General features: G+C 49.8%; 5 protein-coding genes across 5 annotated transcripts; 3 read left to right on the forward strand and 2 right to left on the reverse strand.

Annotated features, from left to right (window-relative positions):
- The first annotated feature begins 4518 nt into the window (after positions 1-4518).
- On the forward strand, positions 4519-52443 carry LOC149336817 (astacin-like metalloprotease toxin 5). Its single transcript, XM_089554238.1, has 6 exons — positions 4519-4585; positions 13770-13840; positions 44129-44201; positions 45197-45311; positions 46762-46937; positions 52175-52443. The coding sequence occupies exons 1-6, from the start codon at positions 4519-4521 to the stop codon at positions 52399-52401; spliced, it is 729 nt and encodes a 242-aa protein (XP_089410364.1). The 3' UTR covers positions 52402-52443.
- Positions 35275-36409, forward strand: LOC149336818 (uncharacterized). The gene is made up of 2 exons (XM_089553625.1): positions 35275-35535; positions 35614-36409. Exons 1-2 carry the CDS (start codon positions 35275-35277, stop codon positions 36049-36051), a joined length of 699 nt encoding a protein of 232 aa, XP_089409751.1. The 3' UTR covers positions 36052-36409.
- A 480-nt stretch (positions 52444-52923) lies between the features above and the next one.
- LOC149336819 (endothelin-converting enzyme 2-like) lies at positions 52924-55116 on the reverse strand. Its single transcript, XM_089554239.1, has one exon. The coding sequence runs from the start codon at positions 55114-55116 to the stop codon at positions 53113-53115; it is 2004 nt and encodes a 667-aa protein (XP_089410365.1). The 3' UTR covers positions 52924-53112.
- Positions 55117-103271: 48155 nt separating this feature from the next.
- Positions 103272-117641, forward strand: LOC149336820 (uncharacterized). Its single transcript, XM_089554240.1, has 5 exons — positions 103272-104359; positions 109625-109697; positions 110706-110820; positions 112273-112448; positions 117415-117641. The coding sequence occupies exons 1-5, from the start codon at positions 103412-103414 to the stop codon at positions 117639-117641; spliced, it is 1539 nt and encodes a 512-aa protein (XP_089410366.1). The 5' UTR covers positions 103272-103411.
- Positions 117642-118352: 711 nt separating this feature from the next.
- LOC149336821 (endothelin-converting enzyme 1-like) lies at positions 118353-120356 on the reverse strand. Its single transcript, XM_089554241.1, has one exon. It carries the CDS (start codon positions 120354-120356, stop codon positions 118353-118355), a length of 2004 nt encoding a protein of 667 aa, XP_089410367.1.
- Positions 120357-144179: the final 23823 nt, after the last annotated feature.

Raw genomic sequence — 144179 nt, forward strand, 5'->3', positions numbered from 1 at the left:
ACGACAGTATGAGCCATTAAAGGCTTTCGCCTTCATATAAGGAAGTTAGAGCAAAGACGGTGCATGAAAGCATATGGGGCAGGACAGGATTAATCGCAGGTGAGCGGAAGATGCTTTTGTCCTGTATTAGTTGTGCTTGTGCTGATGATGATGGTGTTAAGAAGCCTTCAGAGTTTTATCATTTACTTGAAATCAATTCCTGTTACGTCCTTGTATACAGCGAGAACTCTTCGGCTAATTCAACTATCTTATCCATATTGCTGACGACATTGCCCTGTTTGTCTTTTTTTAGCGCATACATCTGGTTTTTACCTATGCCCAGTTTTCTCCTCACTGATTTTAGGCTACCTCCGTTCCTTAGAGCATGCTCGATTTTCTCCATGTTAAACTTTCTTATGTCGGCTACCTTGCGCTTATTTATTAACTTCGATAGCTGGTGGTAGTGGTTAATTTAAAAAAATAAATAAAAAAGTGAAGCAAAAGAGTGTTGCCGGCCGCGGCAATTGCTATCTAATATATCTTAAGCACCCGAGCTGCAGCCGGCGGAAACGAAAGGGAAAGGGAGAGGATAGTGAGGAGAAGTGTAGAGGGGAGCGACAGCAAGAAAGGACAGGGGAGAGCTTTGTACACTATTTACAAAATACAAAAGTAATCAAGTTCGCCCCGCTCGCGCGCTAATGTCCAAGCTTTGTCCGAAAATAAGTGCGCGCGAGCGGCCACTGCGCACAATCACTTACACAAGAAGTAAACTGTATGTACATAGCCGCGCGCACGTAGCGTCCTGTCTCGGACTAATCGCGCGCGCGGCACACTGCACCAGCGGCCGGGGTGGGGCGCCCGACCGCGTAACTTCGATAGCTCCGCTAGTTCTATCCTGTCTGTGGAGTTAGACGTCCTCATGTTTTGGCGTTTCTTAATCAGATCTTTAGTCTCCTGAGATAGCTTGCTGGTATCCTGTCGAACCATCCTACCACCTACTTCTGCGGCGCACTCTGTAACGATAGCTATAAGATTATCATTCATTGTTTCAACACTACGGTCGTCTTCTTCTGTTAAAGCGGAAAATCTGTTTTGCAGCGACATTCTGAATTCCTCTACCTTCCCTCTTAATGCAGCGATGGCGTACAGGTAGAGCATCCGCCTCGCGTGCAAGAGGACCGGGGTTCGAATCTTGTGCCACGCAATTCTCCACCGGATTAAAAAAAAAAAACTCCGCGTGTCGATGAAATTGCATAACCAGGCTTGGAGTGCGGCCTGATTTCGGTGACCAGAACCGACAACGCCCTTCCTCACCAGAACAGGATTTGGCCACCCTGGTGTAGTACTTGGCCACAACCTTCTATGAACAAACCAATTAACTCTCGGCCCTCAGTCCCCAGCGGCTGCGGAGCAACTGACCAAGGCGGCGGTCAGATCTGTGACGCAGCGGAGGGTGCTAAGAATCTCTGGCTCCGGACAGGCCGCCATTGGAAACTGAACCTGGCAACGTTTAACGCAAGAACCTTATCAAGTGAGGCTAGCTTAGCAGCGCTATTGGAGGAATTAGCCGGCATTAAATGGGATGTCATAGGGCTTAGTGAGGTTAGGAGGACAGATGAGGGGTATACAGTACTAAAGGGCGGGCATGTACTGTGCTATCGTGGATTAGCAGATAGGCGAGAACTAGGCGTGGGCTTCCTCATTAATCAGGATATAGCTGGCAACATCGAGAAGTTTTACAGTATTAACGAGAGAGTGGCAGCTATCGTAATTAGGCTTTATAAGAGGTACAAGCTGAAGGTGGTGCAGGCCTACGCGCCTACATCAAGCCATGCTGACCAGATAGTTGAAAGCTTCTATGAGGATGTGGAATCGGCAATGACCAAAGTAAAATCACAGTACACTGTACTGATGGGCGACTTTAATGCAAAGGTAGGTAAAAAGCAGGCTGGAGACAAGGCGGTAGGTGACTATGGCATAGGTTCTAGGAACAGTAGGGGAGAGTTATTAGTAGAGTTCGCAGATAGAAATAATTTACGGATTATGAATACCTTCTTCCGCAAACGAGCAAACAGGAAGTGGACGTGGAAGAGCCCCAATGGTGAGACTAAAAATGAAATAGACTTCCTACTGTGTGCACACCCTGGCATCGTAGAGGATGCGGAGGTCCTCGGTCAGGTCCGTTGTAGCGACCACAGAATGGTAAGGTCTCTTGTTAGCTTAGATTTGAAGAGGGAACGGAGGAAACTGGTAATGGGAACAGTTGGGGATAAGAGTTAATGAAGAATACCTGAGTAATTTGAGATTCGCTGATGACATTGCCTTGCTAAGCCACTCAGGACAAGAACTGCAAAGCATGATCAATCAGTTAGACAGGCAGAGCAGAACGGTGGGGCTAAGAATTAACGTGCAGAAAACCAAAGTAATGTTCAACAGCCTAGCAAGGGAACAGAAGTTCGCAATTGGTAGCGAGGTGCTGGAAGTAGTAAGAGAATATGTCTACTTAGGGCAGGTAGTGACCGCAGATCCTGATCATGAGAGAGAAATAACTAGAAGAATAAGAATGGGGTGGAGCGCATATGGCAGGTTCTTTCAGATCATGAATGGTAGCTTACCAATATCCCTGAAGAGAAAAGTATACAACAGCTGTATCCTACCGGTACTCACCTATGGGGCAGAAACGTGGAGGCTAACAAAGAGGGTTCAGCTTAAGTTGAGAACAACGCAGCGAGCTATGGAAAGGAAAATGATAGGTGTAACGTTAAGAGATCGGAAGAGGGCGGAGTGGGTGAGGGAACAAACGCGGGTTAATGACATCTTAGTTGAAATCAAGAGGAAAAAATGGGCTTGGGCAGGGCATGTAATGCGAAGGCAAGATAACCGCTGGTCCTTAAGGGTAACGGAGTGGATTCCAAGAGAAAGCAAACGTAGCAGGGGACGGCAGAAAGTTAGCTGGGCGGATGAGATTAAGAAGTTTGCGGGGATACAGTGGCGGCAACTGACAAAGGACAGGGTTAATTGGTGCACATCGGATGAAAATATGCTCAATTGGCGTAGCTCTGCTAGCACACAAGCTCGAATGTGTTTTAGTTAAACAATTGAGAGAAAATGGGCTTGATTCATATTGTTTTCCTCTAGCTGTATCATCATCATCATCATCATCATCATCATCAGCAGCAGCAGCAGCAGCAGCCTGACTACATCCACTACAGGGCAAAGGCCTCTCCCATGTCTCGCAGATAGGCGAGACATGGGAGAGCTCTTCATGGAAGAACTCTTCTTCAAGTGCGAAAGCCAAACAATTCCCCTCGCTAAGCCTATTAGATGGGGACATGATAAGGAGGCTAGATTCCCGCTGTCACACCACACAATCATTATTGCTGAAGTAAAGTGCAACAGCATTTACGGGAAGATTCAATGCTGTCTTTTTTGCTATCATGAGCTGTGCGGCCCTTTGAAAGTGCATCACGTGCATGCCTGGAGCATTATCTTGATATGTAGGGACTGACTTCACTGCTTGTGACGTCCATCGCTCTGGGGGTGTGCTTCTTTTGTTCTCAGTGCGTCACTTCTGCACGGTCGTTATCTGAAGCGCGATTGGGGCGATAAGCGTAACGTTGCAGCACTTAAAAGTATCTGTCTCTGTATCCGTTTCTGTGATCGAACCCATCCGAGTCTTTCGGGCCAGCAGCCGAGCGCCGTAACCACTGAGCCAACTGTCTTCTTCTCTGTGAAAATCTCTCAAGCCACCTATTCAGCCATTAAAACACTAAACTGTTCTCTTGTTCTGTTCATTGACGTTATGAATTTTCCATAAAGATTTTTTCTGTTTGGTCTCCATGATTGGATGTTGGTGTGCAGGTATGCACTGCCTTCAGATCGTGGCTCTTGTTGAATAATATTACGATGACTGCTACCACTACCATTACTACCAATGATTTCGTCCATATTTCGGCTACATTACTAAGAATCAGTGTTGTTCTTAGTCATAATCGACTCAATGGCTCTTTGCGGTTCCTCATCATCCTCAGACTAGCTGCGTGCACTGCACGAACAATGCCTCCTTTCTCTACTCGTCCACTTAACCCCTCTGTTCTCCCTCTCGTTGTCCGGATATGCGGTCACTACCTGCCAGTGCTTAAAGTCCGCCTCCATCGAAGAAAGGTCTCTGAACACGAGTGGAGAGGGTTCGTACGAAGGTGAGATATCGTTTTTAAATGTCGCTGTTTGCCCAGTTTATGTCATAGACCCGTAACAAACGATTCCCACGCTCTGTTGTGTCGCCTTGAAGCAGAACGGTCAGCATGCGGTCTCATGGTGTGAGGGCATGGGTTTCCATTATTATTCCGCCCTTTGTGTAGGGTGCTGTCAACTTTGGATTTTTATCCGTTTAGGATATTAGATGATTGTTACTAAACTTCACAGCTAAATTTTCGAAACTACAGAGAAGAAATGTTTCGACCGCCACTGAGGAGATTGAAAAACGTTTATTGCCAGCAGTGCGCCCTAGTGGTCATTATACTAGGTGGCTTCGAGCCCATGGCTTTTGGCGACCTTGGGAGCCCACTCATGGCCCGGACTTGCATCAACGGGTCTGAGCTGCTCAGTATAGCCTCCCACCGCTCTAGAGAAGGGACTGGTAGTAGGTCCGCCGGTGGCGGCGCCTTTTTGCAGCTCCATAAAATGTGGTCATATCCGGCTATCTCGCCGCATTGTTTGCAAGTAGCGTTGTATTGTGTTGGATGCATGTGTGCTAGTCTCGACGGGCTAAAGAAGGCTCGCGTGTGGAGCCGACGCCACGTGACCTCCTGGCTTTTTTCGAGCTTTTTTTTTTTTGGCGGATAGATCCTCCTTTCCAGTTTAAACTGATTGGTGTATTCGTGAAATGATATGAATGCATCTCTCGTGAAATTTGGGGACTCAACCCGGCTCACTGCTCGGCTGACATAACCTCGAGCTGAGGAGAGTAAAAAGTGGTCGAGATATGTGAGACAGATACTGCGCCATGACCTTTACTCAAAAACCAATTTATTTTTGCTTCGGATTCATGGAGTCCCTACATTCTAGCATGGGAGGCCTCAGATCCCCTGCTAATGTTGGGGGTGGGGGGAAGGGTTCTGTCACCCCCCTCCCCCGAGACCCCTGGACTTTAAGCACTGCTACCTGCCCTAAGTAGATGTGTCCCCTTACCACTTCCGGTGCTACGCTGCCTATCGTAAACTACTGTTCCCTTCCAAGACTGCTGAAGGCTACTTCAGTTTTCTGCACATTAATTTTAGAACCACCTTTCTGATTTGCCTGTCTTGGTCCTCGATCATGCTTTGCATTTCGGCCCCTTAGTTGCTTAGCAAGGATATGACATGGGTGAATTGAAGACGGCTAAGATATTCTTCATTAACTTTTATCTTCAACTCTTCCCAATTCTCACCTCTGAATACCTCCTGTAATGACGTGATGAAAAGTACCGGAGAGATCGTGTCTCCCTGCTTGACACTTTTCTTGATTGATATTTTGTTACTTTCTCTACGGAGGATTATAGCGGTTCCGCAGGCGGTATAGTTATTTTCTAGTACTTTTACATACGCCTCATTTACTCCCTGGTTCCGAATTGCCGGAATGACTGCGGAGGTTTCGACTGTGGCGCACGCAAGCACGCACGCACGCACGCACGCACGCACGCACACAGAGGACGTTTCACCGGACTTTCTGGCATAGCATTGTCAGCCTTATGATGCATTAGAGTACAGTTTATACGTGCTAATTAGCCGGCTGGTTAAATAATATTGCGTAGTTAACTTTTTACCTATTACGGTAGGGCTCCGTAATCATTGAGAGGCGTGTAGCCCACCGTAAGCAATATCCATAAGTTTTAGATTCTAGAAGTGTGTGATGAGAGGTTAGTTGGTAAGGCATTCTGAAGAAATAAAACTACGCAGGAGACAGGACACAGAAAAGATGCAGACAGGACGAGCGTAGACTTCGAAATTTCTAAGTGGGAAAATATAAATAAAAACGAATTTTCGCCTCACCACCGGATTCAAACTCGTGACGTAAGGACCGAAACAGACTCCGTGATCAACGATTGGACTGACTGAGAGTGCAGCCTGGCCTCAGAGACAAACAAAATAAGGGAGTTAGAGGAAAGACGGTGCATGAGAGCATATGGGGCAGGACGGGATTAATCGGCGGTGAGCGGAAAAAAACTTTTGCCCTGTAGTAGTTGCACTTGCGTTGATGATAATGGTGTTAGGAAGCCTTCAGAATTTTATTATTAACTTGAAATCAATTCCTGTCACGTCCTTGTATACAGCGAGAGGAAAACAATATGAATCAAGCCCATTTTCTCTCCAGCGTTTAACTAAAACACATTCGAGCTTGTGTGGTAGCAGAGCTACTCCAATTAAGCATCTTTTCATCCGATGTGCACTTTTCTTCAAGTGCGGAAGCCAAACAATTCCCCTCACTGAACCTATTCGATGGGGACATGATAAGGAGGCTAGATTCCCGCTGTCACACCACACAATCATTATTGCTGAAGTAAAGCGCAACAGCATTTACGGGAAGGTTCAATGCTGTCTTTGTTGTTATCGTGAGAGTGCGGCCCTTTGAAAGTGCGCCACGTGCATGCCTGGAGCATTATCTTGATATATGTGGACTGACCTCACTGCTTGTGACGTCCAACGCGCCGGGGGTGTGCTCCTTTTGTTCTCAGTGTGTCACTTCAGCACGGTCGTTATCTGAAGCGCAATTGCGCCGATAAGCTCAACGTTGCAGCACTTCAAAGTATATGTCTCTGTATCCTTTTCTGTTCTTACGTAAAGCTTTCATCGCTATGTGCAAGGCATACAGCCATCGGTATTGCTACAGTGAAGGAACAAAAGGTGGAAAGTGGAAGGATTGTTGGACTCAGATATTCCAAGGCGCTAGGTATTGGTGCGTTCGGATGGTACAATAATGCCTTTGGGAGATGTTTAACATGTGGTCGCACGGAACCTTGCGTTTCCGCCGCTTTTGTGGCCGGAGTTGTAGACAGGGACTTGTGTATACGCTATGAATCTACAGCTCGGACTCACCTCGTCATTTAATACTGGAACGGAGCGAGCAAATTATATCGCTGGAAAATGGCAGTACAGATCTCCAAGAAATTCATTGCATTTAAAGGAAAAAGCTAATATTAACGCCGCCGCTGCGCGAACTCCACCTCCCCAGCCGAATTCTCCACTGCGCCTAGGACGCCGCAGGACGGATGTCTGGAGAGCACCAGACAATAAGCCACTATGCTACCATTGCGGTGAGGCTGGACATGTTTGGCGCCGCTGCCTATACAAGGAGATGGGCCTTCGAGGATTCCCCGTCGGTTGTCCTCGTCCGATGTATGGAGAACGACCGCAGGAGATCGCGGATTACATCTCGCAAGCGGACTCCGTACAGCGCCGTTTCTCTCGATCTTCATCACCGCGTCGCTACACTTCCCCAGGACAAGGCCAGTCTCGGAGTCCCCGTAGGGGAAACTAGATGCAGCAGCCTCTGGAGGTGTGGCTGCTCAACGTCAAAATATACAAGATCCTCCAGCGCCACCGGACAGTTCTCAACCAACGCCGAATTCCGTAGCCATACCGACGATTCCTGAGCCCACGTACCTCAAAACTAGCCGATGTCCTGACGCACCCCTCAGTGGCCACGACGCCTTTCCCCGATGCCGAACTCCTTCGACGCACCGCAGCCGAGACAGAACGCCGCGACATCCCCTAAGTAAGACACCATCAACTGCCGACTTGGAGATTTCGGTTGACGGCGCCGATGTAACCGCGCTTGTGGATACTGGTGCCGATTATTCAGTACTTAGTGGACAGTTCGCCGCGGCACTAAAAAAGGTCACAACCGCTTGGGACGGCCCACAGATTGCAGGGGGACATTTGATTACACCTACGGGAACGTGCACGTCGAGGGTAACCGTGCAAGGCCAAACATTCTTGGCAACGTTCGTAGTGTTAGCCGAGTGCTCCCGGGACGTCATACTCGGTATGGACTTTCTGACCGAAAATGGTGCAGTTATTGATCTCCAATCGCAGTCCGTCAAGTTCTCGACCGAGAAGGCCATATCTGTGGATAGTGTTCTCCCAGCGGCGCTGCACATTCTGGTCGAACACGTGACCGTGCCTCCACGTTCCAGTGTAATGGTAACCGTCGGCTCCAAGCACATACGGCAAATTGAGGGTGTCGTCGAAAGCAAGCCGCTGTTGCTACTGGACAGAGGAATTTCCGTCGCCAGGGCGGTTGTCCTCCTTGAAGATAGCAAGCTCAGTAGCAACAGTCTCGACGTTGCACAGTTGAAGATAGCAACAGTCTCGACGCCACCCCCGCACCGAGGTGGTCCACGTAGTTCTCCTGAAGCCCTACTACGAAAGGACGCCCTAACTGTTCCAGCGACCACCCCTGCGTCCGTGCCGGCATCGGGTCGATGCCTTCGAAGGAGGGGGGCTAATGACGCCAGCGCTCGTGCCGACCAAAGCGCCATTTTAAGAAGAGGTCGAAGTGTGTGGAAGTGTTCTAGAAGCGCACGTCCCTGGCTACGCCGCTGTTGACCCTAGTCCGCTTATTAGCAACGTGACAATATTACAGTGATTTACGGGCGCCGGGTTTATAACTAAGCTTGCAATATTTCGTAATTGTGGGGCCTCAATTGCTTCCGCTTCGTTCCCTTTGACTTGCTTTTCCGCGATGCGCCCTCCCTAGCTAGTTACCTGAACTAACAAGCGAGGGTGCCGGCGTCGCAGCGACACGAGCGCCACGGGCGGCGTGACTGCTGCGCACGCGCGCGGGAGAGCTAGCTGTTCGGCAGGAAAGCTCGACGCGCGCTTACGTGTCGGCTGGAAAGAGAGCTTCGAGCAAGCAGCAGCGCTTGCAATGTAATTGTACGGGTTAGCTGACGTGGTGTAATGCTATGCAGAGCGCTAAAAGTTGGATACTGGTCACAGTATTGATTTAAACGCTGTGGTATATATTTTCAGAATGTAGACTGCATGACCGTGCTGTGGTCTGGTACCGCAAAATACTTCATGCTTACATTTATTCTCAAATTCAGGGAAGAGTCCAATATAGGGGACAATATTTTGCCAAGTTGGTCCAGGAAGAATTCATTCTTTAGAAAGTTTTTCACTTGGAGACACTTTTTGCTAGAGACCCGCCGCGGTGGCTCAGTGGTTACGGCGCTCGGCTGCTGGCCCGAAAGACGCGGGTTCGATCCCGGCAGCGGCGGCTGATTTCGATGGAGACGAAATTCTAGAGGCCCGTGTGCTGTGCGATGTTAGTGCACGTTAAAGAGCACCAGGTGGTCGAAATTACCGGAGCCCTTCACTACGGCGTCCCAAAAAGCCTGAGTCACTTTGGGACATTAAACCCCAATAAATCCAGTCAATTTTTTCCTAGAGCGCGTTTTCTCGGGGGAACTTTTTTTTCCGGAGACGTATCTTTAGGGGACCTTTTTTTCCTTGGCAATGACGGCCACTTAACCCGGTTGCAAGGCCAGTCATCAACATTAGCAGGTTCGCGAGCATACCGACGAAATGATGGTGCATTACACGACGAGTTGCGTGGTGGTTGCTGCGAGAGAGACGGAAGAGCGTGGTCACGCTAGCACCGGCGACGCATTCCCGCAGTAATGTAGTCCAACAAACACGTGCAGGACCGGAGGTACTACGTATTGTTTACCTTAAATTACGGCGACAGTAGGATTCGAACCCACCGCCTGCTGTACACCAGTCAGGTGCATCAGCGGGTCTCTTGACGCAATAAAAGACTTCAGTGGCTGGCTACGTGTCTCCAGCTGCGTAATGCAATGCCACGCACGTATGCTGCTGCACCCTCTCTCGTTTACAGTATAGACCTCCTCCATGCTTGCAAACAAGCCAGGTGGCGCTGCAGTCGCGAACGGGCTCGCGGTAGGCAAGAGGCCAGGGAGTGGCGTCGAGTTGAGGTGGTGCAGCGCCGGTTTTCAAGGCTTGTATGCGCGTTTTGAGTTTCCGAGAATCATAACAATGGTTGATGCTTTCAACTTAGTATTCCTCGAAGTACACGGGCTCGCGTTGGCCATGTACGGCGTATTTCGACACGGTGTGTATTGTATTATGGCTAGAAATCGCTGCAGTTGGTTTCCACCCCAGGCATTCAATAAAATGACAAGTTTTTGACACTGAACTACCAAGAATGATTTTACCTCGGGACAGTGCTGAGGGAAGCACTGAGGTTTTTTCGGCAGAGCCGACCTGCGCTCACCGTCTGTTGACACACGTGTCGCACAGTGCGAAAAGTGGGGACAGCGTCGATCGTGTCCCGATCTCATCTGTCTCGCGTAGCCGCTCTTTTTAGCCGTCAGATCAGGCACCACCAGGCTGACTTCTCCACTTCTTAAACTGGTCGATTTAGTGAAAAGTTTGGATTCCTGAAATTATATTTCTTCCAGCCCTGGGTCTTCTGTTTGGTTACTAAAAATTATAGCAAAATATTCAGTATAAATTCATAAAATTACGGTTTTTAGATCTGTGGTCGTCAAAAATTGTGAGGTAATGGCGTTCCTGATGGTCCTGGAACGTCATGAATCCTGCCGGTTTCCGACGACGGAGCACCACAATGGTAGTATCACTACGCACAAGAGGGATCAGAGGTTTCGTTGATTTCAGTGCGGCATTTCTTTGATCAAAACGAAAGCGAAGAGGCCATAAACGAGGGAAAAAAACTTAAAGGTTTGTTTTGTGATCTACCACATTTTCTGATTGGCATCACTCACCCCTTCGTAAATTTGTAACGAATGGAAATAGAATGATTCTATTTGTCGCGAACGATTCCAGAGACATTGATGAGTGCAATAAATCTCTCGACTTTTTTTTGCTATAGGAGCAGTAGTATGGTAGTCATTTTTGATAAGAAAGGTACTGCGAATCTAAAAAAAGAAGTATTACCGCCATCATAGAGAATAGGGCGTTGCCAACGTGCTGGCATAAAAAATTTCCGCATTTTCTACTTAATTATTCAAGACCCGTGGTGACTTGACGAGGGTGTTAATTATAATTATCCAAGAACTTTACCAGGTACACTGTAAACAAAAATATACCCAAAAGGGAGTAAAAAGGGTGGCGGCCACCCTTTTTACTCCATTTGTGAAAATATTTACTCCATGAGTGGGGAGTAAAAAGGTGGACTGTCCTCCATTTTACTCCCATGAGGGAATAAGGGAGTAAAAATGAGGATTTACCAGAATTTGCTCTAGTCTAGAAAGGGAGTTAATTGTGCCAAATACTCCACCAGTGCCGAAATGGAGTAAAAAAAACACCAATTTGCGCAATCCGCCCCGCCACCTAGCGTCTCGTCTGCTTCTGGTCAGTCGTCTGATAACGGCGGTGAGTGAAGACCGCTTGGTTACCATCGTCGCCGGATCTCTGCTGACTTCTGCTCCTTCACGGGCGCCTGCCGCGGTACAAGATATCGGCTTGTCGCCGTTTTCCGCTACAGTACGGTGCATAATTGAATTGCTCCTGTGAAGCCTCCAGTGCTCTAACCATACCTAACTTTCCTTGGTTTGTGTCGCCACCCCGTTACAGCCCCCGCTTAGGCCTTATTCTCACAGGCTTTTTTCAGTGTGGTCGTCGCAATGTGTTGCATGAACATGGAACTGTGATAGAACATAGTGTCAACACTGAGCTCTTGATTGAGCTCATAAGGCCACATTTTTCCTCAGCCATGTTCAAAATCCAAGCCTTAATGACGCGAATATGAAAACAAGCACTGCCATTCCAAAGTGCCATCAGGGGTATTTTCATCTTTTCTGCTCTGGTTTTGGGTCAAATATAGCGTGGTGCATGACCGTGAAAACTACCCAGCGTCTCCTTTTCAGTTTTGAACTACTGATTATAAGGTTACATCCCTTTATCTACGCACATGGCCAACGAAACGAGCTCGTACAGCAAAAGGAGACGACAAGCAGACGACTCCTGCCGCGTACGCCGCCGCTGGGCTTAGCAGACGGCGGAAAGAATGCGTGACGCGGAGTCACATTAGGGCAGCGCGGTTTCCCAAGTTGGGTTGCCGGCAGCCCGCAGAGCTACTGCCCGTTTCCGCCGCTGTCACTGCTGTAAGAGTGAGCCTGAATGAGGATAAATAAACATGACGCCATTTTTGGCTTCATTTCTGTGGGTAGTAAAAAATTGACCCCCTTTTCACTCCAAAATAACTCCCTTTATACTCCAAAATAACTCCCTTATATAAGGGTGTAAATAAAAAACACCATACATAGGGAGTAAAAAAAACCTCTTTTTGGGTGTGCGTTAGAGGACAAGCCATTTACACCCTTTTGGGTGTTTTTTGCTAACAGTGTATAGCTGAAAATAAAATGCATTGCTGAAATTAGCAGAGCAATTTCATATTTGCACCAAATTTGGCTACATATCTCAAGCATCAATAAAGAAAACACTTTTCATTGCCTCATCCGCTGTCAATCTCGCTACGTGCCTCTGTGGGTAGCCCGCCTGCGGTTGCTTCTTTCCAAACAGCCTTCGCGATCATGTACTACTTCTTGAAGAAGCTTATGACACATGCGGGATGCAATGAAAGTACGCTGTTCGAAGCATGCCAACGCGACCGCGCAAGATTGTCACAACTTACCAGACTTTTCTACTACAATCAAATAATTATGTCGTTCATGTTAAGAAATATTTTGAAGTATATATTAAATGCCCTAAAATGCGTCATTACACGTTCGTATAACTTCTGCACACGTCATAACATGCTGCGCTATCAACAAAATAACGCACTCCTCGGTGGAGAGTGACCCTGCCGGCGCCCGTGCACACCAGCTCAGGGTGATAAATACCCTACGTTCGCAGCTACATGCATGCTTTTTCTATTCCTTGCGCAATTTTAAGCGTACCATGCGGTTGTTCAGGTGAATGAGCGCGGCAATTTCCGTGCTATGAAGTACGTTGACTGGCAGCGCCGGTCGACACCCAGACTTCGCGCTTTTACTACCGCGGCTGATTTCCTAATGCGGCATTTATTTCCGAGAAACCTATTAAGGCTAATCTAATTTTCCGTTTTATGAGGCTACGCGGATCCAACAGCGACGCAGCTGGTCAGTACATGCTGCTTCTGCAGTGCGCAGCCACGATATGCAGCCGCCGGTAGCTGCAGCAGCTGCGGTAGGCATGGCCAGGCGGAACCTGTTTTGCCTAAAGTCCCTTTATGAGCTTTTCTAAAAAAAGCTGATCTAGGGACTTTAGTTTTGCCTACCACGCGAAAGTCGCTACTGACATCAGCGCCACCGCATCTCCGTGACGTCGCGGGGTGGAGGAGGTCTATACATGGCGCGACAGTGGGCATGCTCGTTGATTTCGTCATATTATGACCACTTCGCTCCTAGTGGCGCCTTTAGTGCCTTTTTCTTAGTACAGAAAGAAACAAACAAAACCAAGCATACATGCCATACGTTTCGTGCAGCATAGTCAATGATGGCTACAGCTTTTCATCCTTACGCTGGCCACACAGCCGGCGGTGAGAGCAGATACCCCAAACTGTTGCGGCATCCGTGATTGGAGATCCTTACGCGGTCGTTTCATTAAAGTTAAGACCCCTACAAGAGCTCTCTTACCAGCGAGCTCCTCACGAACGCGTGACGTTTTACATAACGTGTTGCCGCTATCAAAACGAGTCAAGTCTAAAGTGCACGATTCATTTGCACGCACGCTGTTTTAAAACGGGCGTTTGATGATTTCTGTTCTTTCTTCGTTTTGATCTCGCAGGAATACGAGCTCTTGAAGGAGCAGGGCTCTTCGAAGGAGACATCATACGCTCCGAGAATCGCTCACATGATGTAAGTCACTTTTGCTATACTTCCTTGGGGCTGGCGTATTCGAACCGAAAAAAAAGGTTGTAGCATTGTATCAAAGATTTAGCGCAGCTTTTAAACGGGTGCCCCCAAGCGTGTCCTCACCTTTCCACAAGACGAATTCAGCGCGCACTATACTCCGTTTCATACATAGCAGGCAACGCTGCGGAGGTTGCTGAAGTAGTGCGTCTGGGAAACTATATTGTCACGTTGTAGTGACGGCAGTCCAGCGGTCAGGAAGACACCAACCAGTCTTGGAAACGAAGCTCTTTATTTGGGCTGACTTGCGCCCACAAAAGAACTGAATCACTCGGCGGCGGCGTAAGCAACAAACGTGCTCGTCGGTCGTCGAACTACGAATGCCCGCTGCTCGTGGCATCATTCAATTTAAAGCCGGCTAGGAAACTTCGAGATAACAGGTCGAGATCATCTAGAGTAATCTAGAAACATGTAGGCGAAGCTGTTCATGGCTGTGAACAATCGAGATTAGTCCGGTCGCTTCTCGCGTCAGGAACAAAAATGATAACAGCCCTTTCCCGCCGCCTTGAGCGTGAACGAACAAACACTACAATGATACGTGGCATTACCCCCCTTCCAAAGAAGCATCGTCTTGATGCTTTAAAATGAAAATAAACACGGAAAATGAAACTTCGAGTCCTTTAGCGTTCATAATATGGCTTCAGGCGTACGACATGTACGACTTCCGGGCGTGGGCGGCGTCGCTGAGATGCTGTCGTGGCGTCGGGGATGACTTCATAGTCGAGGTCACCGATCCGACGGAGAACTCTGTACGGGCCAAAGTAGCGTCGCAGCAACTTTTCGCTCAATCCACGGCGGCGCACTGGCGTCCATATCCAAACCCGATCACCTGGCTTGTAATGCGTGTCTCGTCGGCGCAGATTGTAGCGTCGGGCGTCGATGTGCTGCTGGTCTTGAATGCGAAGCCGCGCAAGTCTTCGGGCTTCCTCCGCGCGATGAAGGTAGGCGGCGACGTCAAGGTTGTCTTCGTCGGAAACGTGCGGGAGCATTGCGTCGAGTGTTGTCGTGGGCTTCCTGCCGTATACCAGCTGGAATGGGGTAAACCTGGTTGTCTCCTGGACGGCAGTATTATAAGCGAAGATCACGTAGGGCAGAATGGAGTCCCACGTCTTGTGTTCGGCGTCGATGTACATGGAGAGCATGTCTGCGATGGTCTTGTTCAGACGCTCTGTGAGTCCGTTGGTTTGTGGATGATAGGCAGTGGTCCTCCGATGGCTTGTCTGGCTGTAGTTTAAAATGGCTTGCGTCAGCTCCGCTGTAAACGCCGTTCCTCTGTCTGTGATGAGCACTTCCGGGGCGCCGTGTCGCAGGAGAATTTGTTCGACAAAAAATTTTGCGACTTCTGTTGCGGTACCACTAGGCAATGCTTTTGCTTCGGCGTAGCGGGTCATGTAGTCGGTGGCCACGATGATCCACTTGTTTCCTGATGAAGAGGTCGGAAAAGGGCCGAGGAGGTCCATCCCTATTTGCTGAAAGGGCTTAGTTGGCGGTGGTATGGGGTTCAGGAGTCCGGCTGGTCTAGTCGGAGGCGTTTTGCGTCGCTGACACTCACGGCACGTTTTCACGTAATGGGAAACGTCGGTAGCTAGCCGTGGCCAATAGTACTTTTCCTGGATGCGGTGCAACGTGCGAGCAATCCCGAGATGTCCTGCAGTCGGCTCATCATGACATGCCTGCATAATTTCTTGCCTGAGATTTTTGGGCACGACAAGAAGATGCACTGTCCTGTTCGGCGCGAAGTTCTTCTTCAGGAGGACATTATTGTGAAGGACGAAGGACGACAGTTGCCGCTTGAACCCTCGGGGAGGCGATGCGGTCTTGCCTTTCAGATAATCAACTAGGCTTTGCAAGTCAGGATCCGAGTGCTGCTGCTGCGCGAAACTGCTGGCGCTTACCGGTCCTAAGAAAGCGTCGTCGTCTTCCTCTTCGGGTGCTGCGTCGACAGGAGCTCGTGACAAGCAGTCTGCATCGGAATGCTTGCGGCCAGATTTGTAGACTACAGTTATGTCGAATTCTCCAGGCTCCAACGAGCAAGGCGGCCGGAGGGATCTTTCAAATTGGCCAGCCAGCACAGAGCATGGTGATCGCTCACAACCTTGAATGGTCGTCCGTATAGGTAGGGGCGAAATTTGGATGTGGCCCAAATAATGGCGAGACATTCTTTCTCTGTCGTCGAATAGTTGGCTTCGGCTCTCGACAGTGAACGGCTAGCGTACGCGATAACTTTCTCCTGTCTTCCATTTTTCTGAACGAGGACCGCTCCTAAGCCCACCCCGCTTGCATCGGTATGAACTTCGGTTTCGGCGTTTTCATCAAAGTGCCCGAGCACAGGAGGGGACTGTAAGCGGTGCTTCAGCTCGTTGAAAGCTTCTTCTTGTGGCCTTTCCCATTTAAAAGGCACGTCAGCCTTGGTAAGTTGAGTCAAAGGTTCAGCGATGCGCGAAAAGTTCTTGACGAATCGTCGGTAATAAGCGCACAATCCAAGAAATCTGCGTATAGCCTTCTTGTCATTAGGCTGTGGAAACTCTGCGATCGCAGCCGTCTTCTGGGGGTCTGGGCGAACTCCATCCTTGCTTACGACGTGACCAAGGAACAGCAGCTCCTCGTAGGCGAAGTGGCATTTCTCTGGTTTCAGTGTCAGGCCTGAAGACGTGATCGTTTCCAGCACTATCCGAAGCCTTCTGAGGTGGTCCTCAAAGCTTGAGGAGAAGACAACAACGTCATCTAAGTAGACTAGGCAAATCTGCCACTTCAAGCCTGCGAGCACCGTATCCATTACTCGCTGGAACGTCGCTGGGGCAGAGCAGAGGCCAAATGGCATCACCTTGAACTCGAAGAGTCCGTCTGGTGTGATAAACGCAGTCTTCTCGCGATCTCTTTCGTCGACTTCAATTTGCCAGTAGCCGCTCTTCAGGTCCATCGATGAGAAGTACTTAGCGTTGCACAGCCGGTCCAGTGTATCGTCGATGCGGGGGAGGGGGTAGACATCCTTCTTCGTAATGTTGTTCAGGCGGCGGTAATCGACGCAAAAGCGAAGGTTGCCGTCTTTCTTTTTCACTAGGACGACCGGTGCTGCCCAGGGGCTCCTCGATGGCTGTATGACGTCGTCACGAAGCATTTCCTCAACTTGCTTGCGGATAGCTTGGCGTTCTAGCGGCGATACTCGGTAGGGGCTCTGTCGCAGTGGTCGCGCGTGTTCGTCTGTGACAATGCGGTGCTTGGCAAGCCGGGTTCGTCGCACATTCGATGCTGATGAGAAGCAATCGGTGTACCTTTGAAGAAGACTGCGTATTTGGTCTTGTCTGCTCCGGGGTAATGCCGGGTTGATGTCGAACGTGGGTTGATGGCCTTGGTCAGGTGGTTCTGCGGGTTGGTCGGGTAGGGCAAATACGTCTCTGATGTCTGCCAGCTCGTCGAGGAAAGCGATCGTCGTACCTTTGTTTAGATGCCGGTATTCTTCCGTGAAGTTGGTTAGCAACACCTGGGCTTGGCCATTTCGGATTTCGGCGACTCCCCTCGCGACGCCCAATCCTCGATCCAGGAGTAACTGTGTGTTCCCCTCGATAACGCCTTCGGCATTTTCGATGTCTCCAGTACCTATGCCGACGAGAACACTTGATCGGGGCGGCACGCTCAATGCTTCATCGAGGACGTTTAAGGCAACGGGATGAGTCGCGCCCGTCGCAACAGGTATGGCTTTTTCCGTGGAAAGCTTGATCGACTTAGATCGAAGGTCGATGATCGCCCGATGTTCGTTCAGGAAGTCCATTCCCAAAATCACGTCTCTCGAGCATTGCTGTAGGATCAGGAAGGTTGTCGCATAGGTTCTCCCATTTACAGCAACTCTCGCGGTGCAGCGTCCTGACGGCGTAATCAGGTTGCCACCTGCGGTGCGGATCAGCGGGCCATCCCAGGTTGTTGTTACCTTTCTGAGTCGGACAGCGAGTGGGCCACTCATGACAGAGTAGTCAGCTCCCGTGTCCACCAAGGCAGTAACCGCGTGACCGTCGACCGTAACTTCAAGGTCACTTGTTCGCGTTCTCGTATTGTACGTTGTCTTCGGTGTCCGATCTCGGCTTCGTCGAGTAGTGAGGCTGCGGTGGGCGTACTGCGACGTTACTTCACTGGGCAGCGGTAAAAGCTTCAAGTCTGGCCGCGTCGTTGTCGTCGGTGTCGTCGTCGTCGGTGTCGTCGTCGTTGGTGTCGTCGTCGTCGGTGTCGTCGTCCTCGGTGTCGTCGTCCTCGGTGTCGTCGTCGTCGGTGTTGTCGTCGTAGTTGAGGCATGGTCTTGAGTACTCGTCGATGGAGGATCTTTGTCATTGCGCTTAGAAGCGCAATGACTTGGGTCCCGTCTTGGGTCCCGTCACCTCCATGGGCTTGGGTCCCGTCACCTCCAGAGGCTGCTTTATTTAGTTTAACCTTCGGGGGCTGGGGGAGCGTCCACGCACGGCGTAACCTCGGCTAGGGGATACAAAGCGCGGGGACGATGGCGACGGGGAACGTGATAGGCGGCTCGGCGATGAGTATTCTTCCCGACGTAAAAACTCCTCGATTTCGGCTGGTCGCTGGCCGGGTCGGGGTCGTGGAGCGTCGTAAGAGAACCCTCGGATGCCCAGTCTTCTGTATGGGCAGTGCCGGAGGACGTGACCGGCTTCGCCACAGTGGAAGCATAGTGGGCGGCGCTGGTCGGGAGTTCTCCACTCGTCGCATTTCCTCGGCTGCGCGCGTCGCTCGTAGGACGGGCGGGTTGGGGCGAGCGGGCGGCGGTCCAACGCAGCTGGCTGAGGGCGATAGGGGCTTGGGTCCCGTCGTCGAGGTGCAGGACGGCGCACAGCTGCGGCGTAAGTCATGGCTGGGGGCTGCAGAGGCTGCGTGGGTGTCGGCGTCACACCCAAGGCCTGTTGAACCTCGTCCCGGATTACGTCAGTAAGTGACGTAACCTGCGGCTGCGTTCCATTTGGCAGCAATCGTCGGAGCTCTTCTCGTACAACTTGGCGTATAACCTCCCGCAGGTTATCGTTGTTAGCGGCGTCCAGGCAGTTTGCTGAAAAAACGCGCTGCTGGCGCTCATATTGGCGGGCTCGGGCGTCAAGAGTTTTTTCCATCGTGGAGGCCTCTTCTATGAATTCCGCCACGGTTTTCGGTGGGTTCCGTACGAGGCCGGCAAAGAGTTGTTCTTTAACTCCTCGCATAAGCAGCTTGACCTTTTCTTCTTCCTTCATGTTCGAGTCGGCACGCCGGAAGAGACGCTTCATCTCCTCAGTGTACACTGCAACGGTCTCGTTTGGGTGTTGTATGCGAGACTGTAGCAGCTGCTGGGCTCTCTCCTTTCTCACGACGTTTGTGAAAGTCTTGAGAAGCTGCTCTTTGAAGGTTTCGGCTAGGCGGTGGACTGGACTCAGGTCCTGCGGTTGATGACTCAGAGGGCTGGCGTCACGGCTTGTAGGGGGTGTCCGGAACATGGGAGGCTACCCAGCACCTCCACCAGATGTCACGTTGTAGTGACGGCAGTCCAGCGGTCAGGAAGACACCAACCAGTCTTGGAAACGAAGCTCTTTATTTGGGCTGACTTGCGCCCACAAAAGAACTGAATCACTCGGCGGCGGCGTAAGCAACAAACGTGCTCGTCGGTCGTCGAACTACGAATGCCCGCTGCTCGTGGCATCATTCAATTTAAAGCCGGCTAGGAAACTTCGAGATAACAGGTCGAGATCATCTAGAGTAATCTAGAAACATGTAGGCGAAGCTGTTCATGGCTGTGAACAATCGAGATTAGTCCGGTCGCTTCTCGCGTCAGGAACAAAAATGATAACAGCCCTTTCCCGCCGCCTTGAGCGTGAACGAACAAACACTACAATGATACGTGGCAATATTACTCCGCCACTTATAATTCGTTCTTCTCTAAACTCCGGTAATTGTTTGGACGAATACAAAAAGCGGCATAAAACGATGTAGTAGCATTGAACACGGTCGAAGCTGTGGGGCGCTCAGTGTTCGGACTCTCTGTCCATAATTTTCACGGAGTGTGAACTATTTTTTGGGCGCGGATTAAGTAAAAGCGATTCGCCCTACCAACCGCTTATCATACTGCCACTTGTACTTTTTGCGCCTCGAAATCTCGACGAGTCGCAGGACGAAATTGTGGCAAGAGGTAAAACGAAGTCCAGGAGGTGCCAGTCACGACACTTAAGATTTGTCGCTATGAAATATGTATGTGTTCGCTTTGGTTGTATGGCGAATTACTTCTCGCGTGCGGACTTAGCCTGCGCGAACATGCGCGCTAGCTTTGACAGCGTTGCCTGCTATGTATGAAACAGAGTAGCTATCACACAGCGGCCAGTTTTTCCAATGGGACATACACCATTCCATCAAAGTAAACATTACAAAGAATAGGGACAGCTTTTACCTCTTAGCTCATGCGCTAAGACTTGCGGCGTCTGTCAGTTCAATGGAAGAAGTGTCTTTTATTGCGAAAGCAATACTAATCGCACTTTCAAGCCTTCGCGTGACCCGGCCGCAGTTACGTTTGACCTTTAGCGGAGTGAATATGGGCGACCAACTCACTCCTTCAGAGAGCCCGGCTGCAGTTACGGTGTGTGTTTGCCGCGCTGCGCACCTGTGGCGCTACTACCACTGTGACGTCATACCACCTGTAGATTATGTTTTCTTTCTCTCAGTCGCAACAACATCAAAAACAAAATATAAAAGAAATTACCGAAGACGCTTTCAGTCGTCGCGCAGAGGCGGCCGGTAGCCACGCGTGACCTGTAGACGTGGCGCACTGCGTTCCTTCAGTTGGAGGCGCTGCGCTTTTGCTTTCGCAACCTACCAGGCTTAACCAAAGCTAAGCCCCCGCCAATTATTTTTTTTATGCGAAGCATACTACTTTAGCTACCACTTCAGCCCTTCACCGTGGTTATGCGCCTCCAAATCACGTGATCCATGACGTCACACCACGTGACACGATGACGTCACAACAGTAGAGAAACGGGGGCCCACCTGGCGCCGTCGCTGTGGTTGTGCGCCTCCAAATCACGTGACACGATGATGCCACACCACGTGACACGATGACGTCACGGCAGTGGAGAAACGGGGGCCCACCTCGCGCCGTCGCTGTGGTTGTGCGCCTCCAAATTACGCGACACGATGATGCTTCGCATTTTCCAGGCTTAACCAAGTTAAGCCTCAGCCATTTTTTTTTGTCTAGCAGTTGGTACGGATAAAGGACTAGGTTTACCTCCAAGGTTTAGGTTCTATAAGAGATCTTTTAGACACGTCAAAAACAGCGGCGCTTCGATGCCTCACCTAGCATTTGTTCCAAACCCATTCATGTTTGAACGATGGGCGCCCATGAAAAGGACAGAAATTTAGAGCTCTTTTGGGTCCCAAAAACAGGATTTTTGAAGAATATATACCTCAAATCGCTTTATTCACAACGCCTTGAAATAAAGCATACTATAGTGGGATACAACTTGAGAAGGCAGCGGCTTTTCTCCGTCATAGGAACCCCCTTCCATCCAATGGCGTCGGCCAATTCTCATACTGACCCTGCTAGGGTGACAATGCATGGAGCGGTGCCACAATGGAGAGAGGGGTCTATCCCCGACTATGGAGAGAGGAGACTATCACCTTTTATCTACCACTCCCTGCTTTGTGACACTAGCATGGTCATGAGAATCGGCTGACGCCATTGGCTGGAAGGAAGATCCTTTGACGGGGAAAAGCCGCTGCCTTCTTAAGTTGTATCCGACTATAGTACTTTCATCGTTCCGTTCAGCAAAACTCCTTAAATAAAAGAAATTGGTTGACTCAGGAGTAAAACAAGGCGCAGCAACTGTCTCATTTTCTGTGGGCGCAACTCATCAGCCGCGACATGAGGGAATAGATGGAGAAGGGAGTGAAAGACGGAAGATAGGAAGAGGCGCCGTAGTGGATGGCTTGGAATGGTTATGACCAAGTGGGGTTCTTTTAATTTGCACGGACATAGCACAGAACTACGGGCTTCTAATGCACCCATTTCGCCTCCATCGAAGCATGGCCGTAGCGGCTGGGATTAGCTTCCTTGTCTTAGTGCTCATCAGCTGGACGCCGCATGGGACGTTGCCACGGCGATTGCGACGGATTGCTCACTTCTTACGCTGGAAAGGCCCTTCGTAGTTCCGACTCCCTAAATGTAGAGCCATACTTCACTTATCGCAAGCCTAATAGGCGTGTTGTGCGGTAATAAATTTTTAATAGTGTTGGCGAATGGGTTCTTCCAATGTATACCTGCCTGCCACTGCCAGTGGGAACAGTGCGTGCAGAAGAGCTTGCAGCGCCACGGCTCTCACCACGGCAAATAACCGATAGTTTCGAATATTAATATTAGCCTTTATTGCACTCCTGAAGTGAGGGAGTGCGGGAAAAAAGCTAACCATTCAGCTTGACTGGTTCTAAGCTCCCAAGAGTAAAAATGACAAGAACAAACACTTTCAGCATATCAACATAAAACAGAAAAAACGCAATGGTAACGCAGAAATAACATTAAGTTAGCCGTGTCATCTGCCCGGCTATAATATTCCACACGTACTAAAGCAGGGCAAGCAAACAATCTTGTAGTCGGATAATCCCGTCTCGACAGATAGAGTGTAGTCTGCAACCTTCCTGGATATAAAAACCAAGCCCAATAGTGACTGCTACCTTGGTGTAACCCTTGTGAAACAGTTAACTATTTGCTTAACGTTATGTGAAAACATAATCTCCATCATCTTATTAGCACTGCCTATTTCTACATGGCCCGTTGACAAAGTTTCCCGATTAATATGTGGTGAACTGAAGTCGCCAGCCATTATTAGTCTGGTGTTTTCATTTACATGAGGATGCAGGAGCGAATTCAATCCATCCAGAAATTCAAATGACGTGGCAGGTGGCCTGTACACAACGCCCATTAAGTGCACCGCGTTTCCATGGCTAATCTTGCACCGCACCATTTCAGGAAGACAGCAATCAACAGGAACTGCAGATAAAATTTGCCAGAGTAGAAGCTTGGGCGAGTTGGTGATGGTTCACTTGCCACATAGCGCTAAAAAGACACTGACTCAAGGGAGACACACAGGACGGGCGCTAACTTACAACTGAAGTTTATTGCATGAAACCAGGCAATTTTACGGAGAAGAGGAGATAAAAACATTTGAAATAAGGAAGTGCTTCCTTATTTCAAATGTTTTTATCTCCTCTTCTGTGTAATATTGCCTGGTTTCATGCAATAAACTTCAGTTGTAAATTAGCGCCCGTCCTGTGTGTCTCCCTTGTGTCCGTCTCTTTTTAGCGCTATGTGGCAAGTGGACTGCAGATAAAGTGGTTTTCATGACCATAGCCACACCACCCCCTCTAGAATTCCTATCCCACCCAAACAGCTTGCAGACTGAAGGGAAAATGCTATTATCACTATTTCCTTCTTGCAACCAAGTCTCAGTTATAAGCAATATGTCAGGGTTCTCAGAAATGAGTAAGTGCTGTATGTCAGCTGTTTTGTTTCCTACACTACGGTCATTCAACACAAGAACTCTGAGCTACGATTGCGGTGATTCGCTCTGTGTATCAGAAGCGTCACTTGACCTGACCGATCGTAGCGATTTGCGATTACCAGCTTTATCAGCCACTTTGGGTCGACCTATCTTATCGTGGCGCGTCGGGTACAGACAGCTTTCATTCCTTTCATGACCCCAGACGTAAATAGCATTGCTAACCCCCACTTTTTCATGTAGCAGTTTTACCTTAGCGCCATTTTCTCTGTCTGTTTTTCTGCTTTGCCACAGCTTCTAACACCTGCTGTATCCTGCGTGTAGTCTTGGCTTACACTTATCGAGCCTCCTTTCAGCTTTCCGCAGTTCCGAAGTACATTATCTTATTTCCGCGAGTCATAAAAATGGATAATTACAGGTCTACTCACACCGGTTATTTTCCTGGCCGTACGTTGAGTTCTGTCCACAGTGTTCACCTGTACGCCTAATGTTCCTTTAAATGCATTCTGGATCGGAGTTTTCCTTATATCTGAATCTGATTCGTCCTCAGCCTCAGCTACACCAAGACTAAGAGGTTATTACGCCGGCTTCTGTTCTCATACTCAATCAACTTATCCGCCCGACGATGAACAAGGAACTCGAGAGTTTTCACGCGCTTGTTCAATTGATAATTGACCTCAAGAAATCCTCTCTGGAATTCTAGGTTCTCTGGAATTAACTGCAGAATTTCAGTGGGCTTAGGCCCGGGGTTTTCCTCAACATCTCCTGAGACCAGCAGGGACAATACCATGGACCAAGAGTCATCCAGAAAAGTCAAACAGCTATCAGGGCACGGCAGAGCTAACAAAATAAGGTTGTCACTTCAAAAAGCTCCAACATCAGTCAAGTAACAAACCTGTAACAGCAATATCGGCGACCTAGGCATCTTGTCGACTGGCCAGGTGCCGTGCCCTCTGAAGCTTCCTGTTGCTGTTGTTGTGTTGTTGTGACTGAGAGAAGAATGAAAAGGAAAGTGCACGGGCCTGCCAACTGGCTCCAGCCGAGCCACCACCGCTGCCACGTGCAGATAGAAGATAGTTGAAAGATCAGAGGAAAGAGAAAAAGGAAAGAACGACGCGCGTCGCAGCAACAACTGCGTCCGCCGAAGCGGACGCTGGCTGAAAAAAAGAGAAGCGGCGGTAGCCGCGATTCGTCACCACCTCCCCGAAGCTTCCTGCGCCGTTCAGTTCCTTTTGTAGGCGAGCCACTGATGACGCCAATGTCATTTTCGAAAAACGCCCCGTGGGCAGGCTGCTATCGATGCCGAGGTCACGATAAGCCATGAAGCAAAAAAATTTGGCTTTTGTTTAGCTCTGGTTAAACCTGGAGTGACGCGAGAGCTGGAGTGGTTCCTTCTCCCCCTCCCCACCCTCCCCCCCCACTCGGCACGCTCGGTTTCGCCGGCGCGCCGCGCCGCCGGCAGCAGCAGCTTCTCCGCACCACGTGACCAACCGGCTCAAGGGCACGGCGCCGCCACGTAGCTCAAGGGGTGCCACGCTGAAGTTTCGAGGAGTTGGCGTAGTGTAGCTCTCGCTACAAAAGCCGTGTTTCATCCGTACTGCAGGTTGAAGTGGTCTGGGCGAAAATCCACGGCAGGACCAGTAACAGCAGTATTGGAGGCTTAGTCATGTTGTCGACTGGCCAGGTGCCATGCCCTCCCTTATTAACGTTTATTTTGAATGTTTTTTTTTTCAGTTCAGTTCCGATGTCTAATTTCACAAACGTTCTATTTGCTCCAATGATGAGCTCATCCGTGCTGTTTGCAGTGAATAACATGTAACGCCGCGTCGTGAGCGTCAGTGACAAATTTCACCATGTGGTCGAAGCTGACGATGTCACTCAGATACAAGTTCCGCGGAAGCCTTGCATTAGAAGTCATTTTGATCAGGATGGAGTGATTTAATTTAGCCAAAGCTCTGAAAACTGCGGGAAGCGATGGTATATGTGCGGCGGTGGGGCGCTGAGCGTCGGTCTGCCAGGAACTGAGGGATAGAGAGGCCGCATGTCGTGGTCACTCTGTAGGTTCTTTGTGCCTACAAGTTTTGATGGCGATGAGAAGACCACTTTCCTTGCCAACATGTCCCTAATCAGGCCGCTCCCGAGGAACATGCACCCGTCCCACCATGAGCAGCGCCGCAGAGCCCGTGCGAAGGCACTCCATCGAGCGTACGGCTCCGAGACGGACGCCGTATGGGTGGACGCTGACTGCACGGGTGATGAAGCGACAGCAGCTGTGGTGGACTCCTCTTTATCTGCCCTCATCACACTACCTCTCCCTCCCGACACCTCCCCAGAGGCTGCAGAGGAAGCCGCCATTGCACTCGCAATCACCCGCACGGAAGCCCGGTACATTTTCAGTGATTCAAAAACTGCGATTCTAAATTTTGCTCGAGGTCGAATCCATGTCCCTGCTTTTGGCCTACTGGACTCGCCCGATGCACCCCCGCCCCGCCAAGTGGAGCTGATATGGGTGCCTGCGCACTCCGGGAATCCCGGAAACGAGGCCGCCAACCTTTTAGCCCGAGGTTCTTTAAACCGGGCTCAGGTGGCCTCGGATGCGGGATTCACGAAGGAGCGCATGCACTCATTCAGTGAGCTGACCCAGGTATACAGAGCCTCACGCCAGCTCTACCCTCCACCCCTCCCTAGATAACAGACACGCAACACTCTGGCGCAGATTACAGACACACGCTCTCGCCTCGCCCCTTACCCTAGCCCACTATCATCCCTCCTTCCCTACTCCGGCATGCGCCCTATGAGTGGGGTCGTGCGGGAACCCTGGGGCGTGCCCCGAATTCCTGTTGTAATAAAGTTCTCTCTTTCTCTCCCTCTCCGTGTCACTGCCGAGGTTATTTGAGCCTACAAGTCGTGATGGCGATGAGAAGACTATTTTTTTCTGCCAACATGTCCGGGCCACTGTGGAGGTTCTGTGTAACGAAAATGGTACGGTACGGAGACAAACTTTTGTTGCAGACCACCCTCACCTTGTGCGCTCTTGCCTGGATGAAATCCTACAGAGCGCCAGTAAGCTGCCCTATTTTAGAGAAAATTCTGCCCACAAATCTTCGAACAATGCTTCTGAGCAATGTAGTTTCTTTTCTGTTGCACTCGTTTGAATAGACCACGTAAGGCGTTTATACCAGTTCCACATTTTGAGTGATCGCAAGACAAAATGGGACATATTGCATCAAGGCGAACACAAAGCGACAGGGAAACGCAGAGTGGGACAGGCCTTTCCTTCTAACCTCGCTTTCTTGAAGACTGGTGCGTCCACTGCGGCATCTTTTTCTGTTTCACTCCTTGCTTGAGACCTTCGCTGACGGTGCGATTGAGGGGCGCACCAGACCACACGAGATCTTACGCTCTCCGAGTTTCGCGGTTTCGCCGTCGCCATTACCGTCGCCGTTGTCCGTTTTAACCAGCAATGGACGCCTTAGTCGCGCTTTAAGCTGCGATCTGGATCTTGGAAAGCAGAGGGTAAAAATTGGTAAATTGGTTTTTGAGAAAAGGCGCTGTGTCTCTCTCTGACACATCTCGGTCGACACCTGAACCAGCGGGAAGGCGCATAACTGCCCTCTATAGGAGCAGTGGACACCTCAATCGTGCTTTAAGCTACGTGGCGGTAGTAAGAAATGTGCGCTGCATGCGTTGGCATTAACAACGTTGTACCTGAAACGCGGCGCTAAAGCCATAGGCAGTCGGCGTTCGTTGTCTTCTTTGGCGTTGGCGTTGAGACCGTTTTACACTCCGATCATTTTAAGAAAAGGAAGTGCGCATAACTGGCTTCTCGGGTCAGTGGACGCCTGAATCGCGCTTATAGGTACGAGGGTTATGAGATAGAATGTGGGCTGCATGTTCCCCACCTCAAGCACACTCTTTATGCCGACGATATCACCCTGTGGACCACCCACGGCAGTGACGGCGGCATAGAGAACACCTTACAGGAAGCAGCCACACACACCCAAATTTATGCACGGACCATCGGACTGTCTTGCTCCCCAGAGAAGTCCGAACTGCTCCTCATCCGTCCTAAGTACCACCGCTGTCCCCGCTCCCCCATTGTCATTGAACTGAATGGTTACCCGGTACCTGAGGTTTGCACCCTCCGTGTATTGGGCCTGTACATCCAGAATGATGGCAAAAACACCACCACCCTCAATAAACTCAAGCAGGTTGTAGGCGCGATATCGCACCTCATCCGAAGGGTTTCGGGACATCACGGAGGCATGAAGGAGCGCGACCTATGTCGCCTCATTCATGCCTTTGTCCTCAGCCGTGTGCTGTACTCTACCCCATACTTACAGCTATCCAAACAGGACATAAATGCTTTGGATGCTTTGATTCGCAAGGCATTCAAGGTAGCACTTCATCTTGTTGTTGTTGTTGTTGTTGTGACTGAGAGAAGGATGAAGAGGAAATTGCACGGGCCTGCTACTGGCTCGAGCCAAGCCACCACCGCTGCCACGTGCAGATAGAGGAGAGTTAAAAGATCAGAGGAAGAGAAAAAGGAAAGAAAAGACGCGCGTCGCAGCAACAACTGCGTCCGCCGGAGCGGACGCTCCCCCTCAACACACCCACAACACACCCTCAACACACCCACAGACAACACACCCACAGACAGATTACTCAACACACCCACAACACACCCTCAACACACACAGATTACCCACAAAAACAACACACAGATTACCCACAACACACCCTCAACACACCCACAGACAGATTACTAGGCCTGGGCCTCCACAACACGATCGGGGAACTGGTGGAGGCCCACCGACAGGCCCAATACATCAGGCTCACACGAACCTCCACAGGTCGGTATATCCTGGACTCCCTCGGAATCAGAATACCGGCCAACGACCCAACCCTCCTCGCCATCCCATGACCCCTTCACCAGGAGCTCCTCATCAGGCCGCTCCCGAGGAATATGCACCCGTTCCACCATGAGCAGCGCCGCAGAGCCCGTGCGAAGACACTCCATCGAGCGTACGGCCCCGAGCCGGACGCCGTATGGGTGGACGCTGCCTGCACGGGTGATGAAGCGACAGCAACTGTGGTGGACTACTCTTTATCCGCCCTTCTCACACTGCCTCTCCCTCCAGACACCTTCCCAGAAGCTGCAGAGGAAGCCGCCATTGCACTTGCTATCACCCGCACGGAAGCCCGGTACATTTTAAGTGATTCTAAAACTGCGATTCTAAATTTTGCTCGAGGCCGAGTCCATATCCCTGCTTTTGGCATACTAGACTCGCCCGGTGCACCCCCGCCCCGCCAGGTGGAGCTGATATGGGTGCCTGCGCACTCCGCGAATCCCGGAAACGAGGCCGGAAACCTTTTAGCCCGAGGTTCTTTAAACCGGGCTCAGGTGCCCTCGGATCGGGGATTCACGAAGGAGCGCATGCACTCATTCAGCGAGCTGACGCAGGCCTACAGAGCCTCACGCCAGCTCAACCCCCCGCCCCACCCCTCCCTAGATAACAACACGCAACGCTCTGGCGCAGACTACAGACACACTCTCTTCCCTCACCCCTTACCCTAGCCCACTATCATTCCTCCTTTTCCACTCCGGCATGCGCCCTATGCCCAGAACCCTTCGCCTCTTCCAACCACATCCTTTCCCTCTGCCCGGCGGACCCTCCCCCGCGGGACCTAGAGAACCTAAGACCTGGGAGGACTGGGAGACCCTGCTGCGCTCGGAGGACCCGGCCGTGCAGACCATCGCAACCGGCCGGGCTGCCAGTGTTATGGACCTTAAGAACATAAACACTTGAGTGCAGTGGGGTCGTGCGGAGACCCTGGGGCGTGCCCCGAATTCCTTGAACAAAAAGTTAAGGGGGCACTTTGGTTGTCTAAAGTGCGTAGAGGCGAAAGCGTTTTCCGCACCACTTTGACTGCTTCTGTGGCACTGGTGGCGTCACATGTAATTGGGTACTAATTGCTAAGTGACGACAAATCACTAACTAATGATTAATTACTGATTTGTGCCTGAATACTAATTAACTGCTAATTAATGACGCTTAAGCTTCGCCTTTAGGAGTGGAACGCGACAGCGTGTTGTAGCGCTGCCAGGGAGTCCACGGAACGTCACCACCCGTTCGGCGCGGTGCCTTGCTCTTTGAACGCTTTTGATGAAAGGAAAGGGCGCAGTAATTCTCTGTCAACTCGGTGGACACCTGAACCGCACCGTAGAAGAAGGGAGGAAGTTGGAGTGGAAGAAGAAAGACAAAGATGGCCCGTAATGAAGAAAATGAAAATTGTATTTGAGGAAAGGAAATTACGCAGTAACTGTCTCACATATCTCGGTGGACACCCGTCAAAATTCAGGGGGGCACTTTCTTCACCTAATGTGCGGTCACTGATGTGTAGTTAAGATGTTAAGCTTCGCCTCTAAGAGTGGAACGCGACAGCGTCTTGCAACGCTTCGAGGAGTCCATAGAACGCCATCGCCCATTCGGTTGTATGCCTCGGTCGTCGGTAAATTGTTTTTTGAGGAAAGGAAATGTGTCTGTCTCTCATATCTCGGTGGACACCTAAACCTAGCCGGAAGGGAAGGGAGGAGGATGGGAGTGAGCAAAGACACCGTATTCACTAGAGAGAGAGAGAGAAAACTTTATTTACAGAGGAATTCGGGGCACGCCCCAGGGTCCCCGCACGACCCCACTGCACTCAAGTGTTTATGTTCCGAAGGTCCATAACACTGGCAGCACGGCCGGTGGCGATGGTCTGCACGGCCGGGTCCTCCGAGCGCAGCAGGGTCTCCCAGTCCTCCCAGGTCTTGAGGTTCTCTAGGTCCCGCGGGGGAGGGTCCGCCGGGCAGAGGGAAATGATGTGGAGGGAAGAGGCGACGGGTTCTGGGCATAGAGTGCATGCCGGAGTGGGGAAGGAGGGATGATAATGGGCTAGGGTAAGGGGTGAAGGAAGTGTGTGTGTGTGTGTGTGTGTGAAACGAGGCCGCCAACCTTTTAGCCCGAGGTTCTTTAAACCGGGCTCAGGTGGCCTCTGATCGGGGATTCACGAAGGAGCGCATGCACTCATTCAGTGAGCTGACCCAGGCGCACAGAGCCTTACGCCAGCTCTACCCCCCGGCCCACCACTCCCTAGATAACAAACACGCAACACTCTGGCGCAGACTACAGACACACATATTCACTAGACGCACCTTTGTTCTTCCCAAACCATCGAGCTGGCATGGCGGAGAGGATAGCATGCTCGTCTCCCACTCCGAAGAACGGGGTTCGATTCCCGAGCTCGACCAATTTCTTACTCGGTTTTATTTACTTATATGGCCTGACTAGTAAAGTTAATTAGGCTAACTGAGAATTTAAGCAATTAACCAAGCTCAGTCCCACTTACTTAGAGCATCACTATACGATCCCTTCAATTGGTTGCCTAGTTACTAGCCAAAGTACAATTTGCCCCGGTTGAAATTCGCGCACTGTGACGTCACGACCGTTTGGACCAACTGAAAAGCGTGACATTTCTGTCGACAACTGCTTTTTTTCTCTCTCTCTCTTGCTTGCCAACATGCTCGTGTCACTGTGGAGGCTGTTTGAGCGTAGAAGTCGTGACGGCGATGAGGACTACTTTTTTCTACCATCATGTCCGTGCAAATGTGTACGGTGTAGAAACTACTTTTGTTGCAGACCACCCTCACCTTGTGCGCTCTTGCCTGGATGAAATCCTACAGAGCGCCAGTAAGCTGCCCAATTTTAGAGAAAATTCTGCCCATAAATCTTCGCGCAATGCTTCTGAGCAAAGTAGTTTCTTTTCCGTTGCACTCGTTTGAATAGACCACGTAAGGCGTTTATACCGGTTCCACATTTTGAGTGATCGCAAGACAAAATGGGACATATTGTATCAAGGCAAACACAAAGCGACAGGGAAACGCAGAGTGGGACAGGCCTTTCCTTCTAACCTTGCTTTCTTGAAGACTGGTGCGTCCACTGCGGCATCTTTTTCTGTTTCACTCTTTGCTTTAGACCTTCCCTCACGGTGCGATTGAGGGGCGCACCAGACCACACGAGATCTTACGCTCTCCGAGTTTCGCGGCTTCGCCGTCGCCATTACCGTCGCCGTTGTCCGTTTTAACAGCAATGGACACCTTAGTCGCGCTTTAAGCTGCGAAACCAATGGAGCTGGATCTTGGAAAGCAGAGGGTAAAAATTGGTAAATTGGTTTTTGAGAAAAGGCGGAGTATCTCTCTCTGACACATCTTGGTCGACACCTGAACCAGCGGGAAGGCGCGTAACTGCCCTCTATAAGAGCAGTGGACACCTCAATCGTGCTTTAAGCTACGTGGCGGTAGTAACAAATGTGCGCTGCATGCGTTGGCATTAACAACGCTGTGCCAGAAACGCGGCGCTGAAGCCATAGGCAGTCGGCGTTCGTTGTGTTCTTTGGCGTTGGCGTTGAGAACGTTTTGCACTCCGACCATTTTAAGAAAAGGAAGAGCGCATGACTGGCTCCCCGGGTCAGTGGACGCCTGAATCGCGCTTATAGGTACGAGGGTTATGAAAGAGAGATGTGGGATGCATGTGTTAGCGCTGACAACGGTGAGCGAACTCTCGCGGCAAGCCATTAACTACCACCTGCCAGGGTGGCAGGGTGTACGTCAACTGTAATGTAGATATAAAGACAAACTGGAATTTCTTACCACTTTATGCGGGAGTACATCCCGTTCCTCTCGCTTGTAACGCCTCCGACGGCTGTGACAACCTCGCCAAATACTTGCCTAGACCTCGTCTTTGGGAACCAGGTATTGATGCAGCAAGTCGAGCATATATCCATCGATTTCTCCCACCTGAAAGCTTCCTTCATGACAGTCAAGAACTGTTAGTAGAGTGTTTGTTGAAGATGGAATATGTGTGAAAAATAACAAGTTGTCTGTAATTGTACACACATGTCTTGCTCGAGTTCTTTGCCTTAACCTATCGAAAAGCTGAAACAGCTGATGAGCTGCGCTCAAATTTCGCATTAGGAAGTAACGTAATCGTCGGCAATTTTTTTTCTGAGAAAAGGAAAGGCGCATAGCAGGGTCATTCTGACGACGGACGCCTCAAGCACACCCCGAACGTGGACTTGGTAACTTGGTAAAAGCTTGGTAACTCAATATTCTAGTTGGCGTTCGTGGCACTCTTGAGGTGTCCACCGACAAGGTGAATCAGCTACGAACCTTTCCTCCTCTCAAAACCGAGAGAGGCTTTGGACCGCAAAGAGTCACGTTGTTTTCCTGCGGTCCTTGCCTCAAGGTGAAACGCGCATCAAGATTGACTTTCGGAGACATGTGGTAACAGAGCTTTTCCTCTAAAAACTAATGCACAGAGTTGTCTCCAAGCTAGAGCGCCTAGGAGTGTTCCAGAGAAGAGACTACAAAAGGCAAGCGCATATGAAGCGCAGGAGAGAGGAGAATCTGTCCTTAAAACCGGTGCCATCGATTCGGTAAATTGATTCAGTGGTTACGGCGCTCGGCTGCTGACCTTCGATCCCGGTCGCGGCGGCTTAATTTCGATGAAGGCGAAATTCTATAGGCCCGCGTACTCTGCGATGTCAGTGCACGTTAAAGAACCACAGGTGGTCGAAATTTTCGGAGCCCTTCACTATAGCGTCCCTCATAGCCTTAGTCGCTTTGGGACGTTAAACCCTAATAAACCAAACCAAACCAAACCAAATTGATATCTTGGGAAAAGGAAATGGCGCAGTATCTGTGTCGCATATCTCGGTGGACACCTGAACCGCGCCGTAAGTGAAAGGATAAACGGTTTGGTTTATTGGGGTTTAACGTCCCAAAGCAGCTCAGGCTATGAGGGACGCCGTAGTGGAGGGCTCCTGAAATTTCGACCTCCGGGGGTTCATTAACGTGCACTGACACCGCACAGTACACGGGCCTCTAGAATTTCGCTTCCATCGAAATTCGGCCGAGGGACTGAGGGAAGAAAGGACGGAAGAGGTGCCGTAGTGGAGGGCTGCGGAATAATTTCGACCACCTGGGGATCTTTGACGTGCACTGACATCGTATAGCACACGGGTGCCTTTTGCGTTTCACCTCCATCGAAACGCTGCCGCCGTGGTCGGGTTCGAACCTGGGTTCTCCGGCTTAGTAGCCAAGCGCTCTAACCACTGAGCCACCGCAGCGGGTAACCATCGATTCGGTGGACGCGGTTTTGCGGCGAGCGTCTTTAAATCATTCCTCTCACGTCTCTTTCCACTATTCTCTGTCTTCACGGGGGTGGTGGTGAAAACATTTATTAAATAAGGAAGGGACAGGAAGGAGGCTGACAGAAGAACTTACCTGAAGAGCGTGTTGTCGGGCTAGTTGGTTCTGCATGGTATATAAGTGAATTGCGCAACAACTTAGACAGGACACAGAAAGAAACACATACAACAGCTCACGAGCGGAACTACCAACTGTTTAAATGAGTAGAAGTTCAGATTTATTTAAACAGTTGGTAGTTGCGCTCGTGAACTGTTGTATGTGTTTCTTTCTGTGTCCTGTCTAAGTTGTTGCGCAATTCACTTATATACTATGGAGAACCAACTAGCCCGACAACACGCTCTTCAGGAAATAATTCAGGGGGCACTTTGACTGTCTAAAGTGCGTAGAGGCGAAAGCGTTTTCCGCACCACTTTGACTGCTTCTGTGGCACTGGTGGCGTCACATGTAATTCAGTACTAATTACTAAGTGATGAGAAATCACTAATTAACGGTTAATTACTGATTAATGTCTGAATTAATGACGCTTAAGCTTCGCCTTTAGGAGTGGAACGCGACAGCGTGTTGTAGCGCTGCCAAGGAGTCCACGGAACGCCACCACCCGTTCGGCGCGATGCCTTGCCGTTTGAACGCAACGATTTTTGAGGAAAGGAAATGGAGCAGTAATTATCTGTCATCTCGGTGGACACTTGAATCGCACCGTAGAGGAAGGGAGGAAGTGGGAGTGAAAGAAGAAAGACAAAGATGGCCCGTAATGAAGAAAATGAAAATTGTATTTGAGGAAAGAAAATTACGCAGTAACTGTCTCACATATCTCGGTGGACACCCGTCAAAATTCAGAGAGGGGGTGCACTTTTTTGACCTAAAGTGCGGTCACTGATGTGTGGTCAAGATGTTAAGCTTCGCCTCTAAGAGTGGAACGCGACAGCGTCTTGCAACGCTGCCAGGGAGTCCATAGAACGCCATCGCCCATTCGGTTCTACGCCTCGCTCGTCGGTAAATTGGTTTTTGAGGAAAGGAAATGTATTTGTCTCTCATATCTCGGTGAACACCTAAACCTCGCCGGAAGGGAAGGGAGGAGGATGGCAGTGAGCGAAGACACCGTATTCACGAGACGCGCCTTTGTTCATTCCAAACCATCGAGCTGGCATGGCTGAGTGGATAGCATGCTCGTGTCGCACTCCGAAGACAGGGGTTCGATTCTCGAGCTCGACCAATTTCTTACTCGGTTTTATTTATTTATATTTCCTGACTAGAAAAGTTAATTAGGCTAATTGGGTAATTAAGCAATCAACTAAGCTCAGTCCCACTTACTTGGAGCATCACTATATGATCCCTTCAATTGGTTGCATGGTTACTAGCCAAAGTACAATTGGCCCCGTTTGAAATTGGCGCACTGACGTCACGACCGTTTCGACCAACTGAAAAGCGTGACATTTCTGTCGACAACTGCTGATTACAACGACGAGACATTAAAGGTTTTCGCCTTAATATCAACGTACGATGAACCCCTCCATCTCCCTCACACTAGACGGACAACGCATCCCCCGTGTCGACTCTTGTCGCATCCTGGGTATGCCACTGACCTTCAACACTTTCACCTCTGCCATCAATCAGTTCATACGCACATGCCACTCAATCACACACTTACTCCGCCGCGTAGTCTTAAAACATGCCCCCGCACACCGGACCGAGACGCGGACCGCACCGACGTGCGTCGGTCCAGCAAGTCGCGTTCATCATCTCGCCGCCGCCAAGACCAACAGGCTCGTCAACTTTCCTGGGCGGACAGAGTGGCCGGCAGAGTCAACAATGCCAGCAAGCCCCCGGCCCCTCCGCCCACACAGGTGGATCCCCGTGACCGGGAGCTCCAGGCCCTGCGAGACGAGGTGAGTCGTCTTACCTCTCTTATCCAGACCCCCACCTCCGTCCTTCCACAGCTTACACCAACCGTCCCTCCCGCCCAGCACACTCCACTACCTCAAACAACAACAGAAAACGTGGAAGAGTCCGTCTCCCAATCCCCACCCTCACCCCCACCCAAGAAAAAACGAACAACAGAGCCCACACCCGTTACCCAGACCGACCTGACATCCCTCGAGGCCCGCCTGGATGCTAAACTCGCTGAGATGGACGCGCGTCTAGAGGCAAAATTCAATCACCTCATCGACCACCTCTCCCAGCGGTTCGAGCAACAAATTGAAGCGGCATGTACGCGCATGGTGCACACCCTAGAGATGAGCCTTGCACAGTACGACGCCCGCCTCCAAACAATAGAGCAGGCCCTTCCCTCGCTACACCTCAATCCGCCGCATCAATCCAGCCCACATACCCCACAGAACTCCCCAACCAACCCACTTGCCCTCACCCCACCAAAGCTCCAGTATGGCGGGGCTCCCTCCTAATTCCTTATCAATTCTTCAGTGGAACTGCCGCCGCTTCCGGGGCAAGCGCGCACCCCTCCAACTCCTCCTCCCCACACTTCCCACGCCCCACATCCTTCTCCTTCAGGACACACATAGCCCTGCCACACTTCCTAGCTACACATCTGTTCACTCGGACGCCACGAATACACCCAGGGCGTCCACACTCATACATCGCTCCATTACACACCAAACCCATTACATCACCTCCGAGACGCCCTGCGTAATTACAGAAACCATACAAGATACACACTCACTACCATCGATGTTTGTCGCCAATATATACCACCCACCATCTCACCCGATGGCTTCATTCGAAACGCTACTGCGAGATCTCCACCGTCTTGCAGGCAAGCATCCATTGATTATCGGAGGAGACTTCAACAGTCAGCATACTGACTGGGGCTACCGCACCACCACTGGACGAGGCCGGCGTTTCTGGTCCTTGGTACAAGAGCTCCGCCTCACAATACACAACAACTTTAACACCCCCACGAGGATTGGTAACAGTGTCAGCGCGGACACCAGCCCGGATTTGACACTGAGCCGCAACCTTGTTGGTATTACGTGGGCCACAACGCGTCATACATTAGGAAGCGATCATTACATCCTCTCCGTTACAGTACCGTACAAGCAAAGACAGGCCCGTCACGTAACACACAAAATCACCAACTGGGATGCTGTACGCTCCGCACGGGCGGCCCTCCCTGACGCTTCCATTATAGACATCGACCAGTGGGTGGCATCACTCATGAACGATGTCTCCACACACACGCGAACCCTTGTCACAACAACAGATACGCCCACCCTCGACACTCGCCTGGCCCACCTTTGGGAGGCCCACCATAGCATCCTAGAGCGCTGGAAGGGGCAAAAGCTCAATCGGACCCTTAAAAAGCGGCTGGCCGCGCTGCAAACACAAATTACTGAGCACGCTGAGGAGCTCTGCCGATCAAACTGGGGTCAGATTTGCGACAGTTTGGCTGGCAATCTGTCCTCCAAACGTAGCTGGCAACTCCTCCGTCACCTAATTGACCCCACGCAATCCAAAACAGCCACACAGCACCACGTCACACGCCTTATACACAAGACCGGCCTTTCTCCTGACGCACTCATTAATATACTTAGAAACACACATACAACTCCCGGTACCTCAAACCCCCTGCCCCCCTATACAGGCGCCCCGAATGCCAACCTCGACGCAGAGATCACGGAGACAGAAGTCAGAGCGGCCCTCCTGACTCTCCGTTCTAACTCCACCCCAGGAGTTGACCGGATCTCTAATGCCATGCTCCGCAATTTGGACGATCAATCGATCGCCCAGCTCACGGAGTACTTCAACAAATGCTGGCAGGAGGGCACTCTTCCCCAATCATGGCGTCATGCCAAAATCATATTCATACCAAAGCCCCACAAACCACTTACACCCTCAAATCTCCGTCCCATTTCACTAACCTCATGCCTAGGCAAGCTTTTCGAACACGTCGCACTCGCTCGACTCACCCAACACATGGCGGAGCAAGACCTCTACCCGCACAGCATGGTGGGCTTCCGTCCCCATCTGTCAGCACAGGACGCCATGCTCCAACTCACGCAGGACATTTTCGACCCCCTCATTCCGGGTCACACAAAAGCTGTCTTAGCCTTGGATCTCTCCAAGGCCTTTGATCGCCTGGACCATCAAGCGATCATGGCGGCTCTCTCCCCCTTGAACATAGGTGAACGTATGTACACCTATATTCAAACATTCCTTACTAACCGCACGGCCGAAATTCACTTCGGTCCCCACATCTCCCCCCATACACCCTAAGTGGGGTCGGAACACCCCAGGGGTCCGTCCTCTCCCCTTTCCTCTTCAATGTCACTCTCATTCCCCTTGCCCACAAGCTACAAACCATCCCTCACCTTCGGCATACACTCTATGCCGATGATATCACGCTATGGACCACCCATGGCAGTGATGGAGACATAGAGAACACCCTACAGTCCGCGGCTATCCTCACCCAAACGCATGCGCGGAGTATCGGACTCTCCTGCTCACCGGAGAAGTCGGAGCTCCTCATAATCCGCCCCACAACACGAAACTGTCCCACAGCCCCCATCACCGTGACACTGGAAAACCGGCCCATCCCGGAGGTAAACACTCTCCGGGTACTTGGCCTCCACATCCAGAACAACGGGAAAAACACACTCACCATACAGAAACTCAAGCAGACAACTGTGTCGATATCACACCTAATCCGCCGCGTTTCTGCACACCACCGGGGCATGAAGGAGCATGACCTATGTCGTCTCATTCATGCCTTCGTCCTCGGCCGCTTTATCTTCACGCTCCCCTACCTGAAACTCCAGGCTAGGGAAATCTCCACCCTGGATGCCATGATTCGAACAGCATTTAAGACAGCATTACACCTACCCCAAAATACCTCAACCGAAAAACTCTTTCAACTAGGCCTGCACAATACGATAGGGGAGCTTATTGAGGCCCACCGACAGACACAATACATACGTCTCGCGAGAACCACCACCGGGAGACACATCCTACACACCCTCGGTATACGCCTACCAGTTACCGATCCCACACAGCTCCAGGTACCCCGCCTCATTCACCGCGATTTATTTATTAAACCTCCCCCCAAAAACATGCATCCCACCTACCACGAACCCCGCCGCAGAGCTCGCGCACGGGCACTCCACAAATACTATGGCACGGAACCGTATGCCGTTTGGGTGGATGCCGCATGCACGGGCGAGGACGCGGTTGTCGCCATCACGAACCCCTCCCTCCAACCCATTGCCACACTTCACATAACCCCTACTGCCACTTCGGAGGAGGCCGAAGAGGCCGCCATTGCCCTGGCCATCACCCGCACGGAGGCGCGATATATACTGTCAGATTCCAAAACTGCCATACTAAATTTTGCTCGCGGGAGAGTTCACGTCCCTGCATTTCGCATACTGGACTCCCTCGCCGCGCACCCGCCCCGCCATGTGGAGCTGATATGGGTGCCTGCCCACTCCGGGAATCCCGGAAACGAGGCCGCCAACGCTTTAGCCCGAGCTTCTCTCAACCGGGCACCGGCGGCCTCCGACCTGGGGTTCTCGCGGGAGCGCATGCACTCATTCAGTGAAATGACGCAGGCCTACAAAGCCGAGCGTCGGCTCTACCCCCCACCTCATCCTTCCCTCGACAATTACCATCAGACACTTTGGAGGCGGCTCCAAACACGCACTTTGCCCTCCCCTTATATACGCTCGCGATATCACCCAGTCCACACGAACCCTTCCTGTACCCTCTGCCACCACCCCAAAGCCACCCTCGACCATATTCTTTTCCTCTGCCCGGCGGATCCTCCCCCGCGGGGCCTGGAGCACCTTACCTCATGGGAGGCTTGGGAGACCCTACTGCGCTCCGAGGACCCGGCCAAGCAAGCCATCGCCACCGGCCGGGCTGCCAGCGTCATGAGCCTCCGGGACATGAACGTTTGAGTGCAGTGGGGCCGTGCGGGGGCCCAAGGACCGACGTGTCCAAAACTCCCTTGTTATAAATAAAGTTTTCATTATCATCATCATTAAAACATGCCGGCCTCTCCGAGACACATGCCAGCCGTCTTGCTCAAGCGCTGGCCCTGAACAAATTTTTATACTATATTCCTTACTGCCCCCTTACAAGTACACAACAAGACAAACCAATCCGGGCCCTCAATACACTATACAAAGCAACACTAGGGCTCCCCCTTCAGGTATCTACAGACACCCTGTACAGAACAGGCCTTTTCCATCCCCTTCCAGCCCTCCTTAACCTGCACCGAGAGAGACAAATCATCCGCCTGTCCAGTTCTTCAGCTGGGCGATGGATTCTATCACAGACTCCCTACGCACCCATCTCTTTCCCAGACCCACCGCAGTCTCCGATCTACCCCTCTAACCTCCGCCTCGCACCTATTCCACGCAACATGTCCGCGCACACACACGCAGGCCGCCGCCAGGCATACGCATACAACCACAAGCCACCCTTGGAGGCTGCGGCGGTGGCCTACACAGACGCCTGTCTCACGAAAACCGCGGGCTCCACAGCAGCCTTCTTCCTCCACCCATGCCTCTCTACAACCAGCACACACACAACCGGTCCATACACCTCCCCACCCTCCACGCTCGCCCTAGAAATACACGAGATCGCCGATGCCATCACATACTTTGCCACCCTACCCCCCGCCCGCCAATACGTTGTCTATACAGACTCGCAGGCAGCTCTGCGTGCATTCCATGAAAGAGCCCTCCCTTTCCCTACCCGATCGGCCTTAGATGCCGCCCTCTTAGCATTAAGCCCACGACCGGTCACATCCCTGGTCACATGGGCATCCCCGGCAATGAGCTGGCTCACCAGCTTGCCTGCGAAACTGTACACCGGACGCCGGGGATCCCATGGACGAACCCACCGACGGAGCTGGCGGTCAGGGCTTACAGGGCTTACAGTCGACGAATACTTAGGATCAATTAGGACGAGGGTTGGTTTTTACATATGAACTCCCAGATAATCATCAGTTACGTTTTTTGGACCTCAAACTTATGTTCCGTGGCAGCCACGGTTGCCATATGTATTCCCCCTGTGCTAACAAGGAGCTACTGAGATACGACTCCTCACACTCCAAGGTTGTAAAAAGAGCCACTGCGTCTCTCTGTTTGGAGTCGGCGCTTCACAAGTCGTGCCATCATAGCATGCAGAAAGTCTCGACTATCAGGTTTCCCGCCTCTTGGCGGTAGGCTTCCCTGGTTCGGTCATATCTGCCGTCGCTGAAACCCTCCTGCAGAAACAAAAAGGCGCCCAAAAAAGACCTGACTACTCGGCTTCAAAGCCGGTTGTGGTCCCCTATGTGCACCAGGTGTCTCATAACCTGAAGAAAGTGGCCGGTAGACACCATGTACCTATGGTGTTCTCAGCCCCCAACAAGCTATCAAAGCTTTGCTGCCGCATTTCTGGCGTTTGTGAAAGGGGTTGCAAAAAAAGGCATGGCACTTCCTATGTTGTGCGCCACAGGAGTGGTATACAGCTTGCCCCTTACTTGTGGCTCTTCCTATGTAGGCCAAACTGGCCGCGGCGTTAATGACCGGCTACGGGAGCATGCAAAAAATGTTGACAATAATGATAATAGTTCAAACCTTGTAAGGCACAGTTCTTCCTGCACGTGTAGGGCAAGATTTGAGATGACAAAGATTCTAGGCAGGAGTACCAATGTAAAAGCCCGGCTTGTCTTAGAGGCCTTCCATGTTAAAAAAACTATCTGATCGCTGCGTAAGTGATGCTTCGTTGCAGATATATGATGCTGAAGTTTTATATCTTGATTCGTTCGAATAAAATTGCTGTCTTTGGGATGTGTGTGCCTGCTCTAGGCATGCTCTGCTTTTCTGTATATATGCTGTTGTTGTTTCTCCCCATTAAACAGTTGGTAGTTGCGCTCGTGAACTGTTGTGTGTGTTTCTTTCTGTGTCCTGGCTACGTTGTTGCGCAATTCACTTATATACTACTAGAAGAACTTTCAAGGGCTGGTTTTAGTGGAATTAAAATAATAAATTGGCTTCCGGCTGTGTGGCAGTTCGAGAGCATTGCCCCGCAGGAAACGTGGATGCTGTTTCGGAAGGGTGGTGCCCGCACGCTCGTCTCGTTACTACTTTAGCACACAAAGCCGCTGTCTGGGCGATACACTGGCAACCTGCAGGAAAATGTGTGGTGTTTATGCTCAGCTGCTTCTCAAGACCAATTCCTTGCCGTGTTCTGAGGTTTTCGGAGAACACTGGTATCGGGGCACTTTAGTCGTAGCAAACTGAGGGTTTTGCGCAACTCCGGGGATGCCCACAGGCTGTCTTTACTTGCACACCGAGTTGTGTGGCCAGCGCAGAACAGGTAGTCAGGGCTGCGACTGCAAGAACGGCTGCTGAGGCGTGGCCAGGCGGGTGCCGGTCGTGGTCGTCACAGAACTGACCTTGCGGTCGTATTCAAACGCGGTGGTCGTATCAGCGATAAAGTCACCGCATTATTCACTCTTGAAGGTGTGGTCATGTAGCTCTGTCAGGTTGCGGTGAGTCTTCTTGACGAGGTCCACGTACGTCTATAGGAAGCCGTGGGTGTGGCCGGATACTCCAGGACCGCTTCTAGAGAGGCCACTACCTTTGGGATGAGGGTGCACAGGATCCTCGTCAAAATCTTAGTTGTTCCATGAGTGTGGCGGGGGGCGGGGGGACAGATGCTGAGCCCCGCTGGGTTCCGCGCCGAAAGACATGCCGTCACTCCTGAAAGCCAACCGGCTCTAGCCCGTGCGCGTTGGCGCTGGCTGCAGACAAGGCGGCCTTTCCTTATTTTTTCAACACATACCTTACCGTATGATAATGTACCGCACCAGATATCACACCGAAATAGCCGTTTACATGAAAGGCATCTCTAGTCCCTAACGTCACAGGACGAAGCCGTCATCCGCACCTGTTGTACTAGAGCCCTTTGAGACTCCAGCCCCTAGCATTGGGATAGGGCCGCCACCGATGCCTCTCTACTTTGGAAAGGGGAAGGGGGAGGGAAAGGTGCTTCTGAAGTGTCCAAGCCATGTGGAAGTTATCGCAAGCTTCCCCATCGTGTGGACACCACCCGTCGAATTGAGGATCAAAGTGTTTGGCGACTGCGGGACACATTAGGGTATTGGCCTGCAATCTTCTCAATATTCGTTCCTTAGCCTTACTCAGCTGCCTTGCGCGAACCGGGAGCAAGCGGTGACGCTCGTATTGGTTAAAAATTTCTCGGGACCGCAGTAGCGGTTGCCTAACATGCTCTGGTCCAGAAGAGTTGGGGTGAGGTGCCCGGTGGGTAAGCGCTCTGGCAGTCGCGTCAGCGGCCTCTTAACTCTCAGACCCTGGTGACCTGGAGCCCAGATGATCCGTTTTGGGGTGTTGTCGGCATCAGCGGCTGCTCACTTTAGGAGGTGGTAGGGCAGGGTTGATACCTCGACTTCCAGATACCTCATACAGGTGTGACGGGAATCTGTAATGATTACCCTAAAGTTAGGATCTGCAGCGGCTAGTGCAATGGCTGCCTCCTAGGCGTGTGCGGAATGGAGAGCCCAAAGAAAAGCCTGTCAACCTGTGTTCCCTGGTGAACTAAAGCAGCCGTGTAAAACCCCCGGGGCGACGGTCCTCCTATATCTACGTAGTATGCCCCTTTACAGGTCAAGTCCCGGGATGGTAGTCAGATGGGCCACGAGGATAGGCGGTGGACTAGAAGGCTGTGTGGCACTGTGTAAGGCAGTGTTCTAAATATGCGTATGTGTGTGAATAGTTTAAGCACTGAGGTACGTAACAGGTACAAATAAAGTTTGGCTGGCGTATGAAGCAGATTAAACTGTATTCGGCCAAGGATGCCAGCTTCACGGATCGATAAGGTTGGCTGTGGCAGTCTTGAATAAGCTATTTTAATTTTTGCTGTGTGTAGTATTCGTCGACAGTGAGTTTATAAGCCCTGAACGCCTGCGCCGTCGGCGGGCTCATCCATGGAATCCCAGGCGCCCGGTGTATAGTGCCGCCGGCAAGCTGGTGAGCCAGCTCATTGCTTAGAATGCCCATGTGACCAGGGATCCACCGAAGGTTCACCGGTCGTAGGCTCAATGGTATCAGTGCGGCATCTAAGGCCGACCAAGTAGGGAAGGGTAGGGCTTTTTCATTAAAAGCCGGCAGAGCTGCCTGCGAGTCTGTGTAGGCTTTCAGGCGGAAGGTAGAGTGGTAAAGTGCTTGATGACATCGGAGATTACGTGTACTTCTACGGCGAGAGTGGTGCGTGTGGAGGTGATGAAAGCCGGAAGTGACGTGATGGCTTGCTTAGAGCGGCGCTTATATATACACGTGTTCGTGTGGTCTTTCCTAAAGAGCTTCGACGGAAATGCCTTTGAGATACTCGCACTAGTTATGAACTAGTAAACAAATATATTTAACGAGTGGCTCACGGTGACACAAATGCTTTTGCATTCGCAGCAGGTCAGTGTTCTTAAGTGCCCTTCGTAACTTTTTTTCGAATGTGCAGCGGAATGCAGTGACCGAGCAGGACGAACTGTGGCCCGGAGGCATCGTTCCTTACGTCATTACCAACAGCATCCGTAAGTACACGCGGAACGCTTAGCTAGACGTAAAGCCAGCAATAAACAACAAAAATTCCCTTAACTAATTTGTTAGCCTGTCAACATGATTTTTGAGCCCAGTCCGGGTGCCGCTATTTGAGGGCGTGATGTTTTATTGGAATGTACTCATGCGCTTATTTATTTATTGGAGCATACCGCAGGCCCATTCAAGGACCCTGGAAGAAGGGGCACCATAAACACAAAAACTGTACAAAGCAAGACATGAAGCAAACCAACAACTCAATAATGGCCTGTTCTAAGGCATCACTGTCAGCTACTGATGGTGATGGTAGCTGATTTCACTCGGTAATGGTGCAGGGAAAAACACGGCTGCAAGGAGCAGACAAGATAACGGAGAAAACAAAAGTGGTTAAAGTGGTCTCTAAAAAAGCCTCAATATAACGTTGTATTATTATATATACACTAAATATTAGTTGTCAAAAGTGTCCAGACCACAGGGCTCGCTGTCATGGAGTGCACAGGGATATCTACGGGACCCTTGAAGGTGCAGAACCCGGCTGGATGAGTGCGGACAAGAAGTTTTGTCACTCCCTAGGGATCTACAGCCACAGTGATGATGTAAGTGCCTTGCAACATGGCTCTACAGGTAACCAAGTGGCCGGGCACCTTTGGAAAAGGCTGTACGAAACTAGGAGCTGTACTTTTCGATACTTGGGCGGCACAACATTTTGCGATATTTTCTTCGTTTTTGTAACGACCTTTATGTTCCGAACGTGCGCGAATCTCTCTGGTGGTCATTGGGTGCTTTCTTTAAAAGACCGGTTAGAAGAGACCGCCAGAGACCACACCCTCCACCGCGCGTCAGTGTTCCACTGAATGACTCTGTGGCCGCTGTCCAATATGGCGGTGCGAACATTATTGGACGCGTGGTCGTCGGACCACCTGCAGATGCCATCTGGGCCTGCTAAACGGTGGTGATGAAGCGTACTCGCTTCCTTTCCCTTTTGTTCCAGGTCGCTCCACGAAGAAGATTCGGCAGGCCATGGACGAGATCGAGTCCCACACTTGCCTTCGCTTTGTGCCCCGGAAAAAGCATGCTAACTACATTTCCATTATGCGTGGAGACGGGTGAGTCTTCTGAAGAAGACTACGTGCCATGCACTCCAGAAATCAAGAGCGTGCGCTGTAAATTACCATGTTGAGGAACACCGTCTAGACTTCACCATTCTGTAGTGTCCAGAAGTCACCATGATGTACAAAACATGATGCATCTGAGCACTGTCCCGGTCAGGGTATCCTTTCTCAAACCCACGCTTAGCGCGTGGCCAGGGGTAGAAAATCATAAGAGGCTCACTTCCCTGCTTCCTAGCTCAATTGTCTTGTTCGCGTTTAATAGTAAATATAGCCTTCTTCTTTTTATATCAATAAAATAGTAAGCCGATAACATGCGCCTCAAGCGAATCAAATGGAACGTCTAAACCACGCGAAATGTCCTTTTATTTGCGGCGCAATAAAGATGCCAGCTGAGCAACAAACAGAACGAAACACTGATCACGCCAGGTTGTTCAAATTACGCGTGTTGCCTGACATTCCATACACATTGAATGATGTTTTACTCAGCTCGCAAGCCTGTCTGGTCTTTACCGAGTTCAGCTCAAATTATTAAGGCGAAAGCCTTTAATGGCTCGTACTAGCGGTGTCCGTCCGTGCTCGCAGCGTCCGTCCGTGCGCTGGAATCGTGCCAACTGTGGCCGCTCCTCCGCGCAGCGGCGCAACCTCCTCCGTAATTTCTTTTCCTGAAATTCATTTTCTGCACTACGGGGCCTCTTTCAGTTCCTAATTCTTTCACTCCCACTTCCTCCCTTTCTCTTCAAACGGATGACGGGTGTCCGCCGAGAGAAGCGTGACAGTTACTGCGTAATTTCCTTTCCTCAAATAGAATTTCCACTTTATTCACTACGGCCCCTCTTTGACTTTCTTCTCTCTCCCTTCTTGTACGGTGCGGTTCGGATGTCCAATGCGACGGTTGCTATGCAACGGCTCTTGCAGCAGCCGCAACAACAACACAAAAGCACGATTTAGGCGTCCACTGACCCAGGGAACCAGTTATGAGCGCTTCTTTTCCTTAAAATGATCGGAGTGTAAAACGTGAACGCTAGCGCCAAAGAACACAATGAACGCCGAACGGACAACGCCGACGGCGACGCCGCGAAACGGGCGCCAAAGAGCTGCGCTCTAAAACACTGCAATCAAAATAGAGACCGCAGTGACCAAATACAATAAAAGCCGCACATGCAGGAATCCCGCCACGCGCCAAGCGGTTCGGGGAAGCGGCAGTTGGTTGACCACAAGGCTTCTGCCAAGCGCACTTTAGAATTTCCAAAGTGAATTCGGTAATTTTTTAATTTTCTGCCATTAGTCTCGAAGACTTCTTGAGCTAAAAGCGGAAAATTGGAGCTAGATAAGGCTAGGAACAAGGACTACAAAGCAAAAGTTTGACTTATTTAATAATAAAACACCCCATAATTCGGCCATTACTTGAACCTTGCCTTTCCATCCTGCTTTCATTGGGACTTAGGTGTTACTCCCACATCGGCCGCCAGGGTGGTGCTCAGAACGTGTCCCTTGGCTCCGGCTGCCTCTACCGGGGCACCATACTCCACGAGCTGATGCACGCTATAGGGTTCGACCACGAGCACTCGCGCTCCGACAGGGATGAGTACATCGACGTCTTCCCGGAGAACGCCGAACCAGGTGAGGAAAGCCTCAGTTGGATTGGGGACTTTTGCTGCGAGGTTCTGCTTTGGGCTCGTGCAGGTGCGCAGGGCCTGATAAAAAAACCTAACTGAAGCGGATATGCTCCAGTGTGTTTAGAGTATTTTCTTACGGCACTGTTCTTCGCCCATAGTTTTGATTTCGGTTGGCTTTGAGCGCACGCGAATCCGGAGGTGTTGAGGTTAGTAGCTCCGAAACTCAGCCCCTGGGGAGGACCAAATCATAAATGTCACGCTCAGAAATCTAGATGACCGTTCAATTTCCCTTCTCACCGACTACTTCAATGAGTGCTGGGAAATGGGGGCGCTACCTGCTGAATAGAAGCACGGGAAAATAATTTTCATTCCTAAACCAAATATGCCCATTAACGCCCAAAACCTGCGTCCCATTTCGCTGACTTCGTGCTTGGGCAAACTGTTTGAGCATGTCATCCTCACCCGTCTCACGCAACACATGGAATCCCATGGACTATATCCCCATACTGTGGTAGGATTTCGAGCCCACCTCTCGGCACAGGACGCCCTATTGCAGATTTCACACGCTATCCTCAATGACATGTTACATCACACCAGAGCAATCCTGGCAGTCGACCTCACCAAAGCATTCGACAAAGTTACGCACAGCGCCATCCTGCAGGGCATCCAAGAGCTGCAGTTGGGGCCTAAGACCTACAACTATATCCGGGCCTCCTTAAAAGGTCGCACAGCCTCACTGCATATAGATGATATACAGAGCCCCCCCCCTCCCCTCTTTCACACTTGGTAATGTTGGTACCCCGCAAGGGGCGGTGTTATCTCCCTTCCTCTTCAACCTCACCCTCATCCCCCTGGCCAAGGCTCTCAGCCGCATTCCGCACTTAGGACACACACTTTACGCGGATGATATAACGGTTTTGACCACATACGGCTCGGATGGCGACATAGAATCGACCGTTCAGGAAGCCGCCACAACTATAGCTACCCACGTGGCAAACATTGGACTTGAATGCTCCCCCACAAAGTCAGCACTCCTCATAATCCGCCCGCGGCGCGTCCCTACCTCCCCCATCACGATCTATCTGCATGACACTCCCATACCGCAAACACCTACCCTCCGCATTCTTGGCCTGCATTTACAGGACACGGGGAAAAACAACCTTACACTGAAAGCACTAAAACAGTCCACTTACTCCGTCATACATCTTCTTAGAAGGGTTTCACATTCACGAGCCGGTCTAGACGAAGCAGACAATCTGAAGGTGCTGCATGCCTTTGTGCTCAGCCGCATTCTTTACGCCACTCCTTACCTGAACCTCTCCTGTGCGGATGAAGACAAGATCAATGCTCTAATCCGCATGGCTACCAAAGCAGCGCTAAACCTACCAAAGAGCACTAGCACGGACAGGCTCTTCAAATTAGGAATGCACAACACTATACAATAACTTACAGATGCACATCGCTACACACAGTACCTTCGTCTGGCTGTCACGGAAACCGGACGATATATACTGGATTCTCTGGGAATTCGCATACCGGCACACACGACAGACTATCTCTCTCCCTCGCGCCATACACACCGCGGTTACCCTGAAACCCTTTCCTAAGAATGTCCACCCTGAATACCATTAATCCCGCCGAGTCGCGCTAGCCAAAGCTCTCCATAAAGAATATGGCACTTCAGAGGATGTGCGCTGGGTGGACGCCGCGTGTGGTCCAGACCGTTCAGTAGCTGGGGCTTACCATCCAGCAGCCCCCCCCCCCCCCCCCATTTGCCCATTTCATAGACTCCCCTTGTACCCCGGAAGAAGCAGAGTAAGCAGATATCTACAGCAATAGCCATTGCCCAAACCAATGCGGCTTATATACTTAGCGATTCCAAAACCGCCATTCTTAACTTCGCCGGCGGACGCGTCCATCCCCCCGCGTGGCAGATATTGAGAATGTGCCCCCTAAATCCCGATAGGCTTATTGAGCTCGTGTGGGTGCTGGCTCACTCTGGCAATCCCGGAAATGAGGCCGCCGATAACATAGCCCGAGGACTTATTTGCCGGGCAAATGGCGACCCCAGCCGAGATTTCTCGAGGGAGCGGGCACACACGTTCTCAGAACAAACTCAACAAGCACGCCTTGCCTGTCGACTCTATCCCCTCCCCACCCCCGCCTATCCCACTCCCAACAAATCCTCTGGAGGTGACTCCATACCCGAACCCTTCCTACCCCTCAGCGTCTATCCTACTTCCGCCATGTTTCCCCCGAGTGCACTCTCTGCGGAGAATCGCACGCCACCCTGGACCACATCCTCTTCGGGTGCCCTGCCGATCCTCTCCCGCAGGAACAGCCCGCCATTGGTACATCGGAGGAATGGGAGGCCCTCCTTGCGTCGCAGGACCCGGACACGCAACTTCGCTGTGTGAACCGGGGTGCCAGTGCCATGGCCCTACGTGGCCTGGACACATGCGCGTAATGTGAGGGCTGTGCGGTGGGCCTGAGACCTTACACGGTCCAAACTCGCTTGCTTTAATAAAGTTTTCCATCCATCCATTGCAGGAGATGCAGCAAGTGCCTGTGTCACTGTTCATCACAGCACAGTACTTTTCGCTGTCCTGTGTGCCCACTATACTGACGTTACTGCACACTGCAAGCGAAAGCATACGTGAGGAAAAGGTTGGTGTGGTTTAGCTCTGGTTAAACCGGGTTGGTTGCGAAAGCAATATAATGCAGAAGCAGTAGAACAACTATATTCAAATATAGACTCTTCGTCGGTGACTTCCATGGCGAGACTCCTCGACGAGCGCGGCACGAGCGGCTCCTTCTGGCTGCGGGGGAGAGAGTAAGCTGACATCACGCGTCGCCATAGCATCGGAGAGGCTGACGTCACACCATCTGTTAGGCTGCGGCGGTGGCTCCTCGAGGAGCAGGGTTGTCCACGGACCACGCGACGAGCGGCTAGGCCTGGCGTAGTACTGCTTTCGCAATAAAAGAGTGTATATAAGTTATTCAAAGCACTCTGTTGTATATCGCTCCAGTTTCATTGTTCGTAAGGCAATGAGCGCCGTTATGGGGAAGAGAAGAAACAGAACCAGAAAGTTTGGTGCCTCTAATCGTTATAAAACAGGTCTCTAGTCGTCCCTGCGATGTCCAAGGAGTGGGCTGTTGAAGAAATGCCGTGACTGACGTGCAGCTTCCGTGTATGTGAAGCTTGCAGAACAGGACTAGCCTCTCAATTATGACTGGCGAGTATTGCAGTGAATGTGTCAATGAATTCGCCCACGGCTGTGAGATTGTGTGGAATATGCGCAGCTGCTTAAGAGATCACGCGCTAAAAACACCAGCTGAGTGGTATTGTACGTAGCCCCGTTTTATTCTGTGAATGTTGTCCCTCAAAGAGCACAACGTACCGAAAAGAACGATTGGTTTGATAGATGTTTCTTTTTCACCGCCTGGAATTCGACGGTGTCGTGAAATGAGCAGCTCACTGGTGCCCGTCGAGAATAAAAAAATGTAATAGCTGTACCCTGGCAGTATTCACATGCTGGGCTAGAACATACCCAACAATTCTGGACAAAAGCATTTTTAAACAAAACCTGTTTATGAACGCAGTTTTTTCATATATTGTAAGATTTCAATATAACAGTCAATATACCTGCAGATCTCCCGCCGGCAGGCTTCCATTTTTTTTGTTATTAACGTTTTTGTTATCGTCAAAAGCGTTCCCCACTGGTTTTATATGGCATTCTTAACTGTTCGATGCGAGCGATGAAAAAACAATTTATAAAGGATTTCGCTACTCATCGGAAGAATGGACTACTATCTTCAATATTTCCACAACACAGTGCCTCACAGTTTTCCAATATTCAGAATTTTTTTCCATGAATGTTGGACATAGTTGGACGTCGACGATAGGACAGAGCAGGTTGCTGTGCAAAATGATTGAGAGATTTCAAGTTCGCAGCACAAATTACAGTGAAAACCAAAATTTAATGATGTATACATAGCTGTAAGTGAGAGGACCAAATTAACAAGGAGAAAGCGTGCAGTAGTTTCAATAAAGTGTTGACGGTGGTGGATTGAAGCACTTACTGCATGGAAGTCACGTTACAATTTTTTAGCGCGATGCATTAAGGTTCCCGCACAGGTGGAAACTAGGCGTCAGCGTGAACGAAGCATACTCAGAGAAGCACGTGGCACTCGTGTCACATAGGTCGCGTGAGCTTGTGACGTCATCACAACCTGCACACCGTGACGGGTGGAAGTTAAATTAATGACTGGTGGCTGGAGGTTGTTTGGGAAGAGCAAAATAGGTTTCACAAGCCCCGCCAGTGGCTGTGTTTTAAAGAGCCATCTGCCGCGGTGGTGGCACATAGCTTAAAAGCGCTGCACCGATGTTCCAGGAGTCGCATGATGACTCCCAGCGATCTATGAATGTAAAGTAGAGAATAAAGTTACTGAATTAGAATTCCGCAAATATGGACCTTTATCCATTGACGCTAACGCCTAATGCCCTCATTGAGGATATTTAGTGTCGACGCCAGTTTTTCTTCGTCAAGTGACTGTCAGAACGTTTGTTTATTTAAGTAGCCTAGGGCCCGGCTGGGCATTACATGGGGAGGTAGGGCAGATAACAAAGTTACTCACGGGTTTACTTCAAAATTTATACAAATATAGGAAAAACAGTAATAAAAGAACAAAGCGTGAATTATCAGACTGGGCTGGAGTTATACATTGTGGGCATAGTGCAGTGTGCAGTAAAAAATAATAATATGTACACGCACAAGGCAAAACAGATGTACAAGGCGGCAAGTTCAAACAGATTGCAGTGCTGCGCGCGCACCTGATTCAAGAAATGTTAGTAACGATGAAGGGAAAGATGATGATTGATTAATAGCCACAACTCAACCAGGAAAAGCATTCCACTCTCTTATAGCCAATACTAATAGGGAATTCTGATACTTAGTTGTGTGGGCAAAAAGTGTTTGAAATTTATGCCCATGATCGGAACGCTATGACATGTGATGTGCTGCTCTGATGCGCCTGTGTGCGAAAGTTGAATGGTTGTTGTAGAGAGAGTGGAACAACGATAGGCGAAAGAATATCCGTCGTATATTGAGGTTCAGAAGATTTAGAGATTGTTTTATTATTATTATTAAAGAGCGGATAGAACTGGTGAAATTACATGCTGCAGTGTCTGAATGGTGTTGTCATCGCTAACCATATACTCCCTTTTTATTTCTACCCCAGAAAACAGAGAACAGTTCGAGAAGCTGGAACCCTGGGAGAATCGTCTGCTGGTGCCTTTTGACAAGAACTCGGTCATGCTTTACGGCTCGAAGACCTTTGCTCGTAAGCCAAAGCTGAACACCATGCTTGACAAGAACGGCAAGCAACTGAAAGAGGTCTACGACAAGCCGGGAATGAGCCGCAGCGATATTCGCAGGATAAAATTACTCTACCGCTGCAAAAAATAAACCACCACTCATACACGACAAAATAACAAATGTTTGCTGATTTTAAACAAACTTGTAGCCCCACAACAGAGACACCGGCATAGTTTCTTGGACTAAACTGGAACTACGATATCGACCGACGAATAGAAGCAAAGCAAGTTGGACAAAACGACAAGGGTAAGAAGATGAGGGTTTGTTAAAACGTAAGCTTAAGTACGAAAGAAGCCATCAGTCATTGGGGTTAAGGTAACCAGAGAGAAATAGAATTCTGCACAAATGCGATCGCAGTACAGCCTGGGACCGTGCATGTATGAAAATATGGTGAGATTATCTCATTGTTAACGAAGAAAACATTAAAATTTTAAAGCAAATGCTTAGAGGGAGGTAAAAAAGAATAAAGAATGGCAAAACTAGATCAAAAATGGTAAACTGCATTTTTTTCGCAGCAATTGAAGATTTCTGAATTTATCATGAACCCGCCCGGAGTATGAACAAGCATTTAACAGTGTAGTTCATTGTACTCGCTCCCATTGCATGGGGAAATTTAGGTTTCAGCAATCAGTTACCACGCAGTACAAAGTCGCTGAGCATCACGAGGTGGCGGGTAAGGGGACTGAATTGCCCTTGATGTTACATTTAAGCTAACAGCGCAGTTTAATAACTAAAATAAAACAGCACGTCGCATTAGATCGTTGGATGCGTGCCCACACTTCGAACTGAGCTAGAAGGCGATCATAGCACGTCGCACTGTTCAGTAGGGTTCAGGGGCGTGCCAGGCGCGCACCTAAATGTCCGTGCAAACTCCTTCACTTGCCTCATCGCCAGATCACAGACCCCACCCGAGTTTCCTGACTCGCTTCCACCGCAGCTGACGAAGCAGAGCGCCATGAAGAGCAGCTGCTTTCCGCTGTAGGAGCCTAGGGGCGGGAAGGGCCTGTGCTTCGGCGACGCGTCGGCCTCGTAAGCTTCGACGAGGGCGTCCGCTGCGACAGCTCGGCTCAGAGGACGGTCGATGTAAAAGCCTTGTGAGGCGTCTTCTTCGACGCAAGCACTCAGGTTGGCGATGATGCCGGTGGTCCTCGAGTCAAGGGCGTATGCCGTGGTAAGCAGCCAGGCCAGCGCAGAGGCCACTTGCCCGCCGAGGCCTCCGTAGTTGAACGCAGAGGGGAGCCGGACGTCAAACATGGGGAACGATACGGACACCGGAGTCAGTCGGAAGGTTCTTTCGTTGGCAAACGCCACCGACAGGCTTAGGGAGCTAATGGAGCGAGCGACTTCGTCGTCCACTGCATTCCCTGATACCTGCGACAACATGCGCCAGTTTTCCACTAGCGACTGGGTCATATCGAGCGCTACGTAACTGTGTGTAGGGAGTCTTCCATCACTAAACGGAATTACTGAACTGTATAGCTCAGCCCAGTTGCCGACGACGGTGATGTTCTTTTCGAAGTGCGACCACCTGGACAAGCGACGCCGCAAAGTGTCCGCAATGGCTCGAGTCACACGCTCGGCGCTTGCGCGCGTGTTGCTGCCGTCGAATCCGCTCTCATGCAGGCCAAAGAGAGCATCGGGCAAGAGGAGGTAAGCCATGCTCAGGCAGAAGGCGCCGTAGCGGGCAGACGCCACCTTCTCATTGCCGCCATAGTAGTTGATAATTAAGCCTTTGTTCGCAAAGAGCGCGGCCACTTGCACCGTGCTCCAGGATGCCAGGAGGTGCGCATACTTATCTCCGTTCTTTTGCCAGATGCCGAAGAAGGCTCCAATGAAGTTCGGACCAGTCGTTACGAGTTCAACAGCGGCGGTGTCATTATAGCCAAGCTGCCGCAAAGTGTTGAGCCAGTCCACATGGGAAATTCTAATTCCTGGTGGGGGAATCAGTGGCACAGGAGACAACGTGCGGGCGTAATAGTTTGGAACCAAAGAAGAAACCATCGTTTTCTCCAGGTCAACTGTTTCCGCAAGGCTCACCTCTTTAACGTTACTACGTCCATGTCCGAAGCTTCTTCGCAGGTTTGTAAAGTAGGCCTTGAAGGACATGCCAGATGCTGTGTGCGTCGGCTGTTCTAAGATTCGGTAGAACAGTCTGCCGGGGTTCACCATCAGCGTAGTCCTGTTGCCGGACGGCTTTGGTACGACGTGCGCAATGACGTCCCAAGCGAGCTTCAGTGAAGTGAACATCAAGGTCCGCAGAATGTTCGTGTGAGCTTGAGCGTACGGCCACGTAATGCCTACCCAGGCCAGAGCTTGCTTGATCTCCGCCAGGTGGTCGGAGTGGCCGCTCAGCACTCGCTCGCAGCTGCTGTAGGCAGCGGCCGCACTCTGGACGCTATTCTGGCCCAAAGAGGGCATGCTGATAGTTCGCACACGTCGTGTCATGTGGTCCTGAGCCCTCTGGTAGAGCATCTCGCGAACACTGAGCACTTGCCTGTGCTCCCAGCCGCCGCACACGAAGCGCGTGAAGCTCTGGCACGGGCTGACGGAGGCGTTGATGGAAGACGCCAAGAGGCTGGCGTACTCACGGCACAAAGCTGTCGCACACGCATTTGAAGTGGGCCGCGCCTTGTTGCTGAAGAGGATGATGGCGAGCACGACGGCAGCGATGACAGCGAAGATGTACGTTAGGAGCGCGATTATCCCGACGCGCTTCACTAGACTCCTTCGGCCTGCCTGCGGGTGAAAGGTCGAGATGTTGTTTAGCTTTATAGTTGGCGGGCAATAGGATAGTGCCACCGTCATGACTAATAGTCGGATACAATTAAAAAACGAAGCACCTTTTCCCCGCCAGAGGACCGCCTTCCAACCACTGGCGTCAGCCGATTCTCATGAGCCTGCTAGCGAGACAATGCAGGTAGGGGCAGATGAAAGGGGACAGTCCCCTCCCTCCTTGGTCAGGGATAATCCCCAACCTGCATTGTCACAGCGCTGCCAGCACTTCCATGCTCCACGGGAATCGGCCGTCGGCATTGGTTGGAGGGCGGTCCTTTGACGGGGAAAAGATGCTTCGTACTTGAGTTTTATCCGACTATAGAGTGTACTACGAATTCCTACATTACTGCATTGTTGCTGGTGGGTGCATCTACACAGGCAAGCAACGTTATCGTCTTTGAAAGGGCTGTGAAAGGGGGTCTCAACAATGATGTAATATGCCTAGGGTGCTAAAGGACGCAGCGTTACAAATATCTTCCAGCAAAAGTTTTTTTGATGCGCTTTGTGGAAGCTTAGTTATTTGTAGTCAAAATTTGAATTTCCGCGTCTTTGCGAATTTCCCTCTCCACTCGTCACTTTTTGCGCGCTGAAATGTCGGTCCGCCGGCTTCACGCGCTCGGCCCCTCCGCCGACCGCCGACGCACAAGAGAATTCCCCTGCGGGCGGAGCCAACGACTTCTAAACTGGTTTGGCGTCGACGGCGCTGGCGCGGCGAACCAATGATGGCATTGCACTGCTGACGCAAAGAGCGCTAAATGAAGCAATGCGCGCGGATTCCGGCGAAAGCTCGGCACCGCTGGATGCCGCGAGGCGCGGAAGCGTGAGTTCTTAAAATTGTATTGTAAATTATCGGATTGCTTTTGAGGTCTTGTACGCGGCGTGAACGCTCGGTGGGCCTGTGCGCTACATAAAGCGAGCATTTTATAGGCAACCTCCAACACCCTTTTCAGGGCCCCTTTTAAGGGACCCTTTTAAGGGGAGAGTTCAGTTGCGAAATATGTGAAATGTATGAAAACTGGAAGGAAGGATACGACGGGACATTACAAACGCGAACTGATAGGCGAGTTGTTTGTGAATGGCATAACTGAAACAGCCCTAGGCCCAAGGCCAAAGAAGGGAGCAGAGGAAAGGAGGAAACGGACAACACTGTTGTTAGTTCAGCACTTGTGTTGCCCGTTTCCTCCTTTCCTCTGCTCTCTTCTTGGGCCTTGGACCTTTGCTGTTTCAATTATACGACGGGACATGTGATATCTACAGTGTATTTCACCTAGTTAAATACAAATGAGAAATACAGTTGGTCAGCGGAACGTACTGTCTTAGCGAAACCTTACCAGGCGAATGGTTTCGCTTCACAACCGCACGGTAGGGCCCTTTCGGCGCGCTAAAGAGCAAAAGGTCTCGATATGTGAGGACAAAGGTTCTCCTCACCATACTTATATTTACAGTTCAGAGGCTGCTATAGTACTCTACTACACAGAGATGAAAAAAAAACAAACACATTTACTTGGCTATTTCGGCAAAGACGGTACGTACTACGGAGAAAGAATACCGGTCTCATGCTGGCAGGTTTCCCCTTTGAGTGTCAAAGAGTCTGTGCCGCATTGCAGCCGGGAGCTGAGTGAACGGATTGAAATGCCGACCACCAACAATCCACTGCGTAGTTGGTTGGAAGTATAAAGTTCGGCCGTTCAACATATCTCTTTGTCTTCTTTCAAACACGTTAGCTGACAGGATTATTATGCGCATGTTCTGGTTCATGCAAACCTTTTGTCAGAAGTGAAAAGAAAAATGGGTTTGCTTGAAAGCTATGGAGTGGGACTATTTACGCATCAGCGGTGTTCCACATCAATTGACGATGAGAAGAATTCCCGACACAAGAGCCATCACATCAGAAGAGCCATGCGAAACTGCTCAGAAGCAATCACCTAATAACGTTATATAATAATGTGACTAATTTTGCGTAGCTGCATATCGGGAATTTGAATAGAATCAGTACTGGAATAGATTGGCGAGTGATAGAATGCTACTCCATTTCCTCCGCACCAATCCACTTCACTTCATCAAACTTTTTTCTTTCCACTTTTCACCTCTGCGTCGCTATAACTCTGTTGTTTTCTTGACTGTTCGCCTGCACTGCTTCTAGCTGCCTGACAGTTCCTGCGCACTAAAGGCCTTTACCGGTTCTTTTCGTAGTCGTTCTGCGTTGTTATATTACTGCTGTTCTCTGCTTCTTGTGTTACTGTTCGCTTTCGCTCCTTCAGGTTTCAGCTGCTACCTCCTGGACGTCTTTTTTCCATCTTATTCACCTTGCCTAGAGTTCTAAATCTTTGCGTGTTCTGTTTTTTTGTCTTGCTTTTTTTTTTCAGCGGGAACTACATTTTGGCTTCATGGATTTCGGGATCATGTCTTGATTTTTTTTTACCGTTTTTTTCGACATTCCTTTTTTTCCCTCTTGATATTGTGTTTTTTTATTTCGAGCGTTTAGCTCCTTTTCATTTCTCTTTAATTGGTTTTAAGACCAGAAAATCTTCACTGGTCGAGTTCCTTCTCTCTTTCTTTTATTTAAAAAAATAATTGTCTAAGAGAATAAATGAAAGGGTGAAAAAAGTTCCCGTCTTCAGTCCTCTGATCTTATCGAGGTCGGTGCCAGAAACAGCCTTCACGATAAGTAGCCAATCAGCGTGCGTCCCGGCGTGTGCCGCCACTCTGATAAGGCGCCGGCAATAAACCACTTTGAATTTTACCACAAGAGCACCCTGCAGCAACTGCCAGAGCGCTGCTGCGCTTACCAAATCGAATGAGTGGAACACCCTTCCGCGTAAATTCCCGGATGACCATCCTTGATATATCAAATAGACACTTCAGGTACAGTACCGCAGCCAAGGGCCGAGCCGCCAGACGACTAAGCCATACAATCGTGCAGGCACTCGCACAGTGTGGACGTTTTCATTCTTAATAATACCACATATGCCCTTGGCACCTCTTGCCAAGGGCATGTGATATATTTTGATAATGGCTCTAAACATTTTGCGCCCGGAAAAAAATTATGAAGTGCACTTAAGACTACTTATTGCTATGAAGGTGAAAACATTAATTTTTATCTATATTTTGCTTTCCTTTCTAATGGCGCACCTACTTTTCACATACAGTCGTAACGCAACGCACACACCATGCACACGTCTAGTCGCAAAATAAGCAACACGGTTTTACGGTCTGTGGGCTGCGTGCTCGTCTCGCAATCGGACGCTTCTTGGTTCAATTGCTCGATCCTTAGGAAGAAACTTTGGTGAATACAAGGGGAAGAAACTTTGTTTACTGATGACATCACTGAGGGTTTCGTGGAACCCCTTTTCTGGACGCCTTAGCCGCCCGGCTTCGTTGCTAATGGGCTCGAGAAGACTTCGAGCTTAAAAAAACGCTTCTTACCCTGACCCTATGCGAATTGCGAGTGCGAAGCGAGACACACAAGGAACACATCAAGCACACTCACGTGTCGAGCTTGCTGAAAGTGTTCACCGGGGGGTGCCTTGAGGCTTGGCTTAGTGCTTTTACGTCCCTCCAGTTGCAGCGGGCCTGGATCGTGCCCCGAATAAGACCGATCCGGTATTGCGCTGCTCTGGTGTCCCAGGGTGCCCTGGTGACATGCCTCGCCGATTATGTCACTGGCGATCGGAGGCTGCGGTATGCCTTGGCCTCGAGTGGCTTCAGCTGGAAGGCGGCCGTGTAGACAACACAGTAATTATGCTCTTGCAACCATAGAATTAGGCATCGTTGAGTTATGCACAAGGAATGGACATGCGCAAAGTCTCTCCGCTTTTTCATTACTTATTACCGCAGTTCAGGAGAGCAAGCTGCCGGGCTAGTTGTGAAGGAGTCAGCGCAAAAAAATTTGCAGAGGCTTAGCTTGGTGAAGCCCGGTAGGTTGCGAAAACTTGTTGTTTCTTCCCGGCTTCACACTGGCGGGCTGTCTTCTTCTGTTTGGCAGTAGACGGCATGGCAAACTATCTTTGTACACAGTGAGAAATATCCACCGTGACTACCAGCCGCCTTCCACCGAAGGATCGAGCTGGAGGCCCTTTTTTATGCAGCTGGTATGACGTCACCTCGACTGTAGCGCCACTCGTGAGAGGAGCGCGAGGCTCACCGCCGTGACTACCGCCGCCCTGCGCGGACGGATCGAGCTGGGGGCCCTTTTTTTCGCAGCTGCTATGACGTCACCTCGACGGTAGCGCCACTGGTGAGAGGAGCGCGAGGCTCACCGCCGTGACTACCGCCGCCCTCCGCGGACGGATCGAGCTGGGGGCCCTTTTTTTTGCAGCTGCTATGACGTCACCTCGACTGTAGCGCCACTGGTGAGAGGAGCGCGAGGCTCACCGCCGTGACTACCGCCGCCCTCCGCGGACGGATCGAGCTGGGGGCCCTTTTTTTCGCAGCTGCTATGACGTCACCTCGACTGTAGCGCCACTGTTGAGAGGAGCGCGAGGCTCACCGCCGTGACTACCGCCGCCCTCCGCGGACGGATCGAGCTGGGGGCCCCTTTTTTCGCAGCTGCTATGACGTCACCTCGACTGTAGCGCCACTGGTGAGAGGAGCGCGAGGCTCACCGCCGTGACTACCGCCGCCCTCCGCGGACGGATCGAGCTGGGGGCCCTTTTTTTCGCAGCTGCTATGACGTCACCTCGACTGTAGCGCCACTGGTGAGAGGAGCGCGAGGCTCACCGCCGTGACTACCGACGCCCTCCGCGGAGGGATCGAGCTGGGGGCCCTTTTCGCTCCGCGAAAGGTCAATCGTAACTACCGCCGCGCCATGCTGAAGGCTCAAAACCTAGCGTAGTATTGCTTTCGCAATAAAACGGACGAGGGACAGAAGAGAGGACACATAAAAGGCTAAGACATAAGCGGTCGTGAACGTCTTACGTGTCCTCCCTTCTGTCCCTGGCCCGTTGTTTGCGTTGACTTCTTCACACTATTATTACCGCAGTTTCCTGTAGAATAACGGAAGGCATTATTTTAGATTTCACATCCCTGCTAAGCGGCCAACATGTGTGGGCATGTGCAGCGTCCTCAGTGATCCGCGGTATTGGAAATACTGCGCGAGTGCTGCGTCCAGCAACATTCCGCAGCCCGCCCTTCGAGCTCAGCCACTGCGCCGTGGGCGAGGCCTTCACGAGTTTGACAAGCCGTGTTACATTGTATTTTCTCTTCAAACCACAATCCGGTTACATCCTCCGATGCTCTCGCCATACCCTACTCCTCCTTGCAGGGAAACTGCTGTACGGCTGGTTTCTCTGACAGCCAATCACCGGTAGCATTCCTATTAATGCGAACGCACTAGAATAGTTGTCACACCAAAACGCCGCTGACGTCCGAGACGTTTGGCCGATAGAGGTAACACGACCTAATGACGTCATCACAACTTGGCCACCGCGGCAGGTGGAAATAAAATTATGAATAGTCGAGAGAGGTCACGTGACCTTGTGACATCAGCAAAACCATCCCACTTAGCTGTGAGCAACCCGGTTCCTAAACAGCAACCTATAGATAGAGAATCTAAATAAAAAATCAGAAAAAATGTGATATATTCAAATGCCGGAAATGTCAAACCACAGAGGATATCTGCTACTGCAGCCAACAGTACGGATATGGCGATTGATGTATCGACAATTGTGAACAAACTGATGCGAACAAGCACAGAAGTTCCAATAGAAGCCGCGACAAACGGAAAATGTAGAGCTCGCTTAGATGACTTAAGCTTCCGCTCAGATTTTGCTTCTTTTAGCTCTGAATTTTTCTCTCTGAATATTACATGTATGAAGTAACACTTTTGTTCACTGGCTAGTAGGTTCTTGAATTTTGAAATAAGTGCGCGCTTAACAGACGGAGACAGACTATAAAGGAACAAAGACGACGGGGCAAGGGCACAACTTCTAAATTTAATTACGACACAAGAATCCAGGCGTGCAGGACTGAAAGCACGCCTGGCTTTATGTGCCGTTGTTAAAGTTGGAAGCTGAGCCTTCGTATTCAACTGTTCTGGAAAAAAGCATTTTTGAACGGGAAAGGGTTGATGAACGCCATTTTTTTCATATATCATAACATTTCATAAGTCAATATATCCACAGATCTGCCGTTCAGCAGGCTTCCCGTTTTTGTTTTTGCTATTAACATTCTGCGATCGCCAAAAGTATTCCCCATTGGTTTTCTATGGCAGTCTTGACTGTTCGACGCGATCGATGGAAACACTACCAAAGAAAGATTTTGCTACATAACAGAAGAATGGGCCATCATTTTCAATATTTCCATAACAGTACCTTACAATTTTTCAAGATTCAAAACTTTTGTCCAAGAATGTTGAACATGTCCCGTCGTCTCAGTTACTTAGATGTCACTGTCGTTTTTTAATTAAGCGCACTTTTTTTTCAAAGGTTGTATGCATGTATTCTGCCCCGCCGCGGTGGCTCAGTGGTTACGGTGCTCGGCTGCTGACCCGAAAGACGCGGGTTCGATCCCGGCCGCGGCGGCTAAATTTCTTGAAGGCGAAATTCTAGAGGCCCGTGTGCTGTGCGATGTCAGTGCACGTTAAAGAACCCCAGGTGGTCGAAATTTCCGGAGCCCTTCACTACGGCGTCTCTCATAGCCTCAGTCGCTTTGGAACGTTAAACCCCAATAAAAAAACAAACAAACAGCATGTATTCTTTGACTGCGTACGTTTCTCGGATTTCATTGTAAGGTGTTAGTGCGCTACAAACCATCTCAGAGTCCGCAGCTTGTACCTAGTTTGTGTTGCTGCCCACAGGTGTCGCGACAGTCGGCCGATCTTCGAGTTCTGGTCTAGCCAGACCGCCGGATGTCACATACATGGTCAGTTTGAGAAGTTTCACTAGTCGTATGAATCAAACAGATGTGGCAAACGAGGATTGAAATGTGCCACAATTTCTTAAATAACTGTTTAGAACTAAAGGACTACGCGCTCAGAGACAACATATCTTAAGTCAAATAAAACCGCCAAAGTCATCTCTTTAAATACGTCAAAGAAAAAAAAACACTTCGTGGTTGCTTTTCATTGAAGCGGTTATGCAACTGTTTTGACATCTATGCTGCTTAGATGCCATGAATGATTGTTTCAGTACTGGCGCGCCTCCTAGTTCATCCTCCTAGATGCCAGCACCGTCAGCAGTGTGGGAGGCTGTGGGACAAAAAACGAGGAGAAAGAGGGGATGGAGCGCGCCGCAGCGGCGGCGGCCCCGGTGCGCTAGCTATGCGCCGCTACTGCGCATGCGCAAATGGCGAGCGCGGCGGCGGCACCTCTGTCACCAAGCGGCGATGGCGGCGGCACGCCAGCTGTGCTCCATGTGACGTCACTGCTCCTCGCGCATGCGCAGTGTGGCCTTTCCTAAGCTCCGCGAAATGGCTTGGCGACTAGCGTAGCTTAGTGTTGATTTCGCAACAAAAAATAGAGCTGCCGAATGTAGCCGCGTTCAGGTAGCGCCGCATCTCCCTGTTCTCGAGGCTGACCCAATGATACATTGCGGTGCAGCCGAACGGCACATCTCTTTGCGATCTTCAGCCAATGGGCGAACGCTTTCAGAGACTGAAGCTATAATTATGGGCTCTGTATTATGTTTTGCAGGCACGGTTAGTTGTTGCGCAGCAATTATTTATATGAGTGATATCGCATTCAAATGCGCGGCCTTCGTGAGATCGGTAAACACGGAACGGTGAATTTTTTAATGTTTGCACATTTTTATTTTAAAAAGTATCGGAGATAACTACTTGCGGATTGCACAGGTGGATTTTACACCAAGGCGGCCATTTTGTGCCAGATAGAGATAAGTAATTTGATAATTAATAGCTTAATATTATCTAATTAACTTTTTATTCCTGATTTTAGGTGGCAAGATAATAGTGCGAAATTTAAGGGGAGGCCAGTTATTCAATCTTATTATCGGCAATGGGGTAAGAGCTATGCAACGTAAAATAAAATACGTATTTGAGATATTGATGAGCTGGCTTTCCCGCGTTTTCCATTTATAAAATGGTTTCCCTGTGCGTGTACCAAACGCCGTAACCACGCTAGTTTCTTCTACGTGATAAACTACACACAAACGGCACCTGCATTTGCTGCATTTGAAATTCGAGCGATATAATTTTATAAATGTGCAACGTTGGGGAGCCAACTCAACCAGCTTTCAAATCGGTAGTTTTTACATACGATATTTGTAACTATATTGACTATCAGGAGTATCTAAAAACAAGCAGCACCAACGATGTACGGCCTTAAATTTAGTGAAATATTATCGCCCTTAAACCTAAAAGCAAAAATTTGATTTGTTAATTATATATAGCAATCGTATAATGAGTGAGCTCTAGCACGTGCTAATATAATGCTCCATTTGCTGTCCAACCCAGCTCTACAGACTGCACTGACGTATCTCTCACAACGAAGCTCTCAAAACGTTAAAAAATAACACAAGGTATATTGATTCTAATAAGCAGGGGTGGAAAGAAGTTTCATAAACCTTTCCGTGGGCGTCGCATCACTGCTCGCTGGGCTACTGTGATTGACTGTCGCAAGGAAGGGGGAATTGATAGCGTAAGTTCTTTGCACCAGTTCACAGCAGTCCAAATGGCAGGTGTTATGATATCCGCGTGTACCGTACGCAAAAGTCACTGCGTGAACGGAAGTAGAACGTTTTTAAGGATATAAGTCAAATATCTACGCTTGAAGCTGTCTAGCGAAGGGCCACGCGTTTTACCTGCAAAATATATCGGCGGACCGACTCGCCGACGCAGATGCTGACCGAGATCGGGCTTCATACATTAACCAGTCGGGCGATGCTGCAACGTCTCAATTTTTTTTGTATCTTATACTGCATAACAGATTAAAGTAAATTCTGGCACCTACATTTCTTTTAACATTTCCAGAGAAACCCGCCAGAAGCATTGATTCACATTTCAAGAATGTTTTTGCGCTAATAATATATACGGTTTTTGGTTTTTTTCCCGAGAGCTGGGCGCGACTCGAACTCTTTAGACCAGAACGTGATCCCGCAGTGCAGTGTCGACAAATATGTTGAACTTGCTGTCAAATCTGTACTGTCAACAACGAGGAAGTGGTGTCATAATTAATCTGTCTACTTTTACTTTCGATGTATAATACCAACATGTGACAGTGTCAACCTGTGAATGTCGCCATCTTTTGTTTTATCTCATGTGCTCGTCTGCTTTTTGTTGTAATAGACTTCGGTTACCCTTGTGTACATATGTGTGAATGCCGCTATGAGCAAATGTATACGGGCCTTCATAACCCACTCCTGTAAGAATCCCTAATTGGATTGCAATATCTCCAAATAAATAAATAAATAATAAATAAATAAATAAATAAATAAATAAATAAATAAATAAATAAATAAATATTGATTACACCTTTCGAAATGGCAGAGCATCGAGTCCTTACCACAACTATTGCGGAATGCTAGTGAGGTTTGAAATGGAGCGTTGCACCTACTGCGTTCTGCAGGTGTCTGACCTATCACAGCAGCAGCGGCAGCGAACAGTTCAGCAGCTATAAGCACCTTTCTGCGTTTGCAGGTCCCCTCCCCTGGATTGCGTAGTCACAACCACTTGCCACTGATATCAGCATATCTGCCGTTAACAAGAGGGGCGGTGACCTTCCGTCATTTCCTGGAGATAGTGCGACAGTGCTTCCGCTGGGCGGCGCTGACATCTCTCCGGACTGCTTAAAAGGACCTGGATCCGAAAGCCGGTCATCACAGCAGCAGCGGCAGCGAACAATTCAGCAGCTATAAGCACCTTTCTGCGTTTGCAGGTCCCCTCCCCTGGATTGCGTAGTCACAACCACTTGCCACTGATATCAGCATATCTGCCGTTAACAAGAGGGGCGGTGACCTTCCGTCATTTCCTGGAGATAGTGCGACAGTGCTTCCGCTGGGCGGCGCTGACATCTCTCCGGACTGCTTAAAAGGACCTGGATCCGAAAGCCGCTCATCACAGCAGCAGCGGCAGCGAACAGTTCAGCAGCTATAAGCACCTTTCTGCGTTTGCAGGTCCCCTCCCCTGGATTGCGTAGTCACGACCACTTGCCACTGATATCAGCATATCTGCCGTTAACAAGAGGGGCGGTGACCTTCCGTCATTTCCTGGAGATAGTGCGACAGTGCTTCCGCTGGTCGGCGCTGACATCACTCCGGACAGCTTAAAAGGACCTGGATCCGAAAGCCGGTCATCACAGCAGCAGCGGCAGCGAACAGTTCAGCAGCTATAAGCACCTTTCTGCGTTTGCAGGTTAGTTCTTGGGACAGACGATCATTGTTTCATCTGATGTAGTCTCTGTCGCTGCTGCTGGAATCACTGTGTATTTGTTTTTTATTACTGATTTATTATTTTGTTTCATCATTGAACATGCCAAACTGCGCCGAACTGTCCAAAAGGATAGATGAGTTACAATCAAAACTTGAAGTTGACATTGATGGTCTTGCGGATGAGATTTTTGACAAAATAGTATTGAAGTTCCAATCCTCAGGAATAGACATTTTAAAAGTCAAAAGCCAGATCGACAGCCTCGAGTCCAGTGTGGCAACCCTAACACAGCAAGTAGAGGAGCTGCGCAACGAGAATGCCCTCCTTGCAGCTGACAAAGAAGAGTTGACGTCTAAAAACAGTTCGCTAACTAGCAAGATTACAGGTCTTGAGCAGTATTCAAGAAAGAACAACGTTGAACTTAAAGGCCTTCCTTGCACACAAAGTCAAGATTGTGCAACTATCATACAAACCATTGGCGAAAAAATTGGATGCCCTGTGACTCCCGCTGAACTCGATGTGGCTCATCGTGTTCCAACAAAAATTAGAGACCAGAAGAACATTGTGGCCCGCTTTTTCTCGAGAACCAAAAAAGCAGATTTTGTGAGCAAAGCGCGGAAAGCTCGTCTCACGTTGTTAAAATTGATGTCAGGGCCTCCGAGGACAGTCCCTTTTTTGTCAACGATCACCCGACTGCGGAAAACAGGGCATTGTTCTCTAAGTCTTTGTCGCTGAAGAAAGAGAAAAAATGGAAGTTCCTCTGGACGGACAACTGCATGATTAAGGCAAAGAAAACGACAGACAGTACGGTGTACCGCATCACCAACGAGTCCGATCTGTCAAAAATTGTCTAAAACATTGGGCCAGTAAACCTTGGCTACCATTGTCCCCCCATGTCGTCCTATTTTTCATCCACTGAACTGAAGAAATTCTTATCGAATGCCACTTGTTCTGCAATACATCTAAATGCAAGAAGTATTAGAAAAAACTATGATGCTATTTACAACGCACTTTCTATGCTCCCTAACCCATTTTCAATTACTGGAATTTCAGAGACTTGGTTAAGCGAGCATGATAAAAATGTGTTCTCGTTTCCTTCATACGTCTCAGAATTCTCCCACAGACAATGCTCTAAGCATGGTGGTGCTGCTTTGTATATATCCCATCAATTCACTTATAAGCGAAGAAATTACTTAGAATTGGCCTCACTGTGAATCTGTTTGGGTCGAATTTGATTCATTATTCCTAGACATCGATAATAGAAAATTAATCTTTTCCTGCATCTACCGGTCACCGTCGTCACCAGTTTCCGATTTCTGTACCGCACTCCAAGAGAAATTACGTATTCTCTCATCTGAAAATGCAAACGCCGTAATAGTAGGAGACATAAACATCAATCTCCTTGATGATTCTGCTCTTGATAGCATAAACTACAGCAGCTCATTCCATAGCTTTGGTTTTGAGTGCATCATCACGGTTCCAACTCGATGCTCCACTTTTGGTAGTAACACACTCATTGATCATGCTTTGACAAATTTATTATCCCTTCCAGAAGCTGGCGTCCTTGAAATAGACATCACAGATCATTTCCCTATATTCATGCGCTTTCCCAGTGCAACTCAAAACGATAGCAGAACGATATACGTTAAGATTGTCTTGGATAAAGAAAATTACTTGACTGCAGTGGCTGAAGCTGTCTGGCAGTCGATTATGTCATTGCAGGATCCTCAACAAGCCTATTCACAGTTTTTATCTCTTCTGACCTCATTACTTGATTCCCACTCAGAAATAAGGAAGTGTAAAAAAAAAAACTAGCTTCGCCACAGAACCCATGGCTCACAGAGAGCCTTCTTAAAGCAATGCGCAAAAAAGAAAATCTGTACAAAAAACAAAAAGGCAGCCCTTCAACCTTAAACTTTTTGCTCGGTATAAGAAATATAAGAATACCTTGTCTGCTTTATTAAAAACAGCTAAAACAATTTATTATGAACAAAGATTTCTCGAGTGTGGCAACAATATGCAGAAAAAATGGGACATAGTCAACTCATTCTTAGGAAGAAACGATAAGCGCAAAGAAATACCTTTGATCCAACATAACGGTATCGAATACAGTAACCCCCAAAAAATTGCAACTGCTTTTAAATGCTTCTTTAAAGGGGTGGAGACACCAAATTTTGAAGCTATAAAAAGCCTGCTATGGGATTCCTATGTATACAAGGGCACTCACAGCCAGGTGTTGGACGCAACAGACGTTTAAAAAATATTTTAATTCGGTTCCAAAGATTACCTAAATGCTCACTCTCACGATCTAGACCCATCGCTAGCGCCATCAACCAAGACGTCACAAGGGGTGTAGAAAAATTAAAGTTTTGGTGACGTCATACCAAAATACAGTGACGTACGATGAGCGGGGCACAGCCGCGTGAGCGCAGTCGACGCACCAGCGAGCCGCGTTTGCTGCTAACCGCCACTCGCTTGGTTTGCGGCGCGCCGTTGCGAGCAGCGGCACAACGTCCGATTGCAGCTCGTTGCCTGCGTCCGGCCTGCTAGATGTCAACGGCGGGCCGCTAGCGGCAACAACAACGACGGGAAGCGGCAGCCAATGCGAGCGCGGAGAGCGGCAGCGTCATGATGACATAGGGCTTGGAGCCGGGCGGCCTGCGCCAGTCTTCGTGCCGAACGCCGGCATCTGAAGAACACGATAGTATTGTTTGTTCACGTTTATAGCAAACCCTGGGATACATGAATATCAAAAATTCATCGTTTCTGACGATCGTTGGCAAATACCGAGTTCCTGGTAGAAGTGATGACTGCGATGCAAGCAAATTTCACCCATAGCCGGTTTTGTGCTGCTGCTACCTGGTGCGGTTCGCCTGCCGTCTGCTAGCTCTGTTGCTGAAGACGTCGTGGAAATCGAACATATCTTTTATTATGGGACGAGTTCAAAGTAAAGGGGTGCCGAGCGGAGCACGTTTCTGAGCGCTGGCCAGTCCCGAAGCGCCCTCAGCTGTGGAGTCGATGCGAAAGCAGCTAGGCCTAGTGACGACTAGGGCAGTCTGGGACCAGCGCGCAGGTCGTCGGCCGGCGTTGCCGCAGGCAGTGTCGCTGCCGAAAGATCCACTTTAAGCACAGTCATGCTGTCGTATCTCGAATCTAGAAAGTATCCTTTCTGGTAGCATGGCTGTTTTGTATTTTCTTGTGCGGACGTGAAGTACGCCGAGTCTGCCGGCCGGTAGGTCAGCCTGGATACCGTCTGCCGACGTCATAAAAGCGAGCTAAAGAGTGTTCTTGACGTAAATAATAAACCATGGGACAAGAAATGTGAAACAAGAGGATCGCTGACCAATACTGAGCTGCTGGTAGAGGTAACAACTGTGATAAGAGCAAATTTGTTGCCACAACCGCGCCTAGCAGTTGCCGCTGGCGCGACGTTGGGGTCCGGCTCGCCTGGCGCCCGCTAGCTCCGCTGCCGAAGGCGTCGAGGAGATTGACCATACTATTATTTTATTGTGAGATGATTCTGTTAACACTACAGCTATTTGTGAAAAGTAGGCCTTTTATTATAGCGCAGGCGACTTCCGAAGCGCCGGCCGCTTGCTAAACAGGCTATAGGCCTAGCGACGACCACGGCAGACAGGCAGCAGCAGAGCTCGTCGCCCGGAGCGCCCGCGAGCGGTGCCGTTCCCGAAAGCTCCCAACATAAGCAGACATGCTTTGTCGCTGCTCGAGTATAGCTGGCAGTTCTGATAACAAGGCGATCTTGTCTTTTCTTGTGATATTTGTACACCATCCCAAGCAGCGCTCAGGTACTGCTGCACGGCGGCGAAGTGTGACACCGGTTGTGGGCGCAGCTTGGGTAGAGCGGCGCAGCGATGCTTACTGGCATTTTGCAAAGTGTTTCTCATCCTCACACGAACCCGCGAAGGCGATATTAGCGTGCGAACAAAAAAAAGTCGATGTACTCACTCATTGGAATCAGATCTGTCAGAATCCGAACTGCTGGGACTAGACATGCAGTTGTTTGTTTTCATGCGCTGGTCAGCACGTGTGTGAGAAAGCAGACGATGCAGCAGTAGGTGCGTCACAACTTTTGTGGGCCCACGTGACCAAGCGAAGCAGTTGATCTTCCCCCTCTGTGACGTCACTTTACAACTCGGCGTTCCGAAACCGAAACCGAAAATCGTTCACCTAAAAATGCTATAATAAATTATTCACTGTGAATATATGAATCTTTGAGTGTGTATCGTGCTTCCTGGAGCCATAAGAAGCGTTTGAAACTAAGAACGCGCGAACCACAAATTTGGTGTCTCCACCCCTTTAACGAGAGCAGCAAGTCTCTTAAGGAAGCTCTCCAACCCCCCTGTATCTAATCGCCTCCCACACTCTTTTATTCTCTTTCCTACCACACAACAGGAAATAAATGACATAATCCGTAATTCGAAAATAACTAGTCCTGGCCTTGATAACATACATCCTGTTCATATAAAAATGACTGCGCATATAATTAGTGGCGTCCTATCACATATTGTGAACCTGATGTTTAAATCTGGCATTTTTCCACATGAACTGAAGCGCGGAAAGATTATTCCGGTCTTTAAGAAGGGTGATAATTCTTTAATGACAAATTATCGTCTAATTTGCATACTTCCGTGTCTGAGCAAAGTAATTGAAAGGCTAATCGCGAATCGTCTCGTTAAATATTTGGATAAATTTAATATATTATTGCCATATCAGTTTGGTTTTCGTTCTGGGTATCCTACTGAACTTGCTCTTATAACTATTACAGACAAATTAAGAATTGCCATAGATGAAGGGAAATTTGCGGGAGCCGTCTTTGTGGACTTGGCAAAAGCTTTTGACACCATCAATCATCCAATTTTGTTCACTAGGCTAGAAGAAATTGGTATCGCCGGCCCCCGTTATTACTGCTACAAAATTACTTGCCAAATAGATCACAAACCGTCACTATTTCGGGTGTCTACTCTGATGTTGTGTTTAAAAACTCAGGTGTGCCACAAGGTTCTATTCTGGGTCCCCTCTTATTTTTTATTTATATTAACACATTACCAATGTACCTCGCTTCCTCCAATTGCGCTGACGACACCACAATTTATACCTCAGATTAAAGCGTTACTAATCTCATATCAAAACTTAATCATGACCTGAACAATCTTCTATCTTGGTGCAATCAACACAGTTTGACCATCAATTCTAGCAAAACGAAGTTCGTTGTTTTCAGCTCGCATCAACGGCAGTCACTTTCCATTCCTCCTGTGTCAATTGGTCAGTATCTAATAGAAGCTAGCGATTTCGCCTTATTTCTGGGTGTGCATTTGGACAGCAATCTAAAGTTTCATAAACACATAACCAGTATAAAGAAAAAAATGGCATACGGTTTGAGAATCCTTATTAAAGCTCGTTCGTACTTTTCTAACAGTACATTAATATCCTTATATTACGCATTTATACACCCACACATCAGTTACTGTATAGTATGTTGGGGAACCACGTATGCTACTCATCTAAGATCACTGCAGATAATTCAAAATCAAACCATTCGTATACTTACCTACAGTTCTTATTACACTGATGCAGCCTTCATTCTTCAGGATCATAACATCCTCTCCGTATCACAGCTTGTTAGATATTCTCTTGGCATTCTCATGTACAAACTTGTCAACAATCTAATCGCTCTTCCTCTCATACCACAGTGTTATCTTGTAAACGCCAACGTAACTCGGTTCGCACTCAATAACAATATTGTCCTACCTAAAGTACGCACCAATACGGTAAACAGGCAATTCATTTCTCATCAGTTGCTCTTTGGAACACTATACCGATAGAACAAAAAAATTCTCCTTCAATTTTCAACTTTAAAGCGCACTTTAAACGATCAATCCTTAGCAATGAGCCCTAATTCTGATTAATTTTTTTCATTTCTTCCTACATGCATTTTGCACTGCTTCATGATCTTCATTACAATTCAGTATGACATCAGCTTGCTTAGTTATGTACAACTTTATATGTTTCGGTGGTCCTTTTTAATAGCTTTTATTTCTCTCCCATGTGTCTGCTTTAATTGTATCTCATACGTGTATATTCTGTTTTGTATATTTATCTGATCTGTCGTATGCTGTTAAATGTTTTACTAGACGTATTTAATCAGGAGGTCCCATTACAGTCTCTGACTTCGGGACCTCCTTCTGCATAATATGCTGTACTCTCAAAATGTATCAACAAATAAAGACTGATTCTGGTTCTGATTCTTAACAAACAGATTCACAACAAGCCTACGGAAGTAGGACAGAAGGAACACGAAAAACACAGGACGGGTGCTGTCCTGTGTCCTGTGCTGTCTGACCTTGGCTGTGGGCATCCGTGGCGCTGCCCGAAGCGTAGGCCGCTTTAGTCTCAACCGAGGGGACTCCGTGCGAACCTCTCGAACCTCTGGAAGAAGAACCACGTTCCTGCTTCTCGTCAGAGTGTCGGCTTCCGGAGCTCTGGGATGACGAGTCGGCCGCTCTCCTAGCAGCGTGGTCCTGAAGAAAAGCTTGAAGAATTGGAAAAAAAACAGCGCAACGGAAGACGCGACAAAACAAGGACAAACACCAGCGTTGACTAACTACCAAATAGTTTATTGCTACAGGTGAGGCAGCATATAGCTGAAATGGCACGAGCAGAAAAACAAGACAAGCATGAGAAAATGATAGCGCACAACCACACAACCTGACCAGAAAAAAGGCACGTCACTGATTAAGATACGCAAGTTCATTAGGTAGTAGATTTACCAATGGGCTGCTGATACAGGTACCTAGCTTTTTAATATGGCAAGCTTCCGAAATGAGCCTCGTGGTCTCATCTTTATAACGGGCGATGATAGTGGTCCGACTGAGATGCGCTTCGCAATCCTTGCCCTCTGCACAATGCAAAGCAAGATGGTTTCTGCTAGACTTGTTCTCTCTATATATTGCGTGTTCATGTAGTCTATCGTTTATGCAGCGTCCCGTCTCACCGATGTAGAAACTGCCGCAAGAGGCCGAGATGTTGTAAACGACACCAACACGACAGTGGACAAACTTCCGCTTATGCTTCTTCTGGCAGACTTTTTTGCTTCCATCCTCGTTCACACGTTTGCACCCTGTGAGATGTCAGAAAAGGGCAAGCAGGAAACCTTGCCCTCCTACAAAAATTTCCTTGACAAAAGTAGACTTGGTTAAACCACAGCTGCGGCAGTGAAATCAATGTTGAACTCCGGCTGTGCATTTGCGATGGAAGCTTTAATCTACGGACTGGTTGCAGTAGTTTACTGCGGATAATCTTGATTACGTAGATGACACAAGAAAATGGCTGCTTCCATAATCCACTCAATGCTCACTGCCAGACTGTGGCTCAAGAAGGCGTGACGTTTCGCCATGCCACGGGGTAGTTAAGTAGCTTTAAGAATTGCACCCTTCCTTCGCCTTTCAGGCCGTGGAAGGGGGGGGGGGGGATGAGTAGAGGGCAAAATTATCTTGGCGCACCTGGAAAGAGGAAGTGAAGAAAGCCTTAAGGGCAATGCAAAAGGGAAAATCAGCTGGTGATGATCAGGTAGCAGCAGATCTGTTGCAAGACGGAGTAGAGAATGTGCTAGAAAGACTGGTCACCCTGTATTACACAATGCATTATGACCTCGAGCGTACCTGAAGCTTGGAAGAACACTAGCATCATCTTAATTCATGAGAAAGGGGACGCCACGGACTTGAAAAATTAAAGACCGAATAGCTTACTGTCCGTTGCCTACAATGTGTTTACTAAGGTAATGGCTAATAGAGTCATGACAACCTTAGACTAAAATCAACCAAATGACCAGGCAGGATTTCGTAGAGGACATACGACAACAGCCCATCTTCACACTATCTATCAGGTGATAGAGAAATGCGGAGAATAACACGAACACCAATATATATAGCCTTCATTGTTCGCTAGAAAGCAATAGACTCAGTGGAAACTTCAGAAATCATACAGGCATCGCGAGATCAGGCTGTAGAAGAGTCTGATGTGAAAATACTGGAAGGTATATATAACGACTGCACAGATACCATAGTCCTCCTTAAAGTCTGCAATAAAAATCCCACAAGGAAGGGTGTCAAGCAGAGAGACACGATCTCGCCAGTGCTATTCACCTGCTGTTTAGAGGAGGTATTCTGAGGCTTGGATGTGGAACAGTTGGGGATAAGAATTAATGGTGAATACCTAAGGAATCTGTGAATCGCTGATGATATTGCTTTGCTAAGTCACCCACTAGACGAACTGCAAGCATGATCAATGCGTTAGCCAGGCAGAGCAGAACAGTGGGTCTAAAAATTAACATGCGGAAACCCAAAGTAACGCTTAACAGTCTCGCAAGGGAACAGCCGTTTACAATTGATAGTGAGGTGCTGGAAGTGGTAAAGAAGTATGTATTCTTAGGGCAGGTAGTGAGCGCTGATCCGGATCATGAGAGGGAAATAACTAGTAGAATAAGAATAGGGTGGAGCGCACATGGCAGTTTCTCTCAGATCATGAATGGCAGTTTACAAATATCCCTCAAGAGAAAAGTATACAACACCTGTATCTTACCGGTGCTTATCTTATGGGGCAGAAACAAGGAGGTTAACGAAAAGGGTTCAGCTTAAGTTAAGGACAACGCATCGCGCTACGGAAAGAAAGCTGATAGGTGTAACGTTAAGAGACCGGGAGCGGGCGGATTGGGTGAGGGAACAAACCTGTTTTAATGACCCCATAGTTGAAATCAAGAGGAAGAAATGAGCTGTAGCAGGGCCTGTAATGCGAAGGCAAGTTAACTGCTGCCCCTTACGGGTCACGGAGTGGATTCCAAGAGAAACCAAGCGTAGCAGGGGGCGGTGGAAAGCTAGGTGGGCGGATGAGATTAACAAGTTTGCGGGGATACGGTGGCCGTAGCTGGCAAAGGACATGGTTAATTGCAAAGAGATAGGAGAGGGCTTTACCCTGAAGCGGACGTAGTGAGGTTGCTGATGATGACCTGGACAACATCAGTAAACGTGGAAAATTACTGAAAGTCTTAAGCTGTCGGCCACTTCGGCCCGCATGGCTACTGACCGGAACCGCATTATCACTAGTCGTCAGATGAGCATTACAGGTATGTTGGCAAAGCCTGTATTGGGCAACACTACGAAGTGATGAGAGTCATGAGTCCTGGTAAAGCTGCTTGGGAAAAACGGATTGATGAAGTTTTGGGTGTTGTGGTTTCAGTTATTATCGGACCTTTCGAAGCTACGTTTTTTAAGCGAACGAGAACCCCGAGTGATTGATTTATAATACTGGCTAATTCTATGAGCTCTGTGAGATCGAGAGGTACTCGATAGGAGAAAGCACTTTGTTTCGTGAAGCACGAAGCGCTGCTGAGTGGAATAAGCACCTGGCCGGATTGGTGGCTGTGTTCCAACGGCTCCGAGCCGGCACCTGTGGGCATCCCAGTCTTCAAGGAAGAGCGCCGCCTGGTCGGGACGGTGCTGGGAACGGACCTTCCGAGGAAGGTCCTCCGCCTGTGCTTCTCCTCGTCTCCGTCCCTTTGGCGCTCGGGATTCTGCGAAAATGAATCCATGATGTGAAAGCGTCGCCTTGTCTTGGAAAAGACCGGCGAGCGAACGGGAGCCTATCGGATTGATTCTTCCTCTTCTTCGTCACTGTACTTGAAAGGCCGATATTTCCACAAGTAGCACAGCTTGTTGAGGGTAACAAAACGAGTACGTTAAGCTGAATCATGCGGTTGTTGCGCCATTGAACGCAAACACATAACACAAAGATTCTTGAAGCCATGCCGAGGTTAATGGAAATGAGAGCGGGTATTTATAAGGACTGAAAGATGTTTGGAATGGGAACTAAATGGGTGCCCCTTTAGTGCAGACCAGAAAAGTTCAACTGCTTGTGGTTTTGAGGATAATAATGATTTAAAGGCAGAGGTTTATTTTAGGAACAAAATTCAACTTCGTCACACCAACGACGAACACGCGTAATAGAAATCATGTTGCGAACAAGGAAAAAAGATTTATGACTATGGTTTTGAGGTTAATGACGGAAGCGAAGCTTGGCCATATAGCGCCCTGACTAACGCGATTTAGTTTGCAGCGCGTCAGGTCAAGGAATGCTAAACTGGTGTTCGAACCCCACACCTACCGCATCCGAAGATATGGGGGTTTACTAGGCCACCGCTGCGATCGAACAAAAAATAACTGACACATTTATTTATTTGGATTCTTATAGATTTTACTTTTAAAATAGTAAGGGGGGGGGCAAAATGAGCTTGTAGGGAATTGCTAAACGCGATCGTATATTCGCTTTTTATTGCTAAGTTTTCTTTACGTCTCTCGTGAATCAATAGAGAAAAAAAATAACAAGCGAGGACCTCAGATGGGACATGACCGTAGAGAGGCACCTTTTGAACCGGTTGTTCAGTTTCGGTGAAACTTTGAAGTGTGCAATTACTTCATTTCTTGATGACCGTGTGCCATATTTTATCACTATTACCATTATTATGTTAAAAGTTATCTTCTTTGCAAAGAAGGAAGTTCCTGCGATTATTTAGGAAAGCTGTCGTTCTACAGTGAATGATGAACCTCTACTTGTTTTGTATTGTATGCATTAGAGGTGCTCACAGGAGAGACCTATGCAGTTGCTTTTCGAACCTTTCAATTTTTGTTTTGTGGAAAGATCATTATACGAGTATGAACGACGCTCTGTTTACTCAGTATGGGAGCTGGAAATTAAAAAAAAAATTGTAGGGGTCCACTCTAGCTCCGCCTTGAAAGTATGACACGATAGTGTAATGGGTTAATTCTCGTATATGCAGATGGTGAAACGGGCGCAAGGAGCGGCAAACCACGTAGAAGCGCTGCCGGACGCCTTGCCGAAAATAGCGGCACTGAAATTGGAGTCGTAGTTCGTCGGCACATCGTTCTCGACAAACCCGATGCCACGAACGCCAGCAGAGCTTCCGCGCCGAACGATCGGGCAGCAAGCCGCAAGCTTCGTGGTGAACGCACCTTGGATGTGAGCTGCGTTGTTCGCCGCTCACCTCGTGATTCCTGTGCCCCGCACGGCCCCACTGCGCCCGAACGAGAAGAGCGGGAGGCGCTGCCGTCGCGCGCTATCTCTTGGGTCAGCGGCGTACATTGAGGGGAGGAGGAGGAGGGAGGGGTTTTAGTGGGCACCGCCTGATGGCGCTACGTGCGCACCAAGCGAAGAGGAAAAGTACCGTAAACGTACATTGTTACTCGCTTAACTGCGACTTCTGTAATTTACATGTTCATAAATACTAATAAACACCACAGTACATGTCTCTAAAGCACCTTTCTAAGCCAACACTGCATTCACTAGACGCGCCTTTGTTCATTGCAAACATCGAGCTGGCGTGGTGCTCGTCTCACACTCCGGAGGCCCTGGTTGAATTCCTCAACTCGACCAATTTCCTACTCGGTTTTATTTATTAATCCTTCTGGGATTTTCGCTCACGGCCAACGCCACCGACGCCGACGACAACACCAGATTTTCTGCGACACGGAAGCCCTTAACGCTATAGACCAGAATTTTGAGCCTTTCCCGGGCGCGGCCATTTTGCACCGACAGGCGCGCCGCGGTGCGGGCGTTTCTTTGGGGACTTCGCGGCTGCAGCAGTTCAGCGGCCGCGCGTGCATATAGCCGCGCTTCGGGCGCTAAAAAAACATTGTCGAGCATACTTCCGCGGCGTGGCTGTGTTGCAGGAAGTATTTACGTTATCACAGCGATAACATTGACGCGTTTTAATGACATTTAGTTTGACATTCAGGCTAATTGTGCCGGCGCTTAGAACGCACTCGTGCTTATATCGAATTCCGTCTTGGTGCTCCACCGCAAAGAAACTTTTTGTTCAATATCAAGCATTAGGTGTGCGGCTAGCATGCAGTTCCAATTACCATGCACTCTTATTCCTTCCTGCCGGCCGGCTATAAACTCCCCCCCCCCCCCCCCCCCTTTCACAAACAGGGCTTTCTTCTCGCCGCGCCAGTTTATTAACAAATTACCGCTGTGAGCTCAACTGAGTCGCAGCGCCAACAGAAAACAAATTTTGTCATGGTTTATGCGACCTGGTGCATAAAAACGTGCTTTCGCTTAATTTATCGAAGCTTGAATAGATATGAGCTGCTAATCCAGCTTTCACTAATTCTGAGGTCCGAAGTCGCGTTATTTTATTCAGGAGCTCTCGCCGCGTGTGAGAGCGTTGTGTAGCCGTTTGGCTAAGTGTGGAAATGTAATGAAATCGCGCATATTTTTCTATGAATAAGGTAGATACCGCACCGCTGCGGCGGCTCAGTGGTTACGGCTCTGGGCTCCGGCCCAAAAGACGCGGGTTCGATCCCGGCCGCGGCGGCCGAATTTCGATGGAGGCGAAATTCTAGAGGCCCGTGTACTGTGCGATGTCAGTGCACGTTAAAGAATCCCAGGTGGTCGAAATTTCCGGAGTCCTTCACTACGGCGTCCCTCATAGCCTGAGTGGCTTTGGGACGTAAAACCTTAATAAACCAAACCAAACTAAGGTAGATACCAACAGCAGAAAGATACTATCGATAAACCTTTACCCCCCAGATACCTCTGACATGCGTGCGGAAAAAGCAGCTGAAATCGGTAGCGGTCGTGCTTACAATCCTGTGCATGAAATGTGTTTAATGGAAACAAGAGCAAGCTCAGCGCAAGGATGCCGAACACGTACTGGTGATCGAAAACACGCGCTCCGTCGGGACAACCTTCAGTCTGCAGCTCGCCTATCCAGTTACTACTCCACCGAGTCAAATCAATAGATCTACATTCTGATGCATAAAATTATCATAGATGATATCGCACGTAAAAGGCGACAACAAACGACACGACAGCGCAGAAATCTGCTTAGAGGTGCCGGTTTCCAGTCCGTACACTACCTGGTCGACTACCCTCGGATGTAACCCCAACAAACACAAAACCTCCTCAAAATCTCCCAAAAATGACCCATCGGGACATCTGGAATCTCCCCAGGAGGTGCTCATTTTTCCCGAACACATCTAAAAAACGTCCCCACAACTAGCAATGTCCAAAAAGTTGTGCGTCCCATGGAAAGCCCCAAAAGGTTAATGCTCGATTTCTCGGAGCTGGTTCAATAAAATTATTCCTCATTTTTCGTGCAGCCTGCAGGCATCGAAGCGCACATATGTGCCAAATTTCAGGTGCATACTTACGTTACAGGTGGTGTAATCCACCTTTCTACTCGTCTGAATGCGTGCTGGCTCGGCCGTTCTGCACTTATCCGTTTACGTGAAATGTCCTAGCATTTTGCACACAAAGGAAATATGAACTCAAAAAGTCACCCGATGTGGCTCCTATAAAAGCAAATAGCAGCGCCATACAGAAGTAATTTCAGTTTACTAGGTGTGCTCTTAGCACGAATTGCATCCTGTCGTCCATGCCGGCGACCGCTCCATACACCACCACAATCAAAATGCATTCATGTTTCAGTCAAAGAAAAACAATACAGACCGAATTGAAAGTCCGTGCCGAAAAACTTACGTTCAACGGCGCAAATCTGAATGAATACAAACAGCAGACGCAAACGTATGCACCATTTAATACACAGTGTACATAACACTACGGCGCCATGCATATGATGGCCACTTTTTTCTCCAGCCCTGAGAAATCTGCAATATGAAGCAAGTAAAACAGAATACAGGCTGAAAGTTGATGCACCTTAAACGAGCATTCTAAGGGCTTCAAAAGCAGATATGCACATGCAAAAGCAAACGTATGTAAAGAGCAACTTCGGTGACAAAAGAAAAGACGAGATGGGCGTACGCTGCAGACACGCAGTTTCAGGTCACGGATTTTCTTCAAGTTGAAACCCCCCTCACGCTTAGAGACTCGGAGCAAGCTTCAGCGACGTGTTATCAAAATAGAAAAAAAATATTAGTTCTACTAGGCGAAAATAAAAAAAAATGCGAAAAGGGCCTGCAGTATGCTTAAATAAATAAATAAAATAAATAATTAAAATAAACCAACATACCTTGACGTCGTTGCCTACGGAAACCCAGGGATGAAATACAAGGCTGCAACAGCTGAAACCATAAATTAAACGCAGGCTTCTGTCCTGCGCCTTCTCACTGCACAGCGAGCGCTCAAACTACGCGTTACGCCCTCGTAACGATCCTGGGAGTTTTATTTTCTTGTGACTAAGTGTGGGGATAAGACTGCTTGGAGCCAGGCGGGAAGGTGAACGTGCTCAGGTACGTGCGGTGGCGCGCTGCATCCATGGTGCGGCAGACCGCGCATGCGGCACAGTCCAGCGTGGGAGTCGAGATCAAGGCACGATTAATCCAGTGGGAGAGAGTCAATATAACCACGCGAACACTGCACAAACTATACCGCTGCGGCAGGATGGCTGCGCTGTGGCGAAGTTGGTAGAGCAGGCTAATCCATGGGCACTCGCAGAAAGAGAGTGGTGGGTCTCGGAAGGTCCTTCCCGCCTCAGACCGTAGTAGACGGCCACGCTGCCACCACCAACGTGCTGCAGTCGTCGGAGGCGCTGAGGAATGCAGGGTGCGTGCGAGGAGTCACCTATTGCCACGAACTCCGCTGCCACGAACGCCGCCTCGAACAGCGGCATCAGTAGGGCCGTGGAGCTGCGCAAAGGACTTGCGATGCGCAGCCGCGGCATCAGTTCCAAAAGGAATGGTGTGGGCACGCCGAAGTGCGCGGGAAAACTTCCGTGAATCTGTAGCTATACGAAGTCCACGACAGCCCAGTTGGCGCAGTGACGAGAGCAAGAACTGCCGCGCGCTGGGGCTTGTGCTCGAACGTCTGGGGCAGCGCGAATAAGCGTGCGCAAAATGGCGTCCGTCCAGCGAGGAAGCCGGGCGAGCGACGGGAGGCCATTACCGCACTTCTGCTAGACAGCGACGCAGCGAGGAGTGCCGATAGTCGGAGACGCCTGGAGGGACCACCACACAATTTTGAAGTTGGGCGCAAGCTGGGAAAACGCTAGAAGACGGGAAAGATGTTGACCGCCGCTGCCGGCGGCGCGATGAAAATGCAGACCGCCGCCGCCTGCATGCCTGCAGCATGGAGCCGACGGCCCACGTGCGAGAAACGCATGCACCGAGAGAGATGCGGGGTTAACCGCTTCCTTCGGCTGTTCGAATGAAACTGCCGTTTCATCTCTCAAAACGACGAGTGCAAGAGCAAAACCTTCTCTCCCCGCAGCTTGTGGCGCGAAGGAGAGAGAAAAGAGAGCGCGAGCAGTCGATTTTTATTTCTTGTTGAAAATCATTGGTCCCAAAACGTTATGCCCAGTTACATTTCTGGGACGAAAATGCATTAACTCGCTTTTGTTGCTGCTTAACACTCCAGAAAAAACGTTTCTAGACCTTTAGTGGGAGCACCGCCTTTTTGCTTGTGTTTCTATGTCGTGCCTCTATGGTCTGGAAACGTTTGATAAACGTTGTACTGGGACTGGGACATTCCATCCTTTTTTGGAGTTTCTGAGGAGGTTTTGTGTTTGTTGGGACGTTAACGAGTAACTGCGCACAAGATAACCGCAGTACTGTCTGGAAGAGGGAAAATGTGAGTAGTGACGCACAGCACACACCCTCATAGCTTAGCTGATGGAGCACAGCAACGGCAGAAGCGAACACGTAAACATGCTTTCTACGCGCGGCGCCGGCGCGACCCGCAGTCCCTCGGGCCGCGCGCGCCGACAGATGGCGACTGGTGTCGAGAGTAGGAGCGCGCCCGTAGCGTTAAAATTTCCTTCCACCCCCTGTGCGCACGCGTCGGTTGGTCCTGATGCGGCAGGTGCACTCGCCGCTGCCGGACACCTGGCGCCATCTGGCGCCTCTAAGGAGATCTTCGCATGCGAAATGACGGCGCTTGGGGTCCCGGTGCTACAATAACGTGAAGGTAACACATTACACGGTATCCTAAATGTGTCTAATGCTTCCTATAGTAGTATACAACTTAAGAAACAGCAGTTGTTAACACTGGACCACGGTCTGCGGCGTCCTGCATTACTGTGCTGCCCATTGACAACAATAAGCGAGAACAGCTTTGTTTTTCTTGTGATTAGCTTCTTGTTAAGGTTACAGGAGACGTTTCAACAACGGACTATTTTTTGTCGCGGAGGAATTCTGTTCGGTGGTCCTGAATGTGGGCGGAGTGCAGACTTCGGCCGCATCCCACTAAAGACCTCGAAAAAACCCTTTGTGACCACAAGCAACTTCGACAGCACTACTATATACTGCGGAATGCCGGAGAGGGGGCGTATAATGAAGCCTATCCCTCAACGTCAAGCATGTCTGTTATTCTGCGTTCCGCTTTAGGACTGCCTAATAAATGCATGTCATGAAGGCATCAAACACTTCATTGTTAACGGTGCACAAAAGGTGATCAAACGGTCTGCCTCTGGAGGTGGTTCCAGTTTGGCGGAGTCGGCAGATTTGTTTTTCCTGTTTTTCCTGCACGCACTGTGAAGAATATTTTTGGCTCTTGAAAAGCTGCCTGGCAAGTGCACAATATAAAATGCCTTCGAAAAACCCGTTACTGAGAAGGCAGTGGTGCGACTTTCCTCACAAAGTGGAGTGGTTTCGTCATTTATTTTACTGGTTTATCTCCCGCTTCAAGACACTTCTCGAAGTCTGCAGCGGACTTGTAATGATCCCTGGAGAACGTGATGATCCGCCTCAGCGCCCGAAGCAAAGCGAAACTCGCTTCACCACAGGTGCCACTGACGTCAGCATACTCCACGTTGCCAACCGCTATTCCGTACTGCACGGAGGTCAGGTTCTTATTACCAGCGCAGACCTGCGAGAAGAGACAGACGGTAAAACCAAGGCATTAAGTCACCATGCCTGACGGTATCTGCGCAGCGTTAAATAATGAGAGACCTATGCGGGTCTTGCTGATCTCGGCATATTTTTTTGTTTATTTTGGTAACTGTCAGACCACGACAGCGCTGTAACACTAGCACACATACGAGACGAGCTGTACCGCATCCACTTCCTGCTTCGCTAAAACTGGGAAAAGTGTCCAAGCCGGAAAGTTGAAGGGAGGCAAAGCACAACTGCATTCAATTCTAGTTCAAAGTAAAAGTCTATCTCGTGTCTATACCTGGCTGCGCTGATGTTTGGGCGGCGGCAAAGGTCTCATTGGTTACGGAGAAAATTGCAATAACTGGCGAATTTCTTCTATTTTGAACCTTTGACCAGTGTTTAAGCACTCATTTTGCACCAGCACAAGTAAGAACGCGCTTGTCTTGTTCCAACGGCTCGGCAAGCTTTCCGGCGGAGACGCAGGCTACATAGTTGGCGCCGGGTCGCTGTGTCACAGTTTTCTAAAAGGGGTTATTATGCGGATGGCTGAAGATAAATACTACCATAAGAGATTCCTTAAAATCCGTCGCTTCTTCAATACACAGGAGGCCCCGTGCTTCGTTCGCATCAAAAATCGACTGGCCCACACGGGAACGGAAGAAACATTTATAACCTTTTACAGTGGCTCATGTTGTCCCACTGCAATCTATATTCTTGCCTTGACTACTGTCACTGTTTTAACGAATAACTGACTTATTGTAACCGCTATTCGCGCCTCCTATCCTCATCTGTGGTTGCCGGGATCCATTAAAATCGCGCAGCATAGAGCATTGTCTTACAAAGTGTTTTTTTTTGTCACCGCACAAGCAAACATGGCGCTCTTAAATTTCGAGGGGTAGCAATAAGCTAGCCGCAACGCTCAAATATACGAGGGATCACCTCAGTGCGAGTGGAGAGAGGGGTAATGGAGTGCAGGCTTACAGCAAGGCTTGAGCATTGCATCTTCCCCAAGGACTGCAGTTAAAGTTGCGTTTCGCTTGAAAAACGTTCAAGGACGTTCTGTAGAGCCTTCTAGGATATTGTGTCGAAACATAACACTGATAGCCGGGCCCTCAGCCTGATGACGACTGGACGCAGAAAATACGTACCTTGTAGCTGAGTGTTTCTCGGCTTTCACCTGTGTAGGCCTTGCTGGAATTCCCATCGGCGTCGTATAAGCAGTTGAATTCCTTGCTCTCTCGCGCCTCATCATGTCGGCATATCTGCGGTGTTTGGAATATGAGAAAGTCCCTGTTAGTAATAGACAACACGCCAACAATCACGCTTTCGTAGTTCCTGTTCGTAGGTGCGAAAATACCTTCCATGTTTTTCGATAGTATACAGCGAACCTCAAATTATCCCTTCATGGCAAGTGTGGGGAATAAAAAAGAAAACTAGAGCTCGTGTTTTACTATGCATTCTACTGCCATGATAACGTAATGATGCGAAAGTGATGTTGCGCCCTGCAGTGTTCACGTCGTTTTATTGTCTCTTACGTGCTATTTGCTAAGTGGCATCTTTCACTTCAGGGTGTAGTATAACGTTACATGCTTATCAGTTGCTTTAAAATGTGCACAATCCTTTTTTACGTAACCTATTATGCGGAAATGCTCACTATTATGCGGAAATGCTCTGTGGATACAGGATAAAAATATTTATGACATAGCTACTCAACACTGCTTCTGAAGGATTGAAAGTGGGCCCTCACATTGGGTCACCACATTTGTTTCTTATGAGAAAGCGCGTGAAATCAGGGAATTTATATTCAGTAAGTCCTGATGGAACTCGGAAAAAACTCGTTTAGCCGTCACTGTTTCCAGCAGATTTACTTTAGAAACTGTGCGCATCCTAACCGAGAACAAATAACCATAAAAATGATTTCATTCATGACGCGTTGTTCATGCTTAGTTACTGTGTCATACAAATTTGTCACAACAGCCGTAGCAAAGCACCCAAGAAAACTCTGATTTGGCTCTGAAACTTCGGCAGCACCGGTACCATTTGTTAAATTATACCACTTCAATATAGTGTAAACAACAACACCATTTGTAAGAAAGAGTTAATGACATTGAAAGCAGTGCTGCTCATACGTTTTTGACACTGCTCCAGACAGAAAAGAAAAAATGTGGCAAAGTACAGCAGTAAAGAACAAGCCTTGCAGAAAGGAATGAATATGGCAAGAAAAACGCAGATATTATTGCATTGAAAAGAGTAGCACAAAGGGCGATACAACGAAGAGGCACAAGGAAAAAAAGAAAAGAAAATGCCTGCGAATTAAAAAGTTACGTCGTATGCTCAGGAAAAAGTAGTCCCTTCACTTACTTCTTCAATTGTGTGAGATTCCATTATTCATTAAGTTCGTTATTTTCGGATATTTGTTAAAAGGTCCGGTCTTATTGACGGCACTCGCAAGGAGTGTAGTTTGTGGGTAATCCGGACCATGGAATTAATATTTCTTCACAGCGCGTACAAAGTACCAGCGCTGCGCGAGCTACCGAACCTCGAGCTCCACAGTTCCCACTAATGGTGAGCGACCTTGCACGCCTCCGACGCTGCCTTCTTTCGTTGTTCATACAGACACTTGCTGCTGGTCATAATAACAATGACAACCACACACTGGGGAAATATGCGGACAAGCAAACACTACAATGAACTACTGAAAAAAAAATTGCAAGGACACTTTGGCAACTAAAGTGTTGAGAGGCGAAAGCCGAGGACACTATGCCGTGACAACTTCCGGTGGATGTGATGTCACAGCGTTCCCCATGGCTATATCGATACCAAAATTATACATATTTCGGGGATCTTGCGTTAATTATGCTTAATTACACATTTTACAATCTAATTTGACACAAATCCGGTGTTTTCCCGACCATTCTGTGACAATTTTCACTATGCCGCGACGACTTCAGGCGGATGTGACGTCACACCGTTCCTATATCGACGGCTGCGTTATTTCGACGCATTTTCGACATTTTTTACTATAATTAATTAGCTAATTACTCTACAGTCCCTAAACGTGGCTTCTAGATGGCTCCTCTATCTGAAGCAACCAGTCGTTTTCTCCTATCTCTTTTAGTTCCCGTGTTAACAAGCTGCCAAAGGTGTGACACCCTCTGCTGTAGTGCCTAGAATATACTGGTATATTTTAGGCACTATACCTCTGCTAACGAATGACACTATGAACCATTGAAGGCTTTCGGCTTAAAATGACTCACCTTGGAGACGGAAAAGAGCTGCTGGACATTCCGGATGAAACGTAGAAACAAGGCAAGTCCTTGGGTAAATAAAGAAATCATTGAATTATCCTATATTAAAAGTAAACTTTTAAGAAGGTGCAATGACCACCCACATGACATGGGACTAAGAGAAGAATTCAGGCAGCTGAGGAACAAAATCACAGCGAAAATACGACTGGCGAAAAAACTGTACCAACTAAATCAATTTTCGGCATGCAGCAAGGATGTAAAAAAAACTTGGAACTTAGTACAGAACACTATAGGAAAACCACACAAGAAAAGCATTGATAACGTCTTAGAACAAGCATTTCCAGACGAAAACAGTGAATACTTGGCTACCGAATTCAATAAGTGTTTTGTAGATTCTGTTTCCGCCTTGTGTAAACCGGGAACGTCGATAAGGAAAGCTACTGCTGCTATTTCGAACATCCATTCAGCTTACATGCCTACTGTTACTGAGCTAGACCTACGGGATTTATTGAAAACAATGTCAATCACAAAATCGCCAGGGTATGATGGTGTTAGGATGAGGTATCTTATAGTGCATTTTGACAGATTTAAAACCTTATTACTTTGTATTATTAATGGAACTTTCACAACCGGACATATTCATAGGTACATGAAAATAAGTTTAATAAGACCTTTGCACAAAAAAGGCTCTAAAAGAGATTTTAATAATTACAGGCCAATTGCGATCTTGTCCGCCATCGCTTGTATCATGGAGAAAATTGTACATGCCTATATGACGTCCTTTTGTGATAAGTACCATCTATTAAATGCCGCCCAGTATGGTTTCCGCAAAAGTAAAAGCACCTTAAGCCTACTGGAAGATTTTCATGATATAATATGTAAACAAATAGATAAATATAACATTGTCCTTACACTTTTTATTGATTTACAAAAAGCGTTTGATACTATTATTCACAATTTACTATTAGCTAAAATCGACCATTTTGGTTTCAGAGGTCCTTACATGTCGTTTTTTAAGAGCTTTTTTGCCGATCGAGATCAATGTGTTCGAATAGGCGAATCGTATAGTACAATGTTACATGTTCACACTGGTGTTCCTCAGGGCTCTGTGTTAGGACCCTTATTGTTCAATATTTACGTCAATGACATGACCAATCTTCCGTTAAGCTCTCAGATTTTTTTATACGCAGATGACACTGCTCTGGTGGTACCAAGTGAAACTTATGAAGAAGCATGCGGCAGGATGCAACAGGATGTTCATTTTTTGATAGAATGGCTTAACGCTAATCAGATTTATACTAATATCTCAAAAATCTGCCTTCTTTGTTTTCATAGTCCATACAAACAACTTCGTACATGCTCTAATATCTTCATGATAAGAATTGTACAAGCTGTTCATGCACGCCGTTGGAACTTAAATCGAGTTTCAAGTATCTTGGCATGACATTTGACGAAACTCTGTCATGGAACATTCATATTCAGGAGCTAGCCAAACGTTTGCGCTTGGTGTGTGTTTATATGTATGCCCTGCGATCTATTTGCGATGTGTCGGTTAGAAAAATGGTTTATAAAGGTTTAGGAGAATCCATATTGCGATATGGATTAACCATTTACTGAACTGCGTCACTATATAAACTAAACATGCTAAGCCGCATACTGTACAGAATTGCATCTAATCTCGCCTACGGAACTAGCTGTCATGATAAAGCGGTAAAAGCTAGTATGGAACATTTTGAGATGCTACCTGTACACAAGCAATTTTTTTGAAATATTGCGCAAAAATTTCTTCCACAGCGTCTTTAAAATCGACAACATTAAAGCACGGCCTCTCCGTCAGTCGGAAAAATACGTCATACCACGGATTTACACCAATTATGGGAAAAAAACCCGCAGTCATTATGTTCCTTATTACTTCAATAAGGTACAAACAGCCCCGAGCATTAATGGATTAAAACAACTTAATAAGTTTCTTCGATCGTGGTTGAATAGTAATACTGAGTGACAAATTTTTAATCTATTTTTTTTCCATGTTCTCAGCGTTGTCATTTCGTGCATGAAAACGGTGGATGCTTTCTTGTACTCGATGTTTTTTGTTCATGTATTCGCCTTGCATCGCGGGAGCAGTATCTGAGTCTGTCTGGTTTCAGCTCTTTTGTGTTTTTATGTTTTATTGCATTGCGGAAGCAATTTCTGAGTCTATGTCTTGTTCGAGCTATTTTTCTGTGTGTGTGTTTTATTCACTGCTGACCATGTACTGCACACTCCGGCTGCCCAGCCACGCACACAAGCGATAGCGCTTACGCGGGCTGGAGCATGTACTTGCGAATTGAAGTGAATAAAAGATATTATTATTATTATTATTTCCTACGGGATAGCACGGCTCTCCGGCGGTGAAAATATGGGTAGATTTCGGATGCGGCTTGATTACGTAGACACGTCCGGCGAGTCCCACGGACACGGAGAGCGCAGGTTCATCTCCGGGTAACAGCTTGCGTACTTCGTGGAGGTGATCGAGCGCCGTCATCTGCAGCGCGCATCAGCGCAGTCAGTTTGTGTTAGAAAGAGATGCGTTCTGCGTTCTCATGTGCTATCTGTGCTCTCTTCATGCGTTCTGCCTACTAAGAACGACGTAAGGAAGCCCGCAGAGGGCGTCGGGACCGTTGTGATGAGCACCTTTTAGTGGAGACAAAAGTCAGCAATATTCGACCGAGTTCTACAGGACGCACACCAGTAGGCAGGTCGCATAATGATGTAGACAGCCTCGGGCTCTCCCGGAATAAACTGCGAAAAACAGTTGGGAACTTTACGTTCCTTTCTTTGTACAAAAGACGAAAAGATCCGACACGAGGTACGATATGCAGTGCCTATCGAATTTAGTAATGAAGATTTTTTTCAGCGCAAAATATACAGGACCTAGCAAAGAAGAACACGCAGGACAAACGTCAAACTGTAGCTAATGGTTTTGTGACATAAGCTAGAAATACATATGCACATGCAAGAAGATTTGATACCGCCAGACCACAAACACTTCCCTATAACTTCGCCTGCCCTTAAAAAAATTAATAAAAACAGCAGATTTACGTGTGTTCACCTGCACTGCTGTTGTTTAGGAAACGCTAGTATTTGGATGTGGAAATTAAAGGCATTGCTAACACATTTTTCGTTTTCATTAGGCGGTTCTTGGTCCTCGAAAACTTTTCTGCAACTCTGTTGATATATGCTGAGCAGTAAACGCGTGCACCTGAACGCAGGAGTTCATGGTCATCTGCTAGGGCTTGGGAATCCGCTGCTATGTTCGGCCAGGTAGCCACGCGTTAAAGCGATTCGACTGCGTTGCTGCGCTTTCTCAATCTGTCGTTGAGACAGCAACACGCCATGACAGTGTAGCTTTCTCCACACTACGGAGGTATCCTGTAGACGACACCCGTCCTCCGGAGGCGGAGCAGGTGTCAAGCTTCTTCGCTTAGGTGTTATTGCCACGTTTATGCCCGCTGACGTTAGTGCAAGGCCCGCCAATTTTTCAGGGACAGACAACACAGTTGAAGCCCCGCACTTTCCCACAACTTTCTTTAGGTGGTGGGAGAATCCACGGATATAGGCAACGGGAACATACATTGCTCTCTGGCGTCTGTTTTGGTCTTGACACCCTCTTTTCCCATTCATCACTTTCTCCCGTAGTTCGCCGGCTACCACGCCCTTGGCCGCTCGAGGTGGTGCCTCACATTGCTGGCCACAAGGTGTTCAACTGACTTTGGGAGGCAGGACGTAAGCAGTTAGCAGCGATTACCTTTTCACCAGCTCCGATAGGCCGAATCGTTTCTGAACAACTTGAGGGGCACTTACGCTCTACCTCTATTGCATGAGGCGATAGTGTTAATAGGTCAGTTAATAGGCCTGGAGTCTTTTCTGCGTATGACTCACTCCGCAGACATGGACACCGTGCTTTCTTTCATCATCACACAACGACAAGCAAACCATCTTGTAGTCGGATAATCCCGTCTCGACAGATACAGTGTAGTCTGCAACTTTCCTGCATATGAAAATCAAGCCCAACAGCGACTGCGACCTTGGTGCAACCCTTGTGAAACAGTTAACTATTTGCTTAAGGTTCTGTGAAAACATAACCTCCATCATCTTATTAGCACTGCTTATTTCTATATTGCCCGTTGACAAAGTTTCCCGATTAATATGTGGCGAACTGAAGTCGCCAGCCATTATTAGTCGGGTGTTTTCATTAACAAAAGAATGCAGGAGCGAATTCAATTCATCCGGAAATTCAGGTGAAGTGGCAGGTGGCCCGTACACAACGCCCATTAAGTGCACCTTGTTTCCATGGCTAATCTTGCACCGCACCATTTGAGGAAGACTGAAATCAACAGGAACTGCAAAGTACTTTTCCCGGCCATAACCACACCACCCCCATCTAGAATTCCTTCCTCTCCCATCTAAACGCCTAGCAGTCTGAGGGGAAATGTTATTATCACTAATTCCTTCATGTAACCAAGTCTCAGTTATAAAGAATATGTGAGGTTTCACAGAAATGAGTAAGTGTTCAAAGTCAGTTGTTTCCTACACTACGGGCATTCAACAGAACTCTCAGCTACGATTGCGGTGATTCACCCTGCGTATTCGACGCGTCACTTGAACTGACCGACCGTAGCGACTTGTGACTACCAGCTTCATCAGCCACTTTGGGTCGACCTATCTTATCATGGTGCGTCGGGTACAGACAGCTTTCATTCCCTGTATGATCCCAGACGCAAATATTATTGTTAACATTCAGTTTTTCAGGTAGCAGTTTTACCCTGTTGGCCAAATGTTTAGGGGAATCCCCCAATCTGGATTAGATTTGTAATAAGGGAGTAATTACTCATTGACATCCACCCGAGCGCCGCCATATGCCTAGAAAAGAAAGCTAAACAGCTTTCTCAGAAATTTCGTAGTTAAAAAAAAATTCCACTCCACCTTGGGGATTTGACCAACACAGTTCCGACTTCGAGTTATTGATAAATTCGCTCTCTCCCTACCATAAGCTTGCCATCCCGGTTAGCTTATAATGACGCCTCATTCCGCCCTTTGCAAACTGTGTTACGTCTTGAAGTCAATACTTTTCAATGTTTTCTTTGAAGAAAACATTGCTTTAACCACTGAGCATGATCGGTCGTCTGCACTGAGAACACAATTGAAATCCCCCGAAAGAATGACAAGTCTATTGCATTCTATGTACGCACACAGTTCTTGGAAAAACAAAAGACGGTCGCGCGGTTTTGTGGGTGCATACACACAGGTAACTCTCAATTATTCTCCCTCGTACAACAGATCACAGAGCACAAACCTTCCCTTCGTTCAGCACACCACTGCTTGTTCCTCGATACCATGACAGTTCTTAACAGAACACAACCCGCTGATGTTCCCACTGCATGACTAGCACGCACCTTATAACGCGGATTGAACTGCGCAGCCATAGCGTCTGTCGCACTCTCACTCTCTACCTTTGTTTCTTCTACTGCAAGAATGTCAAGGCCTTTCTCTTATAACAGACGCCTTAGCTGACATTGTTTACGCCTAGCTGCTAATCCACGCACGTTTAACGTACCGCATTTTAAAGAAGGACTTAACCTTGACGCCGTATGGGATACGATTCCTGGACGTTGAGCTGGATCTTTGTAAATGCGATGTAATTTTCCTTCTTGGCCTGCACAGTATTTAGCGCAGCAGGATGGCTGTATGACCCTGCGATGAAGATGCGCGGTCTGTCAGATATTACTTCAAAGAAAACATACTTAAGCTGCATGAAGTGTACTACAACGAGCTATGTTTTGGAGATGAAGTTATCGAGCTTATTGGAGAGTTGTGTTCAAGTTTTGATTTTCTCACGTGAGTGAAACACATGTGCGCTCTTGATGTTTGAGAGTGCAGCGCAGAACATATGTTTGTGCATTGTTGTAATCTGTTAAAGCAGGCAATAAAGACAAGAAGTCCCGGTTAGCTCAATTGGTAGAGCGACTGCTCCGGTGAAGCGGTGGTGTCGGGTTTGAACCCCGGGTCAGGACGAATTTTTCTTTAACTACGAAGTTTCTGAGGAAGCTGTCTAGCTTTCCTTTGAAGCCGTATGGCTGCGCTCGGGTGGATGTCAATGAGTAATCACTCCCTTATTAGCAGCATTACCTTTGCGCCGTTTGCTCTGTCTGTTTCACTGTTTTGCCATAGCTTCTTTCTAACACCTGCTGTTTCGTTCGTGCAGTTTTGGCTTATACTTATCTAGCCTCCTTTCAGATTTCCGCAGTTCCGAAGCACGATATCTTTTTTACCGCGAGTCATGAAAATGCATAATTACAGGTCTATTGACACCAGATTTTTTCCTGCCCATACGATGAATTCTGTCCACAGTGTTCACCTGTACGCCTAATGTTCCTTTATATGTATTCTGAATCACAGTTTTCCTTAGATCTGAGTCTTATTCGCCCTCAGCCTCAGCTACACCAAAAACTAAGAGGTCATTACGCCGGCTTCTGTTGTCACAATCAACTTATCCGCCTGACGATGAATAAGGGACTCGAGAGTTTATAGAGGCTTGTTCTCATCAATGACCTCAAGAGACCCCCTCTAGAGTTCTAGGTTCTCTAGAATTAACTGCAGCATTTCAGCGGTCCTAGGCCCGGGGTTTTCCTCAACATCTCCTGAGACCAGCAGGGACAATGACATGGACCAAGAGCCAACTAGAAAAGTCAAACAGCAATCAGGGCACGACAGAGCTAACAAAATAAGGTTGTCACTTCAGAAAGCTCCAACATCAGTCAAGTAACAAACCTGTAAGAGCAATATTGGCGACCTAGGCATGTTGTCAACTGGCCAGGTGCCGTGCCCTCTGAAGCTTCCTCCACCGTTCAGTTCTTTTGTAGGCGAGCCACTGGTGACTCAATGTCATTTTCGGAAAACGCCCCGTGGACAGGCTGCTATCGACGCCGAGGTCACGATAAGCCATGAAGCAAAAACAAATTGTCTGTGGTTTAGCTGTGGTTAAACCTGGAATGACGCCAGAGCTGGAGTGGTTCTATTGTATTTCTATCCAGCGTGTTCTGTCATTAACCTGTCAATTGTTGGAACTGTCTAGGATGTTCGACACAACGTATATGAAACGAGCAACGTCTTACTGAGAGGGGAAGTGCGTGGTGGTGGAGGGAACGCGGCTTCGTACTTATCTGTTTTTTTCAGCAGCGTCTCCTTCCGCGGACGCTGTTGTCGCTGCGGCGCGCGTCTTTCTTTTCTTTTCTTCTGATCTCTTCATTCTCCTCTATATTAATTAGGCTAATTGATTAATTAAGATATTAACTAAACGCAGTCCAACTTAGTTGCAGCATCACTATACGATCCCTTTGATTGGTTGCATGGTTACTAGCCAAAGTACAATTGGCCCCATTTGAAATTCGCGCACTGTGACGTCACGAGCATTTCGACCAATTGAAAAGCGTGACATTGGGGGCGGAGCTGGTTACGAGGCCGACGCCGACGCCGACGCCGACGCGAAACCCAGGAACGGACGCCAAAGAGCTGCGCTCTAAAACGGGGCCCCATCTCACGCCGTCGCCTTGCGCGGCGCATAGCCATGGCCTGACTCCCGCTCCTCTCACCAGGGGCGCTGCGCGCTATGTGACTTTTTGTAATAAAGTTGTTTCCATTCATCCATCCCTCACGGGGCGATTGAGGGGCGCACCAGACCACACCAGATCTTACGCCCTCCGAGTTTCGCGGCTTTGCCGTCGCCATTCGCGCTTTAATCTGCGAAACCAATGGAGCTGGATCTTGGAAAGCAGAGGGTAAAATTGGTAAATTGGCTTTTGAGAAAAGGCGCAGTATCTCTCTCTCTCACACATCTCGGCGGACACCTGAACCAGCGGGAAGGCGCATAACTGCCCTCTAGGAGCAGTGGACACCTCAATCGTGCTTTAAGCTACGTGGCGGTAGTAACAAATGTGCGCTGCATGCGTTGGGATTAACAACGTTGCGCCAGAAACGCGGCGCTGAAGCCATAGGCAGTCGGCGTTCGTTGTGTTTGGCGTTGGCGTTGAGAACGTTTTACACTCCGACCATTTTAAGAAAAGGAAGTGCGCATAACTGGCTCCCCGGGTCAGTGGATGCCTGAATCGCGCTTATAGGTACGAGGGTTATCAGATAGAATGTGGGCTGCATGTGCTAGCGCTGACAACGGTGAGCGAACTCTCGCGGCAAGCCAATATCTACCACCTGCCAGGGTGGCAGCGTGGGTGTCAACTTTAATGTAGATATAAAGACGAAAAGGAATTTCTTACCACTTATGCGGGAGAACATCCCGTTCCTCTCGCTCGTAACGCCTCCCACGGCTGTGGATGGATGGAAACAACTTTATTACACAAAAAAAAAATCTTCCAGGGTGGTCCCCTACTGGTCCAGGAGTCCACGGGCTAGTGCTTCGCGTAAAGCCCGATCCACTAGCCATTTCTGGCCGGCGGGCTGAGCGGTCCGTAAAGCAGCCTCCCAGGAAGAATGAGTGGGATGGGGGATACTGCCTTTGGGGAAGGACATTCCCAAAGGTAATGGAAAAGTGTGGATTTGGGCACGCCACAGGTGTTACAATCAGGAGGAAAGGTGGGATGAAAGCATGAGAGGCGGTGGGGTGAAATAAAGCAGCCTGTCTGTAATTGCCGCCATGTGGCGCTGGATAAGGGCGACAGGGTACTGTGGGGTGGTGGCAGTGTCATGCGGCTGAATTTGTAAAATGTGGTAATTTGGTGATATGTAGAGAGGACCGAAGGGGCTTCTTGCGCAGGGTTGGGTGCCTGATCCTCCGGGGTCCGGGAGGAGAGTTCTCGGGCCAGCGCATGAACGCGCTCATTACCGGGGATCGAGGCATGCCCAGGGACCCACGACAGAGGAACCGTTCGGTCGAGAGAGGTGGCCGTGGTAAGAATACGGTGTGTTGCCGGAGTCGCCACGCCCTTTAGGTAGTGGCGGTACGCGGCCTGTGAATCTGTGCAAATTTCTGTTATGTTTTTGTCAATGATGGAGTGGGCCAGAGCAAGTGCGATGGCGGCTCCTTCCGCCTCTGCAGGCGAATTAGTTCGAATAGTGGCGGCGGCCCCCACTGTGCCGTCTTCATAGGCTGCGACTGCCGTGAAATATCCTGGTTTAGAATTTTGTGCCGCGTCGACATAAAGGATATCGGAGCGGTTGCTGTATGTTTTCGTGTAACAGCTCGCTCGTGCCTGCCGCCTACCGTGATGGAGACTAGCACTCATATTGCGCAGTAGGGGCTTCTGATATATGTGAACCTGCGTGCGCAGAGAAATCATGTAAGGTGTAGGACTTGTTGGGGTGGGAATTGGTGGATTGAGACGTAGCTGTCGCAGTAGGCATTGTCCTGTTTCCGTGCGACTCAGGCGGACTAATTGGTTGGTGCGTTGAGCCTCTATTAGTGACAACCTCGCGAAATACTTGCCTGACCTCGTCTTTGGAACCAGGTATTGGTGCAGCAAGTCGAGCATATGTCCATCGACTTCTCCCACCAGAAAGCTGCCTTCATGACAGTCAAGAACTGTTAGTAGAGTGGTTCTTGAAGATGGAATATGTGTGAAAAATAACAAGTTGTCTGTAATTATACATAAATGTCTTACTGATTCTTTGCCTCAATCTATCGAAAAGCTGAAACAGGTGATGAGCTGCGCTGAAATTTTGCACTAGGAAGTAATGTAATCGTCGGCAATTTTTTTTCCCGAGGAAAGGAAAGGCGCATAGCAGGGTCATTCTGTCGGCGGACGCCTCCAGCACGCCCCAAACGTGGACTTGATAACTTGCTAAAAGGTTGGTAAGTCAAAACTGTAGTTGGCGTTCGTGGCACTCTTGAGGTGTCCACCGACAAGGTGAACCAGCTACACACATTTCCTTCTCTCAAAACCAAGAGGCTTTGGACCGCAAAGAGTCACGTGGTTTTCCTGCGGTCCTTGCCTCAAGGTCAAACGCGCATCAAGATTGACTTTGGGAGACATGTGGTAACAAAGCTTTCGCTCTAAAAACTAATGCACAGAGTTAGGTAGCAAACCGATTATTCTTTCGGTTAACCTCCCTGCCTTTCCTCTTCTGCATCCTCCTCCTCCTGTCTCCAAGCTAGAGCGCCTAGGAGTGTTCCAGAGAAGAGACTACAAAAGGCAAGCGCGCACGAAGCGCAGGAGAGAGGAGAATCTGTCCTTAAAACCGGTGCCATCGATTCGGTAAACTGATTCAGTGGTTACGGCGCTCGGCTGCTGACCTTCGATCTCTGTCGCGGCGGCTGAATTTCGATGAAGGCGAAATTCTATAGGCCCGCGTACTGTGCGATGTCAGTGCACGTTAAAGAACCCCAGGTGGTCTGAATTTTCGGAGCCCTTCACTACAGCGTCCCTCATAGCCTGAGTCGCTTTGGGACGTTAAACCCTAATAAACCAAACCAAACCAAATTGATTTTTTCGGAAAAGGAAATGGCGCAGTATCTCTGTCGCATATCTCGGTGGACACCTCAACCGCGCCGTAAGGTAAAGGATAAATGGTTTGGTTCATTGGGGTTTAACGTCCCAAAGCAGTTTAGGCTATGAGGGACGCCGTTGTGCAGGCCTCCTGAAATTTCGACCACCGGGGGTACTTTAACGTGCACTGACACCGCACAGTACACGCGCCTCTAGAATTTCGCCTCCATCGAAATTCGGCCGAGGGACTGAGGGAAGAAAGGACGGAAGAGGTGCCGTAGTGGAGGGTTGCGAAATAATTTCGACCACCTGGTGATCTTTGACGTGCACTGACATCGCACAGCACACGGGTGCCTTTTGCGTTTCGCCTCCATCGAAACGCTGCCGCCGCGGTTGGGTTCGAACCTGGGTTCTCCGGCTTAGTAGCCAAGCGCTCTAACCACTGAGCCACCGCAGCGGGTAAGCATCGATTCGGTGGACGCGGTTTTGCGGCGAGCGTCTTTAAATCTTTCCTCTCACGTCACTATTCTCTGTCTTCACGGGGGTGGTGGTGAAAACATTTATTAGGAAGGGACAGGAAGGAGGCTGACAGAAGAACTTTCCTGAAGCGCGTGTTGTCGGGCTAGTTGGTTGTGCATGGTATATAAGTGAATTGCGCAACAACTTACACAGGAAACAGAAAGAAACACATACAACAGTTCACGAGTGGAACTACCAACTGTTTAAATGAGTAGAAGTTCAGATTTATTTAAACAGTTGGTAGTTGCGCTCGTGAACTGTTGTATCTGTTTCTTTCTGTGTCCTGTCTAAGTTGTTGCGCAATTCACTTATATACTATGCAGAACCAACTAGCCCGACAACACGCTCTTCAGGAAATATCAACGTAGGATGAACCCCTCCATCTCCCTCACCCTAGCCGGACAACGCATCCCCCGTGTCGACTCTTGTCGCATCCTGGGTATGCCACTGACCTCCAACACTTTCACCTCTGCCATCGATCAGTCCATACGCACATGCCACTCAATCACACACTTTCTCCGCCGCGTATTCTTAAAACATGCCGGCCTCTCCGAGACACATGCCAGCCGTCGTGCTCACGCGCTGGCCCTGAACAAATTTTTATACTATATTCCTTACTGCCCCCTTACAAGTACACAACAAGACAAACTAATCCGGGCCCTCAATACGCTATACAAAGCAACACTAGGGCTCCCCCCTCAGGCTTCTACAGGCACCCTGTACAGAACAGGCCTTTTCCATCCCCTTCCAGCCCTCCTTAACCTGCACCGAGAGAGACAAATCATCCGCCTGTCCAGTTCATCAGCTGGCAGTGGATTCTATCACAGACTCCCTACGCACCCATCTCTTTCCCAGACCCACCGCAGTCTCCGATCTACCCCTCTAACCTCCGCCTCGCACCCATTCCACGCAACATGTCCGCCCACACACACGCAGGCCGCCGCCAGGCATAGGCATACAACCACAAGCCACCCTTGGACGCTGCAGCGGAGGCCTACACGGACGCCTGTCTCACGGAAACCGCGGGCTCCACAGCAGCCTTCTTCCTCCACACATGCCTCTCTACAACCATCACCCACACAACCGGTCCATACACTTCCCCACCCTCCACGCTCGCTCTAGAAATACACGGGATCGCCGATGCCATCACATACTTTGCCACCCTACCCCCCGCCCCCCCAATACTTTGTCTATACAGAGTCGCAGGCAGCTCTGCGTGCCTTCCATGAAAGAGCCCTCCCTTTCCCTACCCGATCGGCCTTAGATGCCGCCCTCTTAGCATTAAGCCCACGACCGGTGACCCTTCGGTGGATTCCTGGTCACATGGACATCCCCGGCAATGAGCTGGCTCACCAGCTTGCCTGCGAAACTGTACACCGGACGTCGGGGATCTCATGGACGAACCCACCGACGGAGCTGGCGGTCAGGGCTTACAGACGCACTGTCGACGAATACTACACGCAGCAAAAATTAGACTTAGCTGATTTACCGTCACCGCACCCATCCTTATCGATCCGCGAAGCTCGCATTCTTCGCCGAATACAGTTCAATCTCCTACGTACACCAGCCAAACTTTATCTGTACGGGCACACTTCCACACCTCAGTGCCCAAACTGTCCACACATACGATATATGCAGACATAGAACACTGCCTTAACACAATGCCACGTAGCCTTCCAGCCGCCCGCCTATTCTTTCCCGCCACCCCCACCGTGGCGCATCTGGCATGCCTCCTGGGACCTGAACCTGCAACGCGCCCTCGTCACCTTCACCCAGGACCTATTGAACGCCTCACATAAAGGCTGTTAATAAAAATTGTCACACCACCACCACCACCACCAACTGTTTAATGGGGAGATACAACAACAGCATATATACAGAAAAGCAGAGCATGCTTAGAGCAGGCACACGCAGCACAAAGACCGCAATGTTATTCAAACGAATCAAGATATCTAACTTCAGCATCATAGATCTGCAACGAAGCATCACTTAAGCAGCGATCAGATAGTTTTTTAACATGGAAGGCCTCTAAGACATTGGTAAGGCTTTTACATTGGTACTCCTGCTTAGAATCTTTGTCATCTCAAATCTTGCCCTACACGTGCAGTAAGAAATGTGCCTTACAAGGTTTGAGTTATTATCATTATTGTCAACATTTTTTGCATGTTCCCGTAGCCGGTCATTAACGCAACGGCCAGTTTGGCCTACATAGGAAGAGCCACAAGTAAGGGGCAAGCTATATACCACTCCAGTGGCGCACTTAACATAGGAAGTGCCATGCCTTTTTTTTGCAACCCCTTTCACAAACGCCAGAAATGCGGCAGTAATGCTTTGATAGGTTGTTGGGGGCTGAGAACACCATAGGTACATGGTGTCTACCGGCCACTTGCTTCAGGTTACGAGAGACCTGGTGCACATAGGGGACCACAACCGGCTTTGAAGCCGAGTAGTCAGGTCTTTTTGGGCGCCTTTTTGTTTCTGCAGGAGGGTTTCAGCGACGGCAGATATGACCGGACCAGGGAAGCCTACCGCCAAGAGGCGGGAAACCTGATAGCCGAGACTTTCCTGCATGCTATGAGGGCATGACTTGTGAAGCGCCGACTCCAAACAGAGAGACGCAATGGCTCTTTTCACAACCTTGGAGTGTGGTGAGTCGTATCTCAGTAGCTCCTTGTTAGCACGGGGGGAATACATATGGCAAACGTGGCTGCCACGGAACTGCTTTCAATCAATTAGGACGAGGGTTGGTTTTTACACATGAACTCCCAGATAATCATGAGTTACGTTTTTTGGACCTCAAACTTATGTTCCGTGGCAGCCACGTTTGCCATATGTATTTTCCCTGTGCTAACAAGGAGCTACTGAGATACGACTCCTCACACTCCAAGGTTGTAAAAAGAGCCATTGCGTCTCTCTGTTTGGAGTCGGCGCTTCACAAGTCGTGCCCTCATAGCATGCAGAAAGTCTCGACTATCAGGTTTCCCGCCTCTTGGCGGTAGGCTTCCCTGGTCCAGTCATATCTGCCGTCGCTGAAACCCTCCTGCAGAAACAAAAAGGCGCCCAAAAAAGACCTGACTACACGGCTTCAAAGCCGGTTGTGGTCCCCTATGTGCACCAGGTGTCTCATAACCTGAAGAAAGTGGCCGGTAGACACCATGTACATTTGGTGTTCTCAGCCCCCAACAAGCTATCAAACCTTTGCTGCCGCATTTCTGGCGTTTGTGAAAGGGGTTGCAAAAAAAGGCATGGCACTTCCTATGTTAAGTGCGCGCCACAGGAGTGGTATACAGCTTGCCCCTTACCTGTGGCTCTTCCTATTTAGGTCAAACTGGCTGTTGCGTTAATGATCGGCTACGGGAGCATGCAAAAAATGTTGACAATAATGATAATAATTCAAACCTAGTAAGGCACATTTCTTCCTGCACGTGTAGGGCAAGATTTGAGATGACAAAGATTCTAGGCAGGAGTACCAATGTAAAAGCCGGGCTTGTCTTAGAGGCCTTCCATGTTAAAAAACTATCTATCTGATCGCTGCGTAAGTGATGCTTCGTTGCAGATCTATGATGCTGAAGTTTCATATCTTGATTCGTTTGAATAAAATTGCGGTCTTTGTGATGTGTGTGCCTGCTCTACGCATGCTCTGCATTTCTGTATATATGCTGTTGTTGTTTCTCCCCATTAAACAGTTGGTAGTTGCGCTCGTGAACAGTTGTATGTGTTTCTTTCTGTGTCCTGTCTACGTTGTTGCGCAATTCACTTATATACTCTAGAAGAACTTTCAAGGGTTGGTTTTAGTGGAATTAAAATAATAAATTGGCTTCCGGCTGTGTGGCAGTTCGAGAGCATTGCCAAGCAGGAAACGTGGATGCTGTTTCGGAAGGGTGGTGCCCGCATGCTCGTCTCGTTACTACTTTAGCACACACAGCCGCCGTCTGGGCGATACACTGGCAACCTGCAGGAAAATGTGTGGTGTTTATGCTCAGCTGCTTCGCAAGACCAATTCCTTGCCGAGTTCTGAGGTTTTCGGAGAACGCTGGTATCGGGGCACTCTGGGCGTAGCAAACTGAGGGCTTTGCGCAACACCGGGGATGCTCACAGGCTGTCTTTACTTGCACACCGAGTTGTGTGGCCAGCGCAGAACAGGTAGTCAGGGCTGCGACTACAAGAACGGCTGCTGAGGCGTGGCGAATGCCTGTCGTGGTCGTCACAGAACTGACCTTGCGGTCGTATTCAAACGCGGTGGTCGTATCAGCGATAAAGTCACCGTAGTATTCACTCTTGAAGGTGTGGTCATGTAGCTCCGTCAGGTTGCGGTGAGTCTTCTTGACGAGGTCCACGTACGTCTATAGGAAGCCGTGGGTGTGGCCGGATACTCCAGGACCGCTTCTAGAGAGGCCACTACCTTTGGGATGAGGTGCACAGGATCCTCGTCAAAATCTTAGTTATTCCATGAGTGTGGACGGGGGGCGGGGGGGGGGGGGGGCGGAGGGGACAGATGCTGAGCCCTGCTGGGTTCCGCGCCGAAAGACATGCCGTCACTCCTGAAAGCCAACCGGCTCTAGCCCGTGCGCGTTGGCGCTGGCTGAAGACAAGGCGGCCTTTCCTTATTTTTTCAACACATACCTTACCGTATGATAATGTACCGCACCAGATATCACATCGAAATAGCCGTTTACATGAGACGCATCTCTAGTCCTTAACGTCACTAGAGCCCTTTGAGACTCCAGCCCCTAGCATTGGGATAGGGCCGCCACCGATGCCTCTCTACTTTGGAAAGGGGAAGGGGGAGGGAAAGGTGCTTCTGAAGTGTCCAAGCCATGTGGAAGTTATCGCAAGCTTCCCCATCGTGTGGACACCACCCATCGAATTGAGGATCAAAGTGTTTGGCGACTGCGGGACACATTAGGGTATTGGCCTGCAGTCTTCTCAATATTCGTTCCTTAGCCTTACTCAGCTGCCTTGCGCGAACCGGGAGCAAGCGATGACGCTCGTATTGGTTAAAAATTTCTCGGGACCGCTGTAGCGGTTGCCTAACATGCTCTGGTCCAGAAGAGTTGGGGTGAGGTGCCCGGTGGGTAAGCGCTCTGGCGGTCGCGTCAGCGGCTTCTTTATCTCTCAGACCCTGGTGACCTGGAGCCCAGATGATCCGTTTTGGGGTGTTGTCGGCATCAGCGGCTGCTCACTTTTGGAGGTGGTAGGGCAGGGTTGATGCCTCGACTTCCAGATACCTCATACAGATGTGACGGGAATCTGTAATGATTACCCTAAAGTTAGGATCGGCAGCGGCTAGTGCAATGGCTGCCTCCTATGCGTGTGCGGAATGCAGAGCCCAAAGGAAAGCCTGTCAACCTGTGTTCCCTGGTGAACTAAAGCAGCCGTGTAAAACCCCCGCGGCGACGGTCCTCCGATATCTACGTAGTATGCCCCTTTATAGGTGAAGTCCCGGGATGGTAGTCAGATGGGTCACGGTGGGACGGGCGAAAGGATAGGCGGTGGACTAGAAGGCTGTGTGGCACTGTGTAAGGCAGTGTTCTAAATATGCGTATGCGTGTGAATAGTTTAAGCACTGAGGTACGTAACGGGTACAAATAAAGTTTGGCTGGCGTATGAAGCAGATTAAACTGTATTCGGCCAAGGATGTCAGCTTCACGGATCGATAAGGTTGGCTGTGGCAGTCTTGAATAAGCTATTTTAATTTTTGCTGTGAGTAGTATTCGTGAGAGGGGCGCTGCGATCGCCGAGGTGAGCGGACGCGTTCACATCGGCTCTGTCTTCTACAGATGTTTTCGCAGCGATTTCAACAGCATTTTACCGCCAATATTTCACCAACGGATCCGTTAAGTCGAGAGGCATCGGCGGATACCCAGTTTTGAGGTGGGCCACCATTCTTCTCAGAGATATTGAATTATCTGCATTCCGACCGCGCCGTAGCTTCGCTGGGCCTAGGCGCGTTCGCCAGACGCTAGGCCTAGCGGGCGCAACAGCTGCGCGCCGCCGACGAACGCGGCGCCAAGTGTACGGACTGTTTTGAACGAAGCGGCACAAGCCGACGAACGTCACTCAAGAATGAACGTGCAAGTGATGGGGGAAGACATTTCCGCCGAAGAAATTACCGAAGAAGCCGGATGGAAGACCGCCGGAGAGCGGCGTTCGAAAACCCGAGACCGCGGTACGAATTCGACGCACGACATCGAGGCAAGAACGAACGCGCATGGCACCAGCCAGCAAGGTACGAAAACCCAAGAATGTCAAAGGAAAGGTTATTAAAGCGGGAAGCATGCCCAGACTACCGAAGGAGGAAATCAAAATCGTGGTTCGACCACAAGGCGGTCTCGACATCGTTAAGGTCGGCGCCCCGACGGTCACCTCCGCAATCTTCGCAGCCGCTGGCATAACGGGAGATGAAGGTGCAGAAGACACGGTCTGTCCCAATTCACACCAGAACATCGTCGTCGTCAGCACAGCGAAACGAACGAACGCGGACCGCTATGCCAAAATACATGCTCAATATTTCACCAACGGATCCGTTAAGTCGAGAGGCATCGACGGATACCCAGTTCTGAGGTGGGCCACCATTCTTCTCAGAGATATTGAATTATCTGCATTCCGACCGCGCCGTAGCTTCGCTGGGCCTAGGCGCGTTCGCCAGACGCTAGGCCTAGCGGGCGCAACAGCTGCGCGCCGCCGACGAACGCGGCGCCAAGTGTACGGACTGTTTTGAACGAAGCGGCACAAGCCGACGAACGTCACTCAAGAATGAACGTGCAAGTGATGGGGGAAGACATTTCCGCCGAAGAAATTACCGAAGAAGCCGGATGGAAGACCGCCGGAGAGCGGCGTTCGAAAACCCGAGACCGCGGTACGAATTCGACGCACGACATCGAGGCAAGAACGAACGCGCATGGCACCAGCCAGCAAGGTACGAAAACCCAAGAATGTCAAGGGAAAGGTTATTAAAGCGGGACGCATGCCCAGACTACCGAAGGAGGAAATCAAAATCGTGGTTCGACCACAAGGCGGTCTCGACATCGTTAAGGTCGGCGCCCCGACGGTCACCGCCGCAATCTTCGCAGCCGCTGGCATAACGGGAGATGAAGGTGCAGAAGACACGGTCTGTCCCAATTCACACCAGAACATCGTCGTCGTCAGCACAGCGAAACGAACGAACGCGGACCGCTATGCCAAAATACGGCAAATTGACATCCAAGGAAAATCACATGTAGTCAACGCGTATGAAACGGCACCCGATAATGCAACCAAGGGAGTGATTCATGGCATCCCCATTGCGCACGGACCCCAGGCACTGGACGAGAACATAGTAAACCTGAGAAACCCACTTGCACTGGCGGCCAAACGCATAGGCACTACGACCACGGTCGTTATTGCCTTTGACGGACTCAAGGTGCCCAACGTCGTCAGGTACGGCGCAATACTCGTCCGTTGCACGTTGTATCGCAAGCAAATTGACATCTGTTACAAGTGCGGACGCCTCGGCCACCGCATGGGCGTTTGCCCAAATCCCGCCAACCGCATATGCAGGGGATGCGGAGACCGCGACCCCGACAAGGGACACCAGTGCTCGCCCAAGTGTAACCTGTGCGGCGGCGCTCACATGACGGCAGACAAGGCCTGCAAGGCAAGGTACAAGACTCCGTACGTGATTCGCAGGCGACGATGGGAACGCCAAAACGCAAATGCCCAACTGACACAGCAAGACTTCCCGCCCATCCAGCCGCCCAGACTGAGATCAACGTCGAGTTCGCGTGACGGATCCCGCTCCCGCAGCCGGCAAAGGGACAGCCGCGATCAGAAAACATCGAGATCCAGGACACCAACTCCCGGAGATGAGGTGAGCTGGGCGGATACTGTCCGGGGCACCGCGCGGGAGGGGGTCGTAACAGCGCCTGTAGTCCCAGGGCAAAATAAGCAAAATCACAAAGCCGATAATGGCATTTTAGAGGCGCTCAGAAAGGAGAACGCAGAAATACGAAAAGAGAACGCGGTAATGCGCGAATTAGTGCAAAAGCTCATGTTGGAGATGCAAGAACTCAGACGCGAGCACGCCCTGGTGGAACAAAACAAACAAATCGCACAACAGCAGGTGCCAACGAGCGTTCCGGACGCGAACGCGCCCGCCCCGAAGAAACGCGCGCTACAACAACAGCACGAGGGTGGTTTCGAGACCCAGGTTCCAGCCGAAATTACAGACATCAAGACAATGCTGTGCACCATGCAAAGTACCATTGAGACCCTTCACGCAACAGTCCTCGGGCTAGCAAACAGGACCACTAACGTCGAAGGAAACATGCAGATAATAATGAATCACTCCGTATTCACGCAACACGGACACGTGCCGGCTAGCTGTGATGCGGGACCGAGCCATCATCAAGGGCAGGCGGACAACTCGCTTCAGCATCAACATGGCCAATGATAAAGGGATAGTAATATGGCAGTGGAACTGCCGTGGCTTCGCCGGCAAAAAGGCGGTTCTACAGCAACACATCCGGCACGCAACACGTAAACCGGACGTAATATTACTACAAGAAACACTCACCAATGCGGCTACTTTGACTGGCTACAAAACGCATGACAGCAAAATCAAGGGGACGCGGCCGGGCGCCCCACCCCGGCCGCTAGTGCAGTGTGCCGCGCGCGCGATTAATCCGAGACAGGACGCTACGTGCGCGCGGCTATGTACATACAGTTTACTTCTTGTGTAAGTGATTGTGCGCAGTGGCCGCTCGCGCGCACTTATTTTCGGACAATGCTTGGACATTAGCGCGCGAGCGGCGCGACCTTGATTACTTTTGTATTTTGTAAATAGTGTACAAAGCTCTCCCCTGTCCTTTCTTGCTGTCGCTCCCCTCTATACTTCTCCTCACTATCCTCTCCCTTTCCCTTTCGTTTCCGCCGGCTGCAGCTCGGGTGCTTAAGATATTAGATAGCAATTGCCGCGGCCGGCAACACTCTTTTGCTTCACTTTTTATTTTTTAAATAAACCACTACCACCACCACCACCAAATCAAGGGGAGGGGTGTATGCACGCTCGTTAGGAAGCGTCTCACATTCGTTGAACATGAACTAAGTGGCGTCCAGATGGAACACGCTTTCATCGAACTGATACCCACCAAGCAGAGGAAACAAAGTATATTCATATTGAACGTTTACAGCAGCCCGTCAAAACACCGCCAACGCTTCCGTGCGCTGTTTCAGAAGACGCTGAAGATTGCCGGGTCCCGGACGTTGATTGCGGGGGGCGATTTCAACGCGGCAGACACAGCATGGGGTTACGGATACAGCACGACCAAGGGAAGACAACTCGGACAAGATGCGCATGAACTCGACTTCATGTTACTTACGGACCCGGCGCACCCGACAAGAATCGGTAACTCTACTACCAGAGACACGACCCCGGACCTTACGTTCGCCCGAAATACCGGGACGACGACCACCACGTGGAAAAACACGTCGACCGACCTTGGGAGCGACCACATGATCGTCGAAATATACGTCCAGACGCCAGACAAGGCACAGGACAGTAAGCGAAAATTCCAATGGACCGACTGGGAAGACTTCAGAAAGAAAAGAGACCAAAAAGAATCTGCAGGCGATACAATCACGGACATCGAAGCCTGGACCCGCTCGCTGGTTGCAGACGCCAAAGCGTCAACCAAGACCATCGAAACTGAGGTTGAAACGGACAAGATGGACAGCCGCCTGGCGCATCTCATCGAGGCGAAGAATTCGATCCTGGCCAGGTGGAAGGGCCAGAGACTCAATCGGAGACTTAGAAAGAAAATAGCTGAGATCAACCGCAACATCGAGGAGCACTGCCGAACGCTCAACCGCCAGCAATGGGACGAGTTATGCAATGCAGTCGATGGACAACTGCACAACGGGAAATCGTGGAACCTGCTCAGGTATCTGTTGGACGAAACGAAGACCAAATCCCACCAGACTGACTGCCTCGCACGTCTATTACACAGGGAGCTCGAGAAGTACGGTGAAGATGCAGTGACCGTCCAGTTACTAGCCAAGTACTTGCCGCACACGTCGACTGCACAACACGGCCCTTATGATGGGGATCCGAATGTAGAATTGGATAAGGACTTTAGTGCAGAAGAGATCAGGACGGCGCTGCACAACCTACACAGCAGATCGGCGCCAGGCCCTGACGGTGTGTCGAATCGCGCCCTGAAAAATCTTGACGACAAATCCGTGGAACAGTTAACGGCATTTATCAATGACTGCTGGCAGCGCGGCACCCTCCCGCAACAATGGAAAACTGCGAAAATGATACTAATCCCGAAACCCGGAAAAGCACCGAGCCTCGAAAACCTTCGCCCCATATCGCTGACGTCCTGCGTCGGCAAGACCATGGAGCACGCATTGCTTAACCGCTGGCAAGCCCACTTAGAGCACAAAGGGGCATACCCACCATCCATCATAGGATTCCGCCCACAATTGTCCACGCAGGACGCAATGATACAACTGAAGCACCACGTTCTTGATGGCAAGACGAGAGGCACCAAAGCAATTCTCGGCCTCGACCTTGAAAGCGCGTTCGATAGAATCGCGCACTCGGCGATCTTACACCAGATATCGCGGCATAACCTAGGTGTACGCACGTACAACTACGTTAAAGATTTCTTGACAGACAGGCGAGCTGTTTTAGTGGCAGGGGACCTCCAGCTAGAAGAGCAAACGCTGGGGAGCACCGGCACCACGCAAGGCTCCGTCATCTCGCCCACGCTCTTCAACCTGGTCATGATCGGCCTAGCAGAAAAGCTACAAGAACTGAAAGACGTCCGGCACACAATATACGCCGACGATATAACCCTTTGGGTGCACAAAGGCAGCGACGGTCACATCGAAACGGCACTGCAACTAGCAATCGAGACAATAGAGGAATACCTAGAGGGTACGGGTTTACGATGTTCGCCGAAAAAGTCGGAACTCCTACTCTACCGCCCCACGCAGAGGGGCAGACCACCCGGGAGTGGTCGCAATGCGGCAACGACAAAGCGCGAGTACGAAGAGATCAGACTACGTACGAGAGACGGAGCAACCATCCCGATAGTACACACAATAAGGTCCTCGGCATGATAATCGAGGCCAACGCGTCAATGGCGAAACGATCACTAAATTAAAGCACAAGACAGCTAACGCCATGCGAATCCTCAAGAGGGTCACTAGCAGAAGAAACGGAATGAGGGAGGAGAGTCTCACACGACTCATACACTCTTTCGTCATTAGCCATATTGCGTACGTTGCGGCATTCCACAACTGGTACAAGGGAGAAGAAGCCAAGATCAATGTCCTCATTCGCAGGGTGTACAAGATAGCACTGGGTCTACCCGAGTCCACCAGCACGCATCGCTTGCTCCAGCTCGGACTTCACAACACGCTTAGCGAAATCGCCGAGGCGCAGCGCACTTCACAACTGGAAAGATTAACGGGAACGACAGCAGGCCGCCAGATCATGGAAAGTCTCGGCATCCGTTACCACGTACAACAAGGCCAGAAAGTCGCCATTCCAAACGCGATCAGACAAACGCTAAGAGTCGACCCGATTCCACGAAACGTCCACCCGGAACACAACCGGGGAAGAAGAGTGGCCAGGGCCAGAGCTCTCCTGCACAGCCACGGAGACGATACGGGGACAAGGTTCGTTGACGCCGCGGAATACGCAGAACGCTCGCGATTCGCGGTTGCGGTCGTCGATTCGTGCGGCAAAACGCGCATAACGTCAAGTGTAGCGTGCGAACGCGCAGAAGAGGCGGAGGAAGCGGCGGTGGCACTCGCCCTCACGGATCCGACGTGCACCGTGGTTCTCTGCGACTCGCGTCAGACGGTTACAAACTTCGCCAAAGGATGGATCTCACAGAGAGCGGCCCGAGTCCTGAGGAACCGACAAGTCCAGCAGGAGGTAGAATTCCAAACCAGAATTCAATGGTTCCCGGCGCACATGGGAGAAGTATCGAGGACGTATCGCAACCTCAACGAGACGGCACACGCCAAGGCGCGCGAGCTCGCGAACCGCGCCGGCGACCGTCGTTCGTGGAATAGCACCAAAGACTGCTTGACCAGCTACAACGAAATTACCAAGGCCCTCTGCCTGGCCCGCCGAACCTTCCCTCCGCCCAGCGACAAGCTGGACAGGGCGCACGCGGTGACCCTCAGACAACTGCAGACGCTCACGTACCCCAACCCGGAACTATACCACAGGCTTTACCCCGGTACATACCCGAGAAATATATGCAAGGTCTGCAACGCCAATGTATCCACTTTAACTCACATGCTCTGGGACTGCAACAAAAACCTTCACGGTGCTAATTCCGGAACCCTCCCGCCGCGGTTGGCCGCTGCCTTGCGCAGCCCCAGCTTCGGGGACCAACTCTGGGCCGTCCACCAGGCCCGCGAGGCGACGGCGAGGCAGCGCCTCGACGTCCCCACGTGGGAGACCTAAGGCCCCGTCGGCGAAAGCTCTGCAGGACTATGAATAAAGTTGTTACCAACCAACCAAGTAGTATTCGTCGACAGTGAGTTTGTAAGCCCTGAACGCCTGCGCCGTCGGCGGGCTCATCCATGGAATCCCCGGCGCCCGGTGTATAGTGCCGCAGGCAAGCTGGGGAGCCAGCTCATTCCTTAGAATGCCCATGTGACCAGGGATCCACCGAAGGGTCACCGGTCGTAGGCTCAATGCTATCAGTGCGGCATCTAAGGCCGACCAAGTAGGGAAGGTTAGGGCTCTTTCATTAAAAGCCGACAGAGCTGCCTGCGAGTCTGTGTAGGCTTTCAGGCGGCAGGTTGAGTGGTAAAGTGTTTGATGACATCGGAGATTACGTGCACTTCTACGGCGAGAGTGGTGCGTGTGGAGGTGATGAAAACCGGAAGTGACGTGTGGCTTGCTTAGAGCGGCGCTTATATATACACGTATTCGTGTGGTCTTTCCTAAAGACCTTCGACGGAAATGCCTTTGAGATACTCGCACTAGTTATGAACTAGTAAACAAATATATTTAACGAGTGGCTCACGGTGACACAAATGCTTTTGCATTCGCAGCAGGTCAGTGTTCTTAAGTGCCCTTCGTAATTTTTTTTCGAATGTGCAGCGGAATGCAGTGACCGAGCAGGACGAACTGTGGCCCGGAGGCATCGTTCCTTACGTCATTACCAATAGCATCCGTAAGTACACGCGAAACGCTTAGCTAGACGTAAGGTCAGCAATAAACAACAAAAATTCCCTTAACTCATTTGTTAGCCTGTCAACATGATTCTTGAGCCCAGTCCGGGTGCCGCTATTTGAGGTCGTGATGTTTTATTGGAATGTACTCATGCGCTTATTTATTTCTTGGAGCATACTGCAGGCCCATTGAAGCACCCTGGAAGAAGGGGCACCATAAACACAAAAACTGTACAAAGAAAGACATGAAGCAAACCAACAACTCAATGAATGGCCTGTTCTAAGGAATTACTGTCAGCTACTGATGGTGATGGTAGCTGATTTCACTCATTAATGGTGCAGGGAAAAAACACGGCTGCAAGGAGCAGACAAGATAACGGAGGAAACAAAAGTGGTTAAAGTGGTCTCTAAAAAAGCCTCAATATAACGTTGTATTATTATATACACACTAAATATTAGTTGTAAAGCCTTTGTCAAAAGTGTCCAGACCACAGGGCTCGCTGTCATGGAGTGCACAGGGATATCTACGGGACCCTTGAGGTTGCAGAACACGGCTGGATGAGTGTGGATGGAAAGTTGTGTCCCACCCTAGGGATCTACAGCCACAGTGATGCTGTAAGTGCCTTGCAACATGGCTCTACAGGTAACCAAGTGGCCGGGCACCTTTGAAAAAGGCTGTACGAAACTAGGAGCTGTACTTTTCGATACTTGGGCGGTACAACATTTTGCGATATTTTCTTCGTTTTTGTAACGCCCTTTATGTTCCGAACGTGCGCGAATCTCTCTGGTGGTCATTGGGTGCTTTCTTTAAAAGACCGGTTAGAAGAGACCGGCAGAGACCACACCCTCCACCCCGCGTCAGTGTTCCACTGAATGACTCTGTGGCCGCTGTCCAATATGGCGGTGCGAACATTATTGGACGCGTGGTCGTCGGACCACCTGCAGATGCCATTTGGGCCTGCTAAACGGTGGTGATGAAGCGTACTCGCTTCCTTTCCCTTTTGTTCCAGGTCGCTCCACGAAGAAGATTCGGCAGGCCATGGACGGGATCGAGTCCCACACTTGCCTTCGCTTTGTGCCCCGGAAAAAGCATCCTAACTACATTTCCATTATGCGTGGAGACGGGTGAGTCTTCTGAAGAAGACTACGTGCCATGCATTCCAGAATTCAAGAGCGTACGCTGTAAATTACCATGTTGAGGAACACCTTCTAGACTTCACCATTCTGTAGTGTCCAGAAGTCACCATGATGTACAAAACATGATGCATCTGAGCACTGTCCCGATCAGGGTATCGTTTCTCAAACCCACGCTTACCGCGTGGTCAGGGGTAGAAAATCATAAAAGGGGCTCACTTCCCTGCTTCCTAGCTCAATTGTCTTGTTCGCGTTTAATAGTAAATATAGCCTTCTCCTTTTTATATCAATCAAATAGTAAGCCGATAACATGCGCCTCAAGCGAGTCAAATGGAACGTCTAAACCACGCGAAATGTGCTTTTATTTGCGGCGCAATAAAGATGCCAGCTGAGCAACAAACAGAACGAAACACTGATCACGCCAGGTTGTTCAAATTACGCGTGTTGCCTGACACTCCATACACATTGAATGATGTCTTACTCAGCTCGCAAGCCTGTCTGGTCTTTACCGAGTTCAGCTCAAATTATTAAGGCGAAAGCCTTTAATGGCTCCTACTAGCGGTGTCCGTCCGTGCTCGCAGCGTCCGTCCGTGCGCTGGAATCGTGCCAACTGTGGCCGCTCCTTCGCGCAGCGGCGCAACCTCCTCCGTAATTTCTTTTCCGCAAATTCACTTTCTGCACTACGGGGCCTCTTCCAATTCCTAATTCTTTCACTAACACTTGCTCCCTTTCTCTGCAAACGGATGACGGGTGTCCACCGAGAGAAGCGTGACAGTTACTGTGTAATTTCCTTTCCTCAAATAGACTTTCCATTTTATTCACTACGGCCCCTCTTTGACTTTCTTCTTTCTCCCTTCTTGTACGGTGCGGTTCGGGTGTCCACTGCGACGGTTGCTACGCAACGGCTCTTGCAGCAGCCGCAACAACAACAAAAAAGCACGATTTAGGTGTCCACTGACCCAGGGAGCCAGTTGTGAGCGCTTCTTTTCCTTAAAATGATCGGAGTGTAAAACGTGAACGCTAGCGCCAAAGAACACAATGAACGCCGAACGGACAACTGCGACGGCGACGCCGCGAAACGGGCGCCAAAGAGCGGCGCTCTAGAACACTGCAATCAAAATAGAGACCGCAGTGACCAAATACAATAAAAAGCGCACATGCAGGAATCCCGCCACGCGCCAAGCGGTTCGGGGAAGCGGCAGTGGGTTGACTACAAGGCTTTCGCCAAGCGCACTTTAGAATTTCCAAAGTGAATTCGGTAATTTTTTAATTTTCTGCCATTAGTCTCGAAGACCTCTTGAGCTAAAAGCGGAAAATTGGAGCTAGATAAGGCTAAGAACAAAGACTACAAAGCAAAGGTTTGACTTATTTAATAATAAAACACCCCATAATTCGACCATTACTTGAACCTTGCCTTTCCCTCATGCTTTCATTATGACTTAGGTGTTACTCCCACATCGGCCTCCAGGGCGGTGCTCAGAACGTATCCCTTGGCTTCGGCTGCCTCTACCGGGGCACCATACTCCACGAGCTGATGCACGCTATAGGGTTCGACCACGAGCACTCACGCTCCGACAGGGATGAGTACATCGACGTCTTCCCGGAGAACGCCGAACCAGGTGAGGAAATCCTCAGTTGGATTGGGGACTTTTGCTGCGAGGTTCTGCTTTGGGCTCGTGCAGGTGCGCAGGGCCTCACAAACAACCTAACTGAAGCGGATATGCTCCAGTGTGTTTAGAGTATTTTCTTACGACACTGTTCTTCGTCCATAGTTTTGATTTCGGTAGGCTTTGAGCGTACGCGAATCCGGAGGTGTTGGGGTTAGTAGCTCCGAAACTCAGCCCCTGGAGAGGACCAAATCACAAATGTCATGCTCAGAAATCTAGATGACCGTTCAATTTCCCTTCTCACCGACTACTTCAATGAGTGCTGGGAAATGGGGGCGCTACCTGCTGAATAGAAGCACGGGAATATAATTTTCATTCCTAAACTAAATAAGCCCATTAACGCCCAAAACCTCTGTCCCATTTCGCTGACTTCGTGCTCGGGCAAACTGTTTGAGCATGTCATCCTCACCCGTCTCACGCAACACATGGAATCCCATGGACTATATCCACATACTATGGTAGGACTTCGAGCCCACCTCTCGGCACAGGACGCCCTACTGCAGAATTCACACGCTATCCTCAATGACATGTTACATCACACCAGAACAATCCTGGCAGTCGACCTTACCAAAGCATTCGACAAAGTTACGCACAGCGCCATCCTGCAGGGCATCCTAGAGCTGCAGTTGGGGCCTAAGACCTACAACTATATCCGGGCCTTCTTGAACAGTCGCACAGCCTCACTGCATATAGATGATATACAGCCCCCCCCCCCCCCTTCTTCACACTTGGTAATGTTGGTACCCCGCAAGGGGCGGTGTTATCTCTCTTCCTCTTCAACCTCACCCTCATCCCCCTTCTTCTTAGAAGGGTTTCACATTCATGAGCCGGTCTAGACGAAGCAGACAATCTCAAGGTGCTGCATGCCTTTGTGCTCAGCCGCATTCTTTACGCCACTCCTTACCTGAACCTCTCGTGTGCGGATAAAGACACGATCAATGCTCTAATCCGCATGGCTACCAAAGCAGCGCTAAACCTACCAAAGAGCACTAGCACGGACAGGCTCTTCAAGTTAGGAATGCACAACACTATGCAAGAACTTATAGATGCACATCGCTACACACAGTACCTTCGTCTGGCTGTCACGGAAACCGGACGATATATACTGGATTCTCCGGGAATTCGCATACCGGCACACACGACAGACTTCATCTCTCTCCCTCGCGCCATACACACCGCGCTTACCCTGAAACCCCTTCCTAAGAATGTCCACCCTGAATACCATCAATCCCGCCGAGTCGCGCGAGCCAAAGCTCTCCATAAAGAATATGGCACTTCAGAGGATGTGCGCTGGGTAGACGCCGCGTGTGGTCCAGACCGTTCAGTAGCTGGGGCTTACCATCCAGCAGCCCCCCCCCCCCCCCATTTGCCCATTTCATAGACTCCCCTTGTACCCCGGAAGAAGCAGAGGAAGCAGATATCTACAGCAATAGCCATTGCCCAAACCAATGCGGCTTATATACTTAGCGATTCCAAAACCGCCATTCTTAACTTCGCCGGCGGACGCGTCCATCCCCCCGCGTGGCAGATATTGAGAATGTGCCCCCTAAATCCCGATAGGCTTATTGAGCTCGTTTGGGTGCTGGCTCACTCTGGCAATCCCGGAAATGAGGCCGCCGATAACATAGCCCGAGGACTTATTTGCCGGGCAAATGGCGACCCCAGCCGGGGTTTCTCGAGGGAGCGGGCACACACGTTCTCAGAACAAAATCAACAAGCACGCCTTGCCTGTCGACTCTATCCCCCTCCCCACCCTGCCTATCCCACTCACAACAAATCCTCTGGAGGTGACTCCAGACCCGAACACTTCCTACCCCTCAGCGTCTATCCTACTTCCGCCATGTTTCCCCCGAGTGCACTCTCTGCGGAGAATCGCACGCCACCCTGGACCACATCCTCTTCGGGTGCCCTGCCGATCCTCTCCCGCAGGGACAGCCCGCCATCGGTACATGGGAGGAATGGCAGGCACTCCTTGACTCGCAGGACCCGGACACGCAACTTCGCTGTGTGAACCGGGCCCTACGTGGCCTGGACACATGCGCGTAATGTGACGGCTGTGCGGTGGCCCTGAGACCTTGCACGGTCAAAACTCGCTTGCTTAAAATAAAGTTTTCCATCCATCCATTGCAGGAGATGCAGCAAGTCACTGTTCATCACACCACAGTACTTTTCGCTGTTCTGTGTGCCCACTATACTGACGTTACTGCACACTGCAAGCGAAAGCATACGTGAGGAAAAGATTGGTGTGGTTTAGCTCTGGTTAAACCGGGTTGGTTGCGAAAGCAATATAATGCAGAAGCAGTAGAGCAACTAGATTCAAATATAGACTCTTCGTCGGCGACCTCCATGGCGAGACTCCTCGACGAGCGCGGCACGACCGGCTCCTTCTGGCTGCGGGGGAGAGAGTAAGGTGACGTCACGCGTCGCCATAGCATCGGAGAGGCTGACGTCACACCATCTGTTAGGCACGGCGGTGGCTCCTCGAGGAGCAGGGTTGTCCACGGACCACGCGACGAGCGGTTAGACCTGGCGTAGTATTGCTTTCGCAATAAAAGAGTGTATATAAGTTATTCAAAGCACTCTGTTGTATATCGCTCCAGTTTCATTGTTCGTAAGGCAATGAGCGCCGTTATGGGGAAGAGAAGAAACAGAACCAGAAAGTTTGGTGCCTCTAATCGTTATAAAATAGGTCTCTAGTCGTCCCTGCGATGCCCAGGGAGTGGGCTGTTGAATAAATGCCGTGACTGACGTGCAGCTTCCGTATATGTGAAGCTTGCGAAATAGGATTGGCCTCTCAATTATGACTGGCGGGGCGAACTTAATGCCCTATTGTAGTGAACGTGTCGGTCAATTCACCCAAGGCTGTGAGGTTGTGTGGATTATGCGCAGCTGCCTAAGATATCACTAGCTGTGTCTCGTCCTTGTCTTTTCGTGGTTTGCATGCTCTGGCGCCATTTTCTTCAAATCAAGTATGCACCAACTCGCCCAAGAAGAAGTGTTAATGCTAAAAACAATAGGTAGTCGGTTTTGTACACAGCCCCGTCTTAATTTGTGAATGTTGTCCCTCAAAGAGAACAATGTACCGAATACAACGTTTGGTTTGATATACAAGTTTTCTTTTACAGCCTGGAATTCGACTGTGTGGTGAAGTGGCCAGCTCACTGGTGCCCGTCGAGAATAAAAAAATGTAATAGCTGTATCCTGGCACTATTCACAAGCTGGGCTAGAATATACCCAACAATTCTGGACAAAAGCATTTTTAAACAAGAACCTGTTTATGAACGCAGTTTTTTCATATATTGTAAGATTTCACTATAACAGTCAATATACCTGCAGATCTCCCGCCGGCAAGTTTCCATTTTTTTGTTATTAACGTTTTTGTTATCGTCAAAAGCGTTCCCCATTGGTTTTATATGGCAGTGTTAACTGTTCGATGCGAGCGACGAAAAAACAGTTTAAAAAGGATTTCGCTACACATCGGAAGAATGGACTATTATCTTCAATATTTCCACAACAGTGCCTCACAGTTTTCCAATATTCAAAATTTTTTCCATGAATGTTGGACATAGTTGGATGTTGACGATAGGACAGAGCAGGTTGCTGTGCAAAATGATTGAGAGATTTCAAGTTCGCAACACAAATTACAGTGAAAACCAAAATTTAATGATGTATACATAGCTGTAAGTGAGAGGACGAAATTAACAAGGAGAAAGCGTGGAGTAGTTTCAATGAAGTGTTGACGGTGGTGGATTGAAACACTTACTGCATGGAAGTCACGTTACAATTTTTTAGCGCGATGCATTAAGGTTCCCGCACAGGTCGAAACTAGGCGTCAGCGTGAACGAAGCATACTCAGAGAAGCAGGTGGCACTCGTGTCACATAGGCCGCGTGAGCTCGTGATGTCATCACAACCTGCACACCGTGACGGGTGGAAGTTAAATTAATGACTGGTGGCTGGAGGTTGTTTGGGAAGAGCAAAATAGCTTTCACAAGCCCCGCCAGTGGCTGTGTTTTAAAGAGCCATCTGCCGCGGTGGTGGCACATAGCTTAAAAGCGCTGCACCGATGTTCCAGGAGTCGCATGATGACTCCCAGCGATCTATGAATGTAAAGTAGAGAATAAAGTTACTGAATTAGAATTCCGCAAATATGGGCCTTTATCCATTGACGCTAGCGCCTCATGCCCTCATTGAGGAGATTTAGTGTCCACGCCAGTTTTTCTTCGTCATGTGACTGTCAGAACGTTTGTTTATTTAAGTAGCCTAAGGGCCCGGCTGGGCATTACATAGGGAGGTAGGGCAGATAGCAAAGTTACTCAAGGGTTCACTTCATAATTAATACAAATATAGGAAAGGCAGTAATAAAAGAACAAAGCGTGAATTATCAAACTGGATTGGAGTTATACATCGTGGGCATAGTGCAGTGTGCAGTAAAAAAAAAAAATATGTACACGCACAAGGCAAACCAGATGTACAAGGCGGTAAGTTCAAAAAGACTGCAATGCTGCGCGCCTGATTCAAGAAATGTTAGTAACGGCGAACGGAAATATGATGATTAATAGCCACAATGCAACCAGGTAAACCATTCCACTCCCTTATAGCCAATACTAATGGAGAATTCTGAATATTCATTGCGCGGGCGAAAATTGTTTGAATTTTATACGCATGGTGGGAACGCGATGACATGTGATGTGCTGCTCTGATGTGCCTGTGTGCGAAAGTTGAATGGTTGTAGTAGAGGGAGTGGAACAACGATAGACGAAAGAATTTCCGTCGTATATGGAGGTCCAGAAGATTTAGAGATTGCTTAATTATTACTATTAAATAGCGGATAGAACTGCTGAAACCACATGCTGGAGTGTCTGAATGGTTTTGTGCTCGTCGCTAACCATATACTTCTCTCTTCTTCCCTCCCCCAGAAAACAGAGAACAGTTCGACAAGCTGGAACCCTGGGAGAATCGTCTGCTGGTGCCTTTTGACAAGAACTCGGTCATGCTTTACGGCTCCAAGACCTTTGCTCGTAAGCCAAAGCTGAACACCATGCTTGACAAGAACGGCAAGCAACTGAAAGAGGTCTACGACAAGCCGGGAATGAGCCGCAGCGATATTCGCAGGATAAAATTACTCTACCGCTGCAAAAAATAAACCACCACTAAAACACGACAAAATAGCAAATGTTTGCTGATTTTAAAGAAACTTGTAGCCCCACAACAGAGACACCGGCATAGTTTCTTGGGCTAAACTGGAACTACGATATCGACCGAAGAATAGAAGCAAAGCAAGTTGGACAAAACGACAAGGGTAAGAAGATGAGGGTTTGTTAAAACATAAGCTTAAGTACGAAAGAAGCCACCAGTCATTGGGGTTACGGTAACCAGAGAGAAATAGAATTCTGCACAAATGCGATCGCAGTACAGCCTGGGACCGTGCATGTATGAAAATATGGTGAGTTTATCTCATTGTTAACGAAGAAAACATTAAAATTTTAAAGCAAATGCTTAGAGGGAGGTAAAAAAGAATAAAGAATGGTAAAACTAGATCAAAAATGGTAAACTGCATTTTTTCGCAGCAATTGAAGATTTCTGAATTTATCGTGAACCCGCCCGGAGTATAGAATAAGCATTTAACAGTGTAGTTCATTGTACTCGCTCCCATTGCATGGGGAAATTTAGGTTTCAGCAATCAGTTACCACGCAGTACAAAGTCGCTGAGCATCACGAGGTGGCGGGTAAGGGGACTGAATTGCCTTTGATGTTACATTTAAGCTAACAGCGCAGTTTAATAACTAAAATAAAACAGCACGTCGCATTAGATCGTTGGATGCGTGCCCACACTTCGAACTGAGCTAGAAGGCGATCATAGCACGTCGCACTGTTCAGTAGGGTTCAGGGGCGTGCCAGGCGCGCACCTAAATGTCCGTGCAAACTCCTTCACTTGCCTCATCGCCAGATCACAGACCCCACCCGAGTTTCCCGACTCGCTTCCACCGCAGCTGACGAAGCAGAGTGCCATGAAGAGCAGCTGCTTTCCGCTGTAGGAGCCTAGGGGCGGGAAGGGCCTGTGCTTCGGCGACGCGTTGGCCTCGTAAGCTTCGACAAGGGCGTCCGCTGCGACAGCTCGGCTCAGAGGACGGTCGATGTAAAAGCCTTGGGAGGCGTCTTCTTCGACGCAAGCACTCAGGTTGGCGATGATGCCGGTGGTCCTCGAGTCAAGGGCGTATGCCGTGGTAAGCAGCCAGGCCAGCGCAGAGGCCACTTGCCCGCCGAGGCCTCCGTAGTTGAACGCAGAGGGGAGCCGGACGTCAAACATGGGGAACGATACGGACACCGGAGTCAGTCGGAAGGTTCTTTCGTTGGCAAACGCCACCGACAGGCTTAGGGAGCTAATGGAGCGAGCGACTTCGTCGTCCACTGCATTCCCTGCAACCTGCGACAACATGCGCCAGTTTTCCACTAGCGACTGGGTCATATCGAGCGCTACGTAACTGTGTGTAGGGAGTCTTCTATCACTAAACGGAATTACTGAACTGTATAGCTCAGCCCAGTTGCCGACGACGGTGATGTCTTTTTTGAAGTGGGACCACCTGGACAAGCGACGCCGGAAAGTGTCCGCAATGGCTCGAGTCACACGCTCGGCGCTTGCGCGCGTGTTGCTGCCGTCCAATTCGCTCTCATGCATGCCAAAGAGACCATCGGGCAAGAGGAGGTAAGCCATGCTCAGGCAGAAGGCGCCGTAGCGGGCAGACGCCACCTTCTCATTGCCGCCATAGTAGTTGATAATTAAGCGTTTGTTCGCAAAGAGCGCGGCCACTTGCACCGTGCTCCAGGATGACAGGAGGTGCGCATACTTATCTCCGTTCTTTTGCCAGATGTCGAAGAAGGCGCCAATGAAGTTCGGACCTGTCGTTACAAGTTCGACAGCGGCGGTGTCATTATAGCCAAGCTGCCGCAAAGTGTTGAGCCAGTCCACATTGGAAATTCTAATTCCTGGTGGGGGAATCAATGGCACAGGAGACAACGTGCGGGCGTAATAGTTTGGAACCAAAGAAGAAACCATCGTTTTCTCCAGGTCAACTGTTTCCGCAAGGCTCACCTCTTTAACGTTACCACGTCCATGTCCGAAGCTTCTTCGCAGGTTTGTAAAGTAGGCCTTGAAGGACATGCCAGATGCTGTGTGCGTCGGCTGTTCTAAGATTCGGTAGAACAGTCTACCGGGGTTCACCATCAGCGTAGTCCTATTGCCGGACGGCTTTGGCACGACGTGTACAATGACGTCCCAAGCGAGCTTCAGTGAAGTGAACATCAAGGTCCGCAGAATGTTCGTGTGATCTTGAGCGTACGGCCACGTAATGCCTACCCAGGCCAGAGCTTGCTTGATCTCCGCCAGGTGGTCGGAGTGGCCGCTCAGCACTCGCTCGCAGCTGCTGTAGGCAGCGGCCGCACTCTGGACGCTATTCTGGCCCAAACAGGGCACGCTGATAGTTCGCACACGTCGTGTCATGTGGTCCTGAGCCCTCTGGTAGAGCATCTCGCGAACACTGAGCACTTGCCTGTGCTCCCAGCCGCCGCACACGAAGCGCGTGAAGCTCTGGCACGGGCTGACGGAGGCGTTGATGGAAGACGCCAAGAGGCTGGCGTACTCACGGCACAAAGCCGTCGCACACGCATTTGAAGTGGGCCGGGCCTTGTTGCTGAAGAGGATGATGGCGAGCACGACGGCAGCGATGACAGTGAAGATGTACGTTAGGAGGGCGATGATCCCGACGCGCTTCACTAGACTCCTTCGGCCTGCCTGCGGGTGAAAGGTCGAGATGTTGTTTAGCTTTATACTTGGTGGGCAATAGGATAGTGCCACCGTCATGACTAATAGTCGGATACAATTAAAAAACGAAGCACCTTTTCCCCGTCAGAGGACCGCCTTCCAACCACTGGCGTCGGTCGATTCTCATGAGCCTGCTAGCGAGACAATGCAGGTAGGGGCAGATGAAAGGGGACAGTCCCCTCCCTCCTTGGTCAGGGATAATCCCCAACCTGCATTGTCACAGCGCCGCCTGCACTTCCATGCTAGCAGGTCCACGGGAATCGGCCGTCGGCATTGGTTGGAGGGCGGTCCTTTGACGGGGAAAAGATGCTTCGTACTTGAGTTTTATCCGACTATAGAGTGTACTACGAATGCCTACATTACTGCATTGTTGCTGGTGGGTGCATCTACACAGGCAAGCAACGTTATCGTCTTTGAAAGGGCTGTGAAAGGGGGTCTCAACAATGATGTAATATGCCTAGGGTGCTAAAGGACGCAGCGTTACAAATATCTGCCAGCAAAAGTTTTTTTGATGCGCTTTGCGGAAGCTGAGTTATTTGTAGTCAAAATTTGAATTTCCGCGTCTTTGCGAATTTCCCTCTCCACTCGTCACTTTTTGCGCGCTGAAATGTCGGTCCGCCGGCTTCACGCGCTCGGCCCCTCCGCCGACCGCCGACGCACAAGAGAATTCCCCTGCGGGCGGAGCCAACGACTTCTAAACTGGTTTGGCGTCGACGGCGCTGGCGCGGCGAACCAATGATGGCATTGCACTGCTGACGCAAAGAGCGCTAAATGAAGCAATGCGCGCGGATTCCGGCGAAAGCTCGGCACCGCTGGTTGCCGCGAGGCGCGGAAGCGGGAGTTCTTAAAATTGTATCGTAAATTATCGGATTGCTTTTGAGGTCTTGTACGCGGCGTGAACGCTCGGTGGGCCTGTGCGCTACATAAAGCGAGCATTTTATAGGCAACCTCCAACACCCTTTTCAGGGACCCTTTTAAGGGACCCTTTTAAGGGGAGAGTTCAGTTGCGAAATATGTGAAATGTATGAAAACTGGAAGGAAGGATACGACGGGACATTATAAACGCGAACTGATAGGCGAGTTGGTTGTGCATGGCGTAACTGAAACAGCCCAAGGCCCAAGGCCAAAGAAGGGAGCAGAGGAAAGGAGGAAACGGACGACACTGTTGTTAGTTCAGCACTTGTATTGTCCGTTTCCTCCTTTCCTCTGCTCTCTTCTTGGGCCTTGGACCTTGCGCTGTTTCAATTATACGACGGGACATGTGATATCTACAGTGTATTTCACCTAGTTAAATGCAAATGAGAAATACATTTGGTCAGCGGAACGTACTGTCTTTGCGAAACCTTACCAGGCGAATGGTTTCGCTTCACAACCGCACGGTAGGGCCCTTTCGGCGCGCTAAAGAGCAAAAGGTCTCGATATGTGAGGACAAAGGTTCTCCTCACCTTACTTAGATTTACAGTTTAAGGGTTGCTATAGTACTCTACTACACAAAGAATAAAAAAACACATTTTCTTGGTTATTTCGGCAAAGACGGTGCGTACTGCGGAGAAACAATACCGGTCTCATGCTGGCAGGTTTCCCCATTCAATGTCAAAGGGTCTGTCCCGCATTGCAGCCGGGAGCTGAGTGAACGGATTCAAATGCTGACCACCAACAATGCACTGCTTAGTTTGTTGGTATTAAGTTCCACTTCTCAACTTGTCTCTTTGTCTTCTCTCAAACACGTTAGCTGACAGGATTATTATACGGATGTTCTGGTTCATGCAAACCTTTTGTCACAAGTGAGAAGTGAAACGGGTTTGCTTCAGAGCTATGGCGCGGGGCTATTTACGCGTCACCGGTGTTCCACTTCAATTGACGTTTAGAAGAATTCCCGTACTCTGGTTTATAATTTACATCACAAGTGTCGTACGAAAGTGCTCAGAAGCAAATAGCTAATAATGTGATCCAATAATGTGACTCATTTTACGTAGTTGCATAGCGGGAATTAGAATAGAACAAGTACTCGAATAGATTGGCGAGTGAGAGAATGCTGTCCCATTTCCGCCGGAACAATCCATTTCACTTCTCCGAAATTTTTTCTTTCCTCCTTTCACCTCTGCGTCGCGCTCACTCTCTGCCATCTTCTTAACTGTGCTCCTACACTGTTTCTAGCTGCCTGACAGTTCATGCGCAGTAAAGGTTTTTACCAGTTGTTTTCATGTTATATTACTACTGGTCTATGCTTCTTGTATTACCGTTGCCTTTTGCTTTTTCAGGTTTCAGTTTACCTCCTGGAAGCCTTTTTTCATCTTATTCACCTTGCCTAGAGTTCTGCGTCTTTGCGTGTTCTCTTTTCTCGTTTTACTTTTTTTTTTGCACCGGAAACGACATTATGGCTTCATGAATTTTGGGATCATTTATTGCCTTCTTTTTTTTTCTAGATTCCTTTTTTTCCTCTTGAAATTGTGTTTCTTTATTTTGATTGTTAGCTCCTTTTCATTTCCCTAGAATTTGTTTTAAGACCGGCATAACTTTGCTGGTCGAGCTCCTTCTCTCTTTCTTTTATTTTTTAAAAATAAATTTCTAAAAGAATAACCGAAAGGGTTAAAAAAGTTTCCATCTTCAGGCGTCTTATCTTCTTTTTGGGGTTGGTACCAAAAACGGCCGCCACGATAAGTAGCCACGATGGCATGCGCCCCGGCGTGAGCCGCCACTTTGATAAGGCGCCGGCAATAAACGACTTTGAATTTTACCACAAGAGCACCTTGCAGCAACTGCCAGAGCGCTGCTGCGCTTACCAAACCGAATGAGTGGAACACCCTTCCGCGTAAATTCCCGGACGACCATCCTTGATATATGAAATAGACACTTCAGGTACAGCACCGCAGCCAAGGGCCGAGCAGCCAGATGACTAAGCCACACGTTCGTGCAGACACTCGCACATTGTGTACATTTTCATTCTTAATAGCCCCACATATGCCCTTGGCCCCCCTTGTGTACTCAATAATTTGATAATGGCTCTAGCCAGTTCGCGCCCCGAAAAAAATTATGGAGGGCACTTGAGGCAACTTACTGCTATGAAGGTGAAAACATTAGTTTTCATTTATATTTTTATTTCCTTTCTAATGGCGGACCCACCTATTCACATACAGTCGTAAGGCAATGCACACACCAGATTCGCGTTTATTCGTACATAAGCAACGCGGTTTTACGGCGTGTGGGCTGCATGCTCGTCTCGCAATCTGACTGTCCTTGGTTCAATTCCTCGCTGCTTAGGAAGAAACTTTTTCTTTACTGATGACGTCATTAAGGGTTTTGTGGGCCTCTTTTCCTGGACGCCTAAGCCACCGGGTTTCGTTGCTAATGGGCTCGATAAGACTTCGATCTTGAAATATGCTTCTTACCCACACCCTCTGCGAATTGCGAGTGCAAAGCAAAACACACAAGGAACACATCAAGCACACTCACGTGTCGAGCTTGCTGAAAGTGTTCACCGGGGGGTGCCTTGAGACTTGGCTTAGTGCTTCTGCGTCCCTCCGATTGAAGTGGGCCTGGCTCGTGCCCCGAATAAGACCGCTCCGGTACTGCGCTGCTCTGGTGTCCCAGTGTGCCGTGGTGACTTGCCTCTCCGATGTCGCTGGCGATCGGAGGCCGCGGTATGCCTTGGCCTGGAGTGGCTTCAGCTGGAAGGCGGCCATGCAGACAAGACAGCAATTATTCTCTTGCAACCGTAGAAGTAGAATGCATCTTTCCTGTTCTGTGTTTCCTTCCTGTTTGTCCTTTTTTGGCGTACGACATTCTTTCAAGACGATGTACCAACTAACCCGCCAAAAAGTTCTACTGTAGAATTAGGCATCGTTGAGTTATGCACAAGGAATGGGCATGCGCATGCGCAAAGTCTCTCCACTTTTTCATTGCTTGTTACAGCAGTTCAGGATGGCAAGCTGCCGGGCTAGTTGTGAAGGAGTCAGCGCAAAAAAATTTGCAGAGGCTTAGCTTGGTTAAGCCCGGTAGGTTGCGAAAGCTCGTTGTTTCTTCCTGGCTTCACACTGGCGAGCTGCCTTGTCCTTCTGTTTGGCAGTAGACGGCATGGAACACTATCTTTGAACACAGTGAGAAACATCCACCGTGACTACCCGCCGCGCTCCGCCGACGGGTCGAGCTGGGGGCCCTTATTTTATGCAGCTTGTATGACGTCACCTCGACTGTAGCGCCAGCGGTGAGAGGAGCGCGAGGCTCACCGCCGTAACTACCACCGCAGTCCGCCGACGGATCGAGCTGGGGGCCATTTTCACTCCGCGAAAGGTCAACCGTAACTACCGCCGCGCCACGCTGAAGGCTAATAATGCATACGGTGTTTCGTTTTTTTTCCCCCAGAGTTGGGCGCCACTCGAACTCTTTAGACCAGAATGTCATCTCGCAGTGCAGTGTCGACAAATATATTGTCACGGCCAGAGGAGCCGTGAAGGTAGACGTCGGGAAGAACCCAAGACCAGGAGCCTTCCTTTAATTATGGAGCCAGCTTCCACGACACAGAACAGAACAGCGCGCCACGAGAGCCCACCGCCGCTTCGTCGTCGTCTTCGACTCAGCGCGGAGGCCGCGCGGCGCGTTGGGCGCGTGGCATTATTCCCCCCCGCGAAAGCAAACATCGTCTCGATGTGGAATGGGGTATGTACAGTGAGGGGAGGAGGAACAAAAAAAAAAAAGGACTGGGGGTGAGGTGAACTATACAGCGCGCGCTAGATGAACATGCAGGGAGAGTCAAGTTCACACGTGGGGTAAGGGGAAAAGGTACGAAACAGCGTGAACACAGCGCTCAGTCACGCGAAAAGTACGGCTTTAAGCGCACTACATGCACGATTTCAGGCCGTTGACGCTGAGGGCCGGCGACTACAGTTCCATGGGGGACAACTTCGTAGTTGACGCTGTTCAGGCGGCGCAGGACTCTGTACGGGCCAAAATATCTATTTAAAAGCTTTTCGCACAATCCCTTGCGGCGCACTGGTGTCCACACCCACACGTGGTCGCCCGGCTCGTAGTGCACGTCCCTGTGCCGAAGGTTATAGTGTCGGGCATCGGCGGATTGCTGGACCTTGATGTGCAAGCGGGCCAGCTGACGGGCCTGCTCTGCTTGCTCCACGAAGTGGCCAGCTTCAGGGGGAAGCTCTGCGTTGCCGTACGGCAGCATGGCGTCTAGCATCATGCGGACCTCTCTGCCATACACGAGACGGAACGGGGTGAACTGGGTGGTTTCCTGCGTCGCGGTATTATATGCGAAGGTGACGTACGGCAAGGCCTAATCCCAGGCTTTGTGTTCAACGTCGACGTACATCGAGATCATGTCCGCCAATGTTTTGTTGAGCCGTTCCGTTAGACCATTGGTTTGGGGATGATACGCTGTTGTTGGTCGATGAGCAGTATGGCTAAGCTCTAAGATGTCACGTAGGAGTCGGGCTGTAAACGCCTTGCCTCGGTCAGTAATGATGGCCGATGGGGCGCCGTGTCTAAGCACGATGTCGTGCATAAAGAAGTGGGCAACTTCGGCGGCAGTACCTCGCGCAAGGGCCTTCGTTTCAGCGTAGCGGGTCAAGTAGTCTGTGGCGACTACGATCCACTTGTGGCCGGACGACGAGAGAGGAAATGGCCCCAGAAGGTCCATGCCGACTTTGTCGAATGGTATTTGTGGCGGCTCGATGCACTGAAGCAGTCCAGGAGGCTTGAGTGCGGGTTTTTTCCGCCGCTGGCATTGCCGGCATGTCCGGACATAATGCCTGACACTTGAAGTTAGGTTGGGCCAGTAATAGTTCTGCCGGATTCGGGATAAGGTGCGGGTAACTCCAAGGTGGCCGGAAGTCGGTTCATCATGGCAGGCAAGGAGGACTTCATCCCGGAGATCGGACGGTATGACGAGCAGGTAAGTTGTCGGACTTGAAGTAGAGTTCTTTTTATAAAGCACCTCTCTCCGCAGGCAGAACGACGATAGTCCACGAGCTAGGTTTCGTGGTATTTCAGGGCACCCACCTTCGAGATGTTCGATGAGCAGACGGAGCTCGGCGTCGGCACGCTGTCTGGAAACGAGCTCAGATGTGCTGACGCTCCAAGGAAGCTATCATCGTCGGTGGTGTCTTGCGGAGGAGGTTCGACGGGAGCGCGTGACAAGGTATCAGCGTCGGTGTGTTTCCGGCCTGACTTGTAGGTGACGGTGAAATCGAATTCCTGCAGGCGTAATGCCCAACGTGCTAGGCGGCCGCAAGGGTCCTTTAAATTTTTCAGCCAGCACAGCGAGTGGTGGTCGGTGACGATACGAAACGGTCTGCCATAGAGGTATGGGCGGAACTTGGCGGCGGCCCAGACTACCGCTAAACATTCTTTTTCCGTGGTAGAGTAGTTCAACTCAGCACGCGACAGTGCGCGGCTGGCGTAGGCAATTACTTTGTCGACACCGTTTTGCCGCTGAACTAGAACGGCGCCAAGACCGACGTTGCTCGCATCCGTGTGCACCTCCGTATCGGCATCTTCGTCGAAATGTGCCAGGATGGGCGGTGATTGGAGTAGGCGGGGTAACTCGTCGAAGGCACCCTGTTGTTCGTTGCCCCAGGAAAATGACGTGTCATCACGGGTTAGGAGCGTCAGAGGGCTGGCGAGCTGGGCGAAGTTTCTAATGAAGCGGCGATAATAGGAGCACAGGCCCAGAAAACGTCGGACTGCTTTTTTGTGGGAGGGGACCGGAAAGGCAGCAACGGCAGCAAGCTTCTCTGGGTCAGCGCGGATTCCGTCAGCACTAATGACGTGCCCGAGGAACTTCAATTCGGTGAACCCAAAGTGGCATTTTTCTGGTTTGAGGGAGAGGTTGGCGGATCGAACGGCTTTGAGGACAGTCCTGAGGCGGTGCAGATGTTCCGTGAACGTTGCGTAAAAAATGATGACATCGTCAAGATAAACAAGACAGGTCTGCCACTTCAAACCGGTGAGAACGGTGTCCATCATTCTTTGGAACGTGGCAGGAGCACAGCAGAGCCCGAATGGGAGGACGCGAAATTCATACAGCCCGTCTGGTGTAATGAAGGCGGTTTTCTCACGGTCCCTCTCATCAACTTCTATCTGCCAATAACCACTTCTGAGGTCGACCGAAGAGAAGTACTTGGCTTGACGAAGTCGGTCGAGGGAGTCGTCGATACGCGGGAGCGGGTACACGTCTTTCTTGGTCACACTGTTCAGCTTCCTGTAGTCGACGCAGAACCGTAGTGTCCCGTCTTTCTTTTTCACGAGGACGACAGGAGACGACCACGGACTGCTTGACGGATGGATGACGCCGTCTGTGCGCATCTCTTCGACCTGTGTTTGAATAGCATCTCGCTCACGAGGGGACACACGATAGGGCTGCTGATGGATTGGTCGGGCTCCTTCATGCGTGATAATGCGGTGTTTAACTATCGACGTCTGGCGCACTTTGGACGACGACGTGAAACACGCACCAAACTCCCGCAAGAGGTCCTGGAGTTGCCTCTTTTCAGTGGGTGGAAGGCCAGGATTTATGTCTACGCTGGTGACCGCTTCGGCGTCAGCGCCAGGTGTGTCCTCCGCACAAGCAAAGCATTCGGCCACTTCCTGAACATGGTCGACGTAAGCGATGGCTGTGCCACGGAACAGATGTCGATGTTCGTTGCAGAAGTTGGTGACAAGGACCTCTGTACAACCGTCATGAAAGGATCCAAGGCCCCGTGCCACCGCAACCCCCTTAGTGAGTACGAGGGAGACATTAGGCTCGACAACCCGGAATCCCCTATGTGGCTTGTCGACAGGAAAACCGCGCAGTCCCATTTCGCGATAGGGGCACCGCCGGTAGAGATGGCCGGCCTCACCACAGTGGTAGCAGAGCGGGCGTTGATCCGGAGTGCGCCAGAGGTCAGTCTTCCGCGGTGCCTGGCGCCTATCCGCCCAGTAAGGAGTCGGCTGGGCAGAGTGCACCGCGACCAATGGTGCGGTGTAAGGCGAAGGCCCAGGAGATGGGGCCGCGCGGCGCACGACGTCCGCGTACGTGACTGGCTGGACAGGAGTCGGGTACGGCGCGGGATCGTATGGGGTCGGTTGCGGCGCCGGCACAGCTGCAGCGTCTTGTGCCCTGAGTGCCTGTCGGACTTCCTCGCGGATGACGCTGGTGACGGAATCGACGCGAGGGGCAAAGGTGGCTTGAAGGTGCTGCAGCTCCTCGCGGACCACGGAACGGATGAGTTCGCGAAGGGAGTCCGGATTCGTCCTGGGATCATGGTCGAACCGGTCCAACGTTGATAGAGTCGACGTTTGGCGCAGTTCCCGGTCGTACTGATGGGATCTTTGCCGCAGCAATTTCTCCATGTGCACGGCGTCGGCCAGGAACTCCGCGACGGTGTTGGGCGGGTTCCGCACGAGGCCGGAAAAGAGCTGGTCTTTTACGCCGCGCATAAGGTGCCGCAGCTTTTTTTCTTCAGGCATGGCCGGATCGGCGCGATCGCAAAGACGCTTCACATCCTCGACGTACATGGCAACACCCTCATTGGGAAGCTGAATTCGAGAGGACAGTGCACGCTCTGCGCTCTCCCGGCGGTCGCTGTTGGCGTACGTACTCAGGAGCTGACGTCGAAAGTCCGGCCACGTAGAGAAAGTAGTCTCATGGTTTTCGAACCACGTTCGTGCAGAGTCTTCAAGGCTGAAGTAAACGTTACGCAGCTTTGTAGAGTCGTCCCAGCAGTTAAAGGTCGCGACCCGTTCGTATTGAGCCAACCAGTCTTCGGCATCTTCAAACAGGTCGCCGTGAAAGGGCTTAGGCGTGCGTGGAGTCTGAAGGGTGAGATAGGTGGGGCTGGCTGCAGGGACAGTCGTAGGCAGGGCGGGCAGTGGCGTCGCCATGAGTGGAGTGGTAGTTGAAGGCGCGTTGACAATAGGAAGGGCCTCGGGGGACAGGCCGCGGATCCTCCGGCTGGCACAATGGACAGGGGTGGTCACAAGAGGCGGACGCGTCGAGTCGTCCTCAGGAGTAGGGAGCATCGGCCGCACCTCCACCAGTGTCACGACCAGAGGAGCCGTGAAGGTAGACGTCGGGAAGAACCCAAGACCAGGAGCCTTCCTTTAATTATGGAGCCAGCTTCCACGACACAGAACAGAACAGCGAGCCACGAGAGCCCACCGCCGCTTCGTCGTCGTTTTCGACTCAGCGCGGAGGCCGCGCGGCGCGTTGGGCGCGTGGCAATATTGAACTTGCTGGCAAATCTGTACTGTCAACAACGAGGAAGTGTTTCATCATTAATCTGTCTACTTTTACTTTCGATGTATAATGTAAACATGTGACAGTGACAACCTGTGATTGACGGAATCTTTTGTTTTATCTCAAGTGCCCGCCTCCTTTTTGTTGTAATAGACTTCGGTTACCCTTGTGTACATGGGTATGTGGGAATGCCTCTACGAGCTAATGTATACGGGCCTTTATAACCCACTGCTGTAAAAATCCCTAATGGGATTGACAATATCTCCAAATAAATAAATAAATAAATAAATAAATAAATAAATTGTAGCGGCCTTTATTGGCAAGAGATGTCTGGTTGTTAAGGCCGGTTAGAGCGGGCAAGGGCAGGTCCGGTCCCGGAACAGTTGATGCTTTTGCCACGCGTCGGTTCTGCTGCTTCAGCTGCCGATCGTCTTCTTCTCGCCTCGCGCCGCGCATCGGTTCTGTTGCTCCGTCTGCTAAGCGTCTTCCTCTTTACATTGGCCCCCGGGAGAAAAAGAGCCATCCTGGCGATTTAGGGAGTCAACAGGACGCAGGGGTCGTAATACGGCTTCAAACGCGAAACGTGAACGGTCTCGCGTCCACGTCGTCGGAGATCGGGTGATGGCGTCACGGGCTCAACGATGTAAGTGACGGGAGAAGTGCGCTCAAGCACACGGTAGGGTCCGTGGTATTTTGGCAGCAACTTGGTAGAGAGACCTGGGGCAGCAGAAGGCACACGGAGCCAAACAAGGGATTGGGGCTGAAAAGTGTCTGTGCCATGGGAGAGGTCGAAACGGTATTTCTGGCGCCCTTGGTCGTCAGACGTGAATGACCGGGCGAGCTGGCGGCACTCTTCAGCGTGTCTGGATGCTTCAGATACGGTTGTGGATTCCGACGAATCAGGATGGTACGGAAGAATAGTGTCGAGCGGCGAGGATGGTTCACGGCCGTATAGAAGGAAGAATGGTGAGAAACCAGTAGTGCTCTGCGTAGCGGTGTTGTAGGCATATGTGACGAAGGGGAGGACGACGTCCCAGTTAGAATGGTCTGCCGCGACGTACATTGACAACATGTCACCTAATGTTCGATTGAAACGTTCTGTCAAGCCGTTCGTCTGGGGATGATAGGCAGTAGTGGTGCGGCGAGTAATGTTGCATTGCTGCAGAAGAGATGAAACTACGTCTGACAGAAACACCCGCCCACGGTCGCTCAACAGTTCACGCGGGGCTCCGTGCCGAAGTATGAAATGGTGCAAGAGGAAGGCTGCAACATCCCGCGCCGTAGCAGCTGGGAGGGCGGCTGTTTCGGCGTACCGTGTCAGGTGGTCTACAGCGACGATGACCCAGCGGTTTCCTGCAGCAGTGTAGGGAAGTGGTCCATACAGGTCAATGCCAACTCGGTCAAATGGCCTGGATGGGCAAGACAAAGGCTGCATAGGGCCGGTCGAATGGTGATGAGCGAGCTTGCGGCGCTGGCAATCGGGGCAGGAACGGACGAATTTTCGTACGTAGTTATACATGCCGCGCCAGTAATAGCGGAGGCGAAGCCGGTTGTAGGTCTTAAAAGCACCGCCGTGACCAGCTTGCGGGTCGCTATGAAAGGCTGCGCATATTTCTGAGCGTAAATGTCCAGGGATCACTAGGAGCCATTTGCGCCCATCAGAGAGGTAATTTCGGCGGTACAAAATCCCATCATAAACAGTGAAGTGGGCAGCCTGACGGCGGATTGCGCGCGGTACCGGCAAGACAGAACGGTCTGAAAGATAACGTACAAGAGAAGTGATCCAAGGGTCCTTGGACTGCTCGTTGGGCATATCGTCCAATGACAAGGAGGCGCAGTCGATGGCGGGAGGAGAGGCACGTTCATTGGCTAGAGGTGAACGAGACAGAGCGTCGGCGTCGTTATGCTTCCTGCCAGAGCGATAGATCACACGAATATCGTACTCTTGAAGGCGTAAGGCCCATCGGGCGAGGCGGCCATTTGGGTCTTTTAGGGAGGACAGCCAACACAGGGAATGGTGGTCCGTGACGACCGCGAAAGGCCGGCCGTACACGTAAGGCCGAAATTTCCCGATCGCCCAAACGATCGCCAAGCACTCTTTTTCAGTTACTGAGTAGTTTTGCTCTGGCTTCGTCAGGGTGCGGCTCGCGTATGCAACAACATACTCCGCATACCCCGGTTTGCGTTGAGCAAGAACAGCACCGATACCAACGCCACTGGCATCGGTGTGGATTTCAGTTGGAGAAGCAGGGTCAAAGTGGCGCAGTATGGGCGGAGAGGTAAGTAGACGGCGCAACGTGATGAACGCGTCGTCACAGGCAGGACTCCAGCTTGATAGGTCGCTACTGCCACGAAGAAGTGCAGTCAGAGGTGCGATGATACAAGCGAAATTTCGGATAAAGCGCCGGAAGTAAGAACATAAGCCGATGAAACTGCGAAGTTCCTTCATCGTAGAGGGCTTCGGAAACTCAGAGACAGCACGAAGTTTTGCTGGGTCAGGAAGGACACCCTGTTTCGACACGACGTGGCCCAAAATCGTCAACTGACGAGCAGCGAAGCGACATTTCTTTAAATTGAGTTGAAGCCCGGCTGCCGCGAGGCATCCCAAAACTTGCTCCAGGCGAACGAGGTGCGTCTGGAAATCTGGGGAGAAAACAACGATATCGTCCAAGTAACATAAGCATGTTTTCCATTTCAGGCCGCGCAGTATCGTGTCCATCATCCGCTCAAAAGTGGCAGGGGCATTGCATAGTCCGAAGGGCATGACGTTGAATTCATAGAGCCCGTCAGGCGTCACAAAGGCTGTCTTGGAGCGGTCAGCGTCGGCCATCGGGACTTGCCAATAACCCGAACGTAGATCTAAAGAAGAAAAGAATTCGGCCCCCTGCAAGCAGTCAAGTGCGTCATCAATGCGGGGCAGCGGGTAGACGTCTTTGCGGGTAATTTTGTTCAGGCGCCGGTAGTCGACGCAAAAGCGGATAGAGCCATCTTTTTTGGTGACAAGGACGACGGGGGAAGCCCAAGGACTGTGCGATGGTTGTATGACGCCCCTCTGTAGCATGTCATTTACCTGGGCGTCGATAACTTGGCGTTCGGTGGCAGAGACGCGATATGGGCGTTGGCGCAACGGCGTATGGGCGCCAGTGTCGATCCTATGGGTAACAGCTGAGGTGCGACCCAGACGGTGGTTGGAGAAGTCAAACGATGACCGAAACTTATTTAGCAGGGTCTCAAGCTGGGTCTTCTGCGGTGGCGAAAGATTCGCGTCGATTGGGCGCTCAAAGACGGCTTCGGGAGCGGCATCAGGAGACGATGGGGAGGAAGTAAGTGAAGACACTTGCATGCGGCAGGGGTCATCCTCATAAGGGTCCCAGGTGACGATGGAGGCGAAAGGCTGGACACGTCCCAGGCATTCACCGCGAAGAAGATTAGAGGGGCACAGGAATGGATTTGACAGGGGCAAGGCGCTGCAGCCGGCTGAGACGGTAAGGACGGCGAATGGCAGGGGTAGACAGTGACGAGAAGCGAAGGAGTCGGACGGGATGAAGATGACAGGGCCGTTGGATGCAGAGTCGCAATGAACAGAGACTAGCACAGCAGAGCACGGCGGGATCACGACGTCATCAGCCACAGTCAACTTGGAGCACGGGTTAGTGGAAGCGCTCACCGATGCGTCGCCGAATGGAAGAAGGGTGACTTCGGAACGAGTGCAGTCGATGACAGCTTCATGTCGCGAGAGAAAGTCCCAGCCTAAGATGACGTCGTGAGACGGCGATGCGAAGACGATGAATTCAACAACGTACAGAACGTCCTGAATAGTAACTCGAGCTGTACAGGCCCCCAAAGGCGCGATAATTTGCGAATTAGCGGCGCGAAGCATAAAACCAGATAGCGGAGTCATAACTTTTCGTAACTGGCGGCACAATTTTGCACTGAGTACAGATACAGCAGCACCGGTGTCAACAAGCGCGAAAGCATCGGTGCCCTCCACAGAAACGGTGATCAGATTGGCCGGAGAAAGTCGAGGTCTTGAGCTTGGCGACGAGCACGCAGTTCTTGCCTCCGGAACTGCGGGCACTAGTTTTCCGAAGGGTAAGAGGGACGACGGCGCATCGGGGAAACCGAGCGGCGACGCGGAGATGGAGAACGGCGGCGAATAGAGGGGCTGTAATCGGAGGAACCAGTGGGCTCAGAAGGCGAAGTGCGGTGAAAAGGCTGGGGAGGGGCGTAGGCGTAACCTCGAGGGTCGGTATCCGCAGCAGGGGACGAAACTTGGCGGCGGCAGTGACGCATCACGTGGCCAGGAATGCCGCAGGCATAACAAATGGGTAGGTTGTCTGGTGTGCGCCATGGACGGAAACGTTGCGGTGGTGGCCGGGCAGGACGAAATGGGGTCGACTGCGGTGGATGTTGGTACGACACGAATGTGTCTGGGCGGGGACGCCTGACTGCTTCGGCGTAGGTTAGTGGCGCAGCGACGGGAGACTGGGAGGAAACCGGCGGCAGGGCCTCGGACACTTGCTCCCGGATCACGTGCTGGAGTGTCGGAGTTAGGTTAGATGGAATCGGAACGGTAGGAAGAAGCGAAAGCTGCCGCGCAACCTCCTCACGGACAAACTGCTTGATCTGGAGCAGTAGCGAGCTGTCCTCTGTCGTCATGCTCAGGCTAGTTACTGTGTCTGTCTGTGCAGAGGGCTGCCGAGTGAAAACGCGCTGTCGGCGGAGCTCGTCGTAGCTTTGGCAGTGGTCGAATATATCGGTGACAGATGTGACGTTTTTGCCCACAAGCATATTGAAAGCGTCGTCTTCGATTCCTTTCAGGACGTGTTTAACTTTTTCGGCCTCCGCCATGGACGCATTGACGCGCTTGCAGAGATTGACGACATCTTCTATGTAGCTGGTGTATGATTCACCACTCTGCTGTGCGCGAACGCGAAGACGCTGCTCGGCGCGAAGTTTGCGTACTGCCGGACGGCCGAAGATGTCGGTGAAGCTGGTTTTGAATTCGGTCCAGGTGGTGAAGTCCGATTCGTGGTTTTGGAACCAAAGGTGGGCGACGCCGGTTAGGTAGAAGATGACGTTGGTGAGTTTCATAGTGTCGTCCCAACGGTTATGAGCGCTCACCCTGTCGTAAGAGGACAACCAATCCTCCACGTCGTGATCGTCCGTGCCGCTGAAGACGGCAGGGTCGCGCTGGCGGAGCGCACCATGGCAAGCAACGGGTGCCGGCGAGGAGCTGGCTGGCTGGTTGGTGTTGGCAGGCATGGGGGTAGTGATGGTACGGTTACGTAGCTCCAGGACGGAATCCCGCACCTCCACCAAGATGTAGCGGCCTTTATTGGCAAGAGATGTCTGGTTGTTAAGGCCGGTTAGAGCGGGCAAGGGCAGGTCCGGTCCCGGAACAGTTGATGCTTTTGCCACGCGTCGGTTCTGCTGCTTCAGCTGCCGATCGTCTTCTTCTCGCCTCGCGCCGCGCATCGGTTCTGTTGCTCCGTCTGCTAAGCGTCTTCCTCTTTACAAAATAAATAAATAAATAAATTGTAAGATGGGCACTGGGATGGCTAGAGGTGCTGGGCGCCGGCGGTAGACACAGAGACACAGGCCTCGTAGACACAGAGGTCGAGCACCGAGAGCACCCACACAAAGCGATGGTGATGCCGCTCAACACAACGGTCAGAAGTTCGTCGTCGTCTTCGCCTGAACAGGAACTTCTTTGTACAAAATAAATAAATAAGTATTGATTACACCTTTCGACATGGCAGAGCATCGAGTCCTTACCACAACTATTGCGGAATGCTAGTGAGGTTTGAAATGGAGCGTTGCACCTACTGCGTTCTGCAGGTGTCTGACCTTAATAAACAGATTCACAACAGCGCTACGGAACGATGACAGAAGGAACATGAAAAACACAAGACGGGCGCTGTCCTGTGTCCTGTGCTGTCTGACCTTGGCTGTGGGCATCCGTGGCGCTGCCCGAAGCGTATGCAGCTTTAGTCTCAACCGAGGGGACTCCGTGCGAACCTCTCGAACCTCTGGAAGAAGCACGTTCCTGCTTCTCGTCAGAGTGTCGGCTTCCGGAGCTCTGGGATGACGAGTCGGCCGCTCGTCTAGCAGCGTGGCCCTGAAGAAAAGCTTGAAGAATTGAAAAAGCCGCCGCGGTGGCTCAGTGGCTATGGTGCTCGCCTGCTGACCCAAAGGACGCGGGTTCGATCCCGGCCGCGGCGGCTGGAATTTCTTTGGAGGAGAAATTCTAGACGCCCGTGTACTGTGCGATGTCAGTGCACGTTAAAGAACCCCAGGTGATCGAAATTTCCGGAGCCCTCCACTACGGCGTCTCTCATGGCCTTAGTCGCTTTGGGACGTTAAACCCCATAAACCAAACCAAACCAAGAATTGAAAAAAAAACAGCGCAACGGAAGACGCGACAAAAGAAGGACAAACACCAGCGTTGACTAACAACGAAATAGTTTATTGCTACAGGTGAGGCAGCATATAAATGAAATGGCACGAGTAAAAACACAACAAAAGCATGAGAAAATGATACCGCACAACCACACAACCTGACTGAAAAAAGGCACGTTACTGATTATGATACGCGAGTTCCTTAGGTAGTAGATTTATCGATGGGCTGCTCATACAGATACCTAGCTTTTTAATATGGCAAGCCGCCGAACTTAGCCTCGTGGTCTCATCTTTATAACGGGCGATGATAGTGGTCCGACTGAGATGCGCTTCGCAATCCTTGCATTCTGCACAATGCAAAGCAAGATGGTTTCTGCAAGGCTTGTTCTCTATAGATTTGGCGTGTTCATGTAGTCTATCGTTTATGCAGCGTCCCGCCTCACCGATGTAGAAACTGCCACAAGAGGTCGAGATGTTGTAAACGACACCAACACGACAGTGGACAAACTTCCGCTTATGCTTCTTCTGGCAGCTTTTTTTGCTTCCATCCTCGTTTACAGGTTTGCACCCTGTGGCATGGCAGAAAAGGGCAAGTAGAAAACCTTGCCCTCGTACAAAAATTTTCTTGACAAGAGTAGACTTGGTTAAACCACAGCTGCGGCAGTGAAATCAATGTTGAACGGCGCCTGTGCATTTGCGATGGAAGCTTTAATCTATGGACTGGTTGCAGTAGTTTACTGCGGAGAATCTTGGTTACGTAGATGACACGAGAAAATGGCTACTTCCATAATCCACTCATTGTTTACTGCCAGGCTGTGGCTCGAGAAGGCGTGACGTTTTGCCATGCCACGGGGTAGTTAAGTAGCTTTAAGACTTGCACCCTTCTTCCGACTTTCAGGCCGTGGAAGGGCCGGGGGGGGGGGGGGGGGTAGTAGTAGACGACATTACCTTAGCAGACCTGGAAAGAGGAAGTGAAGAAAGCCTTAAGGGCAATGCAAAGGAGAAAATCAGCTGGTGGGGATCAGGTACCAGTAGATATGTTGAAAAATGGAGGGGAGAATGTGCTATAAAAGACTGGCCACCCTGTATTACGCAATGCCTTATGACCTCGAGCGTACCAGAAGCTTGGAAGAACACTAGCATCATGTTAATTCATAAGAAAGGGGACGCCAAAGACTTAAAAAATTAAGGACAGATTACCTTTTTGTCCATTGCCTACAATGTGTTTGCTAAGGTAATCGCTAATAGAGTCAGGACAACCTTAGACTACAATCAACCAAATGACCAGACAGGATTTCGTAGAGGAGATACGACAATAGTCCATCTTCACACTCTCTATCAGGTGATAGAAAAATGCAGAGAATAACACCAACACCAATATATAGCCTTCATTGTTTGCTAGAAAGCATTAGACTCAGTGGAAACGTCAGAAATCATGCAGGCATTGCGGGATCAGGCTGTAGAAGAGTCTGATGTGAAAATACTGGAAGATTTCTATAACAACTGGACAGATACCATAGTCCTCCATAAAGTCAGCAATAAAATTCCAACAAGGAAGGGCGTCAAGCAGGGGGACCCGATCTCGCCAATGCTATTCACCTGCTGTTTAGAGGAGGTATTTTGAGGCCTGGATGTGGAACAGTTGGGGATAAGAATTAATGGAGAATGCCTAAGTAATCTGTGAATCCCTGATGATATTGCTTTGCTAAGTCACCCACTAGACGAATTGCAAGCATGATCAATGAGTTAGGCAGGCAGAGCAGGACAGTCGGTCTAAAAATTAACATGCAGTAACGTTCAGCAGTCTCGCAAGGGAACAGCTGTGTACAAGTGGTAGTGAGGTGCTGGAAGTGCAAGCGGGTACGTATACTTAAGGCAGGTAGTGAGAGCTGATCCGGAAGATGAGAGAGAAATAACTAGAGAATAAGATTGGGTTGGAGCGCATATGGCAGTTTCTCTGAGATCATGAATGGCAGTACACAAATATGCCTCAAGAGAAAACTATACAACACCTGTATCTTACCGGTGCTTATCTATTGGGCATTAAACATTGAGGTTAACGAAAAGGGCTCAAGTTAAGTTAAAGACAACGCAGCGAGCTATGGAAAGAAAGCTGATATATGTAACGCTAAGAGACCAGGAGTGAGCAGAATGTGTGAAGGAACAAACGTGCTTTAATGACATCGTAGTATAAATCAAGAGGAAGAAATGAACTGTGGCAGGGCATGATTATTATACGAAGGCAAGATAACTGCTGGCCCTTAAGGGTAACGGAGTGGATGCCAAGAGATGGCAAGCGTAGCAGGAGGGGGCAGAAAGTTAGTGGGCGGATGAGATTAAGATGTTTGTGGGGATACGGTGGCATCAGCTGGCCAAGGACAGGATTAATTGCAGTGAGATAGGAGACGGCTTTGCCCTACAGTGGTTGTAGGAAGCTGGTGATGATTAACTGGACTACATTAGTGAAGGTGGAAAATTACTGATAGCCTTCAGCTGTAGGCAACTTCGGCCCGCATGGCTACTGACCGGGAACGCATTACTGTCAGGTAAGCATTAAAGGCAGGTTGGCAAAGCCGGCCTCGGGCAACACTAGAAAGTCTTGAGAGTCATGAGTCATGGTAAAGAATTACTGAAAGTCTTAAGCTATCGGGTACTTTGATCCGCATGGCTGTTGGCCGGGACCACATCATCACTAGTCGTCTTGTGAGCATTGAAGGTACGTTGGCAAAGCTGGCACTGGGCGACACTAGAAAGTTATGAGTCCTTGTAATAAATTACTGAAAATCTTCAGCTATCGGTCTCTTCAACCCGGATGGCTTTTGTCCGCGACCACATTATCACTAGTCGTCAGGTCAGGTGAGCATTGAATGTATGTTTGCAAAGACGGAATCGGGCAACACTAGGATTTCATGAGAGTTATGAGTTCCGGTAAAGTTGCTGCAGGAAAAACGGATTGATGAAGTTTTGCGTGTCGTGGTTTCACTTATTTTCGGACCTTTCGAAGGTACGTTTTTTAAGTGAACGAGAACCACGAGTGACTGATTTATAATACTGGCTAATTCTATGAGCTGTATGAGATCGAGAGATACTCGACAGGAGAAAGCACTTTGTTTCGTAGAGCATGAAGCTCTGCTGAGTGGAATAAGCACCTGGTCGGATTGGCGGCTGTGTTCCAACGGCTCCGAGCCGGCACCCGTGGGCATCCCAGTCTTCAAGGAAGAGCGCCGCCTGGTCGGGACGGTGCTGGGAACGGACCTTCCGAGGAAGGTCCTCCGCCTGTGCCTCTCCTCCTCTCCGTGCTTTTGGCGCTCGGGATTCTGCGAAAATGAATCCATGATGTGAAAGCGTCTCCTTGTCTTGGAATGGGCCGCGGAGCGAACGGGCGCCTATCGAATTGATTCTTCCTCTTCTTCGTCCCTATACTGAAAGGGTCGAGATTTCCACAAGTAGCACAGCTTCCCTACGAGTATGTTAAGCTGAATCATGGGAACTTCAAAACTTCAAAGGACTGAAAGGTGTTGGAATGAGAACTAAATGGGTGCTCCTTTAGGGCGGACCATAAGAAATTGGACTGCTTGTTGTATTAAAAATAATAAAGATTTGGAGGCAGGCGTTTAATTTAGGAACAACATTCAATTTCGTCGCACCAACGACGAACACCGGTAGTAGAGAATAATAGAAATCATGTTGCGAAGAAGGAAAAAAGATTTATTCATTCATTTTATTTATTGGTACATACTGTCAATCCCATATGGGATTATAACAGGAAGGGAATAAGTTGAACAGTCTAATAAGTAAGTACAATAAGGCAAGCAAGCATAACACAAAGGTAAACACTCAGCGTTGTGAGGGCAAGACGTTTAACAAGAACTCAAGAATAGAAGTAAAGGGGTATAAACTTTCAAATGAACGGAACAGAGAACACTAATCATGGAACAGAGAACAGACACTGGAAGCCAATGAATCAATATTTTAAAAAATAAAAGGCAAAAATGGGAGGTAATGCAACGGAAGAACATGTAGAAATGCGCACGCAATGAACACGATCTGTGCCTGACTGGAAGGCGGGTACATACGCTAAAGTACGTAAAGTATTTATTCCGTACCCAGTTGGTGTTCAACGAGGGCTACAAAGGTGTTTAATGATGAGCAGCTTGTGATGGTTGGGTCAAGAGTATTCCATTCGCGTATGGTTAGTGGGAAGAATGAGTGTTTAAAGCAGTCAGTCCGGAAAGTGTACTCGTTTAAAGTATGAGAGTGCTTATGGCGTGTGGGCCTAATATCTGTAAAGGATAAATACTTAGAAGTGTCAATATGCAGCTGATTGTTGAGCAGCTGGTGCATGGATATAAGACGTGCTAGTTTGGCTCTCTTCTGCATGGTAAGCATACCAGCTTTATGGAGTAGGTCAGTTGGTGAGTCAGTTTGGCTATATTTATTAAAAATGAATCTGATTGCCTTCCTTTGTACTTGTTCTAGTTTACTTACATGTTGTTTAGTAGAGGGAAACCAGACAATATTAGAGTATTCAAGAATTGGCCTTACAAGGGTATTATAGGCTAATAGTTTTGTCTCTGATGGTGCTAGTTTGAGGCGCCTTCTCAAGAAGAAGAGTCTTTTTAGAGCCTTGAATGTAATGTGAGTTATATGGGAGCTCCATCTAAGGTCATGGGATATGATCACACCGAGGTATTTGTGTTCCAGGACTTGGGGGAGAAGGATATTATTAATGACATACTGAGATGCTGATTTTTGTATTTTCCTGGTTATTGATAACGCGGCGGATTTTTTTACGTTTAGGTTCATTTGCCAATCGTTACACCATTTATTTACTGCTTCAAGGTCGTCGTTCAGAGCTACATTGTCTGCGGCTGAACTGATCTCGCGGTATATTATGCAATCGTCTGCAAAGAGCCTGATGTTAGAACAAATATTTGATGGTAAGTCATTAATAAAGATGAGGAACAAGACAGGGGCTAATACGCAACCTTGTGGCACTCCGGATGTTACAGGCACTAAGTTCGAGTTTTCCAGGCTAAGCGAGACGTATTGTGATCTGTTTGTTAAATAGTCTTTGATCCAAGTAACTATGGGGCTATTACCTAATCCAGATTCCAGCTTCATTATTAGTTTACGATGGGATACGCCGTCAAATGCTTTCGAAAAATCCAATAGTAATAGGTCTATTTGTCTTTGATTATCGATACTGGAGGATAAATCATGCACTAATTCAATTAGCTGCGTAGTTGTGGACAACCCCCTTCGAAATCCGTGCTGTAATGTTGATCAGATGTGTTCCCGTTCCAGGTATGTCGTTATATGTCTTAGGATGATGTGTTCTAGGAGTTTACAAACTCCTATGGAGTTTACATATGACTATGGTTTTGAGGTTAACGACGGAAGCGAAGCTCGGCCATATAGCGCCGTGACTAACGCGATTTAGTTCGCACCGCACGGGGTCAAGGACTGCTGCACGTGTTGGAACCCCATACCTACCGCATCCGAGGAAATGCGGGTTTACTAGGCCACCGTTGCGGTCGAACAAAAATAACTGACGCATTTATTTGTTTCGATTCTTATCGAATTTACTGTTAAAATAGTAAGCAGATGCAAAAATGAGCCCGCAGGGAATTGCTAAACGCGGTCGTACATTCGCTTTTTATTGCTAAGTTTCATTTACGTCTCTAGTGAATCAATACATAAAAAAATAAGCGAGAACCTCAGATGGGACATAACCAAACATAGGCACCTTTTGAACCGGCTGCTCAGTTTTGGCGAAACTTCCGAGTGTACAATTACTTCACTTCCTGAAGACCATGTGCCATATTTGACCGTTATTATTGTTATTACGTTAAAAGTTATTTACTTCGGAAGATGGAAGTTGCTGCGATTACATAGGAAAGCTATCGTTCTGCAGTGAATGGTGAACCTCTACTAAGTCTTGTTCTGTCTTGTATGTATTTAGGTGACAGCCTTTAAGTCTCATCTCCCGTCCTTCCGTCCGGCGTTACATCCAGCGCCTCGAGAGACTCATCGACGAGCGCAGCTGCCAAAAGGTGAGAGGTGGTGACGAATCGCGGCTACGGCCACTTATCTGTTTTTTCAGCCAGCGTCCGCTTCGGCGGACGCAGTTGTTGCTGCGACGCGCGCCTTATCTCTTCTTTTTCTCTTTCCTCTGATCTTTTAGCTCTCCTCCATCTGCACGTGGCAGCGGTGGTGGTTCGGCTGGAGCCAGTTGGCAGGCCCGTGCAATTTCCTTTTCAACCTTCTCTCAGTCGCAACAACAACAACAACAAAAGGTGACGTCATCGTCGTCGACAGGTGGAGCTGTCGGCGCGGCGGCGTCGAGTGCTGCTCCGTCGTCAGTCGGTGTGCGGCAGCTATAGTGGAGGAGGATGTCTCCCAAGCAGTGCAGCCGTAACAAACATAGGCAGTCACTGGCAGTCGAAGTGGCGCGACAAAGGCTTTTGCCTAGCGCACTTAAGCTGCCAAAGTGCCACCATGGTTATTAGAGGTGCTCACAGGAGGGAACTATGCAGTTGCTTTCTGAATTTTCCATTTTTATTTTGTGGAAGGAACATCGTAACGGTATGAACGACGCTCAGTTTACGCAGAATGGGCGCTGGAAATAAAAAATTTCCTTCTACCGCCAGTGCGCACACGTTGGTTGGTCACGCGCCGCTGCCGGATACCTGGCGCCATCTGGCGCCTCCAATGCGATCTTCGCATGCGAAATGACACCGCTTGGGATCCCGGATTCCCGGTGCTACAAAAACGGTAAAGGTAATGGGTTACACGGTATGCTAAAGGTGTCTAATGCTTCCTATACAAGTTGTTGTTAACATGTACCACGGTCTGCGGTGTCCTGCATCACTCCGCTGCTGTCATTCAGAACAATAAGCGAGAACAACTTTTTTTCTTGTGATTAGATTCGTGTTTAGGTAACGGGAGAAGTTTCAACAACCGTCTACTTTTTTCAAGTGCAGGAATTCTGTGCGCTGGTCCTGAATGTAGGCGGAGCTTCACTTCAGTCTTCAGCCGCATCCAAGTAAAGACCTCGAAATCCCTTTTGTGACCACGAGCAACTTCTACAGCACTTTTAGATACTGCGGAATGCCGGAGAGGGGGCGTATAATGAACCCTATTCCACAATGTCAAGCATGCCTGTTATTCTGCGTTCCGTGTTAAGACTGCCCAATAAATGCATGTCATGAAGGCATCAAACACTTCGTAGTTAAGAGTGTACAAAAGCTGAGTATGCGGTCTGCCTCTGGAGGTGGTTCTAGGTTGGCTGAGCAGGCAGATTTGCTTTTCCTCACGCATTGTGCCGAACATTTCCGGCTCTTGAAAAGCTTCTGGCCAACAGCACATATAAAGTGCCTTCGAAAACCCGCTACTAAGAAGGCAGTGATGCGACTTTCCTCACAGAGTGGAGTGGATTCGTCATTTACTTTACTGGTTTATCTCCCGCTTCGAGGCACTTATCGAAGTCTGCAGCGGACTTGTAATGATCCCTGAAGAACATGGTGATCCGCCTGAGTGCCCGAAGCAAAGCGAAGCTCGCTTCACCACAGGTGCCCCTGACGTCAGCATACTCAACGTTGCCAACCGCTATTCCGTACTGCATGGAGGTCAGGTTCTTTTCACCAGCGCAGACCTGGGAGAAGAGACAGACGGTAACACCAAGGTATTAAGTCACCACGCCTGCAAGGGTATCCGCGCAGAGTTAATGGATGAGAGACCTATGCGGGTCTTGCTGGTTACGGTGCATTTTTTTGTTTATTCTGTGAACTGTCAAGACTACGACGGTGCTACAACATTGGCATACATACGGGAGGCGCTGTACAACTCCTACTCACTGCTTCGCTAAAACTAGGAAACTGGGAAAATTAGTAATTTGTCATTAGTTAGCAATAAGCACTTAATTATGTGTGACGTCATCCAGTGGTGACGTCACCAGTGCCACTGAGACAGTTAACCTTTAACAACAACGAAGTGTTAACAACGAAGTGGTGCGAAAAACGCTTTCGCCTCTGAGCACTTTAGACAGTCAAAGTGCCCCCTGAGATGCCGCCGCCGCTGCGATTGCCGCGCCGTTGCTTCCGCAGTTCTGCTCGGGATGGCCATTGGTCAAACCACAGCCAATTTTATTGTTTATTCTGTGAACTGTCAAGACTACGACGCTGCTACGACATTGGCATACATACGGGAGGAGCTGTACTACTGCTTCG

This window comes from Amblyomma mixtum, chromosome 7 (assembly GCF_055824585.1).
Source record: "Amblyomma mixtum isolate Tamu chromosome 7, ASM5582458v1, whole genome shotgun sequence".
In the NCBI taxonomy this organism is placed as follows: domain Eukaryota; kingdom Metazoa; phylum Arthropoda; class Arachnida; order Ixodida; family Ixodidae; genus Amblyomma; species Amblyomma mixtum.

Bases quoted from the DNA above. Each gene is read 5' to 3' on its own strand.
- LOC149336817 (XM_089554238.1), top strand. From the start codon at position 4,519: ATGGCTTTTGGCGACCTTGGGAGCCCACTCATGGCCCGGACTTGCATC. The intron at 45,312-46,761 runs GTGAGTCTTCTG...ATTGGGACTTAG, and splicing joins TCCATTATGCGTGGAGACGG to GTGTTACTCCCACATCGGCC. The intron at 46,938-52,174 runs GTGAGGAAAGCC...TTTCTACCCCAG, and splicing joins CCCGGAGAACGCCGAACCAG to AAAACAGAGAACAGTTCGAG.
- LOC149336818 (XM_089553625.1), top strand. From the start codon at position 35,275: ATGCCACTCAATCACACACTTACTCCGCCGCGTAGTCTTAAAACATGC. The intron at 35,536-35,613 runs GTGAGTCGTCTT...CCTCCCGCCCAG, and splicing joins TCCAGGCCCTGCGAGACGAG to CACACTCCACTACCTCAAAC.
- LOC149336819 (XM_089554239.1), bottom strand. From the start codon at position 55,116: ATGACGGTGGCACTATCCTATTGCCCGCCAACTATAAAGCTAAACAAC.
- LOC149336820 (XM_089554240.1), top strand. From the start codon at position 103,412: ATGGCACCAGCCAGCAAGGTACGAAAACCCAAGAATGTCAAGGGAAAG. The intron at 110,821-112,272 runs GTGAGTCTTCTG...ATTATGACTTAG, and splicing joins TCCATTATGCGTGGAGACGG to GTGTTACTCCCACATCGGCC. The intron at 112,449-117,414 runs GTGAGGAAATCC...TCCCTCCCCCAG, and splicing joins CCCGGAGAACGCCGAACCAG to AAAACAGAGAACAGTTCGAC.
- LOC149336821 (XM_089554241.1), bottom strand. From the start codon at position 120,356: ATGACGGTGGCACTATCCTATTGCCCACCAAGTATAAAGCTAAACAAC.